Source organism: Hemitrygon akajei, chromosome 3 (genome assembly GCF_048418815.1).
Source record: "Hemitrygon akajei chromosome 3, sHemAka1.3, whole genome shotgun sequence".
NCBI classification, from domain to species: domain Eukaryota; kingdom Metazoa; phylum Chordata; class Chondrichthyes; order Myliobatiformes; family Dasyatidae; genus Hemitrygon; species Hemitrygon akajei.
In genome coordinates, this window is record NC_133126.1 from 132,671,632 (window position 1) to 132,790,493 (window position 118,862).

General features: G+C 41.5%; 2 protein-coding genes and 1 long non-coding RNA gene across 7 annotated transcripts; 1 reads left to right on the top strand and 2 right to left on the bottom strand.

Annotated features, from left to right (window-relative positions):
* Window positions 1-17,562: 17,562 nt before the first annotated feature.
* Window positions 17,563-59,800, bottom strand: LOC140725403 (HEPACAM family member 2-like). 5 transcript variants are annotated; one of them, XR_012098340.1, is made up of 8 exons: window positions 59,626-59,800; window positions 44,496-44,680; window positions 44,299-44,391; window positions 37,142-37,504; window positions 28,241-28,522; window positions 27,394-27,478; window positions 20,097-20,202; window positions 17,563-19,587 (listed from the first exon to the last, which is right to left on the bottom strand). XR_012098340.1 is itself a non-coding variant. In XM_073040829.1 (7 exons), the coding sequence occupies exons 3-7, from the start codon at window positions 44,345-44,347 to the stop codon at window positions 19,566-19,568; spliced, it is 801 nt and encodes a 266-aa protein (XP_072896930.1). In that variant the 5' UTR covers window positions 44,348-44,391; window positions 44,496-44,636; window positions 59,626-59,800; the 3' UTR covers window positions 17,563-19,565. The 5 variants fall into 5 exon arrangements, 4 of the variants coding, with proteins under 4 accessions (XP_072896930.1, XP_072896929.1, XP_072896928.1 ...); XM_073040829.1 differs by lacking the exon at window positions 20,097-20,202 and having other exon boundaries at window positions 44,496-44,636; XM_073040828.1 differs by lacking the exon at window positions 20,097-20,202 and having other exon boundaries at window positions 44,496-44,676.
* A 3,560-nt stretch (window positions 59,801-63,360) lies between these two features.
* On the top strand, window positions 63,361-73,525 carry LOC140725405 (uncharacterized). Its single transcript, XR_012098341.1, has 3 exons — window positions 63,361-63,529; window positions 68,900-68,928; window positions 73,176-73,525. It is a non-coding gene; the product is annotated as an uncharacterized lncRNA (long non-coding RNA).
* LOC140725404 (SLAM family member 5-like) lies at window positions 73,481-101,979 on the bottom strand. Its single transcript, XM_073040832.1, has 6 exons — window positions 101,913-101,979; window positions 86,446-86,532; window positions 85,315-85,677; window positions 81,206-81,487; window positions 80,006-80,108; window positions 73,481-76,667 (listed from the first exon to the last, which is right to left on the bottom strand). The coding sequence occupies exons 2-6, from the start codon at window positions 86,504-86,506 to the stop codon at window positions 76,646-76,648; spliced, it is 831 nt and encodes a 276-aa protein (XP_072896933.1). The 5' UTR covers window positions 86,507-86,532; window positions 101,913-101,979; the 3' UTR covers window positions 73,481-76,645.
* Window positions 101,980-118,862: the final 16,883 nt, after the last annotated feature.

Below are 118,862 nucleotides of genomic sequence, written 5' to 3' on the forward strand. Positions count from 1 at the left end.
CCTCCAGCTCGAATAAGTACCTTCGACCACTACCCTCTATCTACTATGGCAAGTCAGTTCTGAATCCAAGCAGCCATTTTGCCGCGTAATCCAGGCATCCTAATCTTCTGGATTAGCCTCCCATGATGGACTTTGTCAAAAGCCTTACTAAATTCCATGTGGAGAACATCTAGTAGAACACTGTTCTACTTTTACTCTCTTGTGACCTGATCGAAAAACTCAGTCAAGTTGGTAAGACATGATTTGCCCAACACAAAACCATGCTGGCTCTCTCTAATTAGGCCATGGGTTTCCAAACGCTCATATGTCCCATCACTAAGAATTTTCTCCAGCAATTTCCCTACAAATGACATGAGACTCAGTGGTCTATAGTTTCCAGCATTTTCCCTTGTTTCCTTCTTAGATAGAGGTATCACATTCTTTGACGTCATACATCTTGCAGGAGAAATATTCCACAGTCCTGACTGCGCTTCTGGCTACACTGAACCAGCTATTAAGGATTAGCAACAAAATAAAACCTTTCCTGTGCCATCTCACTGCTCATATGCTTATATTCTGAATAATACAGATGAATTAATAGCTTATATACCCAAGCTATGTGACGTGCAAAGAAATAATGATTAAGAAAATATCTTTGATTTATTTTCTTGCATGCTTGAAACTCTTAGGTGGTGATTGTAAAGGCCAAGTGTTTCATTCTTTTGTTCAAGATCAAGATTGTTTGTTGTCATTCTTCAGCAGCAGGGCATATGAAAACAGAACAGGAGAGTGGCTATTGCAAATTAATAACTGTAATGATTGTTATCTCCTTTCAGAATCTACTGAATGAAATTGATTTTATGGATTTCCAATTACAAAGCCAAGTCAGGCAAAAGCCAGATGCTGCATATGTTGGAAGAGTAAACTTAAAACAAAAATCCTGGAAATATTCAGTGGCATTTGTGGGAGAGAGAGATAGGGATGGTGGCATCTCATTGGTGGTTCTAGGGATGACACGTTGAATATGAATCCTGTTACAATGGTGGGTGAGACAAGGTGGATCCTATCATGGTTCTGGAAGGAAGGACATCCCTTTAGAACAGAGATGAGGAGGAATTTCTTTATCCAGATCCTGCTCCACCTTTCAATAAGGAATTTCTTTAGCCATCTGTGGACTTCGTTGCCACAGATGGCTGTGGAGAGCAAATAATTTGATATACTTAAAGTGAAGGTTGAGAGGTTCTTGATTAATAAGGATGCTGGGAGATGGCAGGAGAACAGGGTTGATTTGGTAATAAATCACCCAGAGTTGATTGGTGGAGCAGACTCAATGGACCAAATGGCCTAATTCTGCCCCTTTGTTACGGTGTTGTTGATGTTCAGAGAAGCAGAATAGCAGGAAAAGCAAACACATGGAAGTGAGATTTACAGTATCTACTTAATAGCCAGTTAATTAAATGGCCAATTTAAACTTCCATTGTAAGTACTGGATTTAGTCAGAGCATAAGAAATAGGAGCAGTAGGCCATTTGGCCGACTGATCCTGCTCTGCCATTCAATAAGATCATGGCTTCACTGGCCATGGACTCATCTCCACCTACCTGCCTTTTCCCCATAACCCTTAATTACCCTACTATTTAAAAATATATCCAACCTTGTCTTTAATATATTTACTGAGATAGCCTCCATTGCTTCATTGGGCAGAGAATTCCACAGATACACCACTCTCTGGGAAAATCAGTTTCTCCTCATCTCCATCCTAAATCTACTCCCTAAGTGTTTTCAATTCATTGCCCTGAGAAGGTTGCAGTGAGTTACCTGCTTGAACTATTGCAGTCCTTCTGGAACAATGGTGTATTTCTGAGTTGGAATGTTATACAACTTGAAGGGGAGCCTGCATGTAGTGTTGTTCACTTTGCAATCTTTGAGGTGCAGATTGGTGTTGGGGAGAAGTTGTCGGAGAAGAACATTAACTGCTTACTGATTATAAATATGCTGAAACAAACAAGGTCAATATAAATTGATCAGATTAATTTAGGATTAGAATCTTTAATGACAAGTTAATCCCATTAGATATTGAGACGAATTATCCAGTATATGCAATACGAACTTTAACTTACCCAATGTCTTCAAAACTTGAGCAATTTGGTGTAGTGAGAACTGGTGTGCCACCTTTCTCTTAGACAGCTTTATGAATCGGGCTGACATTGAATCATGTATTCCCCTCGACCATGTACTCTTTTTATACTCTGACAACTGCACTGAGATGACTAATTTTAAGTTTCATCTTGCTTGAATATTTGAACATTACTAAATCTTAACGATGCACATAACCAGGAGGTTTCGCGCTACAATCACTATTTCTGTATGCTTTCTTCATCTTTCAAATTGACCTTGGCACAAAGTTTCTATTGCAAATCCTTTCAAAATGTCACACAGCACAAAATGCTGGAGGATCTCAGCAGGTCAGACAGCATCTATGAAAGTGATTAAACAGTTGATGTTTCAGGCCGAAACCCTTGTTCAGGATTGAATGAGAAGAAGGAAGATGCCAGAATAAAATGGTGGGGTGTGGGTGAAGACAAGTAGGTTGGAAAGATAAAGGGCTGGAGAGGAAAGAATCTGATAGGAGAGTTGACCATAGGAAAAAGAGAAGGAGGAGGGGACCCAGGGGGAGGTGATAGGCAGGTGAGAAGAGTTAAGAGGACAGAATAGGGAATAGAAGAAGAGGGAGGAAGGAAGGGAATTTTATTTACCAGAAGGGGAAATTGATAATCATCCCATCAGTTTGGAGGCTACCCAGACAGAATATAAATTGTTGCTCCTTTCAAAATGTTCTTAAAACAAACACTCAAAGAAACGGCTGACTCTCTGGATAGCTTCTCAGGGGCCCTGTCAAACCAGCTAATACATTCTGCACAATGCACTAAAGGTACCTTAACTTAACCACAAGTGCTCCATTCCCAACCTTGCCCTTGTTTTGGCCACGTTCGTGATCATTATAGATCATCAGAATTTAATTCTCCCTTGCACTTATTGGGTTATCTATAGCAGCGTTGCTCAGATGACACGTGTTCTCCAGTGATGTATTGTTTATGTAAGCTCCTGTTTCATTAACGTCAATTTTTTTAGCATTGTTTAACTACTCATTTGTTGAGCCTCCTCCTTCACCATCATTATATCACAACAGATGCAGACCCCAGTCTCTAGTCAATGCTTGTATGTGTCTGTCAGAATAAAAGGCAAGGATAACAGGTTTAGGGAATCTTGGTTTGAGAGAGATATTGAGACCCTGCTTAAGAAGAAGGAAGTACATGACAGCAAAAGGAAAAAGTGAGCTTCTTGAGAAGGAGAAGCAATGCACGGCGACACTAAAAAAGGAAATCAGGAGGACTAAAAGAAGGCATGAGCTTGCTCTAGCAGACAAGGTGAAGGAAAATCCCAAGGGCTTCTACAGATATATTTTGAGCAAAAGGTTAGCAAGGGACAAAATTGGTCCTCTTGAAGATCAGAATGGTCATCTATGCACTGAGCTGAAAAAGAATTTTTGCATCTGTATTTATTCAGGAGACGGATTCAGAGTCCATAGAAGTGAGGCAAAGCAGCAGTGAGCTCATGTACCACATGCAGAATACAAAGGAGGAGGTGCTTGCTGTACTGAGGCAAATGAGGGTGGATAAATTCCTGGAGCCTGTCAAAGTGTCCCCTCAGACCCTGTGGGAGGCTAGTGCAGAAACTGCAGGGACGCTAGCAGAAATATTTCAAGTGTCTGAAGCACTGGGTGAGGCGCTGGAGGATTGGAGGATAGCTACTGTTGTTCCATTGTTGAAGAAAAGCTCTAAAAATAAGCTGGCAAGTTAGAGGCTGATGAGCCTGACATCAGTACTAGGTAAATTATTGGAAGATGCTCTATGGGATGAGATATACAAGTATTTGGATAGACAGGGACTGACTAGGGCTAGACAATATGTCTCTGTGCATGGAAAGTCATGTCTATCCAATCTTATAGAGTTTTTGAGAATGTTAGCAGAACAGTTGATGAAGGGAAGGCAATGAATGGTGTCTAAGTGGACTTTAGCAAAGCCTTTGACAGGGTCCCGCTTGAAATCTTCAATCTCTCACTGCTGCAATCAGAGGTTTCCTCCAGCTTCAAAAGGGTGGCAGTGCCCAAGGAGAGCAGGGTGAGCTACCTCAATAAATATCACCCAGTGGCATTCACATCTACTGTGATGAAGTGTGTTCAGGGGCTGGTCAAGGTTACACTCAACTACTGCCTAAGCAAGAGCCTTCACTTGCTGCAATTTGCCTGCTGAACATTTGGTCTACAGTAGATGCAATCTCACTGGCTCTCTATTCAGCCTTGGATAACCTGGACAACAGCAATACCTACATCAGGCTGCTATTTATCGACTACAGCTCAGTATTCAGCACAATCATATCCTCAGTTCTGATTGACAAGCAACAAAACATCAGCCTTTGTACTTCCCTCTACAACTGGATCCTTAAATTCCTCAGAAGGAGAATATAGTCAGTGCTGACAATCAACAATGGTGCAGCTCAGGGGTGTGTGCTTATCCCATCAGACCCCATCAGCCAGAATATGCCCTCTTCTCATTGCTTCCATCAAGGAGGAGGAACAGGACCCTGAAGGCACACAACCAACATTTCAGGAACAGCTTCTTCGCTCTGCCATGAGATTTCTGAATGAGCAATGAATCTATGAAAACTGCTCTACTCTCTATGCACCCACAATTGTGTGGCGAGGCAAACACCATCTTTAAATTTGCAATGACAAAATTATGGTTGGCAAAATTCCAGATGGTGATGAGGGGGCATAGAGACCAGCGGGCTATGTGGTGTAGCAACAACCTTGCACTCAAAATCCGTGAAGCAAAGAATTGATTGTGGACGCCAAGAAGGGGAAGTTACGGGAGTACAAGCCAGTTCTCATCGAGGAATCAGAAATGCATAAGGAGCACAATTTCAAGTGTGGGAGTCAACATCTCTGAGGATCTATCCTGGGCCCAATATTTTGATGCAATTACAAAGAAGGCACGACAATAGCTATATTTTGTTAGGAGGTTGAGCGGAATTGGTATGTCACCACAGACCCTCGCAAATGTTGTCTGGTACGGAGGGGCCACTGCACAGAATTGGAGAAAGCTCCAGAAAGTTGTACATCATGGGCACTAGCCTCCCCAGCATCGAGGAACCTTCAAAAGATGATGCCTCAAAAGCGCGGCATCAGTCAGTAAAGACCCCATCAGCCAGAATATGCCCTCTTCTCATTGCTTCCATCAAGGAGGAGGAACAGGAGCCTGAAGGCACACAACCAACATTTCAGGAACAGCTTCTTCGCTCCGCCATGAGATTTCTGAATGAGCAATGGATCTATGAAAACTTCCTCAGTATTTTATTCCTCTCTTTTTGGACATTAAATTTAATTTTATAGTTATATGTACTTATTATAATTTATAGTTTTATTATTATGTATTGCAATGTACTTCTGCCACAAAACAACAAATTTCAAGCTATGTACCAGTGATATTAAACCTGATTCTGGGAGTTTGAGCAAGAAGGTTCAGTCGCTCAGCATTCAGGATGAGGTAGTAAATTGAATTAGACGTTGGCTTTGCGGGAGAAGTCAGAGAGCGTAGTAGATGGTTGCCTCTCTGACTAGAGGCCCATGACACGTGGTGTGCCACAAGCATTGGTGCTGGGTCCATTGCTGTTTGTCATCTATATCAACGATCTGAATGATAATGCGGTGGACAGGATCAGCAAATTTACGGATGATACCAAGGTTGTGGGTGTAGTGGTCGGCGAGGAAGGCCATCAAGGCTTGCAGTGAGATCATGACCAGCTGGAAAAACGGGTGGAAAAATGGCAGTTGGAATTTAATGCAGACAAGTGTGAAGTGTGTCGGATCTTAGTCGGATTCTTGATCACTTGGTTCTTTCGGGAGTTCTAGAATGGGAGGAAACTCTGATTCCTCATGATCGTTTATTTTGAAGTTTAAACAAAGGACAGATACTAAGCAAACAAAAGAACGGTGATACAAAGCCATCAATTACAAAGTGAAAATGTGTCAAACCATTATGTAACTGCTATAGTACCTTCTGCCAGTAAGTGGGGTCAAACCACCACATACTGTGAAAAATACATGAGTTTGTTAAAGATACAAACTGTCAGTAAAAAAGAAACTATGATTAAAACAACGATTTTTGTCTTGCATTAGTTCAACCAATATTTTATAAGATATATAAAAAAAGCAACCAATTCCAACAGGTGTTGCACTTTGGGAGAATGAATCAGGGTAGGGCCCACACGGTGAAGAGTAGAACACTGCCGAGTGTGATAAAACAGAGGGATCTGGGAATACAGATCCATAATTTCCTAAACGTGGCATCATGGGTAGATTGGGTGCTATTGTCACATTAGCTTTCATAAATCAAGGTGCTGAGTACTGGAGTTACTATGGTCCATGTAGCTATAGTTCGAATGCAGATCGATGGGGCTAGGTGGATTAATAGTTTGGCAAAGGCTAGATGGGCCAAGTGGCCTGTTTCAGTGGTTTAGTGTTCTATGACTTCATCTGTGGAAGGAGCATCTGTCATGAACAATCTTCAACCTAAATCATTGACTGTGTTTCCATTCCATTGATCCTGCCTGATCTGCTGAATGTTTCCAAGATTTTCTTGGTCCTTTCAGAGTCTGAAGGTCCATATTTTGCATTGGATAGTCGGCACTGATATTGAGCTTAGATTGCTATTTGGCTTATTCACATTGCCTAATGAGAATTTGCAGGAGACATGTCTCCAGCCTCAGGGTTAGGCCTTGAGTCATGGTAAGGCCTTCAATGTGTAAATGCTGACATGGGGTGAGGAAGATCAAGCCCTGCGCAAGTTCAAGCTTAATTGTCGTTCACCAGAACAGCTAAATGAAACAGTGTTCCTCCGGGGCCAAGGTGAAAAACACAGTACATACAGTCACACACTGCACATGTGGTTATGATAGTATATACAGTCATGAAAAATAATATTGGGACAGGTCGCTGGGTGTCATGGCCTGGAGATTGATGGTGCATGGGACATTGTCCTGGAGCCATATTTCTGCAAGAACAAGTATGTAGCAGTTCCTCACCTTGCACTGGGTCAGGTGCAGACAAACGCAAATCAGCTTGTCTCGCCCTGATTTCAGCCCAGCTCGACTTCCAGGTTGCAAACATTGCAGAGCAGAATGAGAGGAGAGGCCTGCCCAGAACCCAGCACGGATGATATTTCCAGCAAACACACCCAGCCTAGTTCTTCCCCTCAAAGCCTCTGATCTCTGAAACTATGATATTAGCTAACATAGAGGTTACCTACAGCCCCCAGATTAGTTAGCTGTTAATTGCCTGTCAAAGCTGTTAGAAGTTCAAAGTAAATTTATCATCAAAGTATATATATGTCTCTGTTCACAACACTGAGATTCATTTTCTTGTGGGCGTACTCAATAAATCCACGATAGAATAATAACTATAATAGAATCAATGAAAGACATGTAAAAGATGACAGACTGTGCAAATACAAAAAGAAAGAAATAATAAATAAATAAGCAGTAAATAATGAGAACATGAGATGGTGTCCTTGAAAGTGAGTCTATAGGTTGTGGGATCATTGCAATAATGAGGCAAGTGAAGTTATTCCCTTTAGTTCAAGAGTATGATGGTTGAGGGTTAATAACTGCTCCTGAACCTGGTGCTGTGAGTCCTGAGGCTCCTGTACCATCTTCCTGATGGCAGCAGCAAGAAGAGAGCATGTCCTGGGTGGTGGGAGTCCTTGATAATGGATGCTGCTTTCCTGTGACAATGTTTGTGTAGATGTGCTCAATGGTGGAGAGGATTTTATGCCTGATTATCTGGGCCATATCCACTACTTTTTGTATGATTTTCTGTTCAAGGGCATTGTTTATTCCCCAATATAATTTCCACCACACTTTTATAGAAGGTTGTCAAAGTTCTAAATGTCATGTTGAATTTTTGCAAACTCCTAAGGAAGAAGAGGTACTGCCGTGCTTCATTTGTAATTGCACTTACGTGCTGGGACCAGGACAGGTCCTCCAAAATGACAACACTGAGGCATTTAAAGTTGCTGACCCTCTCGCCCTCTGATCTTCCTATGAGGACTGGCACAGGGATGTCAGGTTTCCTCCTCCTGAAGTCAATAATTAGCTCCTTTGTCTTGCTGACAAAGTTGTTGTTCTGGCCACACTCAGCCAGGTTTTAAATCTCCCTCCTATATGCTGGTTTGTCACCAGCTTTGAGTTGGTCTACGACGGTGGAGTGTGTCATCAGCAAACCTGAATATGGCATGGGAGCTGTGCTTAGCCTCACAGTAGGGCAGGGGAAGAAGAAAACAGACTTGTGGTGACCTGTGCTGATGGAGATTGTGGAGGAGATGCTGCCAATCTCACCTGACTATGGACAATAAACTGAATCTTTTTCTTGTTGTTTCTGACATACACAAATTATCCAAAACTTTTAACAATTAACTAAAGTATTTGTGAAACATTAAAAGATAAAATAATTGAATAAACAAAATCATTAAAGTTAACCATACAAAAAAGCAACTAAAATACAGACACTTACCTTAACTCCTTTGCATAAATGAATTGAAATCAATGCGAGAGGATCCATTGATCCAGTTTCCTGGTTGAAGTGGGTGGTCTTTTCATCTGCTGAAGTTATGCCTGGCTGTGCAGGATCCGGACAGCAAGTTATTGGAATGTTGAATTCCAAAGTATTGGTGTTACTGCAATGATAGTGATCAGGACTTCAGCCTGGAACATACTGAATATGCTCATCAAGTGTCATGACAGAATGTTCTGGTAGCTATGCCAGTTACACAACTGAGCTTCTTGAATCTGGTTGCTTCAACCATAGAGCCCCCTGGTGGTTATTGCCAAAAGTATTAGAACAAATACTTTGGTTTTATGCTTTTTTATGATTTATTTGAAGGCCTCTACCTTACTGAACTTTAAGGTTTATTATTCTGCTGTCATACTTGTTGTGGTCATGTGATATGGTTTTTTAGCCACAGTCCATACTTGTTCCCTCTGAACAATATCTTTGTAGAAAACAGAATGGAGAGGATAGAACCCATGGGAAAGGAGGTTTGGTGAGATCCCAGTATATTCACCTGACAGAAGGCTTGGTGAGATCCCAGTATATGGATGGGAAAGGAGGTTTGGGGAAATTCCAGTATATCCATGGCAAAGGAAGCTTGGTGAACTTCAGATAGGAATGGAAGTTTGGTGATTATTGAAATCCAATTTGTTAAAGAATGACATTATGGCTTTCTTATGCCTGTGGTGAAAGGGGGAGCAGTGATGATATAAATATTCCAAAGACAGATATGCACTCAATCCCTCCCCCACAACTAACTCCTAAATGCTGATCACATCGGCTGAGCAGGTGACTCATTAATGATTGGGTGACATAGATCCCATTTTTTCAGAAAGATTTGGTTTAAAACATCTATGACATTAACAGTCAAACCCATCTCTCATTCCATACTTCTCCATTCTCTCTTTACCTGCTTTCCATTTTTTTCTCATTTTATTTCTGTGTGTCAGTTTATTACGAACAATAGAAAAATGGATTATGTTGATCATTTTCCTTGCTTTAAAATCAGCAAGTGTAAACATAGTTTGTCATACCTTCCATGTGTCCAGAACATCCCCAAATATACACTGTTGTCTCAGGTAATGCTGGAACACACATCTAGAGTGTAGACATCAGGAAAGGTTGATTATGTATTACACAAATACCATAATAACTCCTCATTTGAGAAATCCAGGGCTGTTTACAAACTTCATGACTGGAAAATTATTTGGTAAAATTTGGGTAATGATTGGTAAAATTGTACTGATATAAAATAATGATTTTTATTAGCTGGTTTTGCCACTGTGACACAGGACCTTTGCAATTATTGGAATGAAGCAAACATGTCAATTGTGGAAGATTGTACATGCAACACACCCTGGTCTAAAATCTCAATAAAAATAATGCAAACTGGCTTCACATTCTGAAAGAACAGATCAGGAACTTAAAACTAAATGTCATTTATGAAAAAGTCAGAACCCTAATGCATCACTTTACCACTCCAATTTTTTTAAGTTTCATTCCATTCTTCATTTTGAGTCTTTCAGTTTATGGACTCCTGCTACATTCCATAAAGGAGACCATAAGGGATATGTCTATTATATCACATACCTCCATGTGCCCCGAAACCTCATCCACAATAATGGACTCCGTCATCTTACCAACCACTGAGCTCAGACTAACTAGCCTATAATCTCCTTTCTTCTGCCTCCCTCCCTTCTTTAGGAATGGAGTGACATTTACAAGTTTCCTATCCTCCATACCCATGCCAGAATCTAGTGATTCTTAATAGATCATTACTAATGTTTCCACAATCTATTCAGCTACCTCTTTCGGAAACCTGGGTGAAATCCATCTGCTCCATATTCCCAAGGATCTTCCTCCTAATAAGAACAACTGCACTCATCTCTGCCCTTGGACACTCTCGAAATTCTGGTATACTGCTAGTGTCTTGCACAGTGAAGATGAATGGAAAATACTTACTTAGTTCATCTGGCATTTCCTTGTTTCCATTACTACCTCTCCAGTGTCATTTTCCAGCACTCTGATATCTACTCTCACCTCTCTTTTATCCTTTACATATATATGGAAAACTTCTGGGATCCTCTCTGATATTATTGGCTAGCTTACCTTCATATTTCAACTTTTTCCACTTTATGGCTTTTTTATTTGGCTGCTGTTGTTTTTAAAAGCTTCTCAATTATCTAACTTCCCACAAGTTTTTGCTCTCTTTTGCTTTCATTTTATTTTGACCTTCCTTGACAGCCACAATCCTGCCTTTAGAATACCTCTTCATCTTTGCAATGTATCTGTCTTGCTCCTTCTGAATTTCTACTGGAAACTACAGCCATTGCTGTTCTGCTGGTGACCTATTTCAATCGGTTTTGTAGTAATGGGGCATTTCATTATGCAGGTAGTGTCATGGTCCGGTCCGTGAGCTCCACATTCCGGTTCACAGTCCAGTCCGTATACTCCGGACTCCAGGTCTTCTGGCTGTCCATTGTTTCAGTTGGGCTTAATCACAGGCACCTGATTCTCATATTTGGGCTGGAATATAAGTGGCCCTGGGTTCGAGTGTGGTTGCTGGTTTGTCCTGTTGGTATTCTGTCCTTGCCTCTGTGGGGTAAGTCAGGCTGTCCTTGCTGTTACCCTGAGGGTGGACTGTTCCCTTCCTTCCCTCTGAAGCCCTGCCTGCAACCTCGCCTGTGTCGCTGTCAAGTTCAGCCGCTGGAGTGAGACTGGAGCTTTGCCTCGCCAACAGATGGAACTATCTATTGTTGAGCTTGGAACTGTCTCTTTGTGTCCCTGTGTTTAGTGTCTGTGTATGAGTCCTGGCCCTACATCCTGTTCCCAGGTAGGGGTTCCGGCTCTGTGTTTCTGTGCTCCAGTCCAAGGCTCCGAGGAGGTTCCGTTCCGTGTCCAAGGCTCCGAGAAGGTTCCGTTCCGTGTCCAAGGCTCCGAGGAGGTTCCGTTCCATGTCCAAGGCTCCGAGGGGGTTCCGTTCCGTGTCCAAGGCTCCGAGGGGGTTCCGTTCCATGTCCAAGGCTCCGAGGAGGTTCCTTTCCGTGTCCAAGGCTCCGAGGAGGTTCCGTTCAGTGTCCAAGGCTCCGAGGAGGTTCCTTTACGTGACCAAGGCTCCGAGGAGGTTCCTTTCCGTGTCCAAGGCTCCGAGGAGGTTCCGTTCAGTGTCCAAGGCTCCGAGGAGGTTCCGTTCCGTGTCCAAGGCTCCGAGGAGGTTCCTTTCCGTGTCCAAGGCTCCGAGGAGGTTCCGTTCAGTGTCCAAGGCTCCGAGGAGGTTCCGTTCAGTGTCCAAGGCTCCGAGGAGGTTCCTTTACGTGACCAAGGCTCCGAGGAGGTTCCTTTCCGTGTCCAAGGCTCCGAGGAGGTTCCGTTCAGTGTCCAAGGCTCCGAGGAGGTTCCGTTCCGTGTCCAAGGCTCCGAGGAGGTTCCTTTCCGTGTCCAAGGCTCCGAGGAGGTTCCTTTCCGTGTCCAAGGCTCCGAGGAGGTTCCGTTCAGTGTCCAAGGCTCCGAGGAGGTTCCTTTACGTGACCAAGGCTCCGAGGAGGTTCCTTTACGTGACCAAGGCCCCGAGGAGGTTCCTTTCCGTGACCAAGGCCCCGAGGAGGTTCCGTTCCGTGTCCAAGGCCCCGAGGAGGTTCCGTTCCGTGTCCAAGGCCCCGAGGAGGTTCCGCTCCGTGTCCAAGGCCCCGAGGAGGTTCCGCTCCGTGTCCAAGGCCCCGAGGAGGTTCCGCTCCGTGTCCAAGGCCCCGAGGAGGTTCCGTTCCGTGTCCAAGTTGTAGCCTAGGTCCTGAGTCCTGGTCTTGTCCAGCTACACCTCCCCCCACTTCTGCTTTGCTCTCCCTCAACCTAGACTCTGCATTCCTGCTCTCCCTCGATCAAGACCAAGTCTGAGCTTCATGGCCTTGTCCAGCCCTGGAGTCCCGCGTCCTGACCCCACATCCAGTCCTGTTGCCTTGCCACGTCCAGTCCTCACCTGGATCCAGAGTCTGAGCCCGAGTCATGACCCAGGTTCTGGGTCCCTGTCCAGTCTCTGGCTCAGAGTCCTTGTCCAGGTTCCTAGTTCCTTGTCCAGGTCCCACTTTCCTACTCTAGTCCTAGCCCATGCCCTGTCCCCTAGTCTTGTCCAGGACCTGTGTCTTGTCCAGTGTCCTTTCTTCCCCACTTCCCTTGCTTTCTTGATACACCTAGTCCTCTCCCTAGTACTTCAGTGGCTGTGTCTTGCATTTGGGTCCGTTCCCAACACCCACTTTATGACAGGTAGATTGAGAAAATTAGGTTTGTGCTAGATTCCAAGAGGATTTGTAGAAAGCCTGCAAGATGGCTTGTTAGAGCAGCTTGTGGTCCAACCTAGTATGGGAAATGCGTTTCTGGATTGTGTGTTGTGTAATGAACTGAATTTGATTTGGGAGTTGAAAGTAAAGGAACCCTTGGGAGCTGGTGATCATAATATGAAAGACTTCACCCTGCAATTTGAGATGGAGAAGCTAATGGCAGATGTATCATTACTACAGTAGAATAAAGGAAATTATAGAGACATGAGAGAGGAACTGGGAAAGTCAGAATCAGTTGTTTTAATAACAACACCTCATCCATTTTAACTCTAAAGAATAAGAGCTCGTTACATTCAGCCTCACTTCAACTAGTTCATCCTAGATTATCAATCTACTTTGAAGAGCTGAATAAAATTTCACTTACTGTGGTGAATCCAGTTAGTATGTACTCAGCATTTTCAATGGTGAGCTACACCACACCAGTTACTTTGATTAAGTAGGTGAACCAACTACCAATAATCACACCGATATTTTATAAAGAAATTATTTGTTTTTCAATGTGATAAGACTGTATCATAACTAATGTTTGTTATATCAACTACATATTCTTCATTTAATTTTGAAAATTAATCATTTTTAGGTTTCATAACCTGATTTTCTTTTCCATCCAAGGCAGCAATGAAGAAGTCAGACAGTTATCTCATTATTGCTTAGTGAACTCTACATAAATTTTAACTGAACCTGGAAACACCAATGTGAATTAAACAGTATTTCCACCAAAATGGTTGCTGGGTAAGGCATTGAGGTGCTTTTCACCTCTACAAGACTTTATTCCACGCACTTTATCTTTTTAGCTTGTCAATAAATTCATGGAGCTTGCAATCAAGCAAAAAAATCAATGAACCATTGTTGTCCAGGTAGACATGACTCTGGGCATCTCCCATCCACTGTCACCAACCTCATAGTTGCCGCAACCTGCACCTCCCATTTCTACCTCCTACCCAAAATCCACAAACCTGGTGGACCCATTGTTTCAGCTTGTTCCTGCTCCACTGAACTCATATCTGGATATCTCGACTCTGGTTTATTCCCCCGGTTCAGTCCCTTCTCACCTACATTTGTGACACCTCACACACTCTTGATCTTTTTAAGGATTTCAGGTTCCCTGGCCCCCATCATCTAATTTTTACTATGGATGTCCAGTCCCTATACACCTCCATCCCCACCAGGAAGCCCTCAAAGCTCTCTGTTTCTTTCTGGACACCAGACCCAACCAGCTCCCCTCCACCACTACTCTCCTCTGCCGAGCTGAAATTGTCCTCATTCTAAATAATTTTTCCTTTGGGTCCTCTCACTTCCTTCAAACAAAATGAGTAGCCATGGGCACTCACATTGGTCCCAGCTACGCCTGCCTATTAGTTGGCTACGTGGAACAGTCTATGTTTCAAGCCTACACTGGTGACCGTCCTGCACTTTTCCTATGCTACATCGATGACCGCATTGGTGCTGCTTCCTGCACCTGTGCTGAACTCGTCGATTTCATGCACATTGCCCCCAACTTCCACCCTGCCCTCAAATTCACATGGTCTATTTCTGACACCTCCCTTCCCTTCCTCGATCTCACTGTCTATCTCTGGAGACAGCTTATCCACCGATGTCTATTATAAACCTATGGACTCTCACAGCTACCTGGACTATACCTCATCCCACCTTGCTACTTGTAAAAACAATATCACCTTCTCTCAATTCCTCCATCTCACTGCATCTGCTCTCAGGATGAGGTTTGCAGAATTTCTTTACAGAATAAAGGAGATGGACTCCTTTTTCAAAGGAAGGGGCTTCCTTTCCTACACTATCAACACTGCTCTCAAACGCATCTCTCCCATTTCACACGTCTGCTCTTACCCCCATCCTCCCGTCATGCTACCAGGGATAGGGTTCCTCTTTTCCTCACCTACCACCCTACCAGCCTCTGTGTCCAGCACATAATTCTCTGAAACTTCCACCACCTCCAATGGGATCCCACCACTAAGCACATCTTCCCCTCCCCCACACTTCCTGCTTTCCACAGGAATCAGTCCCTGTGGATTCCCTTGTCCATTCATCCCTCCCCACTGATCTCCCTCCTGGCACTTATCCTTGCAAGCAGAACGAGTACACTTGCCCCTACACTTCCTCACTCACTACCATTTGGGGCCCCAAACAGTTCTTCCAGATCACTTCACCTGTGAGTCAGTTGGGGTCCTATACTGTGTTTGGTGCTCCCGGTGCGAGCTCTTGAACATCAGTGAGACCCGATGTAGATTGGGAGACCGCTTTGCTGAACACCTACACTCTGTCCACCAGAACAAGCAGGATCTCCCAGTGGCCACTCATTTTAATTCCACTTCCCATTCCCATTCTGATACATCCATCCATGGCATCCTCCACTGTCGGGATAAGGTCACATCTTGGTTAGAGGAACAAGACCTTATATTCCATTTAGTTAGCCTCCAACCTGGTGGCATGAACATCGATTTCTCAAACTTCCAGTAATGCCTCCCCCCACCTTCACCACTTCCTATCCCCTTGTCCCTCTTACATATTATCTCCTTGCCCACCCATCACCTCCCTTGTGTTCCTCTCCTTTCCCTTTTTTCTTTCTTCCATCACCTTGTCTCTTTAACCAATCAACTTCCTAGCTCTTGGCTTCATCCCTCCCCCTTCAAGTTTCGCCTGTCACCTGGCATTTCTCTCTCCCATCCCCCCACCTTTCAAATCTACTCCTCAGCGTTGTTTTCTCCAGTTCTGCTGAAGGGTTTCGGCCCAAAACGTTAACTGTACTTTTTTCCATAGATGCTGCCTAGCCTGCTGCATTTTGCTTGTGCTGCTCGGATTTACAGCATCTGCAGATTTTCTCTTGTTTGTGAACCATTGTTGTCTATGCTTTTTTATTGTCATGAGTAAATTTCAAAATCCAAAATTTGGATTTTATTTTGCAGGGTTACCTTCATTCATACAAAACATTGGAAGAGATTAAATGTCTATCAGTTTATTGCTCAAGCCCCACCCCACACTAAAGTAGAAGTAGCTCATATGTTTGTGCTGCTCTCTACCTTCTGTGGGATGCTGACCAACATGAGGTGATTGTTCTAGGCAGGTTTGTCCTTGTGCACACATGGACTGTGCTTACACATGAGCAGATCATGTTTCAGTCTGGTGCTCCCAGCCGACAGAACCCTCATCTGTGAGCTCTGAGCATGAGCTGGGGATAAACCAGCTATTACAGGTGCATTGGCCTTGCTCTGAGGGTCAAACTGTTCTTGCAATACGAATGGAGAGCGATACAGGTCTACATTCACCTGTTCTGCCAGTATTGCTTGATCATTTGAGAGTTGTTTGTGGCGGAGGGATTGACTGCATGAGAGTCTCTCAGTCTCTGCAATATTGACTTTGTCACTGTTCTCCCTTTCACAATAGGCATCAAGGCACCTTGTCAAAGGCCTCTTGGAAATCCAAGTACACGACATCCACTGATTCTCCTTTGTCAATGCTGCTCGATGAATACCAACAGATTTGTCAGGAAAGATTTTCCCTGAAGGAAACCATGCTGACTTTAGTCAATTTTATCATGTTCCTCCAAGCACACAGAAATCACATCCTTAACAATTGACCTTAACACCATTACACCCACTGAGTCAGGCTAACTGGCCTATAATTTCCTTTCTTTTACCTCCCTCCCTTCTTGAAGAGTGGAGTGACATTTGTAATATTACAGTCACTGAAAACATGCCAGAATCTATTGATCATTACTAATGTCGCCATTATCTCTTCAGCTAATTCTTTCAGAACCTTGGGGTGTAGTCCATCTGGTCCAGGTGACTTATTAACCTTCAGACCTTTCAGTTTCCCAAGCACCTTCTCCCTAGTATTAGCAACTTCACTCACTTTTCCCTCTGACACTCTCAAACCTACGGCACACTGCTGGTGTCTTCCACAGAGACGACTGATGCAAAATACTCATTTAGTTCATTTGAATTTCCTTGTCCTCCATTACTACCTCTCCTGCATCATTTTCCAGTGGCTCAATATCTACTCCTGCCTCTCTTTTACTCTTTATACAGCCTTGTACAAAAGTCTTGAGGTGTATACATATGTACTTTTGTTAGCACAGTACTGTATTTGTCAACATGGAGCAGAGAGCAAGTTTGTAAATCTGGTGGAGCAAAGGATGTTAGGAATGGCAAGAGGAAAGCGTTGTGGGAGGGGTGTGGGACTGATAGCAGAGGAAGTGTGTCGGGGTGGGGGACAGGTGGTGGCATGTGTGGAGACACAACCAACCCTGAGGATCCAGACAAGGACATTTGATTCCAAACAACATGAGTGAATCTGCAGATGCTGGAAATAAATAAAAACACAAAATGCTGGCAGAACTCAGCAGGCCAGACAGCATCTATGGGAAGAGGTAGTGACGACGTTTCGGGCTGAAACCCTTTGATTCCAAACAATTTGTTTATTGGTCATTACAGAACGTCCCTCTGGCACTTCCTTCCCCCTACCTTCTGCCTTGCCCTTTTCCCAGCCGTGATTCCCTTCTCTCTGCCCCCTTCCCCATCGTAGTTCACTACCCAGACAAATATCACAATCAGATTTATCATCACACACATCATGAAATATTACTTTTTTAATGGTCACAGTAAAGTGCAATACATAGTCTTATGCACCCTAGCTATGAAATATGTGCTTAAGATTTTTTACATAGTATGGTATTTCTGAAAAATACCTTTGGTATCCTCTTCATATTATTGGTGAGCTTACCTTTACATTTCATCTTTTGCCCCTTATGGCTGTTTTATTTGTAGCTCACATCCTAGCTACTGTTCGGAGACCTGTAAATAATCCTCGTCAGGATCATTTTACCTTTGCAGTTTCTTAACTCTATGCACAAGGATTCTACACCTTCTCTTCCTATGTCACATATATCGACATAGCTGAGATGCAATTGTGATTCATCATCTCAGTTAGAAATCCATGTAATAGAAGGCAGTTTAAATAGATGAGATAGCCCCAGAGCATGAGTGCACAGAAGAGACAGTTTCTCATATTCCATTTGCGGAGCAGGTGGTCGTGTCTTCTCCATCCGACACTCAGGTGGCTAAGAGTTGTCCTGGCATTTTTCTGCAAGTTTGTCTTGGGAATTCATTGCTTGGGTTAGCTACCAGTTGGTCAAAGTTCAAAGTGCAAAGTAAGTTTTGTTATCAGAATGCAGGTATGTTATCACATATTGCCCTGAAGTTCATTTTCCTGCAAGCATATTCAGCAAAAATCTATAGAATACTAGCTATAACAGGATCAATGAAAGAACAAGTACAGTGCAGAAAACAAACTGCAAATGCAAATATAAACAAATAGCAATAAATAACAAGAACATGAAATAACATGATATAAAGTCAGATCATCGGTCATGGGAACATCTCAATGGATGGACAAGTGAGTATAATTATCCTCCCTTGTTCAAGAGCTTGATGGTTGAGTTATGGTAACTGTTCTTGAACTTGTTGGTGAGTCCTGAGGCTCTCGTACCTTTTACCTGATGCAGCAGCGAGAAAAGAGCATGACATCATTGTTGATGACTGGCAAATGGACCTTTGGTTCACCCTCCTGAAGTCTACAATCAGTTCCTTAGTCATTCTGACATTGGGTGAGAGTTTGTTGTTATGACACTACTCAGCCAAAGTTTCAATCTCCCTCCTGTGTGCTGATTCATCAACACCTTTGATACAGCCCAGAACTGTGGTTACATCAGCAATCTTGAATATTGGCTGTCCTTTAGCTACACAGTTATAGGTGTAAACTGAGTAGAGCAGGGGGCTAAGTACACATCGCTGTGGTGGTCCTGTGCTGATGGAGATAGTGGAGGAGATGTTTTTGCCAACCTGAACTCACTGAGGTCTACCAATAAGGAAATCCAGGGTTCAATTGCACAAGGAAGTATTGAGGACAACATCTTGGAGCTTATTGATTAGGTTTCATGGTTGATGGTATTAAGTGCTGATCTGTAATCACTAAAGAGCATCCTGATGTTTCAGGGTATGTGAAATGCTGATGAGATGGACCTGTTGCTCTGGTAGGCAAATTGGAGCAGATCCAAGTTGCTTCTCAGGCAGGAGCTGATATGTTTCATCACCAGCCTCAAAAACACATCATCACCATGGATTCAAGTGCAACTGGGTAATAGTCATTGAGGCATTTCTCCACACTCTCCTTGGGCACTGGTATAATTGAAATTTACTTGAAGCAGTGGATACCACATACTTCTGAAGTGAGGGGTTAGACATTAGTGAGAACAAGCCAGCTGATTAGCACGTCTTTAGCGCATAGCCAAATGCCCCGTACGGTCCTGATGCTTTCCTTGGATTCACCCTTCTGAAGGCATATCAGCTTCAGATTCTGAGAGCAAAGGATCAGAAGGAGATGTGGGGATTCACAATGGCTTCTTCATGTTCAGATGGTCATCCGTGTGCATGTCAACCAAAGATGTTATAGAGATTTGAGCTGTCATTTGTAGGGGTGGTCTGTAGCATTCAACTAGGGGTTGGTGAATTTTGCGCAGGTATGAGAGTGTTTCCAGGTTATTCTTGGAGGTGATTATCAAATTCCACAGTACAGGTTTTAGGATTCGTCATTCGGACATCTAAACAAAAGACACAAATGTTAAAATACTGTATAATCCAGTGTGCTTTAAATTTTTTACAAAACTCTTCCAAAACTCTAGCAAAATCATTCAATTATATGAAGGAATGAATTCAAACATGGGAAGGTCACACCTAGCCCAGTCTATCTTGTAAAGTTCTCCTCTTAATGCCTGGAAACAGTGCTGACATTGATAACACTCTCTCATGTGACAGCCTGACACATTTTTACTCCAACTACTACCTAATGCTGGATTTTTCTATTGCAATCCCTTGCTACATCAAAAGTAAACAGTCCTTTCAAATCTACTCATGAAAAATAATGGATAATCAGGCAGATAACACAGGGAGGCATTCACAACCCTAGTGGACCCAGCATATGAGTCTTATAAGGAATACGGATGCATTTGCAACTATATTCAGTCAGAAATTAGATTGACATCCCCACCATGATAGAATCCTTTAGCCAATTCACTACATTGTGATATCAAGAGGTTTAAGCACTGGATACCCGAGATAAAAGATATGGAACCAGGTGGCATCCCAGCAGTAGAGCAGAAGATTGTACTGATTTTCTTAGCCTCCAGTCAAGATTCAAAATTGTTTAATGTCAGTTCCTGTGGACAAGTGTAAGGAGAACAAAATAATTGTTACTCCTGATCAGATGCAGCATGAAAAAAACCCAAAAGATAAAGAACACAACAGTAAAACTAAAAAAACACATAAGAAATATAAATATACAAGACCGCTTAAATACATCAATGTATATAAAGTGACACTAGGCTGTACATAAGGTGTACATCAGCCATCCTAGTACAGACTATGTTTGTTTTCCTTGGCATATAGGAGACTATTATTTTTATTATTCTATTATGGATTTATTGAGGATGCCAGCTAGAAAATGAATCTCAAGGTTGTATGTGATGACAAATATATACTTTGACAATAAACTGACATTGAACTTTGAAGAGGGGCCTTCAAAAAAATATTAGTAATAGTTAGTAGAAACAGTTCTCCCCCAACCAAGCTGCCTGCAAAGGTATTAGAACATAGAACAGTACAGCACATTACAGGCCCTTCAGCCCACAATGTTGTGCCGACCCTCAAACCCTGCCTCCCATATAACCCCCCACCTTAAATCCCTCCATATATCTGTCTAGTAGTCTCTTAAATTTCACTAGTGTATCTGCCTCCATCACTGACTCAGGCAGTGCATTCCACGTACCAACCACTCTCCGAGTGAAAAACCTTCCTCTAATATCCCCCTTGAACTTCCCTCCCCTTCCCTTAAAGCCATGTCATCCTGTACTGAGCAGTGGTGCCCTGGGGAAGAGGTGCTGGCTGTCCACTCTGTCTATTCCTCTTAATATCTTGTACACCTCTACCATGTCTCCTCTCATCTTCCTTCTCTCCAAAGAGTAAAGCCCTAGCTCCCTTAATCTCTGATCATAATCCATACTCTCTAAACCAGGCAGCATCCTGGTAATTCTCCTCTGTACCCTTTCCAATGCTTCCACATCCTTCCTATAGTGAGGCAACCAGAACTGGACACAGTACTCCAAGTGTGGCCTAACTAGAGTTTTATAGAGCTGCATCATTACATTGCGTCTCTTAAACTCTATCCCTCGACTTATGAAAGCTAACACCCCATAAGCTTTCATAACTACCCTATCTACCTGTGAGGCAACTTTCAGGGATCTTTGGACATGTACCCCCAGATCCCTCTGTTCCTCCACACTACCAAGTATCCTGCCATTTACTTTATACTCTGCCTTGGAGTTTGTCCTTCCAAAGTGTACCACCTCACACTTCTCCAGGTTGAACTCCATCTGCCACTTCTCAGCCCACTTCTGCATCCTATCAATGTCTCTCTGCAATCTTCGACAATCCTCTACACTATCTACAACACCACCAACCTTTGTGTCGTCTGCAAACTTGCCAATCCACCCTTCTACCCCCACATCCAGGTCGTTAATAAAAATCACGAAAAGTAGGGGTCCCAGAACCGAACCCTGTGGGACACCACTAGTCACAACCCTCCAATCTGAATGTACTCCCTCCACCATGACCCTCTGCCTTCTGCAGGCGAGCCAATTCTGAATCCACCTGGCCAAACTTCCCTGGATCCCATGCCTTCTGACTTTCTGAATAAGCCTACCGTGTGGAACCTTGTCAAATGCCTTACTAAAATCCAATTAGATCACATCCACTGCACTACCCTCATCTATATGCCTGGTCACCTCCTCAAAGAACTCTGTCAGGCTTGTTATACATGATCTGCCCTTCACAAAGCCATGCTGACTGTCCCTGATCAGACCATGATTCTCTAAATGCCCATAGATCCTATCTCTAAGAATCTTTTGCAACAGCTTTCCCACCACAGACTTAAGGCTCACTGGTCTATAATTACCTGGACTATCCCTACTACCTTTTTTGAACAAGGGGACAACATTCTTCTCCCTCCAATCCTCCGTACCATTCCCGCGGACAACGAGGACATAAAGATCCTAGCCAGAGGTTCAGCAATCTCTTCCCTTGCCTCGTGGAGCAGCCTGGGGAATATTCCGTCAGGCCCCGGGGACCTATCTGTCCTAATGTATTTTAACAACTCCAACACCTCCTCTCCCTTAATATCAACATGCTCCAGAACATCAACCTCACTCATAATGTCCTCACTGTCATCAAGTTTCCTCTCAGTGGTGAATACCGAAGAGAAGTATTCATTGAGGACCTCGCTCACTTCCACAGCCTCCAGGCACATCTTCCCACTTTTATCTCTAATCAGTCCTACCTTCACTCCTGTCATCCTTTTGTTCTTCACATAATTGAAGAACAATTATGCCTTGGGCTTTTCCTTTACCCTATTCGCCAAGGCCTTCCCATGCCCCCTTCTTGCTCTTCTCAGCCCCTTCTTAAGCTCCTTTCTTGCTACCCTATATTCCTCAATAGACGCATCTGATCCTTGCTTCCTAAACCTCATGTATGCTGCCTTCTTCTACCTGACTAGATTTTCCACCTCACTTGTCACCCATGGTTCCTTCACCCTACCATTCTTTATCTTCCTCACCGGGACAAATTTATCCCTAACATCCTGCAAGAGATCCTTAAACATCGACCACATGTTCATAGTACATTTCCCTGCAAAAACATCATCCCAATTCACACCCGCAAGTTCTAGCCTTATAGCCTCATAATTTGCCCTTCCCCAATTAAAAATTTTCCTGTCCTCTCTGATTCTATCCTTTTCCATGATAATGCTAAAGGTCAGGGAACGGTAGTCACTGTCCCCCAGATGCTCACCCACTGACAGATCTGTGACCTGAACCGGTTTGTTACCTAATGCTCGATCTATTATGGCATTCCCCCTAGTCGGCCTGTCAACATACTGTGACAGGAATCCATCCTGGATACACTTAACAAACTCTGCCCCATCTAAACCCTTGGAACTAATCAAGTGCCAATCAATATTAGGGAAGTTAAAGTCACCCATGATAACAATCCTGTTATTTTTGCACCTTTTCAAAATCTGCCTCCCAATCTGCTCCTCGGTATCTCTGCTGCTACCAGAGGGCTTATAGAATACCCCCAGTAGAGTAACTGCTCCCTTCCTGTTCCTGACTTCCACCCATACTGACTCAAAAGAGGATCCTGCTAAATTACCCACCCTTTCTGCAGCTGCATTAGTATCCCTGACCAGTAATGCCACCCCTCCTCCCCTTTCCCCCCCTCTCTATCCCTTTTAAAGCACTGAAATCCAGGAATATTCAGAATCCATTCCTGCCCTGGTGCCAGCCGAGTCTCCGTAATGGCCACAACATCAAGATTCCATGTATGTATCCAAGCTCTGTTCATCACCTTTGTTCCTGATGCTTCTTGCATTGAAGTACATACACTTTAATCCTTCTACCTTACTATCTTTAAACCCTTTATTCTGCTGCTCTTTCCTCAAAGCCTCTCTATATGTTAGATCTGGCTTTACTCCATGCACTTCTTTCACTGCTCTATCACTCCAGGTCCCATCCCCCTTGCAAACTAGTTTAAACCCTCCCGAACCATGCTAGCAAACCTACCAGCAAGGATATTGCTCCCCCTCGAGTTCAGGTGCAACCCATCCAATCTGTACAGGTCCCACCTTCCCCAGAAGAAATCCCAATGATCCAAAAATCTAAAACCCTGCCCCCTGCACCAGCTCCTCAGCCACGCATTCAATTGTCATCTCCTCCAATTCTTACCATTACTATCACGTAGTACTGGCAGCAATCCTGAGAACGCCACCCTTGAGGTCCTGTTCTTCAGCCTTCTGCCTAATTCCTGAAACTCATACTTCAGGACCTCATCCCTCTTCCTGCCTATGTTGTTGGTCCCAACATGTATCACGACTTCTGGTTGCTTTCCTCCTCGTACCAGGATGTCATGCACCCGGTCAGAGACATCCCGGACCCTGGCACCCGGGAGGCAACAAACCATGCGGGTTTCCTTCTTATGTCCACAAATTCTCCGGGCTGCTCCCCTGACTATAGAGTTTCCAATGACGACAGCTCTCTTCTTCTCCATCCCATCCTTCTGCACCGCAGGGTCAGACTCAGTGCCCGAGGCACTGCCACTGTGGCTCACACCTGGTCGGTCGTCCTCACCAACAGCCTCCAGGGTGGTAAACTTATTATTCAGGGGAATGGCTACAGGGGTGCTCTGCACTACCTGTCTACTCTCCTTCCCTTTCTCCCCTTGGACTGTCACCCAATGACCTGCTTCCGGCAGCCTAGGTGTGACTACCTCCCTGTAGCTCTCATCTATGACTGCCTCATTCTCCCTTATGAATCGAAGGTCATCCAGCTGCTGCTCCAGATTCCTTACACGGTCTTCCAGATCGCCCAGCCGCATGCACTTCTGGCAGATGTGACTCTGCAAGAGTGGGAGTTCCCGCAAGACTGCCACATCTCACAGGAGAGGCACATCACCGTCTCAGGAGGCATTGTAAAAACTAACTGGGAACAAGCTCATCCTCCGCCTCTTCTTGTTGAAGGCTCTCGAGTCAAAGCATCAAATCTCCACTCCTTCACTGGCCACTTTCCACAGGCCGCTCCGCTTCAGGGAACCCTCTATTTATTTGTTTGAGCTTTTCAAATTGCTTGGTCACCTGACCTTGATTGCCCAATCAGCTGCTTTCTGCTGAGTCTAAGCTATTCAAATCTTGATTGTCTAATCAACGGCTTTCTGCTGAGCTATTCAAATCTTGATTGACTTGATTGCACAGTATAACTGCCAAAACTGCCAGAATCGCTTGAGTCAAAGCCTCAAATTTACATAAGAAACAAGAGCAGGAGTAGGCCATCTGGCCCATCGAGCCTGTTCTGCAATTCAATAAGATCACGGCTGATCTGGCCATGGACTCATCTCTACCTGCCTGCTTGGTCCTCATAACCCTTAATTCCCCTACTATGCAAAAATCTATCCATCGTCTTAAATATAGTTTCTGAAGTAGTCTCCACTGCTTAATTGGGCAGAGAATTCTACAGATTCACCACTCTCTGTGAAAAGCAGTTCCTCCTTATCTCTAATCTAAATCTACTCACCCGAATCTTGAGGCCATGCCTCCTAGTTCTAATCTCACTTACCAGTGGAATCAATTTTGCTGCCTCTATCTTATCTATCCCTTTCATAACTTTATGTTCTATAAGATCTCCTCTTTAGGTCAAGAGATAAATGAGCAGGGTCTGAGGAAGACATATTTCACTTAAAAAAGTGGTTGGAATCTGGAACACAGTGCCTCAGAGAATGGTGGAGATAGACACTCTCACAACATTACAGAACACAAAATGCTGGAAGAATTGAGGTCAGGCAGCACCTACGGAGGGGAATAAACAGTCAATGTGTTTGGCCAACACCCTTCACCAGGGCAGGAAAGGAAGAGGAAAGAAATGAGATTAAGGTGGGATGAGGGGAAGGAGGTCAAACTGGCTGGTGAAGGTTTAATCCAGGTGATGTTGAAGGTGGGTGAGTAGAGAGGAGGAATGAAGTGAGAAGATGGGACAGGATAGGTGGAAGAGGTAAAGGGCTGAGGAAGGATTCTGACACGAGAGCACAGTGCACCATCTGAGTGAAGGAGGAGGGGCACAGTGTGAAATATGGGCCGTTGAGGAACAGAGAAAAGGGTAAGAGGGGAATCAGAATGGGGAATGGAAAAAGAGAGAAAGGGAATGGGGGAGAATTTACTGGAAGTTGGAGAAATTGGTATTTATGCTGTCAGGTTGGAGGCTACCCAGACGGAATATGGGGTGTTGCTCCTCTAACCTAAGAGATCCTCTCCATAGATGTTGCCTAACCTGATGCGTTCCTCCAGCACTTTGTGTGTATTGCTCTAGGTATTTCTTATATGTTGTGAGAGTACCTGCTTCCATCATCTTCTAAGGTAATATCTTCCATATTCCATCTAGATGTGCACTTGGATTACCAATGCAGAGGGTCTATGAGCCAAGTGCCAGTAAACATGATTGACATAGATACTCAATGTTCTGTATGGACATGATGGACTGAAGTCTGTTTCCGTGTTATATAACAATATTTCCATAACAGTAAAATAGCCAATTAATTAGCCTGCCAAACAGCATGGGAGAAAACCAAATTTTCCAGGGGGAACCCACATGGGCACAGGTAGAACATGTGGCAAACTCCACACAGGAGTTTCACATGGGCACAATCTTCACCCTTACCCTCCACCATAGTGTGGAAGCAGACTCCACACAGACAGCAATGGAGATCAAGACTGAACCTCGGTCGCCTGAGCTGTGAAGGAACAGCACTGCCCATCACGAGGAGCAAAAAGGGAACATTTCACACTAGATCAAAAGAATTGTGCAGGTAAAATACACCCAATGCAATACTGCTATTTCTACGAACTACAACAAGAATGTTCATCTTCTCACTTACTCTGACCACTCCTTAGAAGAGATATGAATACCAGTCAGTATTCATCAGTTTGTCAGTTGAGCGACATAGCTCAAAATAAAGACAGCTGAGTATCTACACAATATCTCAGTTTGCAACTATAAAAATGTGGAAGGACCTGAAGCAAGGAGTTCATGCCAGGAAGCCCATCAACATCCCAGAGTTGAACAAGTTTTATAAGGAGGAATGGCCTAAAATTCCTCGAAGCCGATGTGCAGGACTGATCAATGGTTACTGGACAGGTTTGGTTGACATCACTACTGTACAAGGCCCCCACCCCCAGGTCACACCAGTTACTGAAAGCAAAGGTTCACATTTTTTATCAAATATTTATAATATTGGATCATTTATCTCAATAAACAAATGAACAAGTATAAAGCCTGTTGTGTTATTTATTTAATTGGGTTTTCGTTTCCTAGTTTTACAACTTATGTGAAAATCTGATCACATTTTATGTCAGCTTTATGTAAAATTAGGGAAAATTCTACAGGGTTCACAGGTTTCTAGCACCACTGTATAACCTGTGTTGAATTACATAAACAAAGAATGCATAATCAAGTATTTACAATATTATAACCAAAACTTTTCAAAGCCTCAAGTTTAAAATGGAACTTTGAGTATTTATTATTGAAAAAAAATCTCAGAATTCAGTTATGTGGTGTACACTCTGTGCAGTTACCAATTTAACACCAGTCCATTGGCAGAATGGACACCACACGTTAGCCACATGATTCATAAACAAATTTTGCCATTACTTATTTAATTGATAAATTATCCTAAAATAAAAGTAATCCAGGCTCTATGAGCAACAGACAACTTTGCTTTCCCTATGGGTTCATACTAACCTGAGCAGTAACACTTACCGATTAAAGAAGCATTTTGCAAAAGCAAACAATGAAATTGCCATCATCACCAAAGGAATCAGGATCATAAGGTAATTCCTTTTATCTGAAAACAGTTTATAGAAATTAATGAGATAAACACACCTTTCAGCTTCTTATGGTCAAGTGTACCCTACATTTAGTTCAATAATATGGCTGTTCTCCAGCTTCTATTAAAAGATTTTGTTTTTCCTTTGATTTGTGGTTCATTATCTTAAAAGTACACTGCATCGATAAACATTAACTGTTATTCAGGAACATACGTGGGAAGTGACAGAATTAATGCTTTCAGCTGAGGTGAATGCATCAGAGCTCTAACGTTAAATGCTGAGTATTTCCAGCATTTTCTATTTTTATTTTACATCTACAGTTTCTGATTTGATTGTCAGTGATTCTCTTTCCTCATTTATGGTTAAAATCAGCCAAATATTCTAAATAAAGATCTTAAGGATTAGTTTTATTTGTCACATGAACATCGAAACATAGTGAGATGTGTCATCTGGGCCAAATCTAATCAGCGAGGATTGTGCTGGGCAACCCACAAGTGTCAATGTAGCCAGTCCACAACTCACAATCCGTAACTGTCAATCTTTGGAATGTGAGAAAATCCACACAGTCATGGGCAGAAAGTACAATCTCCTGATAAGACAGGCAAGAATCAAAATCTGATCTTGCAGCCGGTAGTGTAAGGCAATGCACTAACTGCTTAATTTTGCTTTTATTGCTAAAAAAAAAAAGTCCCTGTTTCCTATCTAGTAGTAAAAGTTCACATCATTGCTATCAACTGAAAAGACAGTATTATGTAAAAGATCAATGTCCAGTTTCTCACCGTTCAGATTTCTGGTGTTACACGAGTTGATAGATATCTCACTGCTGGATGCATTACTGATGGGATTTTTTGCAATGCACCTGTACTCATGTTGTTCATCTTCAGTAGCACAGTCTATCACAAGACTTGTGTTTGTATACGTCTCGATGGTGACTCCAGATAAAGATATTTTCTCCCAGTAAATCATGACTGCCTTTGCATTGGAGACAGAGCAATTCAAAGTGATATTTGGTGCATTCTGATCATGACTGAAAGTCTTTGCTACAGGCTGAGAAACTGGTTCTGAAATATAAAAATGTAAGAGGATTTTTAAATGCAGTTGCAATTATTTGATGTGATTATTTTCTCAAAAATTTTCATGCATTACCACTCAACTGCATGTTTTTCTTTTAGGTTTTGTGTTATAAAGTTATTAATCTCAAAGCCTGCAACACTGGACAGAAAATGCAATGAGAACAATGTTTAACAGGTTGATATGCTGGAACATGTTGATGTTAAGAAAAAGATGTGCTGGGACTTTTGACCCCAGTGCCAGACAGGATAAACTCCAAGTTACTACAGAAAGCAAGTAGAACGATTGCTGTACTTTGGCGATGAATTTTGTGTTCTCACTGGCCACAGAATTAGTACCAGAAGACTGGAGGGTGCAAAATTTGATTCCTTTGTTCAAGAAAGGTAATAGGGGAAATTTTGGGTATTATAGAAATTCCATCTTTTGTTAGAAGTGAGCAAACTGTTGTAGAGAATTCTTAGAGACAGGATTTATTACATTTGGAGAAGCATATCTGATTAGGGATAGTCAGAAGGGCTTTGTGATGGACAGCTTGTACCCTGGAGCATGATGGAATTCTTTCAGGCAAACTGATGGTGGTGGAACAGTGGACAAGGTTCTTCATGGTAAGTTCATTCAGAAAGTTAGGAGGCATGGGATCCAGGGAAAATTGGCAGCATGAATACAGAATTGGCTTGCCCACAGAAGGCAGAGAGTGGTAGTAGGTAGAATGTATTCTGCTTGGAGGTTGGTGGCCAGTGATGTTCTGCAAGGATCTGTTCTTGGACCCCTGCTCCTTGTGGTTTTTATAAATGACTTGGATGAGGAAGTGGAAGGGTAAGTTAGTAAATTTACCCTTTACTAACATGACACAAAGGTTGATGGTGTTGTGGATTATGCAGAAGATTGTCATTGTTAACAATGGGACATTGATAGAATGCAGAGCTGGACTGAGAAGTGGCACATAGAGTTCAATCCAAACAAGTGTGAAATATTATATTTTGGAAGGTTGGATGTAAATGCAGAATACAAGGTTAATGGCAGGATTCTTAGCAGTGTGGAGGGAGAGAGATATCTGGGGGTCCATGTCCATAGATCTCTCATACTTGCCACACAAGTTGATAGAATGATTAAGTAGGCACAAATTGTGTTGGCTTTCATTTGTTAGAGCACTGAGTTCAGGGGGTCTAATGTTGCAACTGTGGTTATACCATACTTCAAATATTGTGTTTCGTTCTGATTGTATTATTATAAGGAAGGAGAAGGTGAAGAGGACACTTACCACAATGCTGCCTGGATTACAGATAATACAGTATCTTATGACAATAGATTGAGTAAGTGAGATCTTTTCTCTTTAGAGCAAAGGGGGATGAGAGGTGTATCACACTGCAAGGTGTGGTGGTAGAGGCAAATAAATTAGGGAAATTTAAGGGACTCATAGATAGGCACAAGGGTGAAATAAAAATTGGAGGATTATGTGAGAAGGAAGAGTTATACCAGGTGTCCTCTGCTTTACGAATGTTTGTTATACGCCACTTCGCTTTTACAAAAGACCTACATTAGTAACCTGGTTTTGCATTATAAAGAGGATTTTTGCTTTTACAAACATTTTTCCCATATAAATTAATGGTTCTTCACTTTACGCCATTTCAGCTTAAGAAAGGTTTCATAGGAACGCTCTACCTTTGTAAAGGTGGGGGGAACACCTGTATTGATCTTAGAGTAGTTTAAAAGGATAGGACAGCACTAGGCTGAAAGGCCTGCACTGTTCTATGTTCTCACACAAATCCTGATATTGAAATTTGGGCAAGGGATGATTCATACAACCATAGTTTCTACCTACTTTCTCATGGGATTTGATAGACTCGATTTAGTTATATGGATTTCCTCACCAGATTCTTGATTGTTGTACAATTTCTTTGATTGTCATTTACACTAATACATACAATGATGTTCTGCCAATGAAATTCTGCTTCGATAGAGAACATAAAAATAACTGCAAAGCAGTATTTTGATTTTTAGCAATTACCCATTTCATGAGAAATTCTGTCAGTATAATGTTGAAAGGGTTTCTATATTTCAGCTCTGTGTACTACCTGCTTGGCATATCTCAGTTGGCTCACAATGTAAGAATAGTATAACATTTACTATGACTAAAATGCTAAATTAATACTTTTGTAGAGACGTGCTTTGCTTTCTGTTGTGAGAACAATGATGCCTTTGTCAAAGTAGAAGTGCTACCAAAGATATGATTTCATAATGCTCAATTGGTTAAACGGGATAAACAAGCTCATTTCTTACATTTAGCTTTGGCAGTTTCAACACACTGCACTACACGATAATAAACGGCGAGAACAGGGGGAGGCGAGGTAAGTAGGTACAATCGTTCCTTATTTTCTTATTCTGAATGAACTCCAGAGAGAATAGGGGATATTTCTACAGAGACAGTATTCTGTTCTGGGTGTTAGGTGTGGGATTTCCAGGTGACTCCCAGCCTCCCTGATGGACACATGTACACCAGGTACATCGAGATGCAGCTCCTGAGAGGCCGTGTCAGGGAACTGGAACAGCAGCTCAATGACCTTCAGCTTGTTAGGGAAAGTGAAGCAGTGATAGACAGGAATTACAGGCAGGTGGTCACCCCAAGGCAGATAAATGGGTGACTGTCAGGAGAGGGAAGGAAGAACTTCAGATAGTAGAGAGCACCCCTGTGGCCGTCCCTCTCTACAATAAGTACTCCACTTTGCGTACTGTTGGGGGTATGACTTGCCTGGGGAAAGCAACAATGGCTGTGCCTTTTGCACTGAGTCTGGCCCTGTGGCTTAGAAGGGTAGGGAACTAAGAGGATGGCAGCAGTGATAGGGGACTCTATAGTCAGGGAGACAGGCGATTCTGTGGACATGAAAAGGAAGGAAATATGGATAGTAGTTTGCCTCCCAGGTGCCAGGGTCTACAATGTTTCTGAACGCACCCACAATACCCTGAGAAGGGATGGTGAGCAGTCAGAAGTCATGGTACATATTGGTACCAGTGACATGGGTAGAAAAAGGGAGGAGGTCCTGAAAAAAGAATACAGGGAGTTAGGAAGGAAGCTGAGAAGCAGGACCACAAGGGTTGTAATCTCAGGATTGCTGCCTGTGCTGTGCAGCAGTGAGGATAGGAATAGAATGAGGTGGTAGTTAAATGCGTGGCTAAAGAATTGCAGCAGGAGGCAGGGATTCAGATTTCTGAATAATTGTGACCTTTTCTGGGACAGGTGGGATCTGTACAAAAGGAATTGGTTGCACTTGCATCTGAAGGGGGCCCAAATTCTTACAGGCAGGTTTACTAGAGCTGCTGGGAGTGGTTTAAATTAATATGGCAGGGGGATGGGAACCAGTATGATAGAGCTGAGGATGAGTCAGCAAGTTTATAAGAAAATGATGGATGTAACATGAATATAAGGAAGGACAAGCAAATGACTGGATACGAATGCAAAGAGACAGAGCAAAGAGTTAGATTGTATCACAGAGGCAAAATCCAAAAGGGTGAAGAATGCAGGACTGAGGGTGCTGTATTTAAATGTGCATAGCATTCGGAATAAGGTGGACGGACTCCTGGCACAATTAGAGATTGGTCAATATGACATTTTGGGCATCATTGAATCATGGCTGAAAGAAGGCCATAACTGGGAGCTTAACATCAAAGGATATACTTTGTATTGAAAGGACAGGCAGGAAGGCATGGGCAGTGGTGTGGTTCTGTTGATAAGAGATGGAATTATGTCTTTAGAAAGAGGTGACATAGGGTCAGAGAATGTTGAATCTTTCTGAGTGGAGTTACGAAATTGCAGGGGTAAATAAAACATGTGATGGGAATCATATATAAGCCTCCAAATAGTAGCAAAGATCTGGGGTTGAGATTGCAAAGGGAGCTGGAAAAGGCATGAAATAAGGGTAATGACACAATTGTAATGGGAGATTTCAATATACAAGGGAATTGGGAAAATCAGGTTGGTGTCGGATCACAAGAGAGGGAATCTGTTGAATGCCTACAGGATGGCTTCTTAGAACAGCTTGTTCTTGACCCTATTCAGGGAAAGGCCATCTTAGATTGGGTGTTATGTAATAACCCAAATCTTATTAGGGAGCTTAATGTAAAGGAACCCTTAGGAGTCGGTGATCGTAATTTGATTGAATTCATACTGCAATTTGAGAGGGAGAAGCACAAGTCACATGTATCAGTATAACAATGGAATAACACAATTACAGAGGCATGAGAGAGGAGCTTGCCAAGGTGGACTGGAGAAGGGTACTGGTGGAGATGATGGCACAACAAGGATGGCTGAGGTTTCTGGGAATATTTCATAAAGTGCAGGATAGATCTATCCTACAAAAGAAGTTCTCAAATGACAGGGGTAGGCAACTGTGGCTGACAAATGAAATTAAGAACTGCATAAAAGCCAAGGAAAGGGCATATAAGGTAGCAAAAAATGAGTGGGAAGTTGGATTACTGAGAAGCTTTTAAAATCCAACAAAAGGCAACTAAAAAGCTATAAGAAGGGAAAGATGAAATATGAGGGCAAGCTAGCCAATAATATAAAGCAAGATACTAATTTTTTTTTCAGTTATAAAAAGAGTAAAAGGGAGGTGAGAGTAGATATTGGACCAATGGAAAATGATGCTGGTGAGGGTGTAATGGGGGATAAAGAAATGGCAGATGAACTTAATGAGTACTTTATATCTGTTGTCACTGTGGAGGACACTAGCAGTATGCCAGAGGTCTGTTAGTGTCAGGGAGCAGGAGTGAGTGCCATTGCTATGACAAAGGAAAAAGTGCTAGGCAGACTCAAAGGTCTTATGGTGGATAGGTCACCTGGACCACATGGACTACATTCCCAGAGTTCTGAGAGAGGTTGCTGAAGAGACAACGGACGCATTGGTTATGATCCTTCAAGAATCCCTTGATTCTGGCATGGTCCCGGAGGACTGGAAAATTGCAAATGTCACTCCATTCTTTAAGAAGGGAGGAAGGCAAAAGAAAGGAAATTATAGGCCAGTTAGCCTAACTTCAGTGGTTGGGAAAGTGTTGGAATCTATTATTACAGATAAGGCTTCAGGGTACTTGAGACTAATGATAAAACAAGTCGAAGTCAGCATGGTTTCTGTAAAGGGAAATCTTGCCTGACAAATCTGTTGGAGTTCTTCAAGGAAGTTGGAGGCAGAGTTAAGATGGTGCTAAACGGCAACTCCTTTGCTTGCATCTTCAGAAACAGCTTGATGCTGTCCAAGTTGCCATCTTGGACAATGACTCCCATCCACTCCATAATGTACTGGTTAGGCACAGGAGTACATTCAGCCAGAGACTCATTCCACCGAGATGTAACACTGAGCATCACAGGAAGTCATTCCTACCTGTGGCCATCAAACTTTACAACTCCTCCCTCAGAGTGTCAGACACCCTGAGCCAATAGGCTGGTCCTGGACATTTCCACTTGGCATGATTAACTTATTATTTAATTATTTATGGTTTTATATTGCTATATTTCTTCACTATTCTTGGTTGGTGCGGCTGTAACGAAACCCAATTTCCCTCGGGATCAATAAAGTATGTCTGTCTGTCTGTCTGATTTCCATCTTTAATATCTTTATTTTTCCCTTTCAGGGTTCTTTTGAAGACCCTGACCTGGAGTTACACGCTGACTTCGGTTCTTTGTAGGAATGGGACCCGTTCTCGGGGTTTCAGAACCAGCCCTTGTTGTTTGGCTCACCAAAAGATTGGCCTGAGAGTCCTGCTCGAATTCGAAAGCCTAAGATCTCCGGGCTCTGGAGACAGGCGGATCGAGGGTTAGTGTCACAACAGAAGGCTCACGTCAGAGAGGCAGGAAAATCTTTCACTGTGGGCCCAAAGACCCGAGGTCTTTGCAATCTTCAGGCACAGAGCTCGTAAAAAGCAATGAAACCGACTTTTTAACATTGTAAACCAGTGGGTTGTTGTTATGTCTCCCGCTCACTGTGCAAATGGGGGACACCTCCCTCATTATTAGGGAGACAGAGAACCTGTGGTTTGTCAAATGCTGGATGAAATGTGATAGTCTTTACTATCGCCTAGCTCACACTTGGGCTCAGCAGCGGGTGTGGTTTTTTTTGCTGGGGGGAGAGGGGATCATTGCTTGCTGCTGCTTACGCGCAGGAGGGGGGAGCTGGGGCGGACTTTGGGGTTCTCCAAGTCAAAGAATGAACTGTTGTTGATAGACAGACATACTTTATTGATCCCGAAGGAAGTTGGGTTTCATTACACCTGCATCAACCAAGAATAGTGTAGAAATATAGCAATATAAAACCATAAATAATTAAATAATAGTAAGTTAATCATGCCAAGTGGAAATAAGTCCAGGACCAGCCTATTGGCTCAGGGTGTCTGACACTCCGAGGGAGGAGTTGTAAAGTTTGATGGCCACAGGCAGGAATGACTTCCTATGACGCTCAGTGTTACAGCTCGGTGGAATGAGTCTCTGGTTGAATGTACTCCTGTGCCTAACCAGTACATTATGGAGTGGATGGGAGTCATTGTCCAAGATGGCATGCAACTTGGACAGCATCCTCTTTTCAGACACCACTGTCAGAGAGTCCAGTTCCACCCCCACAACATCACTGGCCTTACGAATGAGTTTGTTGATTCTGCTGGTGTCTGCTACCCTCAGCCTGCTGCCCTAGCACACAACAGCAAACATGATAGCACTGGCCACCACAGCCTCATAGAACATCCTCAGCATCATCTGGCTGATGTTAAAGGACCTCAGTCTTCTCAGGAAATTGAGACGGCTCTGACCCTTCTTGTAGACAGCCTCAGTGTTCTTTCACCAGTCCAGTTTATTGTCAATTCGTATCCCCAGGTATTTGTAATCCTCCACCATGTCCACACTGACCCCTTGGATGAAAACAGGGGTCACCAATGCCTTAGCCCTCCTCAGGTCCACCACCAGCTCCTTAGTCTTTTTCACATTAAGCTGCAGATGATTCTGCTTGCACCATGTGACAAAGTTTCCCACCGTAGCCCTGTATTCTTTCTCTGCTGAAAGAATGAAAGGTTCATTCTTTCTCTGTTTTCGTGGATGTTTGTGAAGAAACATTTCATGATGCATATTGCATACATTTCTCTGACATTGAATTGGACCTTTGAACCTTTGAAGTAAAAAGCAGAGTGGACAAAGGAGAGGCAGTGGAGAAGGCATTTGATAAGGCGCCACACATGAGCCTCACTACTTAACAAGATAAAATCCTGTGACGTTACAGCAAAAGATTCTGGCATAGACAGAGAATGGCTGACAGGCAGCAGGCAGTTAGTGGGAATAAATGGACACTTTCTGGCTGGCTGTCAATGACTAGTGGTGTTCCTCAGGGGTCAGTATTGGGACTGCTACTTTTCACATTGTTTTCAATGATTCGGATAACATAATTGATGGCTTTGTGGCAAAGTTTGCGGATGATACAAGCGTAAGTGGAGGGGTAAGTCGTACTGAGGAAGTACCGTGATTGCAGCAGGACTTAGAGAAATTGGAAGAATAGGCAAAAGAATGTGGCAGATGGAATACAGTGTTGGGAAATGTATGATAATGCATTTTTGTGAAAAGAACAATAGTGCAAGCTATTATCTAAATGGGCAGAAGGTTCAAACATCAGAGTTGCAGATGGACTTAGGAGTCCTCATGCAAGAGGAGGTTAATTTACAGGTTGAGTCTGTGGCAAAGAAGGCAAATGCAATCTTCTCATTTATTTCAGAGGGAATAGAATATGAAAGCAAGGAGTTAATGCTGAGGCTTAAAAGACACTAGCCAGTCCACATTTGGAGTATTGTCAACAGTTCTGGGCCACCTATTTCAGAAAGAATGTGTTGTCATTGAAGAGACTCCAGAGGAGGTCTACGAGGATGATTCTAGGAATGAAGGGGTTAACGTATGAGGTGCGTTTGGTAGCTTTGGGCCTGTACTCAGTGTGATTTAGAAGAGTGCGTGGGGATTTCATTGAAACCTACCGATTGTTGAAAGGACTAGATAGGGTGGATGTGGAGAGGATGTTTCCTATCTCTTAATGCCCTCAAAGTTTGTGATGAGCTACCAAGACACCACCACCTGTAGATGTTGACCATTTTATGTCCCTGCTGTCTTCGTCCTTCTTGGGGGAGAGATTGTGGTTCCACATATCACAGTAACACCTCTCTGCATCTTCCACCCTGTAGGCAAAGATTGCAATGTCCTGTACTGAATTTAATATTGCAGAGTCAGCTGCCAACCCCATTTCTGACTTGATGGAAGGAAGGTCTTTGAAGATAACTGGGCCTAGGACACTGTCTGAGGAACTAATACAGTGATTTTCTGGGGCAGAATGATTGACCACCAATGTCTAAAATGACCCTGATCATTGGGAGAATTTCTCCATTGACACCCATTGACTTTGATCTTGTTTGGACTCCTTAAGCTCACATTTAGTGAAACGTTTTCTTGCTGTCAAGGGCCATCACAACTCACTTTTGCATTTCATATATCTGATCTCGACCAAGGGTGGATATGGGCTGGAACCTAGAGATCCATGAAAATACTTGGTTTTCTAAAGATGCAGAAATTATGAAAAATATGAGGAATGAATACTTACCAAAGACTTGAATCGTGAATGTACTTTGATCATAATTTTTCGCTTCTAACCCATAGTAGTCGGTTCGTATTTGATATTCTCCACTGTCATTAACTTGTATATCATATAACACCACCGATCCATTTTTGAATGTAGCTCTGTGTGTATATTGTGGGTGCACAATATACAGCCTCTCTGGAAGACTCGATTTCCATATTACAATTTTGAAGAACTGGGGAAATGTTAAGCTAAATGTGACGTGATACTGATCGTCGCTGCTTTGGTATTCTATGGGGAACATCACGGTTTGTCCTTCGGCAGCATTAGTGACAGTACCAGGTCTGGCATACAAAGCTCCTCCGCACACCAAAATTAAATGGAAGACTGGAAAATAAACATAAATTCAAAAGTAAATTACTATAGATGTTTTAAATCTAGGATTGTAAACCATGATCAACCACTTTACCTTGAAGCACCATAGGACACGGAGTAGTGTGTGAGTTGTACTGAAGTTTCAAGGACTATATTCACTACACACTGGAGCCAGTCAGCAAAGGACCATTTTCCCATGAATGTTGGGTTGAGCTCCACCTGATGCCAGGCTGGGCACTAGAAATGAGCCTCAATCTGGACAAGACACCTGCTGGTCAAAGAGCCACCAGCACAATGATCAACAAGGTTGGCTGAGCTCTGCTCTGGTCATTTTTCAATTTCCTTACCACCATTTTAAATATATATCAAAGTGTTTTTAACACCTTTATATGTTTGAATTCTGAATTTTAATCGATGGAAATGACTACCAGAGGAAGAAAGACATTAGCCGAAGGCAAAGAAACTGGTAATGGAAATGGGAGAAAGAAGGTGTCTTTGAACAGCCTAAACAGTCTCAACTCACTTTGCAGGCTATCTCGAATTTATTGGATGAAAAACTCGACTAGAGGTTCGCTGCTTTGGAAGTAATGTTAAAGGAAAATGAAGTTAAACTGGCGGTACTTGAAAAGGAGAACGAAAAATAGCAATGACAAATTTCAGAGCTTACTGAAGCTGGGAAACAGAGAGATTCCAGACTGAATTCTTTGGAAAAGAAATTAAATTCGACTACTCATACATTGGAGCAGTACAAAGCCAAGATTATTGATTTGGAGAGTCGTAGTTGCAGACAGAATTTGCGAATAATAGGGATCAGTGAAGACGTTGAGGGGGGGATCTTACTAAATTTTTTTCTCAATTCTTAACGGAGGTCTTTGGCTCGGAGGTTTTTTCTTCTCCTCTGGTACTCGACTGTGCACATCGGGCGTTAAGACCAAAACCATCAAAAGAGTTAAAACCACGCCCTGTGATTCTTCAATTTCACTATGTGAGTACTAACGAGCACTTAATTTGAATTGCTAGTCGGAAAGGAATTATTGAACATCAAAATCTTAATTTTCGTCTGGTTGAAGATTATTGTCCTGAGGTAATGCAAGAAAGATTGTGTTTTAAATTGGTGATGTCGGAATTATATCAAAGGAATTTCCGACCGACTGTGCTATACCCCGCTCATTTAAGAGTTGTTCTGTCTGATAAATCGTTTAAATGGTTTAAATCCGTGGATGACACACAACAATTTCTCGAGGAATGTTGTTTGAGCTCGGATGTTCAATAAATTTACCGTTCCTTTATGTTTGTATACATCTCGTTTATTAGTTAATAACCAGCTTATAGATTCAGACATTTTAAGTTCGTAGAGATTTGCTCTTGGACTGATTCTTCTGGTACTTTGTTTTGGCGTACGGAGGTTTATTATGTTTCTATGTTAAAGTTCCTTTCTTTTTCCTTTATTATTTTACATTTTTTTATTTTTCATTGTTCACATTAGAAAATTATTAAGACTCTGACTTGGTGATTATTTGTTTTTTCTTGAAATATTATTAAGATTGTATTCTGCTTCATTTTTTAAGAGCTTGTCTTTTAAAATGGTCTGCAAATGGTTGTGTTTTTTTCACTTAACTTGTGTTTGGCATTCCTTTCGCAATGTTTTGACTATGGGTGGTTTTAAAAAAATTTTTAAATTTGGAGACTTGCCGTCAAGAGAAATGGGGGTAGGGAGGCTCTTAGATAGCTTTCTGGCAGTCTATTGGCCAGGTTTCCGGTCTTTGTGTGGGGGGGGGGGGAGCTAATTTTAGTTCAGTATTTTTCATTTGGGCTGATTTGAAACTACAAAACTGTCTGTATTGTCATAACTTACGGTTCCTCTTTAAACTTTTTTTCCTCTTCCTGATTCATGAGTTTCCTATGCAATATGGTTAACCCTTTACATACTATACGGTTTATTTAAGGAAATGGATAATATTATTAACTTTGTTTCATGGAACACAAACGGTTTGAATCATCCAATTAAATGGAAGAAGATTTTAAAAGTTTTTCATAGATTGAATGCTCAAATTATTTTTGCACAGAAGACTCATGTGAGAAAGGACAACAGTTTCATTCTAACTCATTGACCAAAATGAAAGGTGTTTCCATTTTTATAGACTCCATGATCTCATTTGTTCATTATGATACAATCTCAGACCCATATGGTAGATATCTATTAATTACTGGTTTACTTTATAACCAAAAAGTAGTTGTGGTTAATATTTACGCACCAAATACTGACTATCCTGAATTCTGTAAGTATTTATTTGTATCTCCTCCCAATTTAAATGAATATATGTTAATACAGGCGGAGATTTTAATTGTTGCCTGAATCCTATGTTGAATAGGTCTGCACCCAATCAGGTACTTCCAAACAAATCTGTTACTTTTATAAATTCCTTTTTAGTTGACTTGGGAATTTTTAGAAATTTTAAGGTTGTCACATCCTAATGATAAAGAGTTCTCTTTCTTTTCTCATGTATATCATAATTACTCTAGAATTGATTACTTCTTTATTGATTATCAATTAGTTTAATCTGTCACCGCCTGTGAGTATGATGCAATCGCCATTTCCGATCATGCGCCTTTAAAATGATCAATTAAATTAATTGATGTAACTTTTAGTACTAGACAATGGCAGTTCAACTCTATTTTGCTTCAGGATTTAAATTTTGTTAATTTCATTAAAAAACAGATTGCATTTTTCTTCTCAACTAACTGGATGGAAGAAATTTCCAGTGGGATTTTATGGGATACCTTTAAAGTATATATCCATGGGCAAATTATTTCATACCCTGCTGGATTGAAAAAATGAATTAATAGTGAAATATGTACATTGTTTGATAAGATTAAAGACATTGATAAAAGATATTCTATTGCTCCCAATCTGGAGCTTAATAAAGACAGAGTTGAACTTTGGATGCAACATAGTTTGTTATTAACGTCCCCAATTGAAAATCAATTACTTAATACTAAGAGTCAATTTTATATACATGGTGATAAATCGGGTAAATTATTGGCTAACCAATTGAAAGCTGCTTTGGTGAAACGTCAGATTAATAAATTTCGTAGACAGGATGGTATTTTGATGGTTGACCATGATGTAATTAATAAATCTTTTCAAGAATTTTATACCAATTTATACCAATCAGAATTTCCTGATGATCCTACCATACTGCATGAATTTTTAAGGAAACAATATTCTGAAATTACCAGCTGATGAATGTTTACCATTAGATGCATGCATTACAGAAGAGGAAATAAAGCAAATTTTTCGATGATCTCTGGTAAAGCACATGACCCGGATGGGTATACAGTTGAATTTTTAAAATCTTTTTCAGATTTACTTTCTCCCTGGTTATGTAGAATTTTTAAAGATGCTTTATTAGTAGGTAAATGACAACAATCCTTTTATGAAGCATCTATTTCTTTAATTCCTAAAAAAGACCAAGATCCCACTGAATGTGTTAGCCTCCCTGCCCTCTATTGTGGACCTGTACTCTTCCAGGTTGAAGAAGAGGGCGGGGAACATCATAAAGGACACCTCCCATCCTGCGCATGGACTGCTTGATCTGCTTCCGTCTGGTAGGCGCTTCAGATCCCTCCAGACTAAGACTAATAGGCACTGGAGAAGTTTTTTCCCTACTGCGGTCACTTTGCTGAACAGTTAACTGCCAGTTAACTGTCGGCTAACTATTACTTGGATTGCACTACCTGTATGTATAATCTATATTTTCATTTATATTTATCATTATTATTGTTATGAGCAGAGAGACAACATCTGCCGGAAGTAAATTCCTTGTATGTGCATAGGTACTTGGCGATTAAAGTCTGATTCTGATTCTGATATAGACCTATATCTTTGTTGAATGTGGATTCTAAACTCTTTTCCAAAATATTAGCAATTAGATTAGAAAAGATAATGCTACAAATTTTCTCTGAGGATCAGACAGGATTTATTGAAAATCGTTATGCACATTTTAATGAACATTGTATACACTACTTCATCTAATCCTCCAGAATGTGTTATTTCGCTTGATGCCGAGAAGGCGTTTGACAGATTTGAGTGGGAATATTTATTTAATATACTTGATAAGTTTAATTTTAGCCCAAAATTTATATCTTGGACTCAATTGATATATCATACAGGTTTGGCCGCTGTAGTTACCAACAGGACTTTTTCGAGGTACTAGACCGGGCTGTCCTTTAAGCCCTTTACTATTTGATATTCCACTGGAGACCTTGGCAATTGCTCTTCATGATTCACCCAATATACTTGGCATTATTCATGGGAATGGGATACATAGAGTATCACTATATGCAGATGACCTGTTACTATATACCTCAACCCAGAGAAATCTATTCCTGCAGTAATAACACTACTTGCTCAGTTTAGTAGTTTTTCTGGTTATAAATTGAATCTTAATAAGAGTGTGCTTTTTCCATTTAATATGCAAGTTTCAATTTACACATAATCACCATTTAGATTGGATACTGATTATTTTATTTATTTGGGTGTTAAAATTACTAAGAAGCATAAGGATCTATTTAAAATTAATTTTTTGCCCTTAATTGATCATGTTAAACAACTGTTTACTAAATGGTCCCCAATGTCCTTATCATTGATAGGTCAAATTAATGCTATTAAGATAATTATTTTACCTAAATTATTTCAGGCAGTTATCAATTTTCATCCCTAAATCTTTTTTTTGATATTATTGATTCTAAAATTTCTTCATATATATGGCAGAATAAAAATCCCAGGGTAAGTAAGAAATATCTACAGAAATCAAAAAAAGGAAGGCGGTTTGGCTTTGCCAAATCTTAGATTTTATTATTGCGCAATTAATATTTGATATTTAAGGTTTTGGACACAAGAGTTGGATGAAACGCAATGCCCACAATGGATGAACCTCGAGCGGGAAGTCTGTACAGGGGTTTTCACTGGCTTATATTTTAGGGGTTACTCTTCCCCTTGCACTTACTAAATTGAATAAACAAATGATAAATCCAATGATTAAACATACAATATGAATATGGTTTCAATTTCATAAATATTTTGGATTGAATAAATTTATCCTATCAAGTTCTATTAGATCTAATTTTTTCTTTCAACTATCTAGAAGTGATCAAGCTTTTCTTTTACGGAAAACAAAGGAATAACATGTTTTCGTGATTTATTCATGGATGTTTGTTTCATGTCTTTTGAACAGTTGTCTAATAAATATAATTTGCCTAGATCACACTTGTTCAGATATTTACAGATTAGAAACTTTCTAAACACTACTTTAGTTACCTTTCCAATTTTACATCAAATTGAAGTTACAGAAAAAATTTAAATCCATATCAGAAGAGTTTAATCACATTTATTTATGATTTAATTATGAGAATACGCTTAGGTACTTCTAATAAAATTAAGAATGAGTGGAAAAGAGAACTTCAAATATCTTTATCTCCAGAGAATGTGAGCCAGACACGCTTTGATACAACTTAAGGTGGTTCATAGGGCTCATATGTCCAAGGATAAGTTAGCTCATTTTTACTGCCATATAAATCCTGTTTGTGATAGATGTAATTCTGAAGTAGCTTCCTTGACACATATGTTCTGATCTTTTCCTCTCCTAGGAAAATACTGGAAAGATATTTTTGATATTATTTCAGTAGTTCTGTGTGTTGATTTACAACCACATCCTATTACTGCAATTCTTGGACTACCAGTGATAGACTCCAGTCATTTATCCTCATATCCTCATCAGCTTGTCATTTCATTGCATTTGTTACATTAATAGCCAGAAGATCCATTTTATTTAAATGAAAGATTCCAATCCCCCTACCACATATCAATGGTTTTCCCAAACGATAGCATGTTTAAACTTGGAAAAAATTAGGGGCAGTACTATGGATCCTTTAATTAAATTTGAAGAAACTTGGAGGCCATTTATTCAATATTTTCATATGATGTAAGTTGACCCTTTCTGAATCCTTTTTTAGTAATTTTTTGCTCAGGTATAGAGGAGCAAAGTTAATGAAAAATTATAATTTTAGCCGCTGAAATATGTTGTTTTTTTATTTTAGTTTTTTTTAGTTTAGGGTTTTTTTCTCTCTATATAAAATATCCTTTTCTTGGTTAGTTACTAAGAGATTGGGAGGCTAAACTGCATTTGTTACTTGAATCTGTGTTTGTACATGTTAACCGTTATTAATGTAATCCCGATCTCTTTGTATCATTATCATTATTGTTATGTTTACTAATTTGAAACTTAATAAAAAGATTGAAAAAGAAAGAAAGGTTGGTTGAAGTACAATCCCTGCTCCAACCCTCTTCTCCAATTGTACTCTTGGCAGCAACAGGATCATATGTGTGAATTTGATAGATTCTCAGAAAAAAAATATTGCTGCAAAAGGCAGTGGTTAATGGGAGTGAATAGAAAGAAATTGTGTCCAGCTTTCTGAACAAGGGCAGCAGAAATAATTTCTCACTAAGATTAAACTGTCCATAGCTAACTTACTGAATAAAAATTTCTTAAGCATTATTTCTGAATCTCGTGAATTAAGATAGAAATACCGGTTATGTTCAGGAGTCAAATAGAACTAACGAGAGGGAGAAAAATAAAATCAGATCAGCAACTTTCTTCACAGCTGTTAAAGTGGGAGATGCTTGGCGCTTACACCCAGCACACATGTTGTCTGTTATTGGCAGGTCAGCATTTTCTCGAAGCATTTGAATAATGCACAATGTGTTTTACAGATTTAAAGATGTCATGAGCATTTGTACATGTTACCTGAAGCAAGTTTGAAGATGTCAATGTTTCGTATCCCTGAGAGTTCCATGACATGTCGTACATCCTTTTCCTTTATGCAAACATGAGATGGCCCTAGAAAAGGTGAAAGGAGAGACTCAGTACTGGGTTTCCAGAAAATATCAGCTACACGAATGTGAGTAAAGCCTGATTTATACTTCTGCGTCACGTCTACGTACCTATGACTTAGGGTGATGTGCACCTCCCCAAAAAGGTAACTCACATGTTGTGGTGACACAGACCACAACAACTGTGATTGGTCCGCTTGGTAACATCGCATTTCCTCCTACGCATTTCCGGTTGCTTCTTCTCCGCCATGTCTGTACACCGATGTGAAAGAGATGAACCAAATCGTCAAATCTACCTGCCAACATGCGAAAATGTTTGAAATGCATTTCCTAGTCCATGTCTCTCACGAAGAAACTCAACACAGTGGCATAGAAACCCCACCGCCAACTAGTGTTTTGGCGCACACCAACGCATGCTCGCTACGGTGTAGAGCGTACGTGGAAGTGAAAATCAGGCCTATGGCGTAGTCCATACACACAAGTATAAATCAGCCTTAAGGCTTGTTTATGCAGTGGTTCCTTCAAAGTGCTCTACAGCTGATAAGGGATGTACCTGTAAGAAATAATTTGTCAGTTCTTACTAAGGGTGCTATAACAATAAATAGATAATCCCTTTTTGATAACACTGTTGAAAGCTAGTAGAGCTTCTGCCTCACAGCTCCCCAGGGACCTGGGTGCTCAGGTGCTCTGTTTTCCTCCCCATATCTCAAAGACAAGCAGACTAGTAAGTTAAATGATAAATATCCAATAATATGCTGAATAGTGACTGGCTGAATCCAGGATTTGGGAGGGGTTAAGAAGGCGAAGGGTAGATGAGAATGTGGGTTAAATGATGAATTTCCCACATGTAGATGACTGGCCGATTAGTAGGTTAAATGATGGAATTCCCATAATGTGTAGATGATCGGGGCCAGAGCACTTGATAAGTTCATGAGCATGTGAAGTGTCACGGATGTAGGTAAGAGGGGACTGAACCAAGGGAAGTCAAACAGTCAAGGTATGCAGATGTAAGTTCAGTGGGGCAAGAACAAGCAGAAACAATGAGTTTACCTGGACAGACAGGTTTATGGGTTGAATCCAGGTTGTGGGAGGGGGTAGGGAGGGGAAGGGAAAGGGTAGATGAGAACGTGGAGTGAATTATATAAAAATGGGATTAATTAGGATTATTGTAAAAGGGTGGTTGATGGTTAATGTGGATTTCGTGGGCCAAATCAGCTGTTCCCATACTGGACCTTTCTATGACTCTTACGTATCAGGAAAAAATATATTTAGAAATGGAAAAAATGAAATTGGTAACTGAGAAAGCATCAAAACCATATAACATGAAATATTTAAACCCAATGCACTAAGACCTGTATAGCTGAGGACATAATATTGCCATCAACTTAATCGCCATTTACACTGCACATAATTAATGTGGCAAAATTATATCTGCTGGCTTGGCATCAACTGTCCCGGCTTTAACATTCCTCTTTTTAATTCTAACCACACTTCTTCAAAACGTACTGGTCTCCACTCTCTCCGCACTAATCCAAACCTCACCACCAAATCCACAGATGGTTTGGAGGGGGTGCAGTAGCAGTCTGGCAGACTGATCTCTATCTTGCCGAAGCCCTGCAACAACTCTCAGACACCTCCTCTTACTTACCTTTTGAACAGGACCCCAATGAGGAGAACCAGGCCATTGTCTCCTGCACCATCACTGACATTATAAAATCTGAGGAAGTCCCATCCACTGCCACCAACCTCAGTTCTCCTACCCCACACCTCCCATTTCTATGTTCTGCCCAAGATCCATAAACCTGCCTGTCCAGGTAGACCCATTGTTTCTGCTTGTTCCTGCCCCACTGAACTTACATCTGCATACCTCGACTGTTTTATCTCCCCTGGTTCAATCCCCTCTTACCTACATCCGTGACACTTCACACGCTCGTGAGCTTTTCAATGACTTCAAGTTTCCTGCCGCTGATCGTCTCATCTTCCAGTCCCTATACACCTCCATCCCCCATCGAGGGCCTTAAAGCTCTCTGCTTGTTCCTGGACAATAGACCCAAACCAGTTTGACCCCACCATCACTCTCCTCTGTCTGGTGGAACTGGTCCTCACCCTCAATTTCTCCTTCAACTCCTCCCATTTCCTTCAAACCAAAAGTGTAGCCATGGACACTTGCATGGGTCCCTGCTATGCCTGCCTTTTTGTTGGCTACGTGGGACAGTCCACGTTGTAAGCCTACACCGTTATCACTCCCTTACTCTTCCTACACCTCATCGACAATTGCACTGATGCTGCTTCCTGCACCCATGCTGAGCTTGTCGACTTCGGCAACTTTGCTTCCAACTTCCACCCTGGTGGTCTATTCCCGACACCTCCCTCCCCTTTCTCGATCTCTTTGTCTCCATCTCTGGAGACAGTCTACCTACTGATATCTTCTATGAACCCACTGATTTTCACAGCTATATGACAGCCCACCCTGTCACTTTTGAAGTGCCATACCCTTCTTTCAGTTCCTCAGGAAATGTCGTACCAGCACTCAGGATGAGGCTTTTCATTCCAGAACTACTGAGATGTCCTCCTTCAAAGAAAGGGGCTTCCCCTCCTCCACCACCAACGCTGCCCTGACTCTCGTCTCTTCTATTTCACCTACATCTGTGTTCACCCCATCCTCCCGCCGCAACACTATCACCTACCACCCCACCAGCCTCCACATCCAGCAAACATTGCTGTGTTACTCCCGCCATCTCCAATGGATTTGCATCACCAAGCACATCTTACCTTCGCCCTCCCCCCCCCCCACTTTCTGCAAGGATTGATCACCAGGCGACACCCTTGTCCACTCACCCCTCCCCACTGATCTCCCTCCTGGCACTTAGCTTTCAAGCAGAACAAGTGCCACACTCACACCTACACCTCCTCCCTCATTACCACTCAGAGCCCAAACAGTCCTTCTAAGTGAGGTGACTCTTCACCTGCGAGTCTTTTGGGGTCATCTACTGTATCTAGTGCTCCTGGTGTGGACTCGATGAGACCCAACATAGATTGGGAGACTGATTCGCCGAGCATCTACGTTCCATCCACCAGAAAAAGTGGGATCTCCCGGTAGCTACCCATTTCAATTCTACTTCCCATTCCCAGTCCAACATGTCGGTCCATGGCCTCCTCTATTTGCTGCAATGAGGCCACATTCATGTTGGAGGAGCAACAGCTTATATTCTGTCTGGATAGCTTCCAACCTGATGGCATGAGCATCGATTTCTCGAACTTCTGGTAATTGCCCACCTCCCCTTCATGATTCCTGTTTCCCTCTCTCATCTTATCTCCTTACCTGCCCATCACCTCCCTTGGGTGCTCCTCCTTCCACTTCTTTCTAACCTCTCCTATCGGTTTCCTCCTTCTCCAGCAGCTCATCTCTTTCACCATTCAACTTCCTAGCTCTTCACTTCACCCTCTCCCCCTCCCCTGGATCACCTATCACCACCTCGTACTTCTTCTATCACTCCGTCTTTCTTACTCAGTCCTGAGGAAGGGTCTGTTACTATTTTCCATATATGCTGCCTGGCTTGCTGAATTCTTCCTGCATTTTCCGTGCTTTGCTTTGGATTCGGAGCAAGAAGGCTGCGGGTGAACGGCTAAGGATTTCCGGAGCAAAGGCAGTTTTACCACTCAGGGCAAAAGAGAGGCAAGACTGCGCAGGTGCGTGACTTTGGCCAGTAGAGCGCGAAAAGTTTAAAAACAAGACCGCCATATCCAGCGGGCAGCGGAGTGAGAGGGCAGCAGAGTGAGAGGGCTTTGGCACAACGGGCTTAGGTGGTAATGAGGCGAGGTAGGTCTACCTGTGTTAATTGTGGAAAGGAAGTGGTATGTGTGTGAGGCTGTTTTTCTGTGCTCGGTGTCAAATGTGGGAGTTCCTGGAGTCTCCCAGCCTCCCGGATGGCCATATCTGAACCTGGTGTGTCGAGCTGCAGCTCCTAAGGGGCCATGTTAGGGAACTGGAGATGCAGCTCGATGACCTTCATCAGGTCAGGGAGAGCGAGGAGGTGACTGAAAGGAGTTATAGGCAGGTGGTCACACCGGGGCCACGAGGGACAGAGAAATGGGTCACAGTCCGGAGAGGGAAGGGGAAGAGTCAAGTACTAGAGAGTACACCTGTGGCTGTATCCCTTGACAATAAGTATTCCAGCTTGAGTACTGTCAGTGGGGGGACAGCCTACCTGGGAGAAGCAACAGTGGCCGTGCCTCTGGCACAGAGTCTGGCCCTGTGGCTCAGAAGGGAAGGGAAAGGAAGAGGAAGGAAGTAGTGATAGGGGACTCTATAGTTAGGGGGTCAGACAGGCGATTCTGTGAACGCAGAAAAGAAACTCAGATGGTAGTTTGCCTCCCAGGTGCCAGAGTCCGGGATGTTTCAGATCGAATCCACAATATCCTGCAGTGGGAGGGAGAATAGCCAGAGGTCATTCTACATATTGGTACCAATGACATAGGTAGGAAAAGGGAGCAGGTCCTGAAAACAGACTACACGGAGTTAGGAAGGAAGTTGAGAAGCAGGACCACAAAGGTAGTAATCTCGGGATTACTGCCTGTGCCACATGACAGTGAGAATAGGAATAGGATGAGATGGAGGATAAATGCATGGCTGAGGGATTGGAGCAGCAGGCAGGGATCCAGATTTCTGGATCATTGGGACCTCTTTTGGGGCAGGCGTGACCTGTACAAAAAGGACGGGTTGCACTTGAATCCCAGGGGGACCAATATCCTGGCGGGAGTGTTTGCTAAGGCTACTGGGGAGAGTTTAAACTAGAAATGTTGGGGGGTGGGAACCGAATTGAAGAGACTGGGGAAAAGGCAGTTGGCTCACAAATAGAGAAAGCTTGGAGACAGTGTGTGAGGGAGGATAGGCAGGTGATAGAGAAGGGACGCACTCAGATGGACAGTTTGAGATGAGTCTATTTTAACACAAGGAGTGTTGCGAAAAAAGTGGATGAGCTTAGAGTGTGGATCAGTACTTGGAGATAAGATGTGGGGGCCATTACAGAGACTTGGATGGCTCAGGGACAGGAATGGTTACAGGCAGTCGCCAGGTTACGTACGAGTTCCGTTCCCGAGTCCGTCTTTAAGTCGGATTTGTACATAAGTCGGAACAAGTACATCTGGTATTATTCAGCATCAGTTAGTCAAACGTTTGTCTTAGCATATAGTATATATTTTACCTTTCTACGCATATAAAACACTTAAGAAACGTATGTATTCCAATAATTAAACCACTGTGTTGCTTAGTAATAATTGTAGCTTTCATCGGGGCAGGGCCTTTCACATGCTCCATTATTCTCACTTTATCCGTTATCCTTTAAAATTGTTCTGATCGTTGACCGACTGTAGCCTAACGCTTTTCCAATGACCGATGGCGCTTCACCTCTTTCCAAACGCTTTCTTATTTCCACTTTATTTTCAATCGCGATCGCTTCCCATCAATGAAACCGAAACACTGTGGGCGGCGAGTCCCGAGCTTCGCCAGCACCCGAGGTCCGCTGGGTCCTAAGGATCACTGCGCTGAGCCAGGTTAAATGGGACAAGTGGGGGCTGTGCTGCGTCTGGGTATTTGATCCTACACAATATTCTGTGTGGGAATTTAAACTGGAGGTGGCAGTGTTTTTCTTTTACGAGGTCCAGTTGCGAGCTCGACATCCACCCAGCACGGATGGTACGGGAGTCACTGGATCGACGTCAGCCTGGCATGGGAGCGGCCTGTAACTGGATCGAAATCGGAGAAACTCCATTCTCGAGTCTGGCGCTGATCTCACTGCGCCACCAGCTGACAGGAACGGGGGAGGGGGGTGCGGGGTCAGGGTGAATCTTACTAAGAAAAATTTAAGTCAAATACAAAGTTAAACACTCAACACAGTGTCAATGGCAACAACTTAAAATGGCGGACAGCGTTCTCCTTCCTTGGTTCGTAAGTACGAGTTGTCCGTAAGTCGGACGTTTGTAACTCGGGGACTACCTGTACTTCAAGTGCTGGGTTATAGATGTTTCAGAAAGGACAGGGAAGGAGGCAAAAGAGGTGGGGGTGTGGCACTGTTGATGAGAGATAGTGTCACAGATGCAGAGAAGGTGGACATCATGGAGGGATTGTCTATGGAGTCTCTGTGGGTGAAGGTTAGGAACAGGAAGGGGTCAATAACTCTACTGGGTGTTTTTTATAGGCCACCCAATAGTGACAGGGATATTGAGGAGCAGATAGGGAGACAGATTCTGGAAAGGTGTAATAATAACAGAGTTGTCGTGATGGGAGATTTTAATTTCCCAAATATTGATTGGCATCTCCCTAGAGCGAGGGGTTTAGTTGGGGTGGAGTTTGTTAGGTGCGTTCAGGAAGGTTTCTTGACACAATATGTAGATAAGCCTACAAGAGGAGAGGCTGTACTTGATTTGGTATTGGGAAATGAACCTGGTCAGGTGTCAGATCTCTCAGTGGGAGAGCATTTTGGAGATAGTGATCACAATTCTATCTCCTTTACAAAAGCATTGGAGAGGGATGGGAACCGACAGGTTAGAAAAGTGTTTAATTGGAGTAAGTGGAATTATGAGGCTATCAGGCAGAAAATTGGAAGGTTAAATTGGAAACAGATGTTCTCAGGGAAAAGTATGGAAGAAATGTGGTAACTGTTCAGGGGATATTTGTGTGGAGTTCTGTATAGGTACGTTCCAATGTATAGGTAAGTTATGGTAGGGAACAGGAACCGTGTTGTAAAGGCTGTAATAAATCTAGTCAAGAAGAAAAGCTTACAAAAGGTTCAGAGTTATAAGGCTAACAGGAAGGAGCTTAAGAAGGAAATTAGGAGAGCCGGAAGGGGCCATGAGAAGGCCTTGGCAGGCAGGATTAAGGAAAACCCCAAGGCATTCTAAAAGTATATGAAGAGCAAGAGGATAAGACATGAAAGAATAGGACCTATCAAGTGTGACAGTGGGAAAGTGTGTATGGAACCGAAGGAAATAGCAGGGGTATTTAATGAATACTTTACTTCAGTATTCACTATGGAAAAGGACCTTGGTGAGTGTAGTGCAGACTGAAAAGCTTGAGCATGTAGATATTAAGAAAGAGGATGTGCTGGAGCTTTTGAAAAGCATCAAGTTGGATAAGTCGCCGGGACCAGATGAGATGTACCCCAGGCTACCGTGGGAGGCAAGGGATGAGATTGCTGAGCCTCTGGCGATGATCTTTGAATCATCAATGGGGACGGGAGAGGTTCCAGAGGATTGGAGGGTTGCGGATGTTGTTCCTTTATTCAAGAAAGGGAGTAGAGATAGCCCAGAAAATTATAGACCAGTGAGTCTTACTTCAGTGGTTGGTAAATTGATGGAGAAGATCCTGAGAGTCAGGATTTATGAACATTTGGAGAGGTATAATATGATTAGGAATAGTCAGCATGGCTTTGTCAATGGCAGGTCATGCCTTATGAGCCTGATTGAATTTTTTGAGGATGTGACTAAACACATTATGAAGGGTAGTAGATGTAACGTACATGGATTTCAGCAAGGCATTTGATAATATACCCCATGCAAGGCTTATTGAGAAGGTAAGGAGGCATGGGATCCAAGGGGACATTGCTTTGTGGATCCAGAACTGTCTTGCCCACAGAAGGCAAGGAGTGGTTGTAGACAGGTCATATTCTGCATGGAGGCCGGTGACCAGTGGTGTGCCTCAGGGATCTGTTCTGGGACCCCTACTCTTCATGATTTTTATAAATGACCTGGATGAGGAAGTGGAGGGATGGGTTAGTAAATTTGCTGATGACACAAAGGTTAGGGGTGTTGTGGGTAGTGTGGAGAGCTGTCAGACGTTGCAGTGGGACATTGATAGGATGCAAAACTGAGCTGAGAAGTGGCAGATGGGGTTCAACTCAGATAAGTGTGAAGTAGTTCATTTTGGTAGGCCAAATGTTATGGCAGAATATAGTATTAATGGTAAGACTCTTGATAGTGGGGAGGATCAGAGAGATCTTGGGGTCCGAGTCCATAGGACACTCAAAGCAGCTGCACAGGTTGACTCTGTGGTTAAGATGGCATACGGTGTATTGGCCTTCATCGATTGTGGAATTGAATTTAGGAGCCAAGAGATAATGTGGCAGCTATATCGGACCCTGGTCAGACCCCACTTGGAGTACTGTGCTCAGTTCTGGTCACCTCACTACAGGAAGGATGTGGAAGCCATAGAAAGGCTGCAGAGGAGATTTACAAAGATGTTGCCTGGATTGGGGAGCAAGCCATATGAAAACAGTTGAGTGAACTCGGCCTTTTCTCCTTGGAGCGATGGCGGATGAGAGGTCACCTGATAGAGGTGTATAAGATGATGTGAGGCATTGATCGTGTGGATAGTCAGAGGCTTTTTCCCAGGACTGAAATGGTTGCCACAAGAGGACACAGGTTTAAGGTCCTGGGGAGTAGGTACAGAGGTGATGTGAGTGATCGTTTTTTTTACTCAGAGCGTGGAGAGTGTGTGGAATAAGCCGCCGGCAATGGTGGTGGAGGCGGATACAATAGGGTCTTTTAAGGGACTTTTGGATAGGTACATGGAGCTTAGAAAAATTGAGGGCTATGGGTAAGCCTAGTAATTTCAAAGGTAGGGACATGTTCGGCACAACCTTGTGGGTCAAAGGGCCTGTATTGTGCTGTAGGTTTTCTATATTTCTATTTACAGCATCTGCAGATTTTCTCATGTTTATGGTAAAATGATATATTGTTTAAGTTTGAAATCCGTGATCTATGGGCCTTAATAGCAGTCACAGCAGTGATGGACCCCAACATTGCTTAGTCCTCATAGCCTGGGTACTCTGGCACTTTGGCATTAACATTTCCCCTAAAACATAGTTGGAAGTAAATGACTGGTTCAAAAAGGGAATGATAAAATGTTTTGGAAGGGGAAACATGAAGACAACATCTTCATAGGATGGGTTTTCTGTCAAGAAGGAAGTATTCCAGCAACTCAGGGCTTATAGGGTAACTGAATGCCTCATAAACCTATGGCTCTATCTCTTATGGAACTAGCAACCAATGGTATTAGTGTCTACTTCCCAAAGTCATGGATGAAGTCAAGTGGATATACTCTGACCTTGGGTAAGAAACATAACCATATCTAAGAGAGGTAAACGTCTGCTGAGCAGGTTTAAAAAAACGTGACCTTCTGTTAAGCTGCTTGTCAAGAAGAGAGTAAGAAAAGCTAACCCCATGGATCCATACTCCTGACAAAATGCTTGGAGCACACATATTGATAACTAACTTCCATTCTGTCACGGGCAAATGCAGGATCTCAAGGCAGCATCTATAATCCATTCACAGTTACCTGTTCATTACGCTATCATCTAAGCAAGAGACAACAAAGATGTCCACTTCACCCAGGCTAAGGGAGGAGCTGGTGTTAGACCGTCTAGCATCTGCAAAAAATTTTGTCACAAGGAAATCAGTGATTAACCTCTCAAGGACTTTGCAAAGATAGATCTACTCACAAGTGACTACCAGATGACTTCTATTCACTCACAAACAACCAGAAGTCCTATCCATTCAATATTTTGGATATCCATCTCCATATGTATCTTCACTGATCTCCTACCTTCATTATAGAGGTAGAGTGAGGGAGGACAGATCATGGAGATCATATTTCCACTTTTGCTGATGGTCCAGATCGGCTCATGGACGTCCAGTCAATTATCATGACTATATTCCACCCTACACAATGGAGAGTGTCCCAACTCTGTAACAGCACTTCATCTCCATAAAGACAGTGCAGTGGTAACTTCTACCGATACCATCATGGGCACAAAAATTTACTACAGATGTATTACTGAGGTGAAGGTGTAGCTGTATAAACAGTTGGTCTCAGCTACGTAAGAATAAGAAATCAATGCAGGAATGTATCATTCAGCCCCCGGAGAATGCTCTGCCATTCAACAATTCAGAGCTGATTTGCTACCTCAAAAACCATCTTTGTGCCTGAATGTATCAATCCAAATTTCTCTTAAGTGTTGAAATTGAGCTCACATGCAACACTTGCGCAGGCAGCTCATTCCACACTTTCATAACCCTCTGAGCGAAGAAGTTTCCTCTCATGTTTCCCTTAATCTTTTCACCTTTCACACTTAACAAATGATCTCTAGCTGTAGTCCCAACCAACCTCAGTGGAAAAAGCCTGCTTGTATTTTGCACTACCTATGCCCCTCGTAATTTTATATGCCTCTATCAAATCTCTCACCTTCTACATTCCAAAGAATGAAGTCCTAATCTATTCAATCTTTCCATATAACTCAGGTCCTCCAGTCCAGGCAACATCCTTGTAAATTTTCTTTGTTCTCTTTCAACCTTATTCATATTTTTCCTGTAGGTAGGTGACCAAAATGGCACACAATATTCCAAATTAGGCCTCATCTTTGCCTAATACAACTTCAACATAACATCCCATCTCCTGTACTCAATATTTGATTTATGAAAAGCTTTCTTTATGAGCTCTCTACAGTACCTCTGATGCCACTTTCACTGAATTATGGATCTGTATTCCTAGATCCCTTTGTTCTACAGCATTCCTCAGTACCATACCATTAACAGGTTTGTCCAATCGAAGTGCAACACCTTGCACTTGTCTGCACTAAATTCCATCTGCCATTTTTCAGCTGGTCCAGATCCTGCTGCAAGCCTGATAGTCTTTCTCACGATCCACTACACCACCAATCTTGGTGTCATCCACGAACTTGCTGATCCAGTTAACCAAATTATCCTACAGATCGTTGAGATGGATGACAAACAATGGACCCAGCACCATTGCCTACAGTACTCCACTAGCCACAGGCCTGCAGTCAGAGAAACAACCATCTACTACCACTGCCTGGCTTCTTCCACAAAGCCAATGTCTAATCCAATTTACTACCTCATCGTGAATGCCAAGTGAATGAAACTCCTTGACTAACCTCCCACATAGGACCTTTTTAAAAGTTTTGCTGAAGTCCATGAAGACAACATTCATCAATTTTCCTGGTAACTTCCTTTAAAAATTTATAAAATTGGTTAGACATAACCAACTACACATAAAGCCATGTCTATCCAAATACTCATATCTGGTCTCTAGAATACCTTCAAATAACTTTCACAATACTGATGTCAGTCTCACTAGCCTGAACAACAGAACAACATTGGCTATCCTTCAAACCTCTGGTACCTTACCTATCATTAAGGATAATTTAAATATCTCTGTTAGGGCCCTGGTAATTCTACACTTGGCTTCCACAGGGAGGAGGGAACACTTTGTCAGGCCTTGGGGACTTATCCACCCAAGTTTGCCCCAAGACAGCAAACACCCCTCCTTTGTATTCTGTATAGGGTCCATGAAGTTGATGCCACTTTGCCTCATTTTAATAGTCTTTGTACCTGTCTTGCAGTTAAATACAGATGCAAAAAATGATTTAAGATCACCCCCGTCTCTTTTGGCTCTATACAAGGATTACTATTCTGATATTTCAGAGGACCAATTTTGTCCCTCGCAATCCTTTTGCTCTTAACGCACACGTAGAGTCCCTTGGGATTCTCCTTCACCTTGTTTGTTAGGGCAACCTCATGCCTTCTTTTAGCTTTCCAGATGTCCTTAAGAGTTTTCCTGCATTCCTTATACTCCATGAGCACCTCATTGTTCCAACATGGACTATACCTGTGATGCACCTCCTTTATTTCCGTAACCAGGGTGTCAATATCTCTTAAAACTGTTATCTTTACTTTTTATTCTGACAGGCACATAAAGCTTGGTACTGCCAAAATTTTGGACTGTTGAGTGGTCTGTAACAAGTAATGTGATGATACCTGTCTTATTCCTCAGTTGCACACATAATGTCTCACTAGACAAGTCCTCCAGTCTATCTTGACGGCGAACTGCTATGACATTTTCCCTAACTAGTAATGTCACCCTCCTCCATTCTGTCATGTCCAAAACAATGGATCCCTGGAACATTGAGCTGCCAGTCCTTCCCCTCCTGCAAGCAAATCTGACCAATAGCTATAGTATCATAATTCCATGCCCTGAGCTCATCTACCTTTCCTATGATACTTTATGCTTTGAAATATACGCAGCTCAGTATGTTAGTCGCAACATCCTCAACTTTTTGAGTACTGACTTTGGCTGAGGTCTTAACGAGATGTCTCCACAACCTCTGCACTATTCTGGCACTCTGTTTTCCAACCCCTGCAACTCTAGTTTACCCACCATCTCTCCCCGAGCAGTTCCAGCAAACCTTCCCGCTAGGATATTATGCTTCCAATCTCAAAACAGCAGACATGCAGACATAAGATGATAATAGATCCTAATATCATCCAGTGTAGCAATGTGGTGTCAGAACTGACTGTGCTTGAACTCAGATCTCTGACAATGATAGTCCAGAACTTTACCACTGTACTCCAGGGACTGAGGGAGAAATGAGCCCAGGAGCAGAGACCATGCAGGAGGTCAGAATGAATATTCAGACCGGTACTTTACTGGATAGTTTGCTTTCCAGCACAGTTCCAAAACAAAGGCAATAATCCAAATCAGAGGCAAGGCAGTGTTTCAATTTAACAAAAAAAAAATAAGTCAAAAAGGAGAAATTAAAAAAAGCACAACAGACAGAATCCAAAGATCTAAATTAAACAGGTTCAAAATACAGAAGCACCAAGGCTAGGGCAAAAAAAAACATTCATCTTCAGCACTTCAAATACTTCAGCACTGGATTACCAGACAACCACATTAGTAAGTAAATAACACACACAAAATGCTGGCAGAACTCAGCAGGCCAGGCAGCATCTATGGAGAAGTGTCCAGTCAATCTTTTGTGGTGAGACCCTTCAGTAGGGCTGGAGAAAAAAAAAGACAAGGAGTCAGAGTTAAAAGGTGGGAGGGAGGGGAGAGAGAAACACAAGGTGAGAGGTGAAACCGGGTGGGGGAGGGGTGAAGTAAAGAGCTGGGAGGTTGATTGGTGAAAGAGATAAAGGACTGAAGAAGGGGTTATGTAATAGGAGAGGACAGAAGGCCATGGAAGAAAGAAAAGGGGGTGCAGCTTCAGAGGGAGGTGATGAGCAGGCAAGGATTTAAGGTGAGAGAGGGAAAAGGGAATGGGGAATAGTGAAAGGGGGGGGGAGGGTCATTACCAGAAGTTGAAGAATTCGATGTTCATGCCATTGGACTGGAGGCTACCCTGATGGAATATAAGGTGTTGCTGCTCCAATTTGTGTTTGGCCTCATTGGAACAGTACAGGAGGCCATGGACTGACATGTCAGAATGGGAATGGGAAAAAGAATTAAAATGGGCGGCCACTGGGAGATCCTGCTTTTTCTGGAAATGGTGCTCAGCGAAGAGATCTCTCAATCTGCGTCTGGTCTCACCGATAAGTGTTGGCTCAAGGACTGAGCAAAGAACTGCACAATTCACACAGCTTAGCTAGTCAGAATAACTAGGCACATGTGTAGTCAATTGCCATACAAGTAACCAGCACGGTTAGAATGTTTAGAAACCAGAAGCCCACTGAAGGCTTCTAGAAACTGACCATGGGGTGGAGCCCAGTCCTGGCAATGTGGTGAGTCCACTCCCAATACTTCCCCTGCCCTGCTTCTTATAAATCGTTGTTCAGTGTGAAAAAAACATTGATTGGTCAAATGTGGAGAACACTGAAACTGGAAGTCACATCCAGAGTGGTTTTGCAGAGGAGTTCTGATGCAGGGTTTCATTCTGAAAAGCGGTTACTTCCTCAGCACCCGTAATTATTCTTCAGCCGATTGTTAGTCATGAAACGGAAGTTCATTCACTGCCCATTTTGACCTGCTGCCGGAAGACTGCTTGGAATCTGAAGTCAATGACAATCCCCGACACCCCCCCCCCACCAGCTGTTCAAGCCTGAACCCCCAAATCGAAGATATTTGTGGGTACCACATGCTCAAAATTGTAATGGAAGAGGCTCCGAATGACCGCTGGTACAAGTTAGATGTCTATTCACCCAGTGACCATGCACATTTTGTCAATTTTGAATTGTAATTCGAGATTATTGACCGAATTTAAATTTCCACGCCGCCTTTGTGCGATTTGAACTCTGATCCACACGTTTCCATTTCCCGCTAAACTGCTTGGACTGGAGAAGTCAGTAAATACTCTACTGAAGCGTGGGGAACATTCTTTCCCATAAAAGATGCCTGACCTGCTGAGTCTTTCCATTTGAATTGTTATTTTCAATTTACAACATTTATAGTTTTTGTTTTAAATTTAAATATTTATTTGTGGACTGAAGGTTTTTACACCGCGTGCCCACCGCTGCTTCCCTGCTTCGGGACAACGCTTGTCGGTCCGGGTGGAGAAAACTGTCTCAGCGTCTGGACTGCAGATCAGTTCAGTAAATATCTCCTTGATGTTGCTCTCAAAATGGATATTTTTCTGTTACCCGGTTCCTCCCTCCTCTCCGTTCAATAACATATTAACAGTTTTTCTGTGCCTCACTCTCTCCTCGTTCTGCACATAGGTAGATTTTGACAAAACAACAGTGTTGTGAATCCCCTCTCGGCCCCACCCACCGAGTAATGAACATTCTGCACTGAAACTTTCCTTCTACAAAACCCTGTCAGCGGGAGATGGAACAACGACCCAGTGACGGTCAGTCTGAATCCAGCCCGATCACCGACTCTGTTCCAGTCCAGGCTGGGTTCGAGGGGTCTGGAGCTCCCACTTCTACAGGAATCAGAGACATTCTCTTCTCATTCACCCAACTCCCAGTGTGTTTCCGAATGAGCACTGTTTCCAACAGCCCTTTAAATCCCTGTCCGCCCAGGAAGTAGTTTAAAAAGACCGCAAAAAGTTCCTATTTCTACCACAACCCGCCAACGTATCCCTGGAACATAAAATCAATGTTATAATAAGTAAATTGTATACTGAAACTGATCTTAATCATTTGTTTACTTTAGTGGGTGATCGTTGTTGCATACCTCAAAAATATGTTTGCTACTGCGCAGGGGTCATGCAGGTCTCTATCATTTATTTTGATGCCCCTCCGTGTGTTAATATCTGTTTGATTTTGCTCTCAAAATGGATATTTTTCTATTACCCCGGTCACCGTCGCCTCTCAATACTTTGACATCTCAATATTTTCTATGTCACTCTCACCTCATTCTGCTCCTAGGTAAATTTGACGAAACAACAATGCTGTGAATCCCCACCGCAACCCCGACAAAGGCCGACAGTGCGGGACTGAAACTCACCTTTGGGAAGTCCTGTCAGCGGGAGATGGTCAGGAACGGCCAGTCTGAATCCCTCAGGATCACTGACTCTGTTCCCGTCCAGGCTGAGATGGAGAAACTGCCTCCCTCGTCTGCAGGAATGAGAGAAACTCTCTTCGGTTCATGCAATTCCCAGCGTGTCCGCGAGTCGAGTACCGCTTCCGATAGCTGATGCAATCCAGCAGATGGTTTCAAACATGCGCGAAAACTCCGCCTGGTACACAACCCGCCTACATACAGTGGAAGGCAAAAGTTTGGGCACCCCTGGTCAAAATTTCTGTTACTGTGAATAGCTGAGTGAGCTAAAAAATTACCTGATTTCCAAAAGGCATAAAGTTAAAGATGACACATTTCTTTAATACTTTAATCAAGATTACTTCTTTTATTTCCATTGTTTACAGTTTCAAAATAACAAAAAATGAAAACGGTCCCAAGCAAAAGTTTGGACACCCAGCATGGTCAGTACTTAGTTTGGACACCCACTTTGGCAAGTACGACAGCGTGTAAACGCTTTCTGTAGCCAGCTAGGAGTCTTTCAGTTCTTGTTTGGGGGATTTTTGCCCATTTTTCCTTGCAAAAGACTTCTAGTTCTGTGAGATTCTTGAGCTGTCTTGCATACACTGCTCTTCTGAGGTCTATCCACAGATTTTCGATGATGTTTAGGTCAGGGGACCGTGAGGGCCATGGCAAAACCTTCAGCTTGTGCCTCTTGATGTAGTCCATTGTGGATTTTGAGGTGTGTTTAGGATCATTATCCTGTTGTAGAAGCCATCCTCTTTTCATCTTCAGTCAAGTCAAGTCAAGTCACTTTTTATTGTCATTTTGACCATAACTGCTGGTACAGTACAAGGTAAAAATGAGACAACGTTTTTCAGGACCATGGTTTACATGACACAGTACAAAAAACTAGACCAAACTACGTAATAATAAAAAAAAACAACACAGAGAAAGCTACACCAGACTACAGACCTACATAGGACTGCATAAAGTGCACAAAACAGTTCAGGCATTACAATAAGTAATAAACAAGACAATAGGGCAGTAAAGTGTCAGTCCAAGCTCTGGGTATTGAGGAGTCTGATAGCTTGGGGGAAGAAACTGTTACATAGTCTGGTCGTGAGAGCCCGAATGCTTCGGTGCCTTGTCCCAGACGACAGGAGGGAGAAGAGTTTGTATGAGGGGTGCGTGGGGTCCTTCATAATGCTATTTGTTTTGTGGATGCAGCATGTAGTGTAAATGTCCGTAATGGCGGGAAGAGAGACCCAGGTGATCTTCTCAGCTGACCTCACTATCCGCTGCAGGGTCTTGTGATCCGAGACGGTGCAGTTTCCAAACCAGGCAGTGATGCAGCTGCTCAGGATGCTCTCAATACAACCCCTGTAGAAAGTGATGAGGATGGGGGGTGGGAGATGGACTCTCCTCAGCCTTCACAGAACGTAGAGACGCTGCTGGGCTTTCTTTGTTATGGAGCTAGTGTTGTGGGACCAGATGAGATTCTTCGCCAGATGAACACCAAGAAATTCGATGCTCTTAACGATCTCTACCAAGCAGCCATCGATGTTCAGCGGGGAGTGGTCGCTCCGTGCCCTCCTGAAGTGTTTCGTTCACATTCAGAGACAGGTTGTTGGCTCTGCACCAGTCCGTTAGCCGCAGCACCTCCTCTCTGTAAGCTGACTTGTCATTCTTTCTGATGAGACCCACCGCAGTCGTGTCATCGGCGAACTTGATGATGTGGTTCGAGCTGTGTGTTGCAGCACAGTCATGGGTCAGCAGAGTGAACAGCAGTGGACTGAGCACACAACCCTGGGGAGCCCCCGTGCTCAGTGTGATGGTATTGGAGATGCTGCCTCAGATCTGGACTGACTGAGGTCTCCCGGTCAGCAAGCCTAGGATCCAGTTGCAGAGGGAGGTGTTCAGGCACAGTAGGCTCAGCTTTCCAATCAGTTTCTGAGGGATGATTGTGTTGAATGCTGAACTGAAGTCTATGAACAGCATCCGAACGTATGTGTCTTTTTTGTCCTGGTGGGTTAGGGCCAGGTGGAGGGTAATGGCAATTGTGTCGTCTGTTGAGTGGTTGGGATGGTATGCAAACTGCAGGGGGTCCAGTGAGGGGGGCAGCAGGGTCTTGATATGCCTCATGATGAGCCTCTCGAAACACTTCATGATGATGGATGTAAGTGCAACAGGACGGTAGCCATTTAGGCAGGACACTGAAGACTTCTTCGGCACGGGGACGATGGTGGCGGCCTTGATGCACATTGGAACGGTGGCACTGCTCAGGGAGATGTTGAAGATGTCAGTGAGAACATCTGCTAGCTGGTCTGCACATCCTCTAAGCACTCTACCAGGGATGTTGTCTGGTCCAGCAGCCTTCCGTGGGTTGACACTGCACAGGGTTCCTTTCAAATCGGCCACAGTGAGACACAGCACCTGGTGATTTGGAGGAGGAGCTGGTCATTTGACTTCCTCGCCGCCTCGTCATTTTCTGCCTCAAAACGAGTGTAGAAGCTACTCAGCGCATCTGGGAGGGAGGCATCACCGGCATAGTCAGTTGATGTTTTTTACAGATGGTGTGATATTTGCTTTCAGAATTTGATGGTATTTAATTGAATTATTTCTTCCCTCTACCAGTGAAATGTTCTGCATGTCACTAGCTGCAACACAAGCCCAAAGCATGATCGATCCACCCCCGTGCTTAACAGTTGGAGAGGTATTCTTCTCATGAAATTCTGCACCCTTTTTCTCCAAACATACCTTTGCTCATTGCAGCCAAAATGTTCTGTTTTAACTTCATCAGTCCACAGGACTTGTTTCCAAAATGCATCAGGCTTGTTTAGATGCTCCTTTGCAAACCTCTGATGCTGAATTTTGTGGTGAGGACGCAGGAAACATTTTCTTCTGATAACTCTTCCATGAAGGTCATATTTATGCAGATGTCACTGCACAGTAGAACAGTGCACCACCACTCCAGAGTCTGCTAAATCTAACTGAAGGTCTTTTGCAGTCAAACGGGGGTTTTGATTTGCCTTTCTAGCAATCCTACAAGCAGCTCTCTTGGAAAGTTTTCTTGGTCTTCCAGACCTCAACTTGACCTCCATCATTCCTGTTAACTGCCATTTCTTAATTACATTACAAACTGAGGAAACGGCTACCTGAAAATGCTTTGCTATCTTTTTATAGCCTTCTCCTGCTTTGTGGGCATCATTTATTTTAACTTTCAGAGTGCTAGGCAACTGCTTGGAGGAGCCCATGGCTGCTGATTGTTGGGGCAAGGTTTGAGGAGTCAGGGTATTTATAAAGCTTTGAAATTTGCGTCACCTGGCCTTTCCTAACGAGGACTGTGAACAAGCCATAGCCCTAACAAGCTAATTAAGGTCTGAGACCTTGATAAAAGTTATCTGAGAGCTCAAATCTCTTGCAGTGCCCAAAATTTTGCATGGTGCTCCTTTCCTTTTTCTCACTCTAAAATTGTACAAAACAAAAATAATACATGAATCTTGCTTAAAATGTTGAAAAGAATGTTTCATCTTTAACATTATAACGTTTGGAGATCAGTTCATCTTCTACTCATTTAACTATTCACAGTAACAGAAATTTTGACCAGGGGTACCCAAACGTTTGCATTCCACTGTATGTTGGCGGGTTGTGTACGAGGCGGAGTTTTGGCGCATGTTTGAAACTATCTGCTGGATTGCATCAGCTATCGGAAGCGGCACTCGACTCGCAGACACGCTGGGAATTGCATGAACCGAAGAGAGTTTCTCTCATTCCTGCAGACGAGGGAGGCAATTTCTCCATCTCAGCCTGGACGGGAACAGAGTCAGTGGTCGTGATGGATTCAGACTGGCCGTTCCTGACCATCTCCCGCTGACAGGACTTCCCAAAGGTGAGTTTCAGTCCCGCACTGTCGGCCTTTGTCGGGGTTGCGGTCGGGATTCACATCAGAACCACAGTAAATTTCTGTTACTGTGAATAGCTAAGTGAGTAAAAAATGACCTGATTTCCAAAAGGTATAAAGTTAAAGATGACACATTTCTTTAATATTTTAATCAAGATTACTTTTTTATTTCCATTGTTTACAGTTTCAAAATACCAAAAAAGGAAAAGGACCCGAAGCAATAGTTTTGCACCCTGCATGGTCAGTACTTAGTAACACCCCCTTTGGCATGTATCACAGCTTGTAAGCGCTTTCTGTAGCCAGCTCAGAGTCTTTCAATTCTTGTTTGGGGGGTTTTCGCCTATTCTTCCTTGCAAAAGGCTTCTAGTTCTGTGAGATTCTTGAGATGTCTTGCATACACTGCTCCTTTGAGGTCTGTCCACAGATTTTCGATGACATTTAGGATCATTATCCTGTTGTAGAAGCCATCCTCTCTTCATCTTCAGCTTTTTTACAGATGGTGTGATGTATGCTTCCAGAATTTGCTGGTATTTAATTGAATTCATTCTTCCCTCTACCAGTGAAATGTTCCCCCTGCCACTGGCTGCAACACAATAGACAATAGACAACAGGTACAGAAGTAGACCATTCGGCCCTTCGAGCTGCACCACCATTTTGAGATCATGGCTGATCAATTACTATCAATACCCGGTTCCTGCCTTGTCCCCATATCCCTTGATTCCCCTATCCATAAGATACCTATCTAGCTCCTTCTTGAAAGCATCCAGAGAATTGGCCTCCACTACCTTCCGAGGCAGTGCATTCCAGACCCCCACAACTGTCTGGGAGAAGAAGTTTTTCCTTAACTCTGTCCTAAATGACCTACCCCTTATTCTCAAACCATGCCCTCTGGTACTGGACTCTCCCAGCATCTGGAGCATATTACCTGCCTCTATCTTGTCCAATCCCTTAATAATCTTATATGTTTCAATCAGATCCCCTCTCAATCTCCTTAATTCCAGCGTGTACAAGCCCTGTCTCTCTAACCTCTCTGCGTAAGACAGTCCAGACATCCCAGGAATTAACCTCGTGAATCTACGCTGCACTTCCTCTACAGCCAGGATGTCCTTCCTTAACCCTGGAGACCAAAACTGTACACAATACTCCAGATGTGGTCTCACCAGGGCTCTGTACAAATGCAAGAGGATTTCCTTGCTCTTGTACTCAATTCCCTTTGTAATAAAGGCCAACATTCCATTAGCCTTCTTCATTGCCTGTTGCACTTGCTCATTCACCTTCAGTGACTGATGAACAAGGACTCCTAGATCTCTTTGTATTTCTCCCTTACCTAACTCTACACTGTTCAGATAATAATCTGCCTTCCTGTTCTTACTCCCAAAGTGGATAACCTCACACTAAACATTAAACCTCACATTAAACGTCATCTGCCAAGTATCTGCCCACTCACCCAGCCTATCCAAGTCACCCTGAATTCTCCTAACATCCTCATCACATGTCACACTGCCACCCAGCTTAGTATCATCAGCAAATTTGCTGATGTTATTCTCAAACACAAGCCCAAAGCATGATCGATCCACCCCTATGCTTAACAGTTGGAGAGGTGTTCTTTTCATGAAATTCTGCACCTTTTTTTTCTCCAAACATATTTTTGCTCATTGCGGCCAAAAAGTTCTATTTTAACTTCATCAGTCCACAGAACTTGTTTCCAAAATACATCAGACTCGTTTAGATTTTCCTTTGCAAACTTCTGACACTAAATTTTGTGGTGAGGATGCAGGACTTTCTTCTGATGATTCTTCCATGAAGGTCATACTTGTGCAGGTGTTGCTGCACAGTAGAACAGTGCACCATCACTCCAGAGTCTGCTAAATCTTCCTGAAAAGTCTTTTGCAGTCAGACGGGGGTTTTGCTTTGCTTTTCTAGCAATCTTACGAGCAGTTCTCTCGGAAAGTTTTCTTGGTCTTCCAGACCTCAACTTGACCTCCACTGTTCCTGTTAACTGCCACTTCTTAATTACATTACAAACTGAGGAAACGGCTACTTGAAAATGCTTTGCTATCTTCTTATAGCCTTCTACTGCTTTGTGGGCATCATTTATTTTAATTTTCAGAGTGCTAGGCAACTGCTTGGAGGAGCCCATGGCTGCTGATTGTTGGGGCAAGGTTTGAGGAGTCAGGGTATTTATAAAGCTTTGAAATTTGCGTCACCTGGCCTTTCCTAACGATGACTGTGAACAAGCCAGAGCCCTGACAAGCTAATTAAGGTCTGAGACCTTAATAAAAGTTATCTGAGAGCTCAAATCTCTTGCAGTGCCCAAAATTTGCATGGTGCTCCTTTCCTTTCTTTCACTCTGAAATTGTACAAGACAAAAATAATACATGAATCTTGCTTAAAATGTTGAAAAGAATGTTTCATCTTTAACTTTATGACTTTTGGAGATCAGTTCATCTTCTACTCACGTAAATATTCACTGTAACAGAAATTCTGACCAGGAGTGCCCAAACTTTTCCATGCCATTGTATCGTTGGAATATAAAATCCATGTTATATTAAATAAATTGTACACTGAAATTGATTTTATAATTATTTAATTACATTAGTAGCTGATCTTCGCTGCATACGTTGCAGTTTTTATTCCACAAATTTGTGCATTTATCAATAGTCAAATTTATCAAATTAATCATCGATATCGTTCATTTATCAATAGTTATTTATGTATTAATGCTGCCAAAATCTTTGTGTCACCGGAGTAAAACCCTACTGTGAATATTCACTCCTCAAAGAGACAACGGGGCAGGTTATAGATCGCTGCTGGGTCTGGCTTTCACCTGGTGGGCTGAACGGCAGGTAACTGAAAACAGTCTGTGTACATGTGTTCATTTCAAACACTCACTGCTGTTCTGTGGAAATCCCCTCGCGACATTTTAACTCTTTATGGTTTATTTCAAGTTTTTTACTCTTAAAACTGTCCTGTTTCTAAACAGTGGGCAGACTATCACTGAATTCACAAGTTCTCCAGCTGGTGCCGCATTAATTCCGCTGGACATCTATCTGCACTTTCTGTCTCTAAAATTATTCCCTGATGTCTGGGGCTGCCCTTTTGACAAATAAGCAAAAGAAAAAATGCTGGAGTAACTCAGCAGGTCAATCAGAACGTAATGCTACTAATCAGAGTCGATGCCAAACTTCTTCCTCTGACATGAGCGAGAGCGGGTCATTCCAGCTGAATTGAATTGAATTGACTTTATTACTCACATCCTTCATATACCTGAGGAGTAAAAATCTTTATGTTACGTCTCTGTCTAAATGTGCAATTTATAATAAATAGTATGTACAACAGGACAGTCAATATAACATAGAAATACAGTTGTGTCAGCATGAATTAATCAGTCTGATGGCCTGGTGGAAGAAGCTGTCCCGGAGGCTGTTGGTCCTGGCTTTTATTTTCAAGTAACATTTCCCAGATGGTAGCAGCTGGAACAGTTTGTGGTTGGGGTGACTCAGGTCCCCAGTGATCCTTTGGGCCCTTTTTATACACCTGTCTTTGTAAATGTCCTGAATAGTGGGAAGTTCACATCGATAGATACGCTTGGCTGTCCACACCACTCTCTGCAGAGTCCTGTGATTGAGGGAAGTACATTTCCCATACCAAGCAGTGATGCCACCAGTCAGGATGCTCTCAATTGTGCCCCTGTCAAAAGTTCTTAGAATTTGGGGGCCCATACCAAACTTCCTCAACTGTCTGAGGTGAAAGAGGCGCCGGTAAATACAGACCGTGTGAGATTGTCGGTGATGTGTATGGCGAGGAACTTAAAGCTGTTCACCATCTCAACCCTAAATCCATTGATGTCAATAGAGGTTAACCTGTTTCCATTCCTCTTGCAGTCCACTGGTTACAGAAATGCCACAGCTCTACGCACCATCATTATTCACCTGGAGAGGAGGGGTGCTTATGTGAGAATGTTGTTCTTGGATGACAGTTCAGCATTCAACACCAGAATTCCCTCCAGGCTCAACAAGAAGCTCAGAGACCTCCGCCTTCACCCTGCCTTGTGTAGCTGGATCCATATCATTATTTGAGATTAGACCAATCAGTACAGTGTCGTCAGCAAATTTAATTAGCAGATTAGAGCTGTGTGTGACGACACAGTCATGGGTATACAGAGAGTAAAGGAGAGGGTTGAGTACACAGCCCTGAGGGGCACCTGTGTTGGGGGTCAGATGATCAGAGGTGAGGGAGCTCTCTCTTACCATCTGCCGGCATTCTGACAGGAAGTCCTCAATGTGATGGCAGACCAACAAGTCTCGGGTAGACCTGAGACTGTCTTTCACTGAGCCGATCATCTTCCAGCAGCACTTTATGTCCATCACTGGGAACACCCGCAGATCAGAGAGTCCTCTGTCACGTAGCCTCTCAGGATGAACTGTGACACAGACCCTTGCTTTCTCCACATCCTCTTCACAAAGCCACAGACCACAAAGAGGTGAGCAACTGTCTCAAAGTTCAAAGTAAATTTATTATCAAAGAACATACATGTCACCAGAAACACCCTGATGTCATACTCAATAAACCCAATAACCATAATAGAATCAATGAAAGACCACCCCAATGAGTGGACAGACAGTATGGAAAAGACAACTGTGTAAATACAAAAAAATTTTAAAAATCAATATGCTACAAATATTGAGAAAATGAGATGAATAGTTCTTGAAAGTGAGTCCATAGGTTGTGAGCGCAGTTCAGTGATGGTGCAAGTGAAGTTATCTCCTTTGCTTCAAGAGTCTGATGGCTGAACAGTAGTAGCTGTCCCTGAACCTGGTGGTGTGAGTCCTGAGGCTCCTGTACCTGCTTCCTGATAGCGAGTAGAGAGCATGACCTGGGTTGTGGGGTTCCTAAAGATTCATGCTGCTTTCTTGCAACAATGTTCTGTGTAGATGTGATCAATGCAGGGAGGGCTTTACCCAAGATGGACTGGGTTGCATCCACTACTTTTTGTAGGATTTACTATTCAAAGGTATAAGCACATATTTCCACACTGGGCTGGAATGCAGCCAGTCAATATACTCTCCTCACTCCCACCTTGTCCCCACCATAGTAATCTTGGGGCAGGGCACGGTGAGAGTGAGGTTCCAGGCAAGCAGAAAAGAAATGACTGGGAGGGCCCCTCTCACCATCAGCCAGGCAGGGTCTTGGTGCCTGTGGCTGAGGTTTGGTGATGAGGCAATGGTATATGTGTATAACGTGCCAGTATCAGATCTACTTTGCCCTGGATACATTGAGCTTGCTCCAAGTTGCAGTATATTGTACATATCACACCAGTGCAGAGTGTTCTTCACATTCCTGACTTTTATTTTACAGATGGTCAAAGTGTTTTGGAAAGTTGGGAGGTGAGTCACTCAACACAGGATATCCAGATATGAACCTGCTGAGTCGATGCAGTAATTATGCTCCTGCTTCAATTAAAATTCTGCTAAATGTAGATTCTAGATTGTGCATGAGGGAATGGCAGAAGGGAATTTTCATGACAAGCAAGTAATTAGACTTTGTTATTGTCTGACATTTGTGTATCACGAAATGTACTTGTTTCTGGTCAAGCCAAGTTTGAATATCATTCAGGCCCTGTAACACATGGACAATATCTGTAAGAGGAAACATAAAGTGTGTTACCATCATCAAACATGAACATTTTTGACACACTGAGCAAAGCTCTGAGCTGTCTTGATTCTGACTGTGGTAACAATTTGGTGTGATTTAGCCTGAATTCCTCACTTCCCAGCAACCACCACGATACTCACTGTTCTCATTGTAAAATTCCCCTTTGCTTTTGTGACCCAGCCTCACTGTTAATCATTACACTCAGTGTTTCATGAAAAGTAAGAAGACATTGAACAAGGCTGAACTTAATTATAAATCATTGTAAAGTTGTAATGGTTAAATGTCCACTTTATTGAAGTTCTTTTTCTTTGTAGTTCTCATTGGTGACATCAATTTTATTTTGTTATTTTGAAAGATTACAATGGTGTCAGGATATGTAGAGGATGCTTGAACCAAAAGCAAAGTAGCAGAAACGATTCGGCAGTGAACAATAACTTTAATAAATGATCGCAATATAACCAGCATGGGGGTGGGGTGGAGTGTGTGCACAAAACATGAGCGAATAGAAGCTAAATACGACAGGCAACAAGGTAAACTTTAGGCAGGGAGTGTGAAGATTAGGAGGAACTGGTTGAGACTGGCTGGTTTAATGATTGCACAAGGACATCGATGAGAACTGGGGTTAAATAGGTTGCAGGAGCTGAGTTTGGAATGGGTGAGAGGTGAATACAATTAGTTGGGTGGAGACTGGGAGTTGCCTGCTTGTGCATGCTGGAAGGTGTCAGCAGAAGCAGGTCTGATGAAAGGCAAGCCAGATCACAACCATATGTTGATTAACTTGGTGGCATCAAGGGGATAAGAGGAGTTTGGTGTGGTGGACCTCTCGAGATGTATAGGGTGGAAAAAGGTCCTTTGGCCCCATTTGACCATGTTGATGAAGTTACCTCCCTGTGCTACTCCCATTTTTCTGCATTTGCCTGATATCCCCCTAAACCTTTCCAATCACGTATCTGTCTCAATTTCTTTCATACATTGTAATTGTACCCACCATTACTATTTCCCTAACAGCACATCTGACGGAACCACTACCCTCTATTGTCACTCAAATCTCTTTTAAATCTTGCCCCTCTTACCTTAAATCAATGCCATCTAGTGATCATTGGTTCTACTCATGATTTTATCCACATTAAACTCATCTCTCCGGGAGAAAATACCCGTCTATCCACTCAGTCCGTATAACTCAAACCCTCCAGTCCCTGAAGTATCCTTGTGAAATTTCTTTCTTTAAACTTACCAGTTGAGTGAGACCCTTCTTATAGCTAGGTGAACTGAACTGAACTGAACTGAAGTGTTTTGAGAAGTTGGACACAAAGTATATCAGCACCTGCCTGAGGAAACTTCGCTCTTACAATATCATTCATGGATATTAAAACTATGAACACTGACACCATTCCTGGCTATCAGTTTGTTCATGAAAGGAAAGAGGGATAACCCTATCAATTATAAACCAGTGAGTCTAACACCAGTGGTTGGCAAACCATTGGAGAATATTTTTAGAGACATAACGATGAGCATTAAGAGAAGTAGAGCCTGATTGGAGTTAGTGATCATGCCTTGTGACAGAGCAAGTTGTGCCTCATAATCCTGACTAAATGCTTTGAGAATGTGACAAAACAAATTAATGAAGTTAGAGCAGTGGATGTGGTGTATATGGATTTTAGTAAGGCACTTGACAAGTTTCCACATTTGTCCTGGTCATATTGTGTCAGCAGGGGTATGGTAACAGAATTCTCCAAATCTTGGTGGGCTGGTTTAAGGTAATTCTACCAAAATACGTTATCCATGATAGATGCCTTTTCTCCCTGTTCCAAAGCATGGAACTGGCCATGGTAAGACCATAAGACCAAAAGATTTGGAGCAGAATTAGGCCATATCGCCCATCGATCCTGCTCTGCCAGTTCATCCTGGCTGATCCAATTTTCCTCTTAGCCCTAATCTCTTGCTGTCTCCAGATATTCCTTCATGCCATGACCAATCAAGATATTATCTTCATTGAATCTGCCTTAAATGTACAAAAAGACTTGGCCTCCACAGCTGCCTGTGGCAAAGAATTCCACAAATTCACCACTCTGGCAAAAGAAATTCCTCCTCAGCTCCATTCAAATGGACACCCCTCTATTCTGAGGCTGTGTTCTCTGGTCTTAGGCTCTCCCACCCTAAGAAACATCCTCTCCACGTCCACTCTATCAAATCCTTTCACCATTCAATATGAGCTGAATAAGAGCTCATTCTTTTCAACCTTACATTAACTAGTTCTTCCCAGATTATCAATCTGCTTCGAAGAGCTGAATAAAACTTCACTTATTGTGGTGAATCCAGTTAGTATGTACTCTGCAGTTTCAATGGTGGACTAGACCACACCTGTTACTTTGATTAAGTAGGTGAAATGTCAAGGTAATTATGTTGTTAATATAATTAACACCAATATTTTATGTTTTCAAAAATTTTTTAATTTAAAAAATCAGACCAGTATTTTATAAAGAAATTTGCTGGTTTTTCTCTATGTTAGTAGTGCATCATAACTAATGTCTTTACATCAATTACAAATTCCTTATTTAATTTTGAAAATTAATCATGTTTTAGGTTTGATAACCAGATATTCTTTTCCATCCCTAAGGCAGCAATGAAGGTGTCAGACAGTTATCAAATCATTGCCTCGTTAGCTCTGCATAGCTTTTAACCAAATCTGGAACCACTGATCAGATTTGGACAGTTTTCCCACCAACCTCTTCACATCCTTGGCGACTGGGTGAGGCTTTTGAGATGCTGGTGCACAAACAACATTTCATTCCTTGCACTTTATCTTTTTATGTTGTAAATTAATTCATGGAGCTTGCAATCAAGCAAAAAAAAATCAATGTTGTCTGTGTTTTTTATTGTTACATGTAATTATAGAAATCCAAAGTCTTGGTTTTATCATGCAGAATTACCTTTGTCTGTACAAAATACTGCAAGAGCTTTTGTGCCGATATCAGTTCACTGCTCAAACTGCACCCCTCACAGAAGTCAGAGTATTTCTTCTGTTTGTGTTGCTCTCTACCTTCTGTGGGATGTTGGCCAACATGCCGTGATTGTGCTGGGCAGGTCTGGTTGTGCACACGTGGACTGTGCTTACACATGAGCGGACCATATTCCAGCCTGGAGCTCCCACCTCACAATACTTTCATTTGCATGAGCTGGGACTAAACCAACCATTACGGGCATTATGGCCTTGCACTGACAGTTAAACCGCTCATGCAATTAGAAAGCAAAGCTATACAGGTCGAAGTTCACCTGCTCAGTCAGTGTTGCCTGATCATTTGGGAGTTGTTTGTGGGGGAGGGATTGACTGCATGACTGTCTCTGAAATATTGACTTTGTTACTGCTCTCCCTTTCACCATAGGCATCAAGGAAAGCCACGATATCAATCACCAATCCTCCGTTCCTATCTGTTTGAAACTCTCAAATCTCCTTTCCCATGGATTCCACCCTCTCCAAAAATGTTGCCTGGCCCTTTCAATGTTTGTCATTCTGTTTTCTGCTTTTATTTCAATTCTGTAAAACTGTTCCCTGACATTGAAAAATGTTTGTCAGTTTCAGCCTGAAATGTCAACTGTACTTTATTCCATAGATGCTGCCTGGTCTGCAGAGTTCCTCCAGCATTTTGTGTGTGTTGTTCAGATTTCCAGCATCTGCAGATTTTCTCTACTTTATCAGTTTCCATCTACTCCAATGAACGTAGTTAATTGGGTTCATGAAATCGATTTCCCAAAATTAGATTCTACAATAACATATAGGGCAGTGAATGAGCAGTGCAGGAAGGTGCTACATCTAACCTGCATTTCATCTTAAAGCACTCCGTTTATTACAGTCAGATTTATCAATTAGGTTGCCCACCTCAGCTAAAATAGAGGTAAAATTACTTTTGTTTGAACAGAATTAATAGTAATTTGATGTTTTAAGTATTCATCACTTTAATATGAATAATTTCTTTGCCAGTGTTTTTTGGAATATATCTCATTATCCAAGATACTGAAGAACAATGAAACAGCTGGAGCTGCCTTTGAGTGTCAGGGTCAGGGTATCAGGGTGCTTCCTACTACGGTAATCTGCACACCACTCACATCTCAATTTGCTTATGAAACAACCATGGGATTGAGGTGCTGAGGTTGGTGGAAGTTCAGAACTGCAACAATAAAGCGACATGGGATCAAGGACAGGAAGCAGGTTGGGTCCTACATGTCTTTTGAAATGCGCCAATGTTTTGAACTTCAATATCAAATTTTTATTGCTGTTGGATTTGTTGCAGAGAACATGAACTTTAAAATAAAATTTGTTGTGTAACTGGTCTTCTGTGTAATGAATTTATGCTTTTTCTAAATCAGCTGTTCTGTTTGCAAGGATCCATGGCACATTTTTCTTTTCTGAAATACACATCACAATGGTCTGCCTTATTTAAATACTGATTTTAACCTCTGTTATTGCCTTCAGTTACAGAAAAGGAAAGGCATCACGCATGTCCTGAATCAAAAGTGTTGCAGCTAGCAACAGCACCAAAACTTCAAATGGAGGCTTAGAGAATGATCACAAGATCTGTGGTTGAATATTCATTTCATCTGCACTTTGCTAAAAATTGAATAATCATGTTTATGCAGGATCTGTTGACTGTTCTTAACATTTCCAAGTATTATCATGTAGCGTCAAGGAACAACAGAATTTTGATACAGTCACTGGGGCGGTTAAGACTGGTTTGGTTCTCCAAGTCTCATTCGAAAAATTGGGTTTCGTTTCCAATAAACAGAAACACACAATGTTTCCAAGTGCAAAAACAAAAAATAACACATTATTTAAATGAGCAATATTATGGGTGTAGTGGAAGACAGGTCTCAAAGAGAAGTTTCTGAGTGGGATTTGTATTTTATGGGAACAGATATCAGCAGTGGAACAGGTTATCTGCACAAACACACAGATAGGAGTCACAGACTCAGACTCCTATCTCACAGGCTTTGTGAGTAATGGTGACAAACATCAGTTATTTCCACCACAGGATCAGCATCACTGCAAAATATTCCCTGTTCCACTCCCACCCTTGTGCAGCGTCGGGATCAGTCAAGGAGGTTAGTCAATACGAAAGCAGGATCGAGAGACCAAGCTGCTTTCTGCTTATAATTCCCTTGCACAAATGTTCATATGAAATCATCATCTGACAGATTTGATCATGTATTGTCACAAAATAGATACATAGCTCCTAACACAAAAATTGTTAATCAATTATTCACAACAAAAATCAATTCATTAAAAGTAGTAACTCATGTTAATACTTTTTAAAAATACTATTTCATACTATATATTGTAGTGAAACTTAGGTTTACAATTTCCCAAGATTTGATAGGACTGAAATCAATGCCAGTGAACATCTTTTAGGAGATGTATACATTTAAGACCAAAACATTCAGTCCATTGAATTTGCTAAACAGATTCATCATGGCTTGCCTCCAGTTCTCTCTCAACCCCATTCTTCTCCCTTCATCCCTTTCGTGCCCTGAGTAATCAAGAACCCATCAATCTCTGTCATAAATACACCTAATGACCTAGCCTCCACAGCCAGCTGTGGCAATGAATTCCACAGATTCACCACCTTCTGGCTACAGAAATTCCTCCTCATCTCCATTCCAAATGGACATTCCTGAGTTTGTGCCCTCTGGTCTTAGACTCACTCAGTATAGGAAACATCGTCCCTATTTCCACTCTATCTAGGCCTTTCCACTTTCAGTAGGTTTCAATGAGACTTTTGCACAACGCGTAAATGACAACAATAAAGAACGAGCTACAACATAAAAACAGAATCAGAAGTATCCAAACTACAGTCCAGATCATAAAGCACAGATGCAGAAACTTTGCACCATCCTTCGACTGGGGAGGAGAGGTAGGGGGAGAGAAGGAGGAAGGAAGGGGGAGAGGTGGGGGAGAAGAAGAGATTACTCAAATGCAGGGGCCTTTCCTAGGGAGGAGTGACCAAGAGGGAAAGACACATTCTCCCAGCAGCAGTGAGCCTGGTTGGTAATGGCATTCAACACCTGCTTGCTCTCCATATTGGCCTCGATTTTCTCAATCTTCCTCAATGCTTTAATTGGCGAAAAATGGAGTCAATCATGGGCTCGAATCCCATTCCTAAGCTTTTTACCCTCTTCCCATTCAGCCCACCAAAGAGACCCATATCAGAATCAGGTTTATCATCACTCAAATGTTTCATGACTTTTAATTATTTTATGGCAGCAGTACAGTGCAATACTTAAAATTACTACAGTATGGTGCAAAAGTCTTAGGCACCCTAGCTGTTTATATGTGCCTAAGATTTTTGCACAGTACTGTATATCTGAAAATAATTGTTATCCTCATTGAAGTTATTGGCTATTTTACCTTCATATTTTATCTTCTCCATTCTTACTGCTTTTTTATGTTGCCTTCCATTGGTTTTTAAATTTCCCAGTTCTCCAACTTCCCACTAACTTTTGCTCTATTATATGACATATCCTTTTTCACGTTGGCTTTGACTTCCCGTGTCAGCAATGGTTGCATCATCCTGCCTTTAGAATACTATTTTGAGATTTATCTATCCTGTATCTTCTAAATTCTTCCCAGAAACTCCAGCTATTGCTGCTCTGCTGTCATTCCTGCTGGTGTCCTGTTCCAATCAACTTCCAGCTCCTCACTCATGCCTCTAATCCCTTTACTCCATTACAAATAATGATATATCTGACTTTAGCTTCTCTCTCAAATTGCAGGATGAATTCTATATTGTGATCACTGCCTCCTAAGGGTTTCTTTATCTGAAGGTGCCAAATCAAATCTGGTTCATTACATAGTGCACTATCCGGAGTAGCTGATCCCTTACTGGGCTCAACCACAAGCTGCTCTATAAAGGTATTTTGTAGGGATTCGACAAATTCTCTCTCTGGGGATCTAAAATCAGCACCAATCTGATTTTCCCAACCTACCTGCATGTTGAAATCCCCCATTACTATCTTAACATTGACTTTTTGACATGCCTTTTCTGTCTCCAGTGGTAATTTGTAGTGCACATCCTGGCTACTATTTGGAGGTCTGTATATAATTTCCATCAGGGCTTTTTACTTTTCCAGTTTCTGAACTCTAACAGGAATGCAGTGTTTGGGTGACTACTGTCACAATCAAGACAATTTCTCATATTCCATGAGCAGGTGATCATGTCACCTCCAAACTCTGCTCAGGTGGTTATGAGGTGTCCTGGCTTTCCCTGAAACTTCAAGCCTTGGGAATTCATTGCATGGGTCAGCTACCAGTTGGTCATGCTTGTGGTCAGCCAAAGGTGCTATAGAGAAATAAGCTGTCGTTCGCAAGTATGGTCTGAGGCATTCCAGTCAGGGTTGGTGAATTTTGTGCAGCAATGTGAGGGTTTCCACGTAATTCTTGGAGACGAACATCGAGCGTTAGGATTTGTCATTCGGACATCTAAAAAATAGACACTGATGTTAAAATGCTGTATAATCCAGTGTTTATTTTTAAATTGAGAAATCAATACAAAACTTACAAAGCAGTTGTGAAATCATTCAATTATATGTGGAATGAATTCAAACATAGGAAGGCCATTCCCAGCCCAGGTAAAGTCCTCTTCTTAATGCCTGGGAACTGTACTGACATCGAGAGCACTCTCCCTTGTAACTGCGTGACAAGTTGTACTCCAACTCCTACCTCATGGGTAACATACTGGATCTTTCCACTGCAATCCCTTTGTACATCAGGAGTAAATAATACTTTCAAATCTTTTCATGAAAAATAGTGGATAACCATGCAGATAACAGGAGGAGACTTTTCCATTCACAGTTCTAGTGGACCAAGATATGATGCTTATAAGTAACACTGAAGCATTTCCAACCAAATTCAGTCAGAAATGATTCTGAGATCACGACCATCATAGAATTCTTTAGCCGAATCACACCATTGTGATATCAAGAAGAGTTTTATGCACTGGATACCAGAGATTAAAGCTACAGAACATGATGGCATCCCAGCTGTAGTATAGAAGATTGTACTGATTTTCTCGCTGCTAGTCAAGATTCAAGATTGTTTAATGTCACTTCCTGTAAACAATTGTAAAGAGAACAAAATAATTGCTAGCCTGGACCTAATGCAGCTCCAAAAAAAGGCCACAAAAGATAAGATTCCAGATTCATCCAGATGTGCACTTGAGTTAAAATTACAGAGAGTCTATGAACCAAGTGCCAGTGAACATGATTGATAGAGACAGATACTCGAAGGTCTGTGTGGATGTGGTGGACTGAAGAGTCTGTCTCTGTTTCAAATAACTACACTGCCGTAATATAAAAATATCCAATTAATTAGCCTGCCAACGAGCATGGGAGAGAACCAAAGCATCTACAGGAAAGCCACAAAGGCACAAGTAGAACATGCAGACTCCACACAGACAGCAATAGAGATCAGGACTGAACCTGGGTCGCTGGACCTGTGAAGGAGCAGCACTGCCCATTGTGAAGACCAAAAAGGAAACATTTGACACTGGATTAAAATCCTGCAGGTAAAATATAAATAATCCAATGCTGCATTTGTGAACCACAATGAGAATGTTCATCTTCTCATGTACTTAGGAAAGATATGAATACCAGTCATTATTCCAGATCAAACTAAACATGCAATGAAGTTCAGAAGTAGAGACAGCTGAGATTCTATGTGATACCTCAGTTTGCATGTTTCTGCTTTAAGTGGTTATATATATTTATATATGTAAATATTATATATAAATACTTGTATATAATGATAAAATGATGATGCAATTTCAAAGATATTAACATTGAAAGGATCATCTTTTTTAAAAATAAGTTATGTATCTATTTATTCATAAACAAGGCATTCAAAAATATTTATTGCTGCTTGTTTGATTTTAATCAAATTAAGCTAGAAAATGAAGATTTGCAAATAATTTCCAGTCGTATCTTCAACTGTCACATTTCCTTAGTAATTGGAACACTGTAAGTGAATTGCATTAATTGTTTCTGGCCTAATGTGTCATATTTTCTATTTTGTGAAATACTGAAGACAAAGTGGGAATTTGTCTACAAATACTGTACAACATCAAGTGGAGGACGCATGGTGTCGAATTAGGAAGATATGAGATCAAGGCCTTTCGAAGATTCTGAAGATTTCTTACAAGTGACTGTGCAAAAGTTAAATGTTATTTCTTTGTAACTACAAAATGTAAAAGAATAAAGAAAAATATGCAGACAAATGAAAAATACTATATAATACAACTACTATATAGGCATCCACAACATAATAGATTTGAAATGGTCTTATTCAGGCCTAACAGTTTAATTGCTGAAGAGGATTTCTTACTCTCGAGGGATAACGTCTTTCCTGACGGGGGAGGTCGCTCAGCTTGGCAGGTGAAACTTGTGGCTGTGAAAGAGTCTCAGGTTCTGGGGCCTCCTCCATGGTGGTTGTAGGAATTGACTGTAGGACTGCAGGAAGTGGTTCTGACAGCTCTGGACACCTTTCTTCTCCAAGATTCTCTTGTCATCTTTTGGACGTGTTGGCATCCTAAACAGTACATAGCACGCTGCCCGATCTGCTGATCTATCCCAGGCCATCAGACAGCTTTGATCCAACACTTTCATTTTGTCCATGCCTAGATGACCAGCATGTAGCTCATCTATCACTTTATCTCTCAGCTTGGATGGTACAAGAACTCTCAATCCAAACATAAGGCGACCCCAGTCAAGGGCAAGTTCATCCTCGTGCTGGTTAAAATGGGGGAACTGGAGTTTCTGCCGTATAGTCCAGCCATTAGAGTGCCCATGTAGACCTGAGACACTGTGGGGTCTTTTCTGGTTTCCCTTTGGATCATCTCTGCTGTAATAGGGAGACTGTCGATTTGCGATAGGAAGAATATGTGAAGAGGATTGTCCTCCTGTAAATTTTTCAGGTATATCCTTATCCAGGGTAAATGCTACAATCCATCAGCATTTCCATGATTAGTTGTGCTCTTGAATTCAATTTTGTGATTGTGTCCTCCAATAAAGAACCTACGTCTGCATTCGTGCTGCTGCTGTTAGTGGAACTTCTGTTGATTGAAAATGGACACTAGTGGTTGATGATCAGTGATGAAGGTAAACTCTCTCCCACACAGGTGCTCATTGAAATGTTTTAGACCCCAATCATTGTCAATCTGAGCATAATTTTCTCTAGAGCAGTATGGGAATGTGATGCAAAGGCTGCGGAGTGCTCACATCCATCATTCATAACATGTGACATGACTATACCTATACTAGAATACGACATGCCAGAGGCAGTCTTCACTGGATGATGTGGGTTATAACATGACAGTACAGTGTCTGATGTCACCATTTCCTTGGTCTTTTTGAAAGCTACCTCACTGCTTTGTCCATTGCCATTTCTTCCTGATCTGTAGTAATGAGTCTATCTAGGAACAAGGAATCACCACCAACATCTTCTGAATTGTCATATTTAATTATGTTTATGCTGTCTTTTTCACTTTGTGCTCTTATTATAAGCAAAACCTTAATACCTTAAGTTTAAAATGTAACTGTGTATTACTATTGAAAAAAATTCTCAGAATTCAATTATGTAGCCAAAAGTCTGTGTAATTACTAATTAAATTCCAGACCATTGCCAGAGAAACACCACACATCAGCCACATCATTAATACACAAATTATGTCATAACTTATTTAATTGATAAATTATCCTAAAATAAAGGAAATCCAGGCTCTGTGAGCAACAGACCACTTTGTTTTCTCAATGGATCGTACTAACCTGAGCAGTAACACTTCCCTAATGGAGAAGTATTGTAGAAAAGCAAACAATAAAGTTGCTATCATCATCAAAGGAATCAGGATCATAAGGTAATTCCGTTTATCTGAAAATAGTTCAAAGAAATCAATGAGATAAACACACCATTCAGCTTCTTGTGGTCAAGTGTACGACACATTCAGTTCAATAATATGGCTGTTCTCCAGCTCCTATTAAAAGATTAGTTTTTCCAATGGCTTGCTTTTCAAAAATAGTTTTATATTTTGCTACAACACACACAAAATGCTGGTGGAACACAGCAGGCCAGGCAGCATCTATAGGGAGAAGCACTGTCGATGTTTCAGGCCGAGACCCTTCATCAGGACGAAGGGTCTTGGCCTGAAAAGTCGACAGTGCTTCTCCCTATAGATGCTGCCTGGCCTGCTGTGTTCCACCAGAATTTTGTGTGTGTTGTTTGAATTTCCAGCATCTGCAGATTTCCTTGTGTTTGCTCTTATATTTTCCTTTTCCTTTGATCTGTGGTTCCATATCTTAAAAGCACACCGTATCAATAAACATTAACTGTTATTTAGACAGCATATGTGGGAAGAGTGACAGAATTAATGACTTATGCTGAGCAGAATTCATCAGAGCTCGAATGTTAACTCTGTATGTCTAACCACAGATGCTGGCTGACCTGCTGAGTATTTCCAGCACGTTCTATTTTTATTTTACATTTCCTGCATCTGCAGTTTCTGATTTGATTATCAGTGATTCTGTTTCCTCATTTATGGTTAAATTCTGCTAAATATTCTAAATAAAGATCTTAAGGATTTGTTATATTTGTCACATGTACATCAAAACGTAGTGAGATGTGTTGTTTGTGCCAAATCAAATCAGCGAGGATTGTGCTGGGCAGCCCACAAGTGGCAATGTAGCCAGTCCACAACTCACAATCCATAACTGTCCATCTTTGGAATGTTGGAGGAAACTGGAGCATTTACGAAACCCACGCGGTCATGGGGAGAATGTACTAATTCCTTATGGACAGGGGCAAGAATTGAAACACAATCGACACTGTAAGGCGATGCACTAACTGCTTAATATTGCTTTAATTGCTCACAAAGATACATTCCATGTTTCTTGTCTAGAAGTAAAAGTTCACATCCTTGCTATCAACTGCAAAGACAATATTATGTAAAAGATCGACGTCCAGTTTCTCACCGTTCAGATTTCTGGTGTTACACGAGTTGTTAGATATTTCACTGCTGGATGCATTACTGATGGGATTTTTTGCAATGCACCTGTACTCATGTTGCTCATCTTCAGTAGCACAATCAATCACAAGACTTGTGTTTGTATACGTCTCGATGATGACTCCAGAAAAGGATATTTTTTCCCAGTAAATCATGACTGACTTTTCATTGGAGACAGAGCAAATCAAAGTGATATTTGGTGCATTCTGACCATGACTTAAAGTCTTTGCTACAGGCTGAGAAACTGGTTCTGAAATATAAAAATGTAAGAGGATTTTTAAATGCAGTTGCAATTATTTGATGTGCTTATTTTCCTGAAAATGTCATAGATTACTACACAATTGCATGTTTTTCTTTTAGGTTTTGTGTTATAAAGTTATTAACCTCAGAGCTGACAATACTGAACAGAAAATGCAACGAGAACAACATTAAACAGGTTGATAAGCTGGACCATGTTGTGTACTTGGATGTACTGGAACATTTGAAAAACATTCGGTTAGATGTCTCCAGTGCCAATCAAGATGTAACTCAGGTTACTACAGAAAGCAAGGGGAAAGTTTGCTGGACTCTGGCAATGATCTTTGCGTCCTCACTGGCCACTGAAGGCTGGAGGGAGCAAAATTTGATTCCTTTTTTCATGGAAGGCAATAGGGAAAATCCTGGGTCTATAGAACACTTTCATCTTATGTCAGTGGTGAGCAAACTATTGGAGAGGATTCTTAGAAACAGGATTTATAGCATTTGGAGAAGCATAATCTGATTAGGGATACCAGCATGGTTTTGGACAGGGCAGGTTTCTTCCTTGGGAGTATGATAGGATTCTCTGAGGCAGTGAGAAAATAAATTGATGAACGTACAGCAAGTGACAAGGTTCTTCATAGAAGGCTTACTCAGAAATTTAGAAAGCATGGGATCCAGGGACGCTTGGGAGCAGGAATACAGAAATGGTAGCAGATGGAATGTATTGTGTCTGGAGGTTGGTGGCCAGTGGTGCTTTACAGGGATATGTTCCCTGCCCCTTGTGATTTTTATAAATCACTTGGATGAGGAAGTAGAAGAGTGAGTTCGTAAGTTTGCAGATGACACTAATGATGGTGGTGTTGTGGATTGTGTAGAAGATTGTCGTTGGTAACAATAGGACATTGATAAGATGCAGAGCTGGACTGAGAAGGGGCAGATAGAGTTCATCCAGAAAAGTGTGAAGTGTTGCATTTTGGAAGATCAGACATAAACACAGAATACAAAGTTAATGGCATGATTCTTGGCAGTGTGGAGGAACAGAGGGATCTTGGGGTCCGTGTCCATAGATCCCTCAAAGTTGCCACACAAGTTGATAGAGTGGTTAAGAAGGCATTAGTTGTGTTGGCCTTCACTTGTCGGAGGATTGAGTTCAGGAGGCTTGAGGTAATGTTGCAGCTCTATAAAACTGGTTAGACCACATTTTGAGTGTTGTGTTCAGTTCTGATTTTCTCTTTATAGCAAGGATGTTGAATGTTGAGAGTGTACAAAGGAGATTTACCAGGGTGTTGCCTGGATTAGGGATCATGTCTTATGCGGATAGATTAATCCAGATAGAGTTTTTTTCTCTAGAGCAAAGGGGGATGAGGTTGTAACACACTGCAAGGCGTGATGGTAGAGGAAAAAAATTAGGGACATTTAAGGGAGTCTTAGATAGGCACAGGGATGAAAGAAAAAATGCAGGGTTATGAGGGAAGCAGGAGTTAGATTGAGTTTAGATTGGTTTAAAAGAGTGAAAAGGCCTGTACTGTGCCATGCTGTGTTCTATGTTTTCATACAGGTCCAAGTCCTGATATTGAAATTTGGGGAAGGGATGATTCCTACAACCAAAGTTTGTATCTACTTTCCCATGGGATTTGATAGACTGGATTTAGATGTATGCATTTCCTCAGTCCAGTTTTGCACAATTTCTTTGATTGTGATTTACACTAACTCATACAATTATGTTCTGCCAATGAAATTCTGCTTCAATGGAGAACACAAATATAACCTCAACACAGTATTTTGATTTTTATTGATTACCCATTTCATGAGGAATTCTGTCGATGCAATATTGAAGGGATTTCTAAATTTCAGCTCTGTTTTACCTGCTTGGTATATCTCAGTTGGCTCGCAATGTAAGAATAGTATAGTACAGGGGTGGGCAAACTTTTTGACTTGTGGGCCACAAAGGGTTCTAAAATTTGACAGGGGGGCCGGACCAGGAGCAGATGGACTGAGTGTTTTGGTAATACACCTCATAAGAGAAAATAAAATATCATGGGATATGTAGAAAACGTGTGCTTTAATTTCAATTGAAAATGAACAAATGCATTACAACAAAATGTCTGTCTTTGAAGTCTCATGGTATTTAGCTATTTATTGAAATGACTTTTAAAACACTGAAAATTAAATGAATAAAATACAGCTTTTTTAATAGTAACAGTTATTATTTTAAAGCACTGAAAATTCTGTTATCCTTCAAGATATTATCATCATCACTCTCCTCCTGACTGTCTTTATTTCAAAAACGGTAGGAGATGCAGGTCTACTTGTCCTGCTCCTTCTTATTCAATTGTCCCCTGTGCCAAAACTCAACAACGACCAGCAGAAGGACAGAACAGTGACAGCGTGCCAGTATGTGGAGCGCGTTATTTGATCTGGAGCGCATTTTTTATTTTGAGAACGTATGTGCACCTGCGCACTACTCATGTCCATCACTTAACAGAAATGACATGTAACATGTAAGGCTTATTGAAAAAAATAATGCCAGAATTGCGGGGGAAAAACGTTAACAAGGTTTATTAATATAATTTCATCAAGTTCTGCGGGCCGGATTAAAAAGCTTAACGGGCCGCATATGGCCCCTGGGCTGTAGTTTGCCCATGCCTGGTATAGTATTTATCTTTCTATGGCTGAAATGCTGTATTAATACTTCCTACGTAGAGACATGCTTTGCTTTCTTTCATGAGAAAAATGATGCTTTTATCAAAGTAGAAGTGGTTAAACGGGATAAACAAATTCATTTCTTACATTTAGCTTTAGCAGTTTTAACGCACTACCCTACATAGACAATAAACTTACTGTATTATGTGAGAAAATGTAGGCTTGTTTGATAACAGTGTAAACATTTGCTGCTTTTGAATGAGTGAATGGAAACATTACTAAATTTGTCTTTGCAAGTCTGCTTGTGTCAGCGAGTGCATAGAAACAACTGATTAAACTACAGTAGTCCTTTCAAATTCATTCTTTATGAGAAATTGCTCCAATATGAATCCATTAAAACACTGATACAATTTTTTAACTTCAGGTAGAGACTTTACTTTAATCAACTAGAATTTTTTTCTATATATTCATCTTTTAACAAATAGGCATGACCAGTGAGGCCAGCCTTTACTGCCATTCCCTAAAGGTCATCAACGTTGTTGGTGAGCTGCCTGTGGTGGAGATACTTTCAGACCACTGACACATTTAGAGCTCCACGCTTTAGTCCCAAGAACAGTGAAGGGTTTGTGATACATTTCCAGGTCAGGCAGCTGTGTTAACTGAAAGGGAATCTGTACGCAGTGACCATTCTATGTCCCTGCTGACTTTGCCCTTCTTGTGGCAGAGATTGTGGTTTCACATGCTATCACAGTAGCCTGGGTGAGTAACATCTCACTACACCCTGCACCCTGAAGGCAAAGATTGCAACGTTCTCTAGGACGTTCAGTACTGAATTTAATATTACAGAATGAGTTGCAAACCTCCGCATTTCTGACTTGATTGAGGGAAGGTAACTGGGCCTAGGACCCAGACTGAGGAAACGATACAGTGATTTTCTAGGGCTGAATGATGGACCACCAACATCTAAAATGACACCGATCAGCGGGAGAATTTCTCCATTGACACCCACCGACTTTGATCTTATTCAGATTCCTTAAGGTCGCACTTAGTGAAATGCTTCCTTGCTGCCAACGGTCATCACACAACTCACTTCTGCTCTTCATACAGTTGACCTCGACCAAGGGCTGGAACTTGAAAATATTTAACTTTCTAAAGATGCTGGAACTATAAAAAGTACGAGGAATGAATACTTACCAAAGACCTGAATTGTGAAAGTACTTTGATCATGGTTTTTCAGTTCTATCCCATAGTAGTCGGTTCGTATTTGATATTCTCCACTGTCACTAACTTTTATATCACATAACACCACCGATCCATTTTTGATTGTAGCTCTGTGTTTATATTGTGGATGCACAATATGCAGATTGTCTGGATTATTGGATGTCCATATGAAAATGCTAAGGAGCTGTGGAAATGTTAATCTAAAGGTAACATCATACTGATCTTCGTTGCTTTGGTATTCTATGGGGAACATCACGGTTTGTCCTGCAGCAGCATTAGTGACAGTACCAGGTCTGGCATACAATGCCCCTCTGCATACCAAAATTAAATGGAAAACTGAAAAATAAACATAAATTCAAAAGTACTGTAGACACTGGAAATCTAGGATTGTTAACCATGATCAACCAGTTTACCTTGAAGCACCATAATACACGGAGTAGTGTGCAAGTTGTACTGAAGTTTCGAGGACTATATTCATTAATAGACCATTAATGGTCATAATGACCATAATGTTCAGCAAAGGACCATTTTCCCATGAATGTTGTATTGAACTCCACCTGATGCCAGGCTGGAAACTAGAAATGAGCCTCAATCTGGACAAGACACCTGCTGGTCAAAGAGCCACCGGCACAATGATCAACAAGGTTGGTTGAAGTACAATCCCTGCTCCAACCTCTTCTCCAATTGTACTCTTGGCAGCGACAGGATCAAGTGTATGAATTTGATAGATGCTCAGAAAAATAAATTATTGTTACAAGAGGAAATATTTTCTCTGAGATGAAACTGTGAAGAAATATTTGATGAGCACTGTATCTGAATGTCCTAAAATAAAATACAAATACTGCATATGTACAGAAGTAGAGTGGAATCCACAGGGAGAGAGAAAAGAAAATCAGATCAGCGACTTTCCTCACAGATACAATCTGTTAAAGTGGGAGATTCTTGGTATTTACAACCAGCATATCTGTTATTTGACACTGGTGTTAGTTACATTGCCATGAGAAGTGCTTCAGAATTATCATCAAATCAGCATTTTCTTGATGTGTTTGGATAATGCACAATGTGTTTTACAGATTCAAGCATTCCTCAGTTTGTACATGTTACCTGAAGCAAGTTTGAAGATGTTGAATGCCTCTGAGAGGTCCATGATGTATCGTGCACCCATTTCCTTTATGCGAGTGTGAGGTGGTCCTAAAAAAGATGAGAGAAATGTGAGATCCAGTACTCAGTACTGGGTTTCCAGCAAATACTAGCCACATGAGTGTGAGTAAAGAATGTTTACGTCATCTTCTTCATCATTAAAAATACAATTTATCAGTTCTCACCAAAGATAGTGCAGTCAAAAACAGATTATCTGTTTTTGATAACGTTGTTGAAAGCTAGTAAGCTCCTCACAGCTTCCCAGAGCCCTCGGTTCAATCCTGACCTCAGGTGCTCTGTTTTCCTCCCCATATCCCAAATGCAAGCAGATCAGTAGGTTAAATAGCTAATTACGCATAACATGTAGATGACGCGCAGAGTCCGAGGTGTCTTTGGAGGGTTGTTGTGGGTGGTGTAGAGAATAGAAGGGAAAAGGTAGATGAGAATGATGGGTGAATTATATAAATAGGATTATAGCATAATGCTGGTTAATGTGGATTTGGTGGCCAAAGTGCCTGTTCACATACTGTACCATTCTATGACTCTTACAGTATGTATCAGGCAAAAATATATTTAGAGATGGAAAAAGTGGAAAACTGGTAGCTGAGAAAGTACCATAGCCAGGTAATGTGAATTATTTAAGCTCAATCCACTAAGTTCTGAATAGCTGAGGACACAATTGATATTGCCATCTACTTTACTGCAATTTACATTGCATCTAACAAATGCTGTAAGATCAAATGGTTAAGTGTGAAATCTAGGATCGGTGGACCTTCAAGGTAGGCCCAGAAGTGAGAGATCCTAACATTGTTTGCACTCATAGACTGGCCACCATGGCACTTTGAGATTAACATTGTCACTAAGACACAATTGGAAATAGATAGGTGGTTGAAAAAGGAACTGGTGATCATGTTGGAGGGGTAAACATGAAGACACCATGTTCACAGAATGGGATTTCTGTCAACAAAGTATTCCAGCAACTCAGAGCTCATAGGACAAATGAATTCCACAGACTTATGGCTTAATCTTTTATGGAACTAGCAACCACTGGTATCAGTGTCTACTTCCCAAAGTTAAGGATGAAGTCAAGAAGATCTACTCTGGCCTTGGGTAAGAAACATAACTGTGGCCCAGAGAGGTAAACTGGTCTGCTGTGGAGGATTTTTTAAAATGGAACCTTCTGTTAGAGATGCTTGTCAGAGAGGGAGAATGAAAAGATAATTCCGTGGATCCTTCCTACTGACAAAATGCTTAGAGCACAGATATCCCAAATTCCATTCTGTCAGAGACAGATGCAAGAACTGATAACAGCATCCATAATAGTCACAGATACCTACTGATTATGTCATTATCTACACAAGAGACTACAAAGAAATTCAGGTCACCCAGGCTAAGAGAGACTCTGTTCACTGTTGGACTCCACCATCTACAAAAATAATGTTATCACAAGGAAATCAGTGTCAAGAAAAAGTTGTCAAGGACTTTGCAAAGATAGATCTTCCTGCAAGAGACAATCGGGTGACTCATATTCATCTCAGTCAATAAGAATTCCAATCTCTTCAATATTGAGTGCTCATGACACTGCTGAATCTGCGTGTATCTTCCTTGATCCCCGACGTTCAGTACAGATGTAGAGTGAGGGATACGCTAGGCCAAGAGAGGACAGATCATGGAGATCATATTTCCACTTTTGCTGATGGTCCAGATCAGCTCATGGACGTCCAGTCATTTATCATGACTATATTCCACCCAACACAATGGAGAGTGTCCCAACTCTGTTATAGCATTTTATCTCCATAAGGACTGTGCAGTGGTAACCTCTACCAATACCATCACTGGTACACCAATCTACTACAGATATATTGCTGAGGTGAAGGTGTAGCTGTATAAACAGCTGGTCTCAGCTACGAAAGATTAAGAAATCAATGCAGGAATGTATCATTCATCTCCCAGAGAATGCTCTGCCATTCAACAATTCAGAGTTGATTTGCTACCTCAAAAACCATCTTTGTGCCTGAAATATATACCCCTTTATTCCTTTGATATCTAGGCATTTGACAATGTCTAGTTTGAATGCAATCAGTGACTGACCTCCACAGCCACTGAGATAGATAATTCCAAGGCTCAGCCCTACTCATTTCAGTCTTTTTTATTGATTAAAAAAAATGAATAGATACAAATCAGAGAAGTTATATCAAATACATAATGCAATAAACATACAAAACAACGAAAGGGATGTATACTGTCAAAGTCATGTAAATGTTATATTGAACTATTATATATAAACAAAGAGCCACAACTCCTCTTGGCAATTCATGCAAAAAAAGACTGGAAATTTTTATAATTAAGAGAAAAAAAACACTAATCTAACCTAAAAAGGAAGAAGACTGGGCAGTCCATTTGAGGATAAAATTACAAGAAAAATAAGGAAAACATCCTTCTGGTCATACCTGAAACTGCATGGAGAGAGAAAAAAATATATAAATATATATTTTAAAAAATTTTACCTAAACGAAGATAGAAAATTAGATCATATGAAAATATTGAATAAAAGGTCGTCAGGTTTGCTCAAATTTAAAAGATGTTACCTTTCTTCTATTTTTCTTCTTTTTTGCCTGGTTGGTTGGGGAGAGACACATAGCAACATGGAGAATTTTAAAGAGTTCCCAAGGTATTATGAATGATTAATTTACTTAATTTTTTAAGTTTTAATGTTAATGGACTTAATGGACCTGTGAAAAGAAAAAGAGTTTTAACATATATTAAGAAAATGAAAGGAGATATAGCTTTTCTACAAGAAACACATTTAACAGAAACAGAACATAAGAAATTAAAGAGAGATTGGGTTGGAAATGTCATTGCAGCTTCATTTAATTCAAAATCGAGAGGAGTTGCAATTTTGGTTAATAAAACTTTACCAATTAAAATACAAAATGTAGTAATTGATTCTGTGGGGAGATATGTGATTATACATTGTCAAATTTTTTCAGAATTATGGACTCTTATGAACATTTATGCACCAAATGAAAATGATACAAAATTCATACAAGAAGTTTTTTTGAACTTGGCTGATGCACATGATAAAATATTAATAGGTGGAGACTTTAATTTTTGTTTAGATCCAGTTTTGGATACATCAACTAAAGTTGCTACAAAATCAAAAGTAATAAAACAAACTTTATCATTAATGAAAGATTTAAACCTGATTGATATATGGAGAAAAATTAATCCAAGAGAAAGAGACTATTCTTTATACAAATAGACATAAAACTTACTCAAGGATTGATTTTTTTTTATTATCAAAAAATATTCAGGATAGAGTGAAAAGTGTGGAATATAAAGCAAGAATACTGTCAGATCATTCCCCCTTGTTAATGACAATGATAATAATGGATAAGGAGGAATCGATCTATAGATGGAGATTTAATTCAATTTTATTAAAACATCAAGATTTTTGTGATCTTATGAAAAAACAGATTCAATTTTTTTTGGATACAAATTTACATTCAGTTGAGGATAAAATTGTATTATGGGAAGCGATGAAAGCATATTTAAGGGGTCAGATTATAAGTTATACATCTAAAATTAAGAAGGAATACATGGCAGAAATAGATCAATTGGAAAAGATATCATAAAGTTAGAAAAGGAATCTCAAAGATATATGACAGAAGAAAAACGAAGACAACTTGTTAATAAAAAATTACAATATAATACACTTCAGACATACCATACAAAAAAAGTAATTATGAGAACTAAACAGAAATATTATGAATTAGGTGAAAGATAACACAAGATTCTTGCTTGGCAGCTGAAAACAGAACAGGCTTCTAAAACAATAAATGCAATTAGAACAAGTGCAAATAAGGTTACTTATGAACCTTTAGAAATTAATGAAACTTTAAAAAAAATTTATACTGAACTATATCAATCAGAATCACAAAATAAGATTGCTGAGATAGATAAATTTTTATCACAAATAACCCTTCCAAAATTTAATTTGGAAGAACAGAAAGGATTAGATATGCCCTTTACATTAAAAGAGGTTGAAAAAGCTTTAGGATCACTTCAGAGTAATAAATCCCCAGGAGAAGATGGTTTTCCTCCTGAATTTTATAAAAAAATTAAAGATTTATTAATTCGTCCTTTTATGGAATTAATATATCAAGTAGAAAGAATGCATAAACTCCCACAATCTTTTTTAACAGTGATCATAACTGTATTGTCAAAAAAAGATAGAGATCCTTTAAAACCAACATCATATAGGCCTATTTCTTTGTTGAATACAGATTATAAAATAATAGCAAAAATTTTATCTAATAGAATATCTAAATATTTACCAAAATTAATACATATGGATCAAACAGGTTTTATTAAAAACAGACAATCAATGGATAATATAACCCGGTTACTTAGTATTCATTTGGCACAAAAAAGAGAGAGGAAATGAGTAAATGAGTGTGGCAGTTGCTTTGGATGCAGAAAAAGCATTTGATAGATTGGAATGGGATTTTTTATTTAAGGTATTGGAAAAATATGAGTTAGGAAAATTTTTTATACAATGGATTAAAATTTTAAATACTAATCCTCAAGCTAAAGTAGTTACAAATGGTCAGATTTCAACACCATTTTGCTTAACGAGGTCAACTAGACAAGGTTGCCCATTATCACCTGCTTTATTTGTAATGGCAATAGAACCATTAGCTGAATTAATTAGAACAGATTCAGACATTGGGGGCTTTAGAGTTAATCAAGAAGAATATAAGATTAATTTATTTGTTGATGATGTTTTGATTTATTTAACAAACCCATTGCAATCTTTGCAAAGACTATCTTTTAGATTGGAAGAATATGGGAAAGTATCAGGGTATAAAGTAAATTGGGATAAAAGTGAAATTTTACCCCTTACCAAAGGAAATTATAATCAATGTCGATTAGTAAGTCAATTTCGATGGTCAATAAATGGGATAAAATATTTAGGTATTAGAGTTGATAATGATGTAAAAAATTTATAAAAACAAAATTATTTGCCATTATTAAAAAAATAAGAGGATCTTGATAAATGGATGATGTTACCAATAACATTAATAAGTAGAGTTAATGCTGTAAAAATGAATATATTTCCTAGATTGCAATATTTATTCCAAACTTTACCAATACAATTGCCTCAGAAGTTTGTTCAAGAACTGAATAAATATGTAAGTGTAGCGGTGTGCTACACACAGTGCTGAAATAACGACATGGAGTCGGTAAACTGCAGTTACAGAAGATTTTATTTGAACTTCGCGGCTTTGCTTTAAAGCCTCCCTGATCCCGCCCTCCCCGGGCACGGATGCTGTAGGAGGCACGTATTCACAGTCCCGCGCAGGCTTTTCCCTTTGTTAGTGAGGCAGACCTGGCGCCCTTTTGGGACTGGCCTTTATGCCGGCACGCTGGCTATTTGTGAGCTGGTTCGAGTGCGCTAGGAAGTGGGTCGCCACATAAGGAAATTTCTTTGGAAAGGAAAGATGTCAAGAATATCATTGGAAAAATTGACATGTATATTTGATTTAGGAGGGTTACAACTTCCAAATTTTAAGAATTATTATAAAACAAATCAACTTAGATTTATTGCGTCTTTTTTTGGTGAAGAAAAACCGGCATGGATTAGAATAGAATTAGATAAGATAGGAGAAAATATACCAGAAGATTTTATATATAAATGGGAATCCAAATGAATACGGGAAAAAAAAGAATCTCCTATATTAAGACACTTGATTGATTTATGGAATAAGGTAAATATGGACAATGAGATAAAGAAATCTTTATTAGCAAAAAGAACTTTAATTCAAAATAGGCTTATTCCTTTTACAATGGAGAATAAACTTTTACATAATTGGTTCCAAAAGGGGATTAAATATATAGGTGATTGTTTTGAAGGAGGTATATTGATGTCGCTGGATCAATTAAAAAATAAATATAAAATATCAAACAACACTCTTTTCTGTTATTTTCAATTAAAGGCTTATTTACGAGAAAAGCTGGGTCAAACAATGTTGATGCCAAAACCTAGTGAAATAGAAATATTAATTCAAAAAGGAAAAATTATATCCTGTATGTACAATTTGATTCAAAATCAGACAATTAAATCAGGAATTCATAAATCAAGACAAAAATGGGAATCTGATTTGAATATTAAAATTGATGGAAAAAGCTGGTCAAGATTATGTTCTGACAGTATGATAAATACAATAAATGTTCGACTTAGATTAGTACAATATAATTTTTACATCAATTATATATAACACCACAGAAAATAAATAGATTAAATTCAAATATGTCTGACCAATGTTTTTGATGTAATCAAGAAACTGGTACTTTTTTACATTCTACTTGGTCTTGTTTTAAAATTCAGTCATTTTGGATAAATCTAAGACTTTTATTGGAACAAATTACTGGAGTACAACTCCCACATAGTCCAATATTATTTTTATTAGGAGACATTGAAGGGACAATACCGAAATTTAAATTGAATAAGTATCAGAAAAAATTTATAAAAATTGCATTGGCAGTAGCCAAAAAAGTTATCGCAGTTACTTGGAAATCTGATTTATATTTAACTATGGATCGTTGGAATAAAGAAATATATAGTTGTATTCCACTTGAAAAAATTACATACAATCTAAGAAATGAATATGATATATTTTTGAAAACTTGGCTCCCATACCTACAAAAGATAGGATTAAATACATAGGTCCTCTGAAGATAAAATTATGAAGTAATTGGGGAAAGTAAAAATAAAAATAAAAATTATTTTGAAATCCATGGAGCATGTGGGGATCCTCCGATATCCAGGCAATCTTTCTCTTCTTTCTTTCTTTTTTTTCTTTCTTTAGACAAGGGTTAAGGGGGGGAGGGTTAAGGGGAGGGGGAGGGTTAATATTATTTTATCTCTCTCTTACTATTTTATCATTACATTTATTCTTTGTAATTTTCTAAAAATTTAATAAATAAATAAATAGATAAATAAATAAAATTTAAAAGATGTATTGAACGTCCGACTTCTAATTTTCTCTAAGCTTAAACAAGACGTAATGGAGGAGAGCCCAAAAAAAAACAGTAGGTGGATTAGAATCTTTCCAGTTTAACAAAATAGCTCCTCTGGCCAATAAAGATGAAAAGGCTATCACATGTTGAGTGGAAGCAGGAACACTTCCTGCTTCCTTTGGAATCATCCCAAAGATTGCCGTAAGTGAATTAGTTTGTAAGTCCACACCTATGACTTTTGTTAACGTTCTAAAAACATCTCTCCAAAAAATTATTAACTTTGTACAGGACCAAAACAAATGAGTTAGGGTAGCCACCTCAGTGTTACATCTATCACAGGTGGGGCTTATATTAGAAAAAATATGCGCTAGTTTATCTTTTGACATATGCGCCCTGTGCACTATCTTGAAGTGAATTAGAGAATGATGTGTGCAGATAGATGAATATGAATAAATAACTAAATAATAAGTCTTATTCCATTGATCATCTGAAGGTGAATCCTGAAGTTCCATTTCCCAAGCACGTTTAACCTTATCATTAGGCATCATTTGTAAATTCATAACTGTTTATATATAATGGCTACCAATCCTTTTTGAAATAGTTTAAGCTGAAAAATAGTATGTATCATATTTGGTAAATGAACAAATGGATAATTTGGTAAGAAATCACGTAAAAAGCCTCATAACTTGTAAGTACCTAAAAAATGTGCATTAGGTATATCATATTTATCCACTAGCTGTGAAAAAGACATTAAACAGTACTCTAAAAACAGATCTAAAAAAGTTTTTATTCCCTTAGTTTTCCATATTAAAAAAGCCTTATCCAAAGTTGATGGTTTAAAGAAAAAGTTAAACTGGATATTACTAGAGAGAACAAAGTTACTTAAATTGAAAAGTCTACGAAATTGAAACCAAATTTTTAATGTGTGTTTAGCAATGGGACTAAGACCTTGTCTACCTATCCTAGAGAACAAAAAAGGAAGAGGAGCTCCCAGTAAGAAGCCAAAGAAAACCCCCTTACTGAGTTCTTCTCCAAATGTAACCATGAAGGACAGTCCTGATCATCTATATTGTGAATCCAAAAGGTGATATAATGAATATTAATTTCCCAATAATAAAATATAAAGTTTGGTAACACCAGTCCTCCATCGTTTTTTGATTTTTGCAATAAAGATTTATTCACTCTAGAGCTTTTATTATTCCAAATGTATGACAGGATCACGGAATCTGTTCTATCATAAAAACATTTCCAGGCCAAAGGATGGAACCGCTTGAAACGTATATAAAAATTTCGGTAAAATTACCATTTTTATAGCATTTATTCGACCAATTAATGATATCGTCATAGGCGACCATTTGGAAAATGTTTGTTGTGTATATTCAATTAGAGGAAGGAAATTATACTTATATAAATGTTTAAAATTTTTAGTAATTTTAATACCAAGACAAATAAAATAATTTATAGCAATATTAAAGGTTATTTTATCATAATAATCAGAGTAATTATTAATGGGAAATAATTCACTTTTATGTAAGTTTGTAACCAGAGAAAATACTAAATTCAGTAAATATGGATAACATAGAGGGTACAGATTTCCTAGGATCTGAAATATAAACTAATATATCATCTGCATATGACAAAACCTTATGTAGTTTATCCCCTTTCTTAATACCCTGAACAGAATTAGAATCCCTAAGAGCAATAGCTGGTGGTTCTAAAACCAAATTAAGTAATAAAGGACTGAGAGGAAAACCCTGACGGATTCCTCTTTATGATCTAAAATAAGGAGATTTTTGATTATTAGTTATAACCGCAGCCATCGGGGCTTGGTAAATCAGTTTAATCTAGGAAATAAATCCCGGACCATAATTAAACCTCTTCAAAACCTGGAACAAATAAGGCCATTCCACCCTATCAAAAGCATTCTCTGCATCCAGAGACACAATACATTCAGATTCTTTAACTGAGGGGGAATAAATGATATTTAACAGTCTTTGAATATTAAAATTTGAGTACCTATTTTTAATAAATCCAGTTTGATCATTTGAGATAACAGTAGGCAAAAATTCTCAAGTCTATTAGTTAAAATCTTAGAGAGAATTTTAAAATCCACATTCACTAAGGAGATAGGTCTATTGGATGCACATTCAGATAGATCTTTTCCTTTTTTAGTAATCAATGAAATTATTGCTTCATAAAAAGTTTTTGGAAGATTCCCAGAGGATATAGAATCAGTGAAAGTTTGACAAAGATGTGGTATAAGCATTTCATTGAAGGTCTTATAAAATTCCATTGTATATCCATCTGGTCCCGGAGCTTTCCCTAGGTGCATAGAGGATATAGCTTTAGGTATTTCCTCTTGTTTAATAGGTGCATCTAGTGTATTAATATCTTGAATAGAAATTTTAGGTATATTTAATTTTTGCAAAAATCTGTTCATAATAAAAGTATTGTCAGAGAATTCAGATTTATAAAGGTTGGAATAGAAATTCATAAATATCTTATTAATTTCATAAGGGTCTAATGTTTCAGTTCTATCTGGTCTGCGCATTTTCAAAATCTGTCTTCAAACCGTGCTTGCCTTTAACTGACCAGCCAGTTAAAGAGTTTACCTGACTTACCTCCATGTATATAAAATGAACTTTTAGATTTAAAAATTTGCTGTTCGATGGGAAAGGTCAGAAGCAAATCATATTGTGTTTGAAGTTCGACCCTTTCCTTATATAGATCTTCAGTAGGTTTTACTGAATACGCTTTATCTATCTCTTTAATGTTAGTAAGCACTAACATTTCTGCTTGAGTTTTCTTTCTTAAAGCTGCTGAATATGAAATTATCTGTCCTCTAAGAAAGGATTTCATCATATCCCATATAGCCAAATTTGACATTCCTTCAGTTGTATAAAGTTCAAAAAATATAGAAATTTGCTCCTTAATAAAACTAACAAAAGCCGGATCCTATAACAATACAGGATTCAGTCTCCATTGTGACATTTTCAAAAAACTATCAGAGAGCTTCAGGGTTAATTTCACAGGTGCTTGATCCGACAGCACAATGATGTCATACGCACACTCAACAACAGAGCGTAGCAAGCGTGTGTCTAGAAAAATGTAATCAATTCTTGAGTGTTTGTGATGAACGTGTGAAAAAAAAGAAAAATCTTTGTCATTAGGGTGTTTATATCTCCTGATATCAACCAGGCCATATTCTAATAGAAAATAATTAACACAGGCCACTGCGTTGTTAGGAGGTGACGGATTGGTTGAAGACCTGTCAATCGCTGGATTCAGACAACAATTAAAGTCACCACCCAGGATCAACTTATATTCATTCAGATTCGGTAGCTCAGAAAAAACCTTCTTAAAAAATTCAGGACTGTCTGAATTAGGTGCGTATACACACACCAAAGCTACCTTTTGACTACATAATAAAGCAGTGACAATTAAATATCTTCCACTCGAGTCAGTAATAGTATTAAAATGTACAAAAGGGATTTTAGAGTTAACAAAAATAGATACCCCTCTAACTTTATTAGTTGATAAAGAATGATATAAAGGGTTTTTCCAGAATTTAAAACAACGATCTTCATCCTGTCTCTGTATGAGTTTCTTGCGCAAAAATAATCTCCGCATTGTGTTTTTAATTTCTTAAAAATCTTTTTACGCTTAATAGGATGATTCATGCTGTTCAAGTTCCAAGAGATTATATTAATTTTATTAACATCCATGTTTAAGGTTTAATTTAAAGTTTTATAAAGAAAACTATTGTGCAAACGCACATTAATCCAAAAGAAACTGATTTGACCAGAAGTGGCGACATATTTGGGAAAAAATGTCCATCAATACAACTGCCCAATCGAGAGAAAAAACCTATTTTAATAGCTCCCCTCCCCCAAAGCCTGAAAAAAGCATGGTTGCATGCTAAAGCTAATAACCCTTGACCCTGTCCTCCATTTTGCAGCTATATTAAAAAAACGAGATATTCATCCCAGCAAATCTAGCCATAATAAAAAAGATAAACAAATTTCAATTACTGTAATATTATGTCTAACAATAATAAAGACGTAACTGGTGACGGCCATCTTAAATTCATCTAAAGTATATTAATCACATATTCAGAAAAGAATAAATCCAAGTAGATAATATTACAACTGAAGTTCTTTCTTTCAAAAAAAATTACAAGTCATACAAAAAAAGGTGAATATATATATATATCAAGCCAAAAGCTATATTAATATTGAGACAAGCGAAAAGATGAAAAAAATAATTCAAACCAGGTCCTATACGGGCCTCTATAATAAAATACAGGTTTCTTTCAAAACAGCTCTGAATATACACTAATTATCAACAAATAAAGAGAAGGATTAAATCAGCCAAGTCCCATACAGACATCCATAAAGCATAGAATAGATTTTCCTCAAGTCATCTATAAACATCTCATAGATCAGGATTACCTGATCAGGTTACAATCGGTTTAACTTTGAAATTCTTAATAAACTTCCATCCTTCATCAGGGGAGTAAATCCTCTGTGGCTGAGAGTCAGAGGGAAAGATTATCAGTCGCGCAGGGTAGCGAAACGATGGATGGAGATTTTTCTTATAGATTTCACTCATCACTTCCTGGTAATTCCTTCTTTCGGCAAGAATCTCAGGAGGAAAGTCTTCGATTATACCAATTTGAATGGAGTTGAAGATTAGTTTTCGTTTCCTTCTCGCTTCTCGAAGTATGGCTTCTTTGGTAGTATAATAATGCAAGCAAAGTACGATTGGCCGGGGTTGTAATTCAGATGAACGCCAAAATCCTGGAATTCTGTGGACCCTATTGAGTAAAGGGCTTGTTTCCAGAGTCTCACTAAAAAATGAGCACAGCGTATCTGAGGAGAACTTTAACAGATCACCAGTTTCAGTATTTTCAGGCAAACCTAATATACGTAAGTTCCTCCGACATGTTCTGCTGTCTAAATCAATCATTTTTTTCTTCATTTTCAATAGTTCCAAGGTAATTTCATTAATTTTCTTTTCCATAGCTGACATTTTCAATTTTTGTTCGTTGACAGTTTGCCTGAATTGTTCGTGTTCCTTCTCAATTCAATGAGTAGTCTGCTTGAGTGTCTGAATTTGAAAGTCCAGATTCTTCAGAGATTCTATGACATTAAAGATGGATTTTTCGAGCTTCCCGTTAGTATCCATCAACTTATCAATCTTAGTGTTAAGCGATCCAAATTGGAACTTCATATCTTGTATTGAAGAGAATATTCCTGCTAAAGTAAAAGGTTCCTCCGATTTCTTTTTTTATTCAATTTGTTCCATTTCAGGAAAAGTCTTTCCGCTTCTCAATTCAATACCAGATCAACTTCTGACAATCGTAGTTAAATCATAAATCCTTCAATAAAAGTAATAAATCTTCAGACTTGACAGGAATCTGTCAGTGGGATGTAAAATATATAAAAAAGTGGAGCCGCTATAAAGCATGTCTCACCCCATGTGCTGCAAAATGTAGTCTCAGCCCTATGGAAGGTAGAAATTTCTTCTCATTTTAGTCTTAGGTGATCCATCTTTTATGATATCATGACCCTAAGTTATGGACTTCTTTTCTCATACAAAGATGTTTTTTGACACAATATCTCGCTAACTATGTAAGCATTTGTATTTCTCATGGAGGTCAACTCTCTTTTTTTTAAATACTACTGAATACGTAATTACCCTCCTCAGTGTGTCCTCATATCATCCCATGAAGCAACGTGGTGTCAGGCCTATCTGGGCTTGAACGCAGACTCCAGTATGACAGTACAGAACTCTAACACTGTACCCCAGGGACTGAGGGAGAAATGAACCCAAGAGCAGAGACCATGCAGGAGGTCAGAATGAATATTCAGACCGGTACTTTACTGGATAGTTTGCTTCCCAGCACAGTTCCAAAACAAAGGCAATAATCCAAATCAGAAGGCCAGGGAGTGCCTCAGTATAAGAAAAAAAAGTCAATAATGAGCAGGTGAGCAATTCCAAAAACAAAACAGACTGTATCTAAAGTTCTAAAATAAAATGGTTCCAAAACAGGAAAGCAAAAAGACAAGGGAAAAAAAAGTCACTAAAAAGGAACACAGCAATTTGATTACCAAAGAGACACAGTATCAAGTGTTGTTTCAAAGACTGAACAAAGAACAGCATAATTCACACAGTTTAAACACTGAGAGTGACTGAGCACAGGTGAACTCAATCACCGTACAGGTAACCAGTAAGGTTAGAATATTTTGAAACCTGAAGCCTTCTAGTGGCTGATTGTGGATGGAGCCCAAAGTCCTGACAACGTGGTGAGTCCACTCCCTCTACATCCCTCATCCTGCTTCTGACAAACAGTTGTTCACTGTGAAGAAGTGTTGAGGTCATTCTAGCGGAAGGTCCGATTTACTACCTGAAACTCTTCAAATCTTATTTCATATTCAAAGTATTGGTTTACATGTCTACTTTTATGGGTTCCCACACGTAGTGGTCTTGAGTGGTATGAGTGGGTTAATTTTTTGGCTAAAAAAAGCTGTTAGAAGTTGAATTGTGGATGTAGTACTTCCAGCTACCAAATCAGAAGCTAAGAGTATGGTGGGGTTAAGAATTAAGGGATTATAGTAAAACTTGTGGGATAATGGACATAAGGGGAGACACCTTTACAAAATCCATAAAATTGTTGGATAGATGGGAGAAGGGGTAGAATAAGAAGGGAAGGAATTATATTGACTCGACTTTGAATTGGGCATACAGTGCTTAAGTATTCCTGATAGCTTGGTGGAAAACATCACTCTGGAGTGCATAGGTTTTGTCATCATTATGAAACAGTTGAACACACTCTTTTACAGTGTATACAGTGTTACAGCTGCGTCACTGCCTGGTTCGGAAATTGCACCATCTCGGATCGCAAGACCCTGCAGCGGATAGTGAGGTCAGCTGAGAAGATCATTGGGGTCTCCTTTCCCACCATCACGGACATTTACACTACACGCTGCATCCGCAAAGGAAACAGCATTATGAAGGACCCCATGCACCCCTCATACAAACTCTTCTCCCTCCTGCTGTCTGGGAAAGGGCTCCGAAGCATTCGGAATCTCACGACCAAACTATGTAACAGTTTCTTCCCCCAAGCTATCAGACTCCTCAATACCCGAAGCTTGGACTGACACCTTGCCCTACTGTCCTGTTTATTATTTATTGTAATGCCTGCACTGTTTTTGTGCACTTTATGCAGTCCTATGCAGGTCTGTAGTCTAGTGTAGCTTTCTCTGTTTTTTTTTATTACGTAGTTCGGTCTAGTTTTTGTACTGTGTCATGTAACACCGTAGTCCTGAAAAACGTTGTCTCAATTTTACTTTGTACTGTATGGTCGAAATGACAATAAAAGTGACTTAATTTGACTTGACTTGACTTGATATAAGGTTGAACAAAAGCAAATACAGGATGCACTACTATCTTTGGGGGTTGACAGTTTCCATTTTAAAACTGTAAGTTTTGGAAATTAATTTAATTCACAATATTGTCTTTCATTATTTAGAATCTATAGGGCTTTCTGCGGTAACCTAGTTTTCATTTGCTAACTACTAGAACTAGTAACTCTCTACAACTACACTCCAGTCCAGTTGGTGGCGGTAATGCATCTTTAAATTAGACCGCCAACCGCCATCAAAAATCCGAATTGTAATTCAGGATTATTTCCCGAATTTAAATCTCCCCACCGCCTTTCTGCGATTTGAGCTCTGAGCTACCTGTCGCCGCACGTTTCCATTTCACGCTAACCTGCTTGCACTGGTGAAGTCTGTGTGTAATCTCCTGAAGCGTGGGGAATATTCTTTACCATAGAAGGTGCCTAACCTTGTGAGAATTCTCGTTTCTATTTTTATTTCAGATTTCCAACATTTGTAGTTTTTGTTTTAAATTAAATGTTTATTTGAGGACTGAGTTTTTTTTTGCACCGCGTACCCACCGCTGCTTCCCTGGTGCACTTGTCAGTTTGAGTGGAAAATACTTCCTAAGCATCCGGACTGCTATCGGCTCAGTTAATATCTGCTTGGCGTTGCTCTCAAAATGGATATTTTTCTATTACCCGGTCCCTCCCTCCTCTCCATTCAATAACATCTTAACATTTTTTCTATGCCTCGCTCTCTCCTCATTCTGCACGTAGGTAGATTTTGATGGAACAACCGTGTTGTGAATCCCCACCGCCACCACCAGCGAATTATGACCGTGATGAACTGAAACTTTCCTTCTGTCGGCGGGAGCTGGAACAACGTCCCAGTGGCGGCCTCTCTGAATCCAGCCGAACACTTCTCTGTTTCAGTCCAGGCTGGAATTGAGAAACTGTTTCCCCCCTCTGCAGGAATGACAGCCAGTCTCTTCACAGGAATGACAACCACTCTCTTCGCACTCACCTAATTCCCAGGGTGTTTGCAATTCCAGCGCCGTTCACACCAGCCCTTTCAATCCTTGTCCGTCAAGAATTTTAAAAAGACCGCGAAAAATCTTTATCTCTTGGGCAATCCGCCAAAAATCGCAGGACTATTAAAGTTCACGAGTTCACTCTACCTATTCTTATAAGGTATGTTCCGCAATCCAGACATCATCCTTGTAAATATCCTCTGCACCCTTTCTATAGTTTTCACATTCTTCCTGTAGTGAAGTGACCAGAACTGAGCACAGTACTCCAAGTGGGGTCTGACCAAGGTTCTATATAGTTGTAACATTACCTATGGGCTTGAACTCAATCCCACAGTTGATGAAGGCCAATGCACCATATGCCTTCATAACCTCACAGTCAAACTGTGTAACAGTTTTGAATGTCCTATGGAACCAGACCCCAAGATCCCTCTGATCCTCCACACTGCCAAGAGTCTTACCATTAATATTATATTCTGCCATAACATTTGACCTACCAAAATGAACCACCTCACACTTATCTGGGTTGAACTCCATCTGTCACTTCTCAGCTCAGTTTTGCATCCTATTGTTGTCTTGCTGTAATCTCTGATAGCCCTCCACACTATCCACTACACCCCCCCCCCCACCTTTGTGTCATCAACAAATTTACTAGCCCATCCCTCGACTTCCTCATCCAGGGCATTTATAGCAGTCATGAAGAGAAGGGGTACCAGAACAGATCCCTGAGTCACAGCACTGGTCACTGACCTCCATGTAGAATATAACCCATGTACAACCACTCTTTGCCTTCTGTGGGCAGGCCAATTCTGGATCCAGATAGCAAGGTCCCCTTGATCCCACGCATGGGGTACCTATCAGATGCCTTGATGTAATCCATATACACTACATCTAATGCTCTACCTTCATCCTCAAAAAACTTCAGTCAGGCTCATAAGGCACAACCGACCTTTGACAAAGCCATGTTGACAAGTCCTAATCATATTATGCCTCTCCAAATTTTCATACATCATGCCTCTCATGATCTCCATCAACTTACCAATCACTGAGGTAAGACTCACTGGTCTATAATTTCCTGGGCTATCTCTACTCCCTTTCTTGAATAGGGAACAACATCTGCAATCTTCCAGTCCTCTGGAACTTCTCGCATCCCCATTGATGATGCAAAGATAATCACCAGAGGCTCAGCAATCTTTTGAGTTGTGCTCAATGTTGGGGAGTGCTTTACCTCTGTTGGACTGGGCCACATCCACTACTTTTTGTAGGGCTGGCTGTTCAAGAGCATTGGCATTTCCATACCAGGCAGTGATGCCGACTGTCAATAATGTCTCCTCACTCCCATCACGTCCCCACTATAGTCATCTTGGGGATAGTGCACAGTGAGAATCAAGATCTAGGCATGCAGGACAGAAGTGAAGGGGAGGGGCCCTGTCACCAGCACCCAGGCAAGGTCTTGGTGCCTGTTGCTGAGATTTGGTCATGAAGTGAATGTATATGTGGATGAAGAGTGAGTTTGCTCTGGATATGTTGAGCTTAAGATTCCAGTATATATAATCACACCAGTGGAAAGTGTCATTTCACATTCCTGATTTTTATTTTACAGATGGTCAACGAGTTTTGGAAAGTCAGGAGGTGATGGGATATCCAGACATCAACCCACTGAGTACTATTTACCTGAAGTAATTATGCCACTGGTTAAATTGAATTGAATTGACTTTATTACTTACATCCTTCATCTACATGAGGAAAAATCTTCACATCTCCATCTAAATGTGCAATTTATAGTAATTTATAATGAATAGTATGTACAACAGGATAGTCAATATAACATAGAAATACAGTTGAGTCAACATGAATTAATCAGTCTGGTGGCCTGGTGGAAGAAGCTGTCCTGAGTCTGTTGGTCCTGGCTTTTATGCTGAGGTACCGTTTCCTGGATAGTAGCAGCTGGAACAGTTTGTGGTTGTGGTGACTTGGGTCTCCAATGATCCTTCGGGCCCTCTTTACATGCCTGTCTCTGTAAATGTCCTGAATAGTGGGAAGTTCACATCTACAGATGTGCTTGTCTGATGGCACCACCCTCTGCAGGGTCCTGCGATTGAGTGAAGGACAGTTCCCATACTAGGTAGTGAAGCAGCCAGTCATGGAAAGTTCTTGGTATTTAAAGGACCACACCAAGTTTCTTCAACCATCTGAGGTGAAAGAGGTGCTGGTGCACCTTTTTCCACCACACAGCCAGTATGTACAGACCACGTGAGATCCTCAGTGATGATTATGCTGAGGATCTTAAAGCTGATCACCATCTTAACCCCATATTCATTGTTGTCAACAGGGGCTAGCCTGTCTTCATTCCTCCTGTAGACCACAACCAACTCCTTTGTTTTTGTGACATTCAGGGAGAGGTTGTTTTATTGACACCACTGTGTCAGGGTGGTGACTTCTCCTCTGTAGGCTGCCTCACCATTATGTGAGATTAAGCCAGTCAATATATCATCAGCAAATTTAATTAGCGGGTTGGATCTGTGGGTGTCGACACAGTCATGCATATAGAGAGTAAAGGAGGGGGCTTAGTACACAGCCGTGAAGGGCATCTGAGTTGAGGGTCAGAGGGGAAGAGGTGTTTGAGCCCACTCTTACCACCTGCTGGCGATCTGACAGGAAATCCAGGATCCAACTGCACAAGGCAGGGTGAAGGCCGAGATCTTTGAGCTTCTTGTCGAGCCTGGAGGGAATTATGGTGTTGGATGCTGAACTGTCGTCCAAGAACAACATTCTCACATAAGCATCCCTCTTCTCTAGATGTGCAAGGACGGTGTGTAGATCTGTGGCTATTGTGTCATCTGTCAATCGGTTGTGTCAGTAGGCACATTGTAGGTGTCCAGTGTGGGTGGCAGCAAGCTGCAGATGTAGTCCTTGTGGTGAACTACATATACCTGTCTGGACTGCTCCTGTGGCTCCTCCCACAGACCCCTGCTGACTCCTCCCACAGACCCCAGCTGACTGCTCCTGTGGCTCCTCCCACAGACCCCAGCTGACTGCTCCTGTGGCTCCTCCCACAGACCCTGCTGACTCCTCCCACAGACCCCCCGCTGACTGCTCCTGTGGCTCCTCCCACAGACCCCCCTGCTGACTGCTCCTGTGGCTCCTCCCACTGACCCCCTGCTGACTGCTTCTGTGGCTCCTCCCACTGACCCCTGCTGACTGCTCCTGTGGCTCCTCCCACAGACCCCCTGCTGACTGCTCCTGGGGCTCCTCCCACAGACCCCTGCTGACTGCTCCTGTGGCTCCTCCCACAGACCCCTGCTGACTGCTCCTGTGGCTCCTCCCACAGACCCTGCTGACTGCTCCTGTGGCTCCTCCCACAGACCCCTGCTGACTGCTTCTGTGGCTCCTCCCACAGACCCCTGCTGACTCCTCCCACAGACCCTGCTGACTGCTCCTGTGGCTCCTCCCACAGACCCCTGCTGACTGCTTCTGTGGCTCCTCCCACAGACCCCTGTATAAAGGTGATTGAGGCCTGATGCCCAGCCTCATTCCCCAGGATGTAGTGTTGTTCATTCTTCCAGTCAATAAAAGCCGATACCTCGCTTCTTACGTCTCAGAGTGAGTTATTGATGGTGCATCAGTCCTTGACCAGCCTCTCAAAGCATTTGCTTATTATTGAGGTGAGCACGACAGGAAACCAACCGTTCAGCCATGTTACCTTGCTCTTTTTAGGTACAGGGACAATGGTGGATGTTTTGAAGCAGGAGGGCACTCTGCACTGGGAGAGGGAGAGATTAAAAGTGTCCGTAAACACACCTGCCCGTTGTGCTGTTCACATCCCGAGTACTTGCCCTGCGACGCCGTCTGGTCCCGCAGCCTTGTGACTGTCCACTTGTTAGAAACACCTGCGTACTTCGGCCTCAGACATGACCAGGCTGCCGGTTGCATCATCTGCAGGTCTCCACAGGGGCTCAGTATTGGGGAGATCGAATACAGCGCAAGAGAGACTTAGCTGGTCTGGAAGAGAGGTAGCGATGTTGGAAACTCCACTGCATTCAGCTTTGAAGTCTGCAAATTAAAATTCTGCTAAATGTAGATTCTGGAATGTGCATGAGGGTCTGTGGATGACAGCTGAGGTTAAATTGGCCGCAGATGATGAGTCTGGAATGAGCACAAGCTGAATAGCTGGTTGGAGACAGGGAGCTGCCTACTTGTGCAGGCTGAAAGGTTTCAGCAGGAGCAGGCCTGATAAAAGGGAAGCCAGATGACAATTGTATGTTTAGTTGGTGGCACCAAGGAGATGGAGGAGTTTTTCACAGGTTTGTGTAATTAGACCATAGAGATACAGTATATAGAGTAAAAACAGGGCCTTTGGTCCCATTTGATCCTGTAACCTCCCTGTGCTACTCCCATTTTTCAGTATTAGGCTAATCTTCCCCTTAACCATGTCTAAATTTTTATACATTGTAATTGTACCCAACTTTACAACCCTCTGTGGTCACTCAAGGCCCGTTAAAAAATTTTTCCCCTCTTACCTTACCCTAAATCGATGCTATACAGTTTAAGTCTTTCTGACCCTGTGAAAAAGATAGTGATCAATTACCTTATCTATTCTACGCATGATGGTATCTACCTGTACGTTACCCTCCTTGATCTGGGGAAAATGCTGGATCTATCCACTCAGTCCATATAACTCAAGCTCACCCATCTCAGTAATATCCCTGTGAAATTTGTTTCTATGGACTTTCCAGTTTAGTGACATCCTTCTCATAGCTAGGTGACCAGACTGAACTGAAGTGGAAGATCCAAAAGCCCAGAAATCCGGTACATCATGACCTTGAAGGGGATAGCAAAGGTTTATGCAAATAAAATGGTGAAGGCATTTTATGTTCCAGAAAAGCTGTAGCAACTTACTTACTGAGCTCAAAGTACGCTAAAATCCTTTATGTAATTTTGTCCTCTGGCCACCTAGTAGTGGAGTCCACCATGGTAAGGAGCTGTGAGAAATGGCAGGAGAAAGAAAGAGGACCAATAAGGCCCACATTAAAATGGTGAAACCGTCACTAGGTGACCTCAAAAGGTGCCAATGACACCTGAACATGACAGTAAATTTCTGTCTGTTGGTACACCACACAGGCTGCAGTCCAATCACACAAGTCCTGTAGAAGGCTGTGCCACACAAACTTTAGTGCACCCAGTTCCTGCGAGGACTTCCGGCCTGGATGTGGAAGGCCACTGTGAAGGTCAATGTTGATGATGCGGCTGGTAATTGCAACCGCCACACACTCCCCTCCTTCTGGTATCACGCCCTAAGCGCGTGATAAAAAGTCTGCAGTGGTGTTATCTCACCCGGGAATGTGCTGGATGGTGAAACGATACGGCTGCATTGCCAAATACCAGAGGGTGTTACGGCTATTAGCATCATTCATCCCTACCATCTACCTCAGGGCTTTACGGTCAGTTTCCAGGATGAACTCTCTTCCCAGGAGATGATACTTGAGGGAATCCAAAGCCCATTTCACTGCCAAGCATTCTTTCTCCACAGTGGAATAACGAGTCTCCTTCAGGAACAACTTCCTGCTGCTGTAAGCCACTGGGTGACTATCATTGGGCTCTCCCTGCAAAAGCACCACTCCCAAACCTCGCTCTAAGGCATCCATCTGCAACACAAAATCTTTACTAAAGTCAGGACTACAAAACACAGGGTTCTCACTCAGTGCATTCTTGAGGTCCTTGAAAGCACATTTCACCTCCTCACACCATTGCAGCTGAGTAGGGCTCATCTGCTGAGTCATATCTGTGAGAACAGCAGCACGAGTGGAATAGTTAGACACAAATCGTCTGTACCAACCTGACATTCCAAGAAATGACTTCTGCTGTTCCTTTGTCTGTGGACTCAGGCAGGACTGAATGGCCCACAAAGTATCTGTCTTACCAGAAGGTTGATCAAACATTGGAGGAGTGCAGGTCTGCACCCCTAACTGAAGCAGATTGAATTGGTGCTTCAGTATTTTAAATCACTGCTCTCAGTATGCTGTTTCTTCACCCAATCGGGCATCTCATACCTGCTGCTGCCCCATATATGTGTGAAGAATATTGGCCAGGTCAATAATATCAGGCTCCCAAAGCACCTCTATTTCTGAGGACCTGGCCCCACCTTTCACTCCTTCCGCTTCAGCTTTTGACTGCTCCCCCAACTCCAACTGCTGTTCTCCATCAGCCAGTGTTTTCCCTCCTCTTACTGCCTTCTTCATGTTGGAGAAAAAATCCACTTTGCCTCCAACTTCCAGCCAGCCCTCAAAATCACATGGTCTATTTCTGACACCTCCCTTCCCTTCCTCAATCTCACTGTCTCTATCTCTGGAGACAGCTTATCCACTGATGTCTATTATAAACCAATGGACTCTCACAGTTACCTGGACTATACCTTGTCCCACCCTGCTACTTGTAAAAACACCATCACCTTCTTGCAATTCCTCCATCTTACTGCATCTGCTCTCTGGATGAGATTTATAGAATGAAGGAGATGTACTCCTTTTTCAAAGGAAGGGGCTTCCTTTCCTACACTATCAACACTGCTCTCAAACACATCTCTCCCATTTCACACGTCTGCTCTTACCCCCATCCTCCCGTCATGCTACCAGGGATAGGGTTCCTCTTTTCCTCACCTACCATCCTACCAACCTCCGCGTCCAGCACATAATTCTCCGAAACTTCTGCCACCTCCAATGGGATCCCACCACTAAGCACATCTTCCCCTCCCCCACACTTTCTGCTTTCCACAGGGATCAGTCCCTGCGGATTCCCTTGTCCATTCATCCCGCCCCACTGCTCTCCCTCCTGGCACTAATCCTTGCAAGCAGAACGACTACACTTGCCCCTACACTTCCTCCCTCACTACCATTCAGGGCCCCAAACAGTTCTTCCAGGTGAGGCAACACTTCACCTGTGAGTCAGTTGGGGTCCTATACTGTGGTTGGTGCTCCTGGTGCGAGCTCTTGAACACCAGTGAGACCCAATGAGGATTGGGAGACCGCTTTGCCAAACATCTACGCTCCATCCGCCAGAACAAGCAGGATCTCCTAGTGACCACTCATTTTAATTCCACTTCCCATTCCCATTCTGATATGCCCATCCATGGCCTCCTCCACTGTCGGGATAAGGCCACACTTAGGTTGGAGGAACAAGGCCTTATGTTCCATTTGGGTAGCTTTCAACCTGATGACATGTATATTGATTTCTCAAACTTTCGGTAATACCTCCCTCCCCCCACTTTACCATTTCCCATCCCCTTGTCCTCCCTCATGTAATCTCCTTACCCACCCATCGCCTCTTTCTGGTGCTTCCCCCCCTTTCTTTCTTCCATCATCTTGTCTCTTTCACCAATCAACCTCCTAGCTCTTTGCTTCAGCCCTCCCTCAAGTTTCACCTATCACCCGGTGTTTCTCTGTTTCTCTCTCCTCTCCCCCCACTTTTCAAATCTACTCCTCAGCATTGTTTTTTCCAGTCCTGCTGAAGGGTTTCGGCCTGAAACGTCAACTGTACTTTTTTCCATAGATGCTGCCTGGCCTGCTGCATTTTGCTTGTGTTGCTCGGATTTCCAGCATCTGCAGATTTTCTCTTGTTTGTGAACCATTGTTGTCTATGCTTTTTTAATGTCATGAGTAAATTTCAAAATCCAGAATTCTGATTTTATTATGCAGGGTTACCTTTGTTCATACAAAACATTGGAAGAGATTTAATGTCTATATCAGTTTATTGCTCAAGCCCCACCCCACACTAAAGTAGAAGTAGCTCACATGTTTGTGCTGCTCTCTACCTTCTGTGGGATGCTGACCAACATGAGGTGATTGTTCTAGGCAGGTCTGTCCTTGTGCACACATGGACTGTGCTTACACATGAGCAGATCATGTTTCAGTCTGGAGCTCCCAGTCCACAGAACCCTCATCTGTGAGCTCTGAGTGTGAGCTGGGGATAAACCAGCTATTACAGGTGCATTGGCCTTGCTCTGAGGGTCAAACTGTTCTTGCAATACAAATGGAGAGCGATACAGGTCTACATTCACCTGCTCTGCCAGTATTGCCTGATCATTTGGGAGTTGTTTGTGGTGGAGGGATTCACTACATGAGAGTCTCTCAGTCTCTGCAAAATTGACTTTGACACTGTTCTACCTTTCACAACAGGCATCAAGGCACCTTGTCAAAGGCCTCTTGGAAATCCAAGTACACGACATCCACTGATTCTCCTTTGTCTATGCTGCTCGATGAATTCTAACAGATTTGTCAGGAAAGATTTTCCCTGAAGGAAACCATGCTGACTTTAGTCAATTTTATCATGTTCCTCCAAGCACACAGAAATCACATCCTTAACAATTGTCTCCAACACCTTCACACCCACTGAGTCAGGGTAACCGGCCTATAATTTCCTTTTTTACCTCCTTTTAATGGAGTGACATTTGCAATAATACAGTCACTGAAAACATGCAGAATCTATTGATCATTACTAATGTCTCCATTATCTCTTCAGCTAATTCTTTCAGAACCTTGGGGTGTAGTCCATCTGGTCCAGGTGACTTTCAGTTTCCCAAGCGCCTTCTCCCTAGTATTGGCAACTTCACTCACTTTTGCCTCTGACACTCTCAAACCTACGGCACACTGCTTGTGTCTTCCACAGAGACGACTGATGCAAAATACTCATTTAGTTCATTGGAATTTCCTTGTCCTCCATTACTACCTCTCCAGCATCATTTTCCAGTGGCTCAATATCTACTTGTCTCTCTTTTACTCTTTATACAGCCTTGTACAAAAGTCTTGAGGTGTATAGTGTGTGTACATACACACACATACGTACTATTGTTTGCACAGTACTGTATTTGTCAATGTAGAGCAGAGAGCAAGTTAGTAAATCTGGCTGAGCAAAGGATGTTAGGAATGGCAAGAGGAAAGCATTGTGGGAGGGGTGTGGGACTGATAACAGAGGAAGTGTGTTAAGTGTGGGGGGGGGGTGGTGGCATGGGTGGAGACACAACTAACCCTGAGAATCCAGACAAGGACATTTAATTCCAGTCAATTTGTTCATTGGTCATTACAAAACATCCCTCTGGCACTTCCCTCCCCCTACACTCTGCCTTGCCCTTTTCCCAGCCATGACTCCTTTCTCCCTGCCCCCTTCCCCATCGTAGTTCACTACCCAGACAAATATCACAATCAGATTTATCATCACACACATCATGAAATTTTCTTTTTTTTAATGGCCACAGTAAAGTGCAATACATAAAATTACTACAGTATTGTTCAAAAGTCTTAGGCACCCTAGCTATATATACCATATGTGCCTAAGATTTTACATCTGAAAAAAATCTTTGTTATCCGCTTCGATATTATTGGTGAGCTTATCTTTACATTTCATCTTTTGCCCCTTATGGCTCTTTTATTTGTAGTTCTCATCCTAGCTACTGTTTGGAGACCTGTATATAATACTGTTACGTACCCCGTAACTGGGTGTCTTACCAGCAAAGATAGAAGTGTCCGTTGGAGTCTGGTGATACTATTTTCAACAATATTTATTAGCAAAAATATACAAAATAATATCAATGCGAATATACAGAGAATATACGTTAGCAATACTAAACCTAAAAGTGCGGGTATAATAATAATCACTAATGAAACAAGCTCTATCGTTGTCTAGGGGATAATGAATTGTCAGATGGAAATATAAAGTTCAGTTCAGTTCATGCAGGCTGCGGTAGTTGTTTGTCGATGTGTTGCCATTTTTGGAGAGAGAGAGAGAGAGAGAGAGAGAGAGAGAAAACGTGTGAGCAGTAACAGCTATTATCTTACCAACCTTCCTTTACGATTTTGATCCGTCGATGCGTTGTTGTTGTGGCCATTCACATATGACCCCTCCATCCTTTAGCTAGACCGTTCTTCCGTGGTGGACTCATCACCCAGGCAAGGGTGGACACACACACAAGCCCCCACCGGTCTTGCTACAAAACACTGTGAGTTAAAAATGTACCAACCCTTCGTTCGGTCTCCGGTCTCCCACCCTGTCTCGTGGGGGTTCTGATGCTCACTAGCGTTTCTCCTGATGCGTCTGAGGGGTGTTACCCCAGACCTCACTTTTATCCCCACTCACGGGGTCTCAGGTGTCAATCAGGTTGGGATGATGTAACCCATCAAACCAGCCCACTCTGGTTGCCCCCTGAGGGGTTTCAATGATTAGAACAGTACCAAGTAAACAATCCTTCTGCAAAAGACAATAGCAGTAATCAATGGTTCCGCTCTCCTTTTGTTAGCTGTGTCTCTCTCTCATTAACTTTCATGAGCTGTTATCAATAACAACTGCCCTGGCAGATTTCCTTTTGTCTCTCTTACTTCCTTGTTAGCAGCATCAAAATAGTAGTGATTTGCGATTTTCCAAAAGGGGAGGGGGCATGGGCGATTCTGCACCCTTTTGCCCATCAGAGTTGTTCATCCTTCGTAACACCCCCATCCTTCTAAGAATTTTCACCAAAGGGGAAAATTAACTAATACAGAGTCTTACAGAATTACAGAATCTAACACAATACAAAAGAGTGTTTAACTACAGAGTAATCCAGATATACATTCAACTTAGCATCTAAACAGTTTGCGATTACATTGTCACTTCCTTTAATATTGTAATATTTTGTACCTTAATAAATTCCTGTAGCATCAGACTCCAATTTAATAACCACCTATTTTTATTCCTTTTCTTCAGCAAAAACAAAACTAAAGGGTTGTGATCTTAAGTATATATTACAAAATGTGAACCAATACATGTGTGATTATTCTGAAGTACATTACAAAAGTTTATGCAAATACTAATCTTTATTTTACTTTTAAACTCAACAGTCAATCTTCCATGGTGTTGTCTTTATTATTTACATGCTTTGTCAAAATCCCTCAAAACCAGATCCTGTTATTTAAAGTGGCATTTTGTCAACCTTTGCCTCTTTTCCATTTAACTGTCACGTGGTTAGCTTGCTCACCAGTGTGGAATAGGCTTTCACATACTCCTTTCATAGGAGTTATTTTATCAACAATGTTTTCCAATCTTAGCCCATCTTCTGAACTTCCACACAATTCTTTATTTTTAAGCAAGTCATTAGTTTTATCTTCAGGACCCTTCAGTCTATTAGTTTTCAGTTTAACATCTGCAAGTTGTTTACCTTTAAATTCCAAAACAAACTGTAATTGATTCACAGGCACCTTGTTAACAAGCCATTGTTCCTTCAGCCTGGTTACTGCCTCTGAAACCAATCCAGAATTTAAATTTTCTTTATTCAATTTAGGAACTACACTTTTCCCTTCTCCTTCAATAATAATATTCAGATCACCAGCTCCTATCTCCTCACTAACTTTTAACACACCTTCTAACACAAACAACTGAGAATTCTCACTTCCCACTGGTACCAAGGTTAACCCTTTCTTCACTGAACCAAGTCCATCTGACCCAAAAGGACTGCATTCCTTTTCAACTAAATTAGATACCTCAGACTTTTCCTGAGTTTCATTACTAGGTTCAGTACCATGTGCATCCACATCTTGAACACACTCAAACGGGACATCTACCTCTTCCAGGCTTTCCATACCAGTCCCTTTTTCAAATTCTAAGTTCCCCTGATCCTCCCAGTTACTCTCTGGGCAACTCCCATCCGGAGTAAACTCAACCCTGCGGGTTAAAACAATTTCATCTGCTAACCCAGCAGACTCCTTCAAGGTAACAGCATCCTTTTCATCTAGGACTGCCCTTATATCATTATCGGGAACACATTTCAATTTTTCAACTTCTTCAAACAGTTCCATCAAGCCAGACAGATCATCCATGTCCAACCCTGGACCTTCTAACTGCCTTATCTGTTTCTCGTCTTTACTCCGTGCTTCTATACATTCCCTCCTGGCTAAGGGTAGGTCTACCTCCTCTCCTTTACTCTCTTTCACCTCCCTATTCTCTGTTTTACCATCCCCTAACCCCTCTTGGTACAGGGTCGGTAAAAATGTCTCAGCCAAATTGACACTGGACTGATTTAAACTGGTCTCTTTCTCAGCTGCCTTTCTCAACATGCTGCGAGTGATCGTGCATGTGGGATAGATCTTGAAATCTAGGGGCGGGTCCTCTACACTTACAGGCTTGCTCATCAGCTTCACTGCTGAACACACGTCACCACCTGCTACGTCCACGCCGTCTCTCGGTAATTCTGACCGTACCCTTATTTCAACTGGTCCAGATACCAGATCACAATTTATAATGATCCCATGCAAAGGTACAGCTTCTGTCCCTTTTCCTATGCCTCTCAAAACTACCTCTCCAGTCTCAGGACCAAAATCTAGTACCTTACTGAGAATCAATGACTGCTCAGCTCCAGTATCTCTCCAGATCCTCACTGGAACTGGGGTTTCTCCCTTTTTCACAGACACGGTCCCTTCTGAAATAAATTTCTTACGCCCCTCTTGTATTTTATCTACCTGGGCCATTCTCGTCGATTTGCTGATCGACACAATACACCCTGTAGGGACTGCTGCGTTCCCTTTTCCTGTCTCCTTCCTCGGAGCAAAGCACTTAGATGCAATATGACCAACCTTTCCACAATTAAAACAGGTCAAGCCAGGATCCCTCCTGCCAGCCTGCCTTTCTTCCTCCTTACCTTTACCACTAGCTCCCGGCTTATTTTCTGCCTCAGCCGGCGGGCTTTCTCTACCGTCCCTACGGTCTTTCTGGTAACTCTTATTCGAGGAAAACTTTGTCTTGTGGGTTAGGGCATATTCATCTGCGAACCTGGCAAATGCTGATATAGACTTATTCGACTTCTCGTTCAAATACATCCGGATATCATCCGAAACACAATCTTTAAATTCCTCAATCAGAATTAACTCTCTGAAACGATGGAAATCCTCTTCCACCTTTTCTGCTGCACACCAGCGATCCAAGAGCACATCCTTCTCATAGGCAAACTCTGCATATGTCTGATTCCACACTTTCTTTAAATCTCTGAACTTTTGTCTATATGCTTCAGGGTTTAACTCATAGGTCCGAAGGATGGCCCATTTTATTTCCTCATAGACTTCTCCACAGACAATGCCGCATATGCCTGTTGTGCCTTCCCTTTTAACACACTTTGTAATGCCACCCACTGATCTCTGGGCCACTTCTGATTCACTGCCACCTTTTCAAAATGCAAGAAATAACTATCAACATCTGTCTCCTCGAACAGAGGTACTAACCTAAACTCCCTACTAACATTAAACTTCTCCTCTCGGTCTGCCCCTTGGACTCTTCTCTCTTGCTTTAACTTCTCCATTTCCAGCTCATGCTGCCTCTGTTTCTCCTTCTCCTTTTCAGCTCTTTCCTTCTCCCTTTTCACCTCTAACTCCTTTAGCTGGAGCTCATACTCCCTTTTTGCCTCTAACTCCTTTAGCTGGAGCTCATACTCCCTTTTCTTCTGTTCCACGTCTAGCCTCAATTTTTCCAACTCTACCTGAACTGTCCCAATAGCTGGTACCTTTTCAGGGATATGTTCCAATACCTCAATCGAAAACACATCCTTCTCAATATAATACTGAGTTATGGCCCTCCGCATCTCCCACTTTTTCATTGACGACTTCACCTCTGTGAGATTTAATCCTTTCACAATATTTCCCAAGTCCGTCTTTGTGGCATCCTCTAGCGCCTTCAAAATTGGGTTTTGTGTAAATTCGTCTACGTCCATCTTTGCTGGTATCCCGTCTGGTTACCCACGCAACCAGATCAAAGTCTGGACTTATAGCCCGATTCACTGGCCCTCCAATTTGGTATCAAATCTCGAGACGAGGCCACAATTTGTTACATACCCCGTAACTGGGTGTCTTACCAGCAAAGCCAGAAGTGTCCGTTGGTGTCTGGTGATACTATTTTCAACAATATTTATTAGCAAAAATATACAAAATAATATCAATGTGAATATACAGAGAATATACGTTAGCAATACTAAACCTAAAAGTGTGGGTATAATAATAATCACTAATGAAATAAGCTCTATCGTTGTCTAGGGGATAATGAATTGTCAGATGGAAATATAAAGTTCAGTTCAGTTCATGCAGGCTGCGGTAGTTGTTTGTCAATGTGTTGCAATTTTTGGAGAGAGAGAGAGAGAGAGAGAGAGAGAGAGAACGTGTGAGCAGTAACAGCTATTATCTTGCCAACCTTCCTTTACGATTTTGATCCGTCGATGCGTTGTTGTTGTGGCCATTCATGTATGACCCCTCCGTCCTTTAGCTAGACCATTCTTCCGTGGTGGACTCGTCACCCAGGCAAGGGTGGACACACACACAAGCCCCCACCAGTCTCGCTACAAAACACTGTGAGTTAAAAATGTACCGACCCTTTGTTCGGTCTCTGGTCTCCCACCCTGTCTTGTGGGGGTTCTGATGCTCACTAGCATTTCTCCTGGTGCGTCTGAGGGGTGTTACCCCAGACCTCACTTTTATCCCCACTCACGGGGTCTCAGGTGTCAATCAGGTTGGGATGATGTAACCCATCAAACCAGCCCACTCTGGTTGCCCCCGAGGGGTTTCAATGAATAGAACAGTACCAAGTAAACAATCCTTCTCCAAAAGACAATAGCAGTAATCAATGGTTCCGCTCTCCTTTTGATAGCTGTGTCTCTCTCTCATTAACTTTCATGAGCTGTTATCAATAACAACTGCCCTGGCAGATTTCCTTTTGTCTCTCTTACTTCCTTGTTAGCAGCATCGAAATAGTAGCGATTTGCGATTTTCCAAAAGGGGAGGGGGCATGGGCGATTCTGCACCCTTCTGCCCATCAGAGTTGTTCATCCTTCATAACAATACTCATCAGGATCATTTTATCGTTGCAGTTTCTTAACTCTACGCAAAAGGATTTTACACATATACTGACATAGCTGAGATGCAATTGTGATTCATCATCTAGGTTAGTAATCCATGTAATAGATTCAAAGAAGGCAGTTTAAATAGATGTGATAGCCCCAGAGCATGAGTGCACAGAAGAGACAGTTTCTCAAATTCCATTTGCGGAGCAGGTGGTCGTGTCTTCTCCATCCTACACTCAGGTGGTTAAGAGTTGTCCTGGGTTTTTTCTGCAAGTTTGTCTTGGGAATTCATTGCTTGGGTTAGCTACCAGTTGGACAAAGTTCAAAGTGCAAAGTAAATTTTATTATCAGAATGCATGTTTGTCATCATATACAACCCTGAGATTCATTTGCCTGCAGGCATATTCAGCTAAGATCTATAGAACAGTAACTATAACAGGATCAATGAAAGAACAAGTACAGTGCAGTGTTACGTATCCCGTAACTGGATCACTTACCAGCAAAGATAGAGAGGTCCACTGAAGTCTGATGGTACCATTTTTAAACGTTTTTATTTATAAAGGGGCACAAACAAAAGGTTAATACAAACATTTTTGATAACATACATCGTCAATACTCAATCTAAAGTGCAGGTATAGTAATAATCAATCAGAAATAAGCTCTATCGTTGTCTAGGGGATAATATATTGTCCATTTGGAAATATAACAGTCATTCAAAAGTCGGCAGGCTTCAGCCTTTTGGGAACCGCTGGGTTTCCCGTGTTGGAGAGAGAGAGAGAGAGAGAGAGAGATTGGTGAGAAAAGGAACACTTGCCCAGGTCCTTACGAAGCAAAGCCGTGGAATCAGGGGAGCAGGCTTCCCTGTTGTTAGTTAAAAGCATTTTTCCGTGATTCCAGCCACAGACTCTTGATTTGGAATCTAACGCACGTGGCTTCCTTCAAAATGACTTCCCGCTACGACGGGATCGCTATCGTGTCTCCTTGGTGCGTCTAAAGGGGTGTCCCCCCCCCCAGACCCTCCTTTATACTTCCTCACGGGATCGCAGGTGTCAATCTCTCTCTCAACCAGCCCACTTTGCCCGAGGGCTTTACACATGGTCTTCATGAGACAATAGTCAAGGTCGCCTTATTCTGCATCCCGGTGGAACACGGTATTCAGCACGTCTCTCTCTCTCCCATTTCCTGTGTCTATTCAGCATGTCTCTCTCTTCTCTTGGGTCATTGAACCCCCCCCCTTCACTAGGGCTCTTGCGATTCTCACAAAGGAGGGGGCTGGTATCATAACACCTCCCCTCTTAAACGTTTTTTTACCAGCGGTTAAAAACAGTGGTATAGAGTCTTACAGGATTTTTGAATCTACCACAATACACAAGCTTTTCTTTTCACAGAGTACTACTGTTATACATTCAAGTCAGTATCTAAACCGTTAACGATTACAGTGTCCCTTTCTTTAATATCTTAACATCGCGTACCATACTAAAAATCTTGTAGCATCAGACTTCAATTCAATAACCACCTATTTATTTATTTATTTTTTCTTCAGCAGCAAAACTAAGGAGGTGTGATCTTAGCTTAGGTGCATCTACAAAAGTTTATGCGAATACTAATCGTTTCGGTCGTTTCACTTCACCGGCAGGTCTCCAAAGGGGCTGTCTTTATTATTCACAGGCTTTGGCGCAACCCCGTACAACCTGCTTTGCTGTTTAAAAATGGCATCCCCATTAACCGTCGCCTCTTTTTCGGTGAGTCCCTCCGTGGGGAACTTGAATAATTTGGCGTGGTGAACTCAAGCCCGTCTCGTTCATCGGGGTCATCTTATCAACACCACTTAGACCATTTCCACCCAATTCTGTAATTTTACCCAGGCGGCTAGCCCTTTTGTCAGGACCATGCAGGCTGATGGGTTTCAGTTCGAACCTTTCCCTCAGGCCGCATTTAAATTTCGGCTTTTTCACAGCGCTCTCTTGAATAACAACAGCGTGTGGGGCACCTTTAGATTCCAAATCAACCTGTAATCGATGCGCAGGCACCGCATTACCAAGCCCTCGTTTCTGTAGCTTGGTTGCTTCTTCTGACACCAATCTAAACTTTAAATTTTCTTCATTCGATTTGG

Bases quoted from the DNA above. Each gene is read 5' to 3' on its own strand.
- LOC140725403 (XM_073040830.1), bottom strand. From the start codon at position 44,347: ATGGAACTCTCAGGGATACGAAACATTGACATCTTCAAACTTGCTTCA. The intron at 27,479-28,240 runs GTGAGAAACTGG...AACTGTTTTCAG, and splicing joins TAACACCAGAAATCTGAACG to ATAAAAGGAATTACCTTATG. The intron at 19,588-27,393 runs GTAAGTGTTACT...TCTTTTGTTTAG, and splicing joins GCAAAATGCTTCTTTAATCG to ATGTCCGAATGACGAATCCT.
- LOC140725404 (XM_073040832.1), bottom strand. From the start codon at position 86,506: ATGGGTGCACGATACATCATGGACCTCTCAGAGGCATTCAACATCTTC. The intron at 81,488-85,314 runs GTAAGTATTCAT...TTTATATTTCAG, and splicing joins TTTCACAATTCAGGTCTTTG to AACCAGTTTCTCAGCCTGTA. The intron at 76,668-80,005 runs GTTAGTACGATC...TCTATTTTTTAG, and splicing joins AGGGAAGTGTTACTGCTCAG to ATGTCCGAATGACAAATCCT.